Source organism: Lepisosteus platostomus, chromosome 10 (genome assembly GCF_059453375.1).
Source record: "Lepisosteus platostomus isolate fLepPlt1 chromosome 10, fLepPlt1.hap1, whole genome shotgun sequence".
NCBI lineage: Eukaryota > Metazoa > Chordata > Actinopteri > Semionotiformes > Lepisosteidae > Lepisosteus > Lepisosteus platostomus.
Window position 1 is genome coordinate 24,726,819 of NC_142620.1, and position 144,179 is coordinate 24,870,997.

The 144,179-nt window shown below is 39.5% G+C and overlaps 1 protein-coding gene across 3 annotated transcripts; it reads right to left on the reverse strand.

Moving 5' to 3' along the window:
- Positions 1 to 4,749: 4,749 nt before the first annotated feature.
- LOC148653628 (uncharacterized) lies at positions 4,750 to 8,625 on the reverse strand. Of its 3 annotated transcripts, XM_088648881.1 has the most exons (5): positions 8,223 to 8,625; positions 6,133 to 6,280; positions 5,932 to 6,045; positions 5,779 to 5,823; positions 4,750 to 5,226 (listed from the first exon to the last, which is right to left on the reverse strand). In XM_088648881.1, the coding sequence occupies exons 1-5, from the start codon at positions 8,267 to 8,269 to the stop codon at positions 4,759 to 4,761; spliced, it is 822 nt and encodes a 273-aa protein (XP_088505007.1). In that variant the 5' UTR covers positions 8,270 to 8,625; the 3' UTR covers positions 4,750 to 4,758. The 3 variants fall into 3 exon arrangements, with proteins under 3 accessions (XP_088505007.1, XP_088505005.1, XP_088505006.1); XM_088648879.1 differs by lacking the exon at positions 5,779 to 5,823 and having other exon boundaries at positions 8,223 to 8,621; XM_088648880.1 differs by lacking the exon at positions 5,779 to 5,823 and having other exon boundaries at positions 6,133 to 6,233; positions 8,223 to 8,618.
- Between the last annotated feature and the right edge of the window lie 135,554 nt (positions 8,626 to 144,179).

The window sequence follows — 144,179 nt, forward strand, 5'->3', positions numbered from 1 at the left end:
CAGGCTTTGAATAAATTATTAAGTTAAAATCAATGATTGTGTATCATTTTGTAATTTCAAACAGTGGCACACCATTGTGGTGGTCTGAATACATTTTCAAGGCATTGTGCTAGTGTAGAACATCTATTTATCCATTCATTATCTAATTACTTTATCCTATACAGCGTCATGGGAGAGCTTGATCCCATCACAGCAAGCAACATGTACAAGGCAGGATACACTTGGGGTAAGACATCTGTCCATCACATGACACATACAGACACACTCTCACACCAAGGCAAAGTTTCCCAGTAACCTGGGAATTAACAGTTAACAATTAACCTACAGGTACTGTATGTTTTTGGACTGTGGGAGTAAACTGGAGCACCCAGAGGAAACCCACACAAACATGGGGAGGACATACAAACTCCACAAATAAATCATCCAAGGAATTAAACCCCAGCACTGCTAAAAATTGTCACTCATTGAACATTATATCTTACAATAAAGTCTCTTTAAAACAAAAATAGCACCTAAGGTTTAGTTTGGGAGTGGATTACAGTAACTCAAAACTTCAATGCACCTGTCATAAATTCAAAATGTAGAGATGCATATACAGATACTTTATGTGCCAAGTGATACAGAGTCCTCTAGGAACTTTCCTGTATTTTGCACACAATTTCTATGCAAGATTATATTGCACTTCAAATATTTGATTAATTCACAAGCATTAACATTACACATTCATAAAGGAAAATAATAAGAACTGAAACATCTAGAGTTCATTTTAATTGATTTAAAATGCCAGCCAAATGGTGGCATGAGGCATGTGATAAACTGGATGAGATTAATCACCAGCAAAACATTCAACCATATAAAAGACTGTGGTAGGAGATGGTAAATAACAGATTAGGGGCTTAGATGTCAACTTGACAGTTATCTCTAGATGTTATTTATCATTTTGTATTGTATTACTAAACCATGCTGTGATACAGAAGGTAAGTGCAGACTCAATAAGAGATTGATAAAATTAATATTCTGGCACACATTAAAATGTGTCAACCATCTGAGAAATATCATACACTAGTATTCTTATTACATATAATTAACACTGACATTCCACTTATGACTTTCATAAAAGATTGTGCGAAGAAACTCTCATCTTTACAGTCTGAAACATTATGCCAGTGGTACACTTGTGATTCTCTGTTTATGATAATTTCTTGGCTTACTTATTTTGTCCTTATTCAGTATGTGTTTTGTTTTCCAGAGATTTCTTATCTTCACTTCACAGAAAAACAATATATAATGTATTTAAAAAACACTATGTGAGTGTTGAGTTTTTTTAATTATATATTTGACATTGGTTGCTCAAACTGTAAATTAATCAGTAAGTCTCCTGAGTGGTTTCTGTTGGAAAACTATAGCTCAGACATTGCTTATTAGTTAATTATGAGCAAGATTTACAATTAGTGCATGAAAGTACTCTCTGTGTCCTACCAAAACATATGAGACTGCAAAATTGTCAAAAAGAATTATTAATTCTGACATCAATCTATCTTCAATAACTATCTTGTTCAGACTCCTGGCATTAATTGCATAATTGTTTTTATATAGCACTTTTCATCTCAAAGGCTTTACATATAAGAGGGAACCAAGTTCATAAACCAGTGAAGTGAAGTATCCAACACAGTAATCTGTGGAAGAGATTATGTGCCAGCAGCCCCACTGCATATTAGTGGAGAGCCAGATAAAAGAGAGATTGCTTCATCAACTGAATTGAAAGGAAACTTAACCATGACTCCAGGATCATTAAGGTCCACTGGGAAGTGCAATTTAGTGGTCACCTGACACCACTTGCATAGCAGCAGCCTGTGATTTTGGAGATATTCCAACCTGTATTAAACAGATACAGCCATGCTTAGTGAACACTAGAAAGTGTTACTAACTCTTTTATATGACACTCTGAGCACTACAGACTGACTCACTATCAAATGACTCTAATAGGTTTGTATTTAGGAGAAAGGTACACACAATCCTCACCCTTCCACCATCCACAAGGTGTTAGTACCTGATATAAGGATACAGGGTAATTGGGATTCAGGAGTGGCAATTACAAACGTCATATTCAAAGGGAAGTAGATTAGAAAAAATGAATACAATATCTGAACATCAAAGTTTGTATTATGTTTTAGTTACACAATACTGTACACCTAGATGGCACCGGCAGGCATGGAGAGATTACAGTCTCAAGAGCAAGGGTGTCAAAGTCTAGGGGTAGTGGCAGACGTATTCTAGAATGGACTCTGCTTCAAAGGGACAGTTACAGGGAGGAGAATCAGGGAAAGGACAGGGCTGGTTGGTCTCCACCTGAAGTCAGGCAGGACAGGGCACATGTCACTGGTCTACCAGATGCAAGCACTCTTGGGGGGTCTACTCCAGAGACCATGCCAAGTGCACTGTGTCAGGGTGGACTGCAGAGGCGAGTCCTGGACTGGGTTGAACTATACTGGGTTAAACCATACTGAGGACCATACTGAGGACCTGAACCACTGCAGAGTCACAGGGCCAAGTCAGGACAGGGAGCAAGCAGAGAGAGTGGCAGGCAGAGGCATAGTCCAAAGGTGGAGAGCAAGCTGACAGGCACACAGGGTTGGGTTGCTGGCAGGTGAGGATGGGAAGGATTACCAGGCTGGTAGCTGTGCTGAACTCTTGAAGGCTAAGCTCTTGACTGGCAACAGGACTATGAGAGAACTGCAAATCTGACAGCAGCTCACCTCCAGCACACACACACCAAAGTGAAACAAAATGTAGTGCGACAAAGGCACTGGGGGAACAGAAGTGATTTGTGCCAACTGTACAACAAATCCAGTGCAACAGGATGCAATAGAAATGCATGCACTGATGGCAGGCAACCACTGTACCAAACCCACAGCCAGATGCGGTGCTGCAAGTAGCAGAAACCTGGACGCACACTGTGTTATGATCCCTGCCTCCCGGAAACGGAAGAGGCAGAAGAAGGCGTAGTCTTAGTTCATTAGTCTACCTATCAATGTATGCTTTCACCACCACACCTCCGTCTCATCTTGTATTTAAGCACTAGTCTTTCCCTACCTCCTCGCTCAGTATTGGTTTTCCGTTCTAGCTTCTTTGTTGCGCTAGCCTTCTACCTCTGCGTACTGTGTTGGTTTCGACTTTGGTTTCTTCCCTTTTACTACAGTTTTTTTGGAATACGGCTTGGCTTCGGTTGCTCTCTCCCTGTTAGGATCACTGGCTTCCCCTAGACTCTCGGTTCTCTCCTTTGTCTATGGTTTTGGATTACGGTCTGGCTTTGGTTGCTCTCTCCCTGTTTGGATCACTGGCTTCCCCTGGACTCTCGGCTCTCTCCATCATCTACGGTATTTGGATCACGACTTGGCTCTATCGGCTCCTGCAAGTGGGTTCATTACTTGGTTTCGGTTTCACTGGCTGAATCCTTAACACACTGCACGTAGCAGGCAGGATTGGTGGAGGCAAGAACAGTAATGCACTGGATCAGGATGCAGGCAAGTGACAGGGAAAATCCAGGCATGCAGGAAAACGGGAACAGATGGGGAACAACATGGTTTCAGGTAGACAGGGGACATAAAGCAGAGAGAACTCTGCTGGGAATGTTGACCAGGTGAATCGTGAGTACAGCGCAGGAACAATACAAGTGGAAGTGACACATTTGCTGGTGTGTTAATTATTTTATTAGAAATACATTTTAATATACTTCATACATTTTATAATACAATTACTAATACATTAAATTAAACTACCTGACTAAACTGTGACTAAAATCAATTCTGTTTTAGTTAACTATAAGTAAGACTATAAGTAGTATAAAGCGACACCTTTCGTCAAACTTTTGACAGGTACCACGCCCCCTTTTCCAGCCAATGGTTGTCCGCGGTGTTTGGTTGTCCCGCCCCCCTGCCATCCAATGGCGTGTTGTTATTTGTGCATGTCCCACCCCCTCAGGAGCCAATGGTGTGGGTCGGAACCCCCACCGGCCGTTCGCCCCGGCGCCTCGGGGTCCCAAAGCCCCCAGCCGGCGCATCCCAGGGTGTGTGTGAGTGTGTATTGGTTTGGAAGGGGAGCATGTCTGCCGCGGGGTTGAGTGCACTCTATTATAACCCTAGGAAATCAGGCAGTTACGGCGGCGCAGGGGGTCTGTTGCGAGCCGCGAGATCCCGGGGTGTGAGCGGCGTCAGCCGCGGCCGGGTGGTCGAGTGGCTGTCCGGCCAGGCTGCTTATACACTGCACAAGCCGGCGCGCGTACGTTTTAAGAGAAACAGGACGCTGGTGTCCGAAATGGACTGGCAGTGGCAGGCCGACTTGGTGGACATGAGAGAACACCACGCGTTCAACGACGGTTTCTGTTACATCTTAATGTGTATAGACATGCTGTCTAAATATGCTTGGGCCGTGGCGCTGAAAACCAAGACTGGTGGGGCCGTGGCTGCTTATACGCTGCACAAGTCGAGTCTCCAAAACAGCCGGGGTGCAAGCACACACACACTGACTGCGTAAAGTCTCACGGAAAGAATTCGCAGGACAAACACCAGGTGAAATGTGAACCGCTTTATTTCAACAGTGGGTTTTCAAACACAGAAACAGCGCAGCAGCACTTTTTACACAAGTTACAGACTCCAGTTTGCTAGTATGTGAAATGTGAACCGCTTTATTTCAACAGGGGGTTTTCAAACAGTGAAACAACGGAGCACACATGCGTTACCGGCTGTTTGCATTCAACAATTAAATGTTGGTGCGGAAAATTAGTTCGGTACACGTAACCACCACCCCCACATTGCTGAGAAACTTTGCGGCATCTGAAAAAGCATTCATAACCCCCTTCCGCTCCCCGTGTCTAAAGCCATGCGAACCACACTGGGCGATCCGATCTAGCAGGGCAAAAAAATGTGCCTGCGTAACCAGCGGGATGGTGTTACCACAGGTTCTGTGCAAAACACGCTGTATTTTGGAATACACACTGTAGAACCCCCCAGGCTTCCTTTTCTGATCTGAAAACATCAGATCTGTAATAATTTCACTCAAGTTCTCGACATACGCATCTATCTCTTTAACAAATTTAAGGACATTAGCATTCGACTCTTTGTTTTGCATATCAAGCTTTGTAGAGAGAAGTGTGTAAAGCATTCTTAGTAAGAATTCAGACGTATACATTCGAAATTCTTCATTCTTCGGTCGATGGCACACCTGGGTCTGTAAAACAGAGTGAAATCTGTATTCACATTTTACATAGATCTTTTTTTTTTTGCGTCTGTAAAAATAAGAATAGTGTTTCTTTTGCAACTCATCAAAAGTCACGTCTACTAATTTTTCATCCAGCTGTTCAAGGGTGGCGTGTACATGCTCGTATGGGGAGCGGTCCTCAATTATATTTTTTAGCAACTGTTTTATGCCCCACTCAGTGTCGTTTGTAATGGTGTACGAACCCAGACACCGGGCGGTGTACAGAACAGCCGATAAAATTCGGGCTAAACTGAGAGACTTATAAATTTCTAAAGCGGCAAACGTCACATCTTCAAACCCATCTGTGTAGCCGACAGACAGGCATGTGTGACCCCGCTGCCCGGGGTGGTCAATCAAACAGGCCGGGCAGTCATCAACCAGGACCCCCTTTAATCAGTGTTTGAAGATGCAATAAACTACTGGTTTCACAATCTGGGGCATAACATCGGGCTCATTAGGGACAGGGGCATCAGCTTTATTAACATTTGGGCGAACACACAAGCATAGACACGAGACATTCACATGTGCCGGTAGGCTGAAGATTGACCCGTCCACATCCTCTTTATTCTATTAAAGGAAAAAGAAAAGGAAGGCTTAACAAAATAGACATGCTTTGCACCTAAAATATCGAGCATTTAACGCACTTTTGAGCTAAGGTTTTTCGTTAATATTTACCATTTGTAGCGAGGTATCATCGCTAGCACCCGGCTGTTCTTCAACATCTGGTACCCCAGCTGAACTCACACCCCCGCCGATGTCACAGGACGCAGAAGGTGGGGTCGGGTTTTGCTAAAAAGAAGACCAAGTATTAAAATGACATACGCTAAGCACCGATACAACAATTCCACGAGCAGAAAAAATATTTTAGCCGCCTACCTCTTCACTTTGTAGAGTAGCGGACCCCGTTGTTTCTCCACACAAAGAAGCCATCTCAGCAGCTCTGCGGTGTCTGACAGCTCCAAGCACGCACTGCGGCCCTGTCAGGTCGGAGCGTTTAAGAATATGCGCCAATGGTGTAACACGCCTACATAACACAAGACATTTTTCAATTGGTTGTGATCACCCCCCTGATTTATCGAGAGCGAAAAGTATTCGCTTATCAGTTTATAAGTTTTAAAGTATAAACACACAACGCAAACACAAATGATGTGTTTCACCCGAAAATAAATTTTAAACACGCGTGGTTGGTCTTAAAGTTTTTAAAATAACGTAATAAGACACAGTTTATTTTTAATAACACATTCGCGACAGCTTTTTCGAAAGTTTGGGATACATTTCCACACAGCGCCAGCATAAAAGTCTTTATGGTGTTAACAGACAACAAATGGTGGGGTGTTGTTCTTCAGACTTTAACGGATTGTTCTTAAAGTTTTAAAATTGTTTCCCTGTAGAGATGATTTGTGATGATATTGGAGACGGGATGTGGGGAGGGGTTAGTTACAGGCTCTGGAATGCAGAGTGGTGGGGGGTGCTAAAATTGACACCAGGGAAAGTTTACAAACATTAAAATTCATGTAAAGTTTTCTAATTTACAAGCACCACATGTATTTCACGCAAAAATGTTCTTAACAGCGCAGCGCGGAAAAATAAAACCTCAAAACGTCAAGCTTGGTTTGTGAACACGTCCCTATAAAGAACAGATACATAATAAAAAACATTTTGCTTGATAATATTCTTAGCGGTCTGTTGGTGAATCAAACAAAGACAACGCGGCACGTTTTCGCCACGTTTTAACAGCTAAGAAATGTAGACACCGTTGTATGTCTTAAAATAATATAGATTTTAACATTATAACGATCTATATTCGCTTATCAGTTTATAAGTTTTAAACTTTAAAAGTATTAACACACAACGCAAACACAAATGATGTGTTTGCCCAGAAAAGAAATTTTAAACACGCGGGGTTGGTCTTAAAGTTTTTAAAATAACGTAATAAGACACAGTTTATTTTTAATAACACATTCGCGACAGCTTTTTCGAAAGTTTGGGATACATTTCCACACAGCGCCAGCATAAAAGTCTTTAAGGTGTTAACAGACAACAAATGGTGGGGTGTTGTTCTTCAGACTTTAACGGATTGTTCTTAAAGTTTTAAAATTGTTTCCCTGTAGAGATGATTTGTGATGATATTGGAGACGGGATGTGGGGAGGGGTTAGTTACAGGCTCTGGAATGCAGAGTGGTGGGGGGGTGCTAAAATTGACACCAGGGAAAGTTTACAAACATTTTAAATTCATGTAAAGTTTTCTAATTTACAAGCACCACATGTATTTCACGCAAAAATGTTCTTAACAGCGCAGCGCAGAAAAATAAAACCTCAAAACGTCAAGCTTGGTTTGTGAACACGTCCCTATAAAGAACAGATACATAATAAAAAACATTTTGCTTGATAATATTCTTAGCGGTCTGTTGGTGAATTAAACAAAGACATCGCGGTACATTTTCGCCACGTTTTAACAGCTATGAAATTTTAGACACCGTTGTATGTCTTAAAATAATATAGACTTTAACATTATAACGGTCTAAAACGTTTTCTAAAATGTTTCTTAAAATAATTTCTACAGACCAGTACGTGCACCCCCAACGATACCTAAGATTAATGGTTTTATGGGGGGCCATGTGTGTTTCTTAGAAGAGAATGTTTAGCGGATTGAGTATAAGTACCAGCGGCTTAACAGGCGAAGTTTTAGCTGCATTCCAATTCCTACAGTCTCACGTTATCGCCTAACTCGTCAGAATGGATCACGCCGATCAATTGCAACAGTCTGAAGATAGTCTATTTACAGACTTAGCACTGTTCGACTTGATAGACGAAGACGAGGGTTCCACGAATTTCAGCGGTATGTATATCTGGCTTATTGTGCGACAATTACAACGTCACGGTGCATGTCTCGTGTTAGCTATAGTTACAAAACGTTGTATAATATTTGTATACTAGGCAATATTGAATGATTATAATGGAATTACCGGGGATTGGTGCCGTAATGTGGTCGTGACTGTGTGTATCCATTCATTTCCAATAGCCCCGAAAACCACTGCTGTAAAAAGACCAGTTACGGCGCAGCACAACACTGGTGAGTAATTACGACAATGTTTTGAATAACGCTTTACGCCCATGTGAGTCTTAAAGACACAGGGGTATATACTCCACACCAAAACTCATATGTGTCTATTCCACAGACGCGGGCGAAGGGACAAGTCGCCACACATTTAAAAAACCTCGTTTGGGGTTTGCATTACCAACCCAAAACCTTTGGAGACACAGGCCGATGTTCACGTCATACCAGACGGTGCGGGGGATATTATCAGAGCGCCTGAGAGAAGAGGTCGGTATTATATAAAACATTTCTTTTAGCCTGGTCATTTAAACGTGTCTATAATAAAAATACCCATTTTTCTATTTTTTCACTAATGGTATTTTCCCACTCCGTGCAGACCCCGGACCTTCAAAAATTAAACTGCCGCGAGCCAACAAGTTAACTGGGGCAACGAGCTCAAAACAGCTGAAACCAACAAGCAAAGGTTAATATAATTTAAGCGTGGTCAAGATGTGTTATGTTCCACTTACGGTAAACGTTACTTCTTTTGTTAGGATGTTAATTCGCTGAAAGATCCTACTTCGCGGAGTTTTCTGTTTGGGGGTGTTAAAAAACCTTATTTTAAAACTGCCTAGCTTTTAAAGTTAAAAGCGACTGGTCTGTGCGAGGGTCTACAGGCCGTTAGCACGCCGCTTGACCCAGTAGCGCCACCACCGCCGTCAAGGAAACCGGTGTAACAACATATCCGGGTAACTTGTTCCATTCACCCGCAGCCCTTTGTGTAAGGATGCACCATATGTGTGGCGTTTTTATCATAGTTATCATAGTTTTCTGACTTTGACAGTTTAGATTTCATTGATTGTTGTGTTGAAAAGTCTTTTATTTTTATCACAGTGTTGTTTTCAGATTTTGAGATGTGAAGCATTGGCATGGTAATAAAAAGTCTTATTTTTTCACACAGCAGCTGTATCGACACGCGGCGGAAACGTCGGACCCCAAGGTGGTGACTGCATCGGAGACGGCTGTTAAGACGCTGACCAAAGCCAGACGTGTCAAGCCTGCGGAGCGAAATAATAACGCGCCTAAAGACTTGGTGTTGGGTGATGTGCTAGATTCCGTGCGCGGTATTACACAGACACTAACAACGGCGATCACTAGTGAGGTGGCCAAAAAACGAGCTTTAGAGCGTCTAAGAGCGGTTTTAGCCGGTGTACAGACCTTGTTTCCAAAACAGATCCAGGTTTTCACCGCTAACCTCTTAGATATAATTTCTACAGAAGATGCCGCTCTAAACTCGGGATTTCAGACCATGTTGATGCTATTTCATGCTTCATTGGTGCAAATCCCTGGTGATAAATGACTAAACATGCGGTCTAAAAAGTGCTTAAAAGACCGACCGCTTGCCAACCGCAAGCTTTTGTAGATAAATAAAATAATTAAACTGGCAAAAGCATGTTTGTTGCATCGTCAAAGATTCAGAGAGAGGCATCAGATTTCCCAAGGGTCGCCCGAGCCACGCAATGAAAATGCAGTGGTAGAAAATAACTTAAGGCCCGAGGTTGTTGTAGCAGAACAGGATGGTGGTAACCCAGAACCGGTTGTACTGAACGATCTGAATCAGGTTGGTGGCGGTGCCGGGGCGAATAGAGACCCCATAGTTTTCCTGGAGTGTATACGTAGTTATAACAGGTCTTATAATAATTTTAGAGCAACAGAGCACCATGAAGAATTTCGTTTTGTTAATCTCGACAGAATAACCTCGTATGTACAGGCTATAGACGCTGTGCATGGTGCAGTCCAGAGAATATTGGATGAACTTTCTCCAAACATCGGGGTGAATGATTTTGTACAGCTGCGTTTGACAGCGGGTGGTTTTAACAAACCCTTGTTCTCACGCAGGAGACACCCCGGAGAATTAAATGCGGCCGATTATTTAAGCCACATCTCGGACCTCTTACAGAGCCACACAGAGGTTCTCACCGATGACACCGTCCGCTTAGTGGTGATGATAGTTAGGAATATGCAGGGGGGTGCCCGCCAAAGATTTAAATCCGTTCTGTACAGCCGGGTAATTGCGCAGAAAAAAGCGTACCTTATCGACTTACATTACACGGGCGGTAATCTGTGTTTCGCCAGGAGTATGTACGGTTTGTTGAATGTGGGTTGTACCGATGGGGAAATGTTACAGGGCGCTAAATGAATGCACAAAGAGTTGGGTTTTCCAGAGAATCGGAAAATTAGTTTGTCAGACATTACCGCTTTTGAAAAACATTTAAAGGTGGTCATTAAAATTTTGTACCACGACCAGGGTGATTGGAAATATTTTACAACGGGGCCCACACCGCCAAATTCTAAAATAATTTTTGTTCTACTCCATGAAGAGCATTTTTATGGGGTTTTAAATATTAAAGCTTTTGTGGGGGCGGCGTATTTTTGCACTAACTGCCACGCGGCGTATAGCCACAAGAACGCAGACGCCTGTGTTAAAGCTTGTAAAACCTGTTTAGATCCCCAGTGTTGCGAAATTGATGCTGAAATTCAGAATTGCCCGGCCTGTAAGGTCTTTTGTCGTAGCTCACAGTGTTTGGCGAGACACTTGCGGAATGCGGCGACGGGTGTGAGTAAGTGTGAGCGCAGGGTCTTTTGTGAGAAATGTGGGGTTTATAACCTAACAAGTCACAAATGTAAAGAGAAACTGTGCGCGCGTTGTAACAACGTGATCGACACCCCTGACACACATTTGTGCTACATACCGCCTTTGGACAACCCCAAAATTTCAAACAAGTACATTTTTTTCGACTTTGAATGCATGCAGGAAAAGGGGACACACATACCAAATTACGTCCACGCCCTTCATATTGACAATAAACGCAGCTGGGAATTTTATGGTGAAACTTGTCAAGGATTTTGTGTGTAAATTTATCGATAGATGTTTCAAAAACCATACGTTCATATCGCACAATGGCAAGGGATATGACAATTACCTAGTGATCAGACAGTTGTTAGCTGAAAAGATGGACGTTGAACTAATTAATCAGGGTGGTAAGATAATGTGTATGACCGTGTAAGCTCTGAACATCAGATTTATTGATTCTTTAAACTTTCTGCCTATGAAATTAAGCAAACTGCCGGCCGCCATGGGGTTCCCCGGGTGTAAGGGTCATTTTCCACACTTGATGAACACTTCAGAAAACCAAAATTATGTTGGACCGATGCCTCCGCCTGAACTTTACGACGTTAACTACATGCTGCCGAGCGAGAAAGCCGAGTTTTTGGTTTGGTATGAAGAATGCAGGGGAAGTGTGTTTAACTTACAGAGAGAGTTGAAATGTTACTGACAGTTGGATGTGGCAATTCTAAGAGAAGGCTGTACCAGGTTTCGGGACGAGGTCATGAATATGACCAGACAGACATGCGTGACTGAGTCAGGGGCCGCCTGCGTTGTCTGCATCGACCCCCTTTCAGTTTGTGACCATCGCTAGTGTCTGCATGGCCATGTTCAGACTTATGTTTTTACAGGAAGAGACGATTGCGTTGCTACCCCATGACAATTACCACCGCCAGCAAAAACGATTTTCTACACCCAGCATTCAATGGCTTATGTACATCGAACACACAGAGCGCGTTAAAATCCAACACGCGTTAACCACGGCCGGTGAGTTCAAGGTTGGCCCATATTTTCTGGATGGTTATGCTGTAATTGACGGCGTGCGACAGCCTTTGAGTTCAACGGTTGCTTTTTTCACGGTTGTAGCGTTTGTTATTGTAAAAACGATTTTAATCAGCTGACAAACACTACTTTTGGTTGGTTGTACAGAAAGACGATGGTGAAAATTAATTTTCTCAAAATGAGAGGTTTTAACGTGCGTGTTTTGTGGGAGCACGAGTTCAGAGACACGCTTGTTAAAAATGGGGGTTTGTCTAAATTTCTAACAGCCGCACAATTACCAGAGCCTCTGCAACCTCGCGAGTCGCTTTTTGGGGGGAGAACAAATGCGATTTGTTTGCATTACACAGCGCAGCCCGGTGAAAAAATTCATTACTATGATTTCACCAGTCTGTATCCGTTTGTGAACAAAACTAAAAAATACCCACTGGGGCACCCCCGAATAATATATAACAACTTTGGAGATTTAAAACGGTATTTCGGTTTAGCGAAGGTGAAAGTTTACCCACCCAGACGTTTGTACTTTCCAGTTCTTCCAACCACAATTGACAAAAAACTGTTTTTCACACTGTGTCGTACGTGTGCTGAAACAAAACAGACCACCCCCTGTGCGCACGGTGATGAAGATCGCGCCTTGACTGGTGTCTGGTGCACCCCCGAATTACAGAAGGCCTTAGATCTGGGGTATAGAGTGTGTAAAATTTACGAAATTTGGCATTTCGAAAAGGCCTCACACGATCTTTTTACCGACTACATCAAACTGCATCTGAAAGGGAAGCAGGAAGCTTCGGGGTTTCCAGAGTGGTGTACAGATGTCGCGAAACAACAAAGATATATCAGCGAATATTATGAAAAAGAGGGTGTCCGGCTGGACCCCGGCAACATTAAAAAGAATCCGGCCAAAAGACAGCTTTCAAAATTGCCTTGAACAGTTTGTGGGGCAAGTATGGGCAAAGAGACAATTTACCACAGACCACCATTGTGAGAAACCCCGATGAATTGTTCAGGTACTTATTTACGCCATATCATGAGGTGTCAGCCTGCGAGTTTATCGATGAAAACACAGCCTGTGTTACGTGGAAACACACTAAACACCACTATACGGGCCATTCAAACACTAACATTTTCATCGCTAGCTTTACAACCGCCTATGCCCGCTTGGAGTTATACAATCTGCTAAATGCTTTGCAATGGCCGTTGTCTGTACCACGACACAGATTCCGTTATCTTTGTGAGCCGGGAGGGTGAGTGGAATCCGGAACTGGGCGACTACTTGGGTAAGTTGACCAGCGAAATCGATGCTGGTCAACACATCACCGAGTTTGTGTCAACAGGACCCAAGTCGTACGGGTACAAACTGTCTGGAGGGAAAGCCTGTTTAAAGGTAAAAGGCATTACGCTCAATGTGAACAATTGTGAAAAAGTTAACTTTGAGAGTCTGCGGGACTTGGTTTTTGACTATGGCGTTAACCCTTATGCAGAGTGCCCGGAATTTAAACACATTTCTATTCAACAGCCGATGATCGTGCGTGTTAAAAAGGATTGGCGCATTGAGACCCGGACCTTAAAGAAAACCCAGAAGGTGGTGTACAACAAGCGGGTGCTGCAAGAAAATTTGACATCGTTGCCCTATGGATATTAACACGATGGATGTCAGGTTAAAACACCCTTTTTCTTGCATTTTGTCCGGACCCTCGAATTGCGGTAAAAGTTATTTTATAAAACAGCTCTTGGAGAGCGGTGATACCGTTATGACTCGTAAACCCGAAAACATAGTCTGGTGTTACAGCTGCTGGCAACCTCTATATGACGAGTTGCTTGTGAAATTTCCATACATTCAGTTTATAGAAGGACTACCGACGTCGTTTTCCGACGACCAGCTACTGCCGCCGGGTAGAGTAAATTTGATTATAGTTGATGATTTGATGGAGTCTGCGTGTGAAAATAATGAGATAGAAAAAGCTTTTACCAAATACGTACACCACCGAAACCTCAGCATCATGTATATCGTCCAAAATGTGTTTTGTCAAGGCCGGAAAAGTAGAACCATCGCGTTAAATACAAAGTACATGGTGCTGTTTAAAAACCCTAGAGATAAACTACAGATTACAACCCTGTCCCGACAGATGTACCCCGGTAAAGCCAAATTTTTTTTGGAAGCGTTCGATGACGCTACTAAAAAACCTTTCGGTTACTTGTTGGTGGATTTAAATGCCGACACCCCAGATGACTATCGCTTGCGAACAGGTCTTTTCCCCCCAGATGTACCCACGGCTTATGTATTTAAAAAATCTAAAAGTCGGTGATCTCACAACCACAGACTCAGTCAAAAAATCACGTTCGAGGCGTCGTCATGTCTTCACGCGTTCGGAGAAACCTGACTCTCTTAAATTTTCTGGTAAAAGCCGCCCCCAAGCAGCGGAAAGCTATTCTCTGCGGGGCTACAAATGATCTTGTACAGGCCATAGCTGAAATCGCCTTGAATACCTTGAAAGGGAACATACCGTTATCTGCTAAGCAGTTTGGGACCCTGAAGAGAAAGCGTAAGCTTATAAAGACTTTGAGTCGAAAGGGTCTTTCTCTTAAAAGAAAGAGACTCTTGGTGAACCAGTCCGGTGGTTTTATCGGGGCCCTGTTGAGTATTGCAGTACCACTGATTACGGGGCTTCTACAACGTCGATAATGGAGCACGCTGAAAAAATGTACCTGGTACCTCAGAAACAGCTCGATCGACTCCGAGAGCGGCCTGGGTTCGAAAGCGATGTAAGAAAAATAACCGCCCGTCGGCTGGATGATGAAATGCGTGACATTCTGCAGAACTCACATCTGGCCGAATATGAAAAAGTGAAATTGTACAGCCAGGTGTTACAACGGTATTTGACATTAGTACGCCAGGAGACTTCCGAAAAGGGGACTTTAACCGTTGTACTACCGGAAAATGCACCCACCGAACTATCACGTACGTTAGCACACCCGCCGTCATCGAGCGAGGCTGACTTTGGGTATATTTTGGACAGCGTGTCTCAGAGGTTCTGGAGAAATGCTGAGATATTGTTAAAGACCATGGCCCGCAATGAACCATTAATAGCCTGGAATGAAAAGGGGGAATTTGTGTACAAGGGGGCACCCGTTGAGGGCTCTCACATGATTGATCTTGTCAGGGCTCTCACGCAGCAGCAAGCAGTTGCTGTCGGTAAGAAGCCAAAAGGTTGGGATGTGTTCATGGAGGCTATGGCAGAAATCAACGTGCCGGGCACCCTGCTAGCCAACGCTGGTAACCGAGAGCTACTTGAGGCTGCCCGTCGGGGTGTGCAGCGTCGGCCAAAACTTTAAAACAACCGGTAGAGTTGTCGACGGTCGACCCGGTCTCTAAGATAACCGCTGAAAGGAGACGATCATTAATACCTAGACCCACATGGTTGTCTTTGTAACATTTTTTCTCTGGGTCTGTGTGTTTGTGTTAAATGACTTGAAATGTATATTAAAAAGCGTGCGCAATGTGTTTAAAAATGGTTTGTCTGTAACATGTATTAAAAAAAGCTTGCGCGCTATAACAGCGAATGTATAATAAAAATAATGTGTTGATTTTCATTCATGTTTTGTGTTCTTTTTAAATAATAACCACACAGACGTCGAAATGGTTCGATTTCATTTTTATTTTAGACGATCGATTAACATTTATGACATGTTTTAAATTGTCGTAAACACCCGCATAATTGAACATTTGTATTTTCAAAGGGCTTGAAAGGGTACAGGGGTCTCCGTCTCACACAACGTCGGTTTTTCAGAAACATTTCCACCAGGCGGTCATTCTGGATTGCATCCGTAGAATAAAGTTCTAAAATGTTTCTAAAAGATAAACCTTTACATCTATGGTATAGAAAAAAGACGCAATGTAGACCGCAGGTCACTGCAAAAGAATCTTGCAATTGTCTGTTATTGTAAAATATGGAGTTAGCATTTCTGTTTAAGAAATCAATAATGTTCTTGGGAAAGAAAAAAGGCTGCGGGTGAAAATCCGTAGGAGTCGAAAAATTCTGCGCCCTCGTCGTCGGGTAAGTAAATAGCCAGCCAGTGTTCACCGGGGCGGTCGTGTGGGTGAGTATTAACTATTAAACTCCAGTCTCTCGCGCGGTAGGGTACACTGGGGAACACGCCTAGAAAACTGTCTCGGGTGTAGCGGTCTCGGTTTAGAATGTCTTCCAGCTGTTTGGTGTTCATCTTTATGTGCAGGTTGTGTGGCCTCCCAGTGCTTTTTAGCTGAAGTCGTAAATGACTTGACGTCTCATATCCAGCTCTATCACGTTGTCGAACAGCGCGTACACAACCATGTTAACTGTAGTGGGTAGCGGGAGCGCGAAGCGTATTTCAGCTCTCAGATTACCCGTTTTGATAAGTGAATAATGTCCTGTGCACTCGTCGTCGGGGCTGAGGTTGAAAGCGAACAATGTGTAACCGCGCGCATACTCCTCGTGGTCCACCAGAAGTGGTTTGTCTTTCAGACGCTTCCCGGCTGTTTCCACCAGATTAAAATATTCACAGACGCAATGTCCATTCTGGAAGTCTGGTTGAAGCGGTTTAGTGGGGATTTGTTCACCGTCCGCGTAGAGAGCCAGAAAGTTAACGTTGTAGTGTTTAAAATTGAAGGGGTTTTGGGTAAAACTGCCGCTGAATGCGGCGTTGTCCACAAACCCCAAAATGACCACTTTGGGTAACTGCCCGAGAAAGAGGTTTTCTTGGTTACACACACGGCTCCCTGCTGGCAGGCTGAAGACTTTCATCTGTACGCGGTCTATGGGGTATTTAGCGTTGGCCGTCAGGAGTGCTTCGGCGTGTCCCAGTCTGACCCCGGGTGACACTCTGACTCTTTTCACAAACAAAGATGCAGAGAGTACGCTCAGTTTGTGTTCTCCGGCGTTGTTCATTAAGCAGAAAGCATCTCTGTTTCGCGTGAGTTTTATTTTCAGGTCTACACCATTCAGTAGTAGTTTGTCCTGAAAAAACAGGTCGGCGTGAATGTGACCCAGGAGCTCCAGTTTTCGGCTTTGCGCCGTGTATGATGCTCTTTTTCGGAACCCCTGATTGGGACCATCCAAAATTGTGGACTCGTGTTCCCCGGCTGTGTCTTTGTAAAAGAGCCCTGTTGAATACTGCGTCTTCAGCGTCTCTTCACTGTAGTTCAGGACCGACTCTATAAAGGCTCTGTAAGGATAGCAGTTGTTGCTCTGGCTGATCAATCGGTCTCCTACGGTGATGTCAACCTGGCTGAAGATGGCAGCGATGGGGTAGTTCACCAGGCTCACACGGGCTGCCGCATCAATGTCCCGACCGTCTGCTTCCGTTATTTTACAGGTCAAATAGAGCAGCGTGTTGTTTAAATCTAAATAATCTTCTCCGTTGCCTGCGACGTAGAACTCCAGAGGTGCGTTTTCCGTGAGGGCCGTGAGGGGCGGAACTTCTATGTAAAAACTTTTCTCGATGCTTGTTTGGGTAGGTGCTAATTGAAATATGTCCAGCTCCGACTTGGCGCATTCTGCAGACCCGCCGTGAACAAAAGCCATGTTTAAAATATGTCTCATTTCGTGTCTCGTTGATTGCGGTGTGTCACGCTCTTCTTGGTTGACCTGAAGCTTCTATGAGTTGCCTGTCTGCGCTTAGCCGTTCTTTTAGCAGGTTTCGGCAGCCCCCGACGGTGCGATGATGACGTCTGTCTTTTTCTCATGGCACCCCTGCGGATGTATGCTAGACCCGAACCTTCCTGCTGATGTGCAGCCACCTTAGACATGACCGCGCTTGTAACGTTGCCGACCACGTCTTTGGCGATGTTTTTAGCTGTCGATGCCATGTGCGGCTTAGCTATTTCAAACCCGCGTTTCAGAAAAGGCACGGCTTTTCTAAATACCGCTCTGAAAATACCCCCGATACCAGCGCCGTACTGAACCGGTAGCCCTGAAAATCCTGGTAATCCATAACCAGCCTGTTGTTTGTAGTAGTGCGTATACAGAGAAGGATCCCAGTAGCTCTTGATGACCGTCATCCTTTTAGATGTTTGTCGCTTTCACAGGTCTGAAATGCAGCTTGACGATGACCTTTCCAAATGCAAATGACACGTGTTCGTTTTGATCCGTCTTTATTTCAATAGTGATGTTGTTAAAATGGTCGATGCTCACCGACACGTAATGGGGTTTGTCGTACAATACTGTGACGAATTCACCATCCACGCCTCTGAAGGGCACACAACACAAAAGCGGTGTGTAGACGTCGCCTATTAACTGGTGTTCTATGATATCGGTGTATATATACATGGTGTTAAATCCGCCAGTCATATCGACGGGGTGCGGTGATTTTACACCCGCGACACCTGAATTGAAACCCAACATCCGCGCTAGGTGATTACGCAGCTGCATAACAAACCGTTTATCACTAACAATCCTTACCGACCGACTAATGGGGTTGTATTTAACTTGGATTTTTCAGCAGCCCGTTTCATTTCATGCAAGAGCTTCTCGATGTTGCCGTAGTACCCTCTCAGTAAGGTACAGGTCCAGATAGTCTTGAACTCCTCGCTGATGAACAGAAAAACTTCGTCTTCATCAAAAGTGTTTAGTGTATTCGGATAGTGCAGCTCGACCAGGCCCACTTCCCAGCTCCCGTCCAGGTCAATCGCCTTTGCCAGATGCTCTGTGAAGCACGTGTTGGTGTTCTTTGGAAACATCTTTGAGGATGAATTACTGGCCAGCGTCACATAGAAACCATTGGGGTTCATTTTTCACCACCTCTATATGTCTCGGACCTCAGAAGCCTTCACCCAACTATTGAATTTATCGCTCCAGCCGCGCCACTTTACCAAAAGCTGTTTGTTTTTGCCACGACCCCTGGCTGCTAAAATCGTTTGGATTCTCAACATCAGGGTTTATCTTCTGTAGCTCTTCGGCATAGAAGGAACCCTTAATGTCGTCGCCTGCGTAGTCCTGCAGTTTGTAATAGGGTCTCAGAGCCGCTGACCGCTCTTTGACAATGAAAATTTCATCTGTGAAGGTCTGTTGATATCCCTTCTCAAACACTCCCTTTATTTTGGACACCCGCACGCGATCACCCACATTAAATGAAAACTTTGACGGTTTTCTCTTAAAGTGCTCGTCATAGACCGTTCTCCACACCTCAAGAGAGTTGTGGGGCGTAACAGAAGCCGGGGTTCGTTTAATAGTCTTGTGGTAACTATGGTTATAAGCGTAAATAAGATCTGAAAGGACGTCGATATAACGAAAGGTGTTTTTGTGTGTCAGGTACCTCCACATTTTTGTTTTAATAGTTCTGTTAAACCTCTCGACCACACTACCCTTCACATCGCTGGCCGTAACGAAATGTTCAATATTCTCACGTTTGAGAAAATTTTGGAAGGTCCTGTTAAGAAATTCTTTACCCTCGTCCGTTTGTAGCTTTTTAGGAGCACGCCCCTCTTGCAGTATATTTCGGAAGGCGCCTGTCACGGCCCCACCATGCTTGGTTTTCAGCGGCACGGCCCAAGCGTATTTAGACAGCATGTCTATACACATCAAGATGTAACAGAAACCGTCGTTGAACTCGTGGTGTTCTCTCATGTCCACCAAGTCGGCCTGCCACTGCCAGTCCATTTCGGACACCAGCGTCCTGTTTCTCTTAAAACGTACGCGCGCCGGCTTGTGCAGCGTATAAGCAGCCTGGCCGGACAGCCACTCGACCACCCGGCCGCGGCTGGCGCCGCGCACACCCCGGGATCTCGCGGCCTGCAACAGACCCCCTGCGCCGCCGTAACTGCCCGATTTCCTAGGGTTATAATAGAGCGCACTCAACCCCGCAGCAGACATGGTCCCCTTCCAAACCAATACACACTCGCACACACCCTGGGATGCGCCGGCTGGGGGCTTTGGGACCCTGAGGCGCCGGGCCGACCGGCCGGTGGGGGTTCCTACCCACACCATTGGCTCCTGAGGGGGTGGGACATGCACAAATAACAACACGCCATTGGATGGCAGGGGGGCGGGACAACCAAACACCGCGGATGACCATTGGCTGGAAAAGGGGGCGTGGTACCTGTCAAAAGTTTGACAAAAGGTGTCGCTTTATACTACTACTATAGTCAAAATGTAGTTGACTAGATTAAATTATAAGTGACTAGCAAGTGACTATGACTAACAGGTACTTTAATTGACTTGACTAAGACTATGACCAAAACAAAACTGGTGAATAAATTAACACTGACTATGACACATATGTACTGTATGAACAGCTGTGCATTCCAAAGTTTCAATTCATATAGAGCTAGTCACAATTCTGTCCCTGTTACCTAAATCCAGGTCCATCTTGTCCTTATAGCAATTTTGGCATCAGCTAGGGTGCCAAGTTAAATGGGGCAATACATTTGTGGATAAAAATACTTTAGAAATCTATTTGAAGAAAATGATTTAAAAAATACAAATAAAATAAGAAAGATGTAATTATTATTATTCCCTTGTGTGTGCAAGTAATGAATATGACTTAGAATTCATTTCTAGACATTTTTGAGAATTTACTGATACAGCAATACAATTGTGAAAGAAAAGAAAAACAGAGACAACAGGCAATGTGCAAAACAACGACTGTTGTGCAAAATCATACGTCAACAGAATGAAATAAAGGATACAAAATTATGGGGATTAAACGTCTTGACATGGGGTAGAGGTAAATTTCAATGGGCGATTGAGTTTTTATAAAGAGAGAAGCCACTGTAAGGGTTCAGATCATAGGTTAGAGAGGCTGGGTTAAATAGTTTAATAGTGCGGAGGTAAAAACTGTCTCTGAGTCAGGTAGTCCGAGCCAGAATGATCTGGTACCTTTTTCCAGATGGTAAATTTTGAATTTCCTAAAATGAGATAGGTATAAATATAATTATCAGATATAATACTTATTGGATTACCTTGACAGAATCCCTTGCACAATGCAATTTTTGAGCAAGAGGAGAATGGTGGATGAAGATAATGATTTTCCTTCTTCTCAACTTCCATCTTCTCCTCTCTCATGTCTTGTCGTGTCTCTTGTCTGTGTCCTGTCATTTCTATATTTATGCTGTGGTCCACCATAAAAGAAGCTTGCTCAATCATCTTCCTAAGAATGGCCTATCAGAGCTAAATGTTTATTCCCTAACATGGCAGTCTTAATGATTTGATCATTTGTGTCTTACTATATGTTTACTACAAACATCATAATTAACACACTTGTAGGATTCCTTGTGCACATTCTAAAGGGTTTACTTACCTTAGGTGTTGGTTTGGCACCATCTGTACCATACATTTTATTCTGGGATAATTATTTGAGATGAGGTATAAAATTATTAGAGAAAATATAATCAAGCTAAATGTCCTGGATAAAAAGAGGTTTCTAAAAACAACAAAGAAAATTATCGCCATAGTGGAACTCCTGCATCTGTACAGAGGTTATGGAACTTGAAAAGTGAAATCATCAAACTACATATCATAAGAAACATAACATCTGTACTTCAGTAATGTGTATTTCAAATCAAAATATATCTATAGTATGTGATCTTTTTATATAAGACCATTTTCCTAATAATTCTGTATATATTAGTGTACATGATATTGTCAACACACTGAACAGATACTGCACCTTTGCCTTTTTTACAGTGGAAATATTACAAAACAAAAACACACCATCCTTATTGTAACTCAATTATATTTTTAAGTCTGTAAGTCTGTAAACTCAATCCCGCTACCAATCACAAAAGCAACCATGGGAAAGAATGCATCTCTATACATAGCAATGAAAGACACTATTTTAATTCTGACCAACATTTCACTTCCATTGCATGAAAATACATCAAATACAGCAAGAAAGAGTGCCAAGGGGGGGGAGGCTGCTTAGTATTCCTGAGGTTTTGGCGCTTTACAAAAGTGACACGGACCAGGAACCTGATGATTCACTTTTCTTAGTGGATTTGTTTTCCAAAGCAGCTACTAAGTCTATGTTTTCAGTAGTGTTTACCACTATAACTGTTATTATTATACATATTATAATTAATAATAATTGCTTACACTTATGTAGCGCTTTTCTGGACTCCCCTCCACCACCACCAATGTGCAGCATCCATCTATTGTTCGACACGTGTATTAAAAATAAATTTTGTGTGAATTTATGCATAAATACAATTTTAGCATGTATTGGTGTCTGTGACTATTTTTTTTACATTTATTTGTTGGATTTCCATTATTTTTCCATTTGGCATGTGTTTTCTTAGCTTTTCAAAGATCAGTGTGTTCCTTTGTTTATCAGAGTAGATAAGAGATCAGGATGTTTTTAGTATTAGCTAGAAGAGACAGGTTATCTGCAGTGCCTGTAGTTCAATGGATTTTTTCTTTGTCACCAAGTGGGGGTGAAAGAAAGTTAGTTTGCGTTCTGCCAGATTGTGTGCAGTTTTGCTGTCTGTAGTACATTATTTTATCAAGAACATTTTAGTCTGATATTCATGCTATTTTTTTAATTTTACTCTCAGTGAGGACAGGACAGGTGGAAGAGTGCTACCGAAGAAAATGTAGAACCTCTGCAGTTCTGGTTCTGTCCAGCATGGACACCTAGAGCACAATTGGACACCTCAAAGAAACCCTGCTTGACCTCTACCAACTCTTTTTCAGCATAAGTCTTGTCAGCAGACTGTGTACCAACACACATAAAAATGTTGAAAACAGGAAGACTAAGAGGAAAAAAGTATGGCTTTCTTTGTCAATGAATAAAATATTCATATTCTATGGAATTTTTATTTTCATTGGGCACCCTACAACCCATAATGTAATAGATCATTGGAGTCCCTCTTGTGCCATATAACATTGCATTCTTCCCCAGTGTTATGTCCAGAAAACTATTTGAAGCCATTTGCTGGACATTGCATATCGACCCTGAGGAAGACAACAATAATGAGAAAAAAGGTACCCCACAGTATGATCACCTTTTCCAGCTCAGATTTCCTGCTACTGGCTTGTTAGACTATTGTCAACTCTGAAAGAACATTTCAATTGACTAATGCATGGTGCCATCAAAAGCCAGAACTGGCTTTTTGTTGGATTTCAACTATTTGTGCTGGTTAATGCTTCTAGTGGCTACACATATGACTTTAGCAACTACATGAGAAAATCTCAGGCTGCATTTGGGAAATGGCTGAGTTATAACTCAGTAATTTATAACTTGGGGGCGGAGTGGTGGCTCTGTGGCTAAGGATCTGCGCCTGTGACTGGAAGGTTGCCAGTTCAAATCCCAGAGCTGGCAGAGGAATCCTACTCCATTAGGCTCCTGAGCAAGGCCCTTAACCCCAACTGCTCCAGGGGTGCCATACCCCAGGGTCTCTCCCTGTCTGTGTGTCTCATGGAGAGCAAGCTGGGGTTTGTGAAAAGATAATTCCTATGCAAGAAAATTGTAAAGGGTTAATAAAGTGATGTTATTATTATTATTAATCAACCTCTTAAACGTGTCATACCTGTACCTGGTCACAGGGTGCCATGTGTATATTGACAACTTCACCAGTTCATAACTTTCCGTATCATTTACAAAGTGAGGTTTTTGAGCACTAGGCATAATCAGGGAGAATCAACAGTGCTTCCCATGCAGCAGAAACAACAGCCTCCCAAAGAGCCAAAAGGGGGACTCTGTACTGCATTAGGACTTGCAAACTGCTGTTCACTAAATGGATGGACACACATGAGATGACTATGTGGAGTTCCATCTAAAAGGCATACACAGGGGAGACAGTCCAGCACAGAATGAAGAACCCTGATGGGACGAGGAGGGAACTGCCTGTTCCTGGGCCTGTTGAGGCATATAATGACCCCATGGGAGATGTTGATTTTTCTGACACCTTTAAAAAATACTACAAATTAGCACAGAAAACCTATACATGGTATAAAAATAGTTCTACCACTTCATTGACATTGCCATTGTCAATAGTTTCCTTCTTCACAAAGGACTGTCTTAAATTCACAACTCTAAAAGGCTAGTCCAGCCCCTGAGAGACCTGTAGACTTTACAGAGGGGGTGGTTGTAAACACCCCTAAGAAGCCCACTGCCTGGCATAGATACTGTGTTTTGTGCACTGAAAAAAAAACATAAACTCAGGAACAAACCACCCTGGAAGTGTAAGGGTTGTGATGTGCCTAGGTACCTGATTGTGAAAAGGAACTGTTTTAAGGAGTGGCACACAAGTGCCTGCAGAATTAAGACTTGTAGCCAGTGTTTCAGGCATAGTGTCTGATGTTTTTACTTACTTTTGAAAACGTTCATTTTTTAAGTAAACACAAATTGGGAACAAAGCCTCATTATTGTTTTTCTTTTCAAAATATGCATACTTTCAAGGTAGTCAGAGACAAATCTACAGTCAGCTGCAGATTTGTTTTACTGTCTACTTGATTTGTTTTCAATGCAGTGAGAACAGGAGGTGTGGGCTTTTTTGACCACTTTAATTAATAAGTAGTGATCAAAAGAAGAGAGAATGGCTGTGTAGACAGCGAGTCTGGTAACCAGCCAAAAGTACTAATCTTGACAGGAGATTACCTTGAAATACAGATTTGAGAGGCTAAGAAAACCTTGTCAGGTATGTAAAATCAATACTTGTGCAAATAGAATTGCATAAAAGGGCTACTGAATTTATGTGAGAGAAGTGTCAGACACTGTCAGACAACTGTGGCAAATGAAAAGTGGGTATTTGTCATGCCTATTTATTATGGGTACATTGTGGGCACCACAGCCCTCTGCAAAAAGGCCAGCTTTTTAAATAAAAAATTAGACTGCAAAGAAAAAAACTGAGAATTGAAAAAGTTTATCTTTAAGCTACAGATGCAGCCATTCAAAGTGCGCGGTACAGACACGTATCGCAGAGAATTGGCTGCGGTGTCGCGTATCATGACGCAAAATGACGTTGGGTACCGCGGTACGTGATTGGTTGACCGACAGGGGCACTCGTGGAAAGACTTACTGTAAACATCTTTACTGTGCCCATTGTAGATATTGAATTTTACCACTGAAGGGAAATCTTAGTAGCTGAGCATAAAAAGAATAGGAGCATACTGTAACGCGTGTGAAGGCCATAAACGATATTAATTTTGGAACATAAACATACAGTATATAGCTGGTCTTGGTACTTTAAAGAAAAAAATACACACCAGTATTCCATTTCTCCCTAAACATTTTAAGCATCGAAGTCTTTAACTAACGTGATACCGGAGTCAACAAGCATACTTTTAGAATTTGATTAATAGGAAATATAATATGGAATCGCGTATCTAAAGAATTTAATAATGGTATGATTATATTCGTGTACTGCGACAGGGCTGTGTAGGGCTGTTTCGCCTCCCTGTTCATGCGAGCTGTCTTGTAGCCTACTGGTCTACGTGCGTGACTAACAAGTGGCAGGTTGTGTGTTCGAATCCAGCTTGTGCTGGACTTTTCTTTTAACAAACATTTCTTCGAAAAAATAGAATAGCGATATTATGGACAATCAATTGACTTTTATATTTCAAAATATCGCAACATGATCGATTCTAAGTCATTTTTGATAACAATGAATAGTCACCTTCTTCCCTTCTGACAACGGTCCCTGCTTCTGCTTCCTGCTTCTATTGTGTGTGTGTGTGTGCAACAGAGTAAATTTTTATAGAGAAATGGAGGCTGGACAGTATGCGTTACAATATAAACATTTATATTGATTTAAATCGTGTTCTGATTTAAATCGCAAACGCGTGTTTAATTATATGTGTTTTTTAATCATAATCAGGCTAATGCAACATAAATTGATACAGTATCTTTGTCTTCTAAGTATCTTAATTTCAGCATAGCTTTCTACCCGTCAAGATTTATATTTCTTGGGATTTTGGGATCAAACGTGGAAGGATTAGATTGTAATCGTTTTTATTTGTCAAATACGTGATTGTATTTCTGAATGTTATGTGACACCTACAGTAGTTCACTGCTTTAAATATATCGAATTAAGAAAGTTATGTGTAGCACTTTAGATCTTTTTTCTGAACCAGGGAAAATCTGATCATGTTTCTCTATAACAATAATAAAAAACTTTATTTTACACATCGCCTTTAAAAGTGGCATCTCAAAGCAATACAGTAGATCAAAAAACAGTTAAAAACAGTTAAAAACAGAAGGGAAGAAGGTGACTATTCATTGTTATCAAAAATGACTTAGAATCGATCATGTTGCGATATTTTGAAATATAAAAGTCAATTTATTGTCGATAATATCGCTATTCTATTTTTTCTAAGAAATGTTTGTTAAAAGAAAAGTCCAGCACCAGCTGGATTCAAACACACAACCTGCCAGTTGTTAGTCACGCACGTAGACCAGTAGGCTACAAGACAGCTCACATGAACAGGGAGGCGAAACAGCCCTACACAGCCCTGTCGCAGTACACGAATATAATCATACCGTTATTAAATTCTTTAGATACGCGATTCCATATTATATTAGCAGAAAAGCTTAAAACGACCACTTTTTCACACGCTATTTCACGTACTAGTTAAATACTTCGATGCTTAAAATCGTTAGGGAGAAATGGAATACCGGTGTGTATTTTTCCTTTAAAGTGCCGATTCCTGGAATCTGACTGGCTGACACCCCTCTGAAGTGGTTCCATAAAATCTGGTATACGGAAAAGAAAGCGTTGATAAATACAAGTGTCTTTTAATACACTCTTTGCTGTGCTCTTGAGGATCCTTGTGATATTTTAAGCTCTAGTTGAATGATAAGTGTCGCATTTTAAATCATTTTCGTAGTTAGAAATTATGAAACGCCCTGTTAAAAGCAAGGACGTTTTTATGCCCGTTGAAGTAAAACAAAATGCCTGACAAAGTATGGCTTGGACAGATTCCAAGTGCTTGTACAAATGTGCTAAAGAAATTATACTTTGAGTATACAGCTTGTCCAAAGTCATCCATTATTAATACTATTAGTTATATCTTCAGTAAAGGCTTTGATGCATAAATATTTCTGATAAAGGTAGGTTGTGTACTTTTGTCCAACTGAGCAATCTTGCTTTCATAAAATATACCAACATTTTAATGACTGATGATTAACATGCTGTAATACACAGTTCAAACTTAAAGGCTCAAATGCTGTACATGAGAGGTTAAGCTCCCCCTGGCGGTTTTACAAGGTGACGCCGGATAGTTTCCGGCAGAGCGTCAAATGACGCGCGATTAACCACGTGACACTGCGTGATACCGCGTGATACCGCGACGCCCACCGGGGTATGCTGCGAAATACCTCGCTCATTTTGAATGGCTGCATCTGTATGTATAATATTTGAGATGTCAGAAGTTAACATCCCAAATACAATTTGCTCATAAAAGTAGTGTATGACTGGCCATAAAGCTTGCACAATTTCACATCTTTCAGAGGTTTGAGAGGTTTAGAGAGCTTTGAAAGCTTTGGGGACTCTTGGACCTGGCTGCATAAAGTCTCATGCAAAATATGATGTCTTGGTTCTATCACTTTTAGATATTTTCCTAGTGGGTAAATATTTACATATATTGGTAGGAACTGGAAAAAAATGTTTTTCTAAATGCACTACAACTTAAAAACTTGACTTTTGAAAAAAGGAATTGAAAGCAAGTTTTTTTTTTTGGGGGGGGTCTGGTGCATGTACTGAGTAAGACATAAAAATAAAATATTTTAGACTCGATGGCAAAGGGGTAATCTTGGTTTCAATCCCTGAACCAGGCCTGTACTGTGTACAAGATAATTCAATGTGTTTAAGGGTACATCCATTCCAGGCGGAAATGGCCCTTGGGAGCCTTTGGGGATTTAAAGCCTTTTGGGGTTTTAATGTGAGGCTGACCCTCTTCATTGTGAATTTACACTCCTCACAACTGAAGGATGCCTCTCTGTCTACAGGTGTATTAGTAATAGACTCAGGAATACTTTCATCCCCTCTAATATAATAATACAGCAATGTAAGATATCTTTCTTATCTTCTGGATCACTATTGTTGGAGATGTATCCCGGGACAAAACTTTTATATTTCAATTAAGTCCAACTGCAATTGATTTTAGGAAACAGAACAGAAATATATAAAAATAGGCCAGTGCAAGAAAAAAACAATTAATTTATTGTCTGCATTCCAGCTTTACCCCATCCATAATGATAATACAGATGCAGCCATTCAAAAGGCACGATAGAACCCTGTACTGTGCAAAATGATCTACAGTTCACCGCATTGTACCACAGTATGTGATTGGCTGGCCAAAATGACTGATAGGGGCACTCGTGGTGCATTAGTTGTTAGTGAAACGATTTAATCATTTAATCTCTTTACTGTGCATATTTTAATCTGCTTAATATTGAATATCTATATGGAATTTACTAAATGGAGCATAATGCATCTGAAGGTCATAAACAATATTAATTAAGGAACAAACATATTATGTAAACTGTATATGGCTGGTTTTGGTAGTTTAAATGAAAATTACACACCAGTATTTCACTTTCTTCCTTAACATTTTAAGCATCAAAGTATTGCATTCAGTTACATACTGTGGTTATTTTGGAAAAGTTTTTACATGTTCCTTCTGACTATATTAAGTTTAGGTGGGTAGCTGCATCAGCATGCGTAGGCTGCAAAGGAACAAGTTATATGTTTATTCCATACTGAAAATAAGAAGAAAGAGAACACAACGTTTCAGCCGTGGAGCCTTCTTCAGGTGTGAGAGAGACAGGGCAGTAGGCAAAGGTAAAGTAGCGGGAGAACAAAGGTTGGGAGGGAGGAGGAGTGAGAGGCGGGAGCAGGGGACAGAAAGTGAGGCCAATCAAGAGGTGTGAAGTCAGAATGGGTGCAGAGAGGTGTGAAATGAAACTTCCAATGAATGGAGACAATTTAGAAGAAATTCTAAATCTTCTTCTAAATTCTAAAAATTCTAAAATTCTAAATTCTAAAAATTATTTCTTCTAAATTTTCTCCATTCATTGGAAGTTTCATTTCACACCTCTCTACACCTATTCTGACTTCACACCTCTTGATTGGCCTCTCTTTCTGTCCCCTGCTCCCGCCTCTCACTCCTCCTCCCTCCCAACCTTTGTTCTCCCGCTACTTTACCTTTGCCTACTGCCCTGTCTCTCTCACACCTGAAGAAGGCTCCACGGCCGAAACGTTGTGTTCTCTTTCTTCTTTTTTTCAGCATGGAATAAACCTATAACTTGTTCCTATATTAAGTTTATATACTATACTATAAAAAGTATATACTATACTATAAAAAGTTATAATGTTAACCTTCTCCAAGCATTTCATTTTGTCTATTGCTACAATATCGACAGCAATGTAGTTACAAGGAACATGTCAAAATGGTTGATCGAGTTAACAGTCTCGGTGTGGCGAGTTTTGACTGTTTCCTGCCAGTTTTGGGTGAAAGGAACCTGTCTTTCATTGTAAAGTTCACCTATTCAATTCAATTAAATTCAACTTTATTGTCATTAAACTTACACAGGTGCATAGTATAATGAAAAGTGTTTCTCATTTGTCACTCAGGTGCAGTATATAAATAGGACAGAAGATAAGACAATAGACAGTAACACAATAGCAATAACAGTAACATGTAATAACATAACATAAATAACATGTAATCAAGTAATCAAAACTGTGCAAAATTCCGCAAACAGAGAAAATATAACAGGACAAAAACAGAGCAAAGTAATTCTTGGAACAGTGCAAAAATAGTATGGTAAATTAATAAATATTAAATATTATTACGACCGGTACAGTTTTACTGGGCTATCGAGGGGCAGTACAATTTCGGCTTACATGTGTGTAGTGGTGTAGGAGTACAGTCATTGTGGGTACAGGAAGACGTTAGGAGAGATCATAATATGGTGGGAGGGAGTGGGGGCGTCACCAACTTGACAGCTCTGGGGAAGAAGCTATTTTGGAGTCTAGTTGTGTGCGACTGGAGTGACTGGAACCTTCTGCCAGATGGTAGGGGAACAAACAAGTTATGACTGGGGTGAGTGGGGTCAGACATAATTTTGGTGGCTTTTTTCAGACTCCTGGTGTTGTATATTTCCTGGATGGATGGTAAGGCACTGCCGATGATGTGTTGGGCAGTTTTGACCACCCGCTGTAGTGCCTTACGGTCGGATGCATATCTAAAGAAATTAATAACGGTATAATTATATTCATGTACAGCAACACAAGAATAGTACACGCTGTACATTGTCTGTTGATAATGTTTCTGTAGTTCTCTTTCAGCACTCTGCATGTGACCTTGCCGGTGGCACTGTGGGTTAGGTTCCCAACTCCCACGTCACATGCTGTGTGTTCGAATCCTGCTGGAGCCATGACTTTTTTTTAACAAACATTTCTTTGAAAAAATAAAACATTTCCCTGGCTCAGAGATTAAATAAAACTTCACTCGCACCAAACAAATTTATAGTTCTAAATATCACAACATGATCGAATTTAAGTCATTTTAATAACAATGAATAGTCACCCAGGTGTTACAATATAAACATTTATATTGATTTAAATCGCGTTTAAATTGCCTTTATTTAAAACCCATAAATAAAGCTGATACTGTTTAGACTTTTAATTATTTAAAACTGTATTACAGCAGCACAATGCACAATGCAACGTAAATCGCTATCTTTGTCTTCTGCGTAATAATGTTCACCTCTCTGTCCAGCAAATTAACAATAGTAATAATAATGAACTTTATTGTATATGGTGCCTTTAAAGCTGGCTCCTCAAAGTACTTTACAGGATAAAAACAATAACAACAATACTGTTAGGCTGGGTGAACAATTATTTTTTTAAGGAAATAAAAAATGAGATATAATGAGGTGTTCATGCTTAGACATTAACGAAGAGCATAACACGTGGGCGCCCAGCGGGATTGCTGGCTGTGACGAATTAAACCGGTTTCACAGGTATTTTCAAAGTAGAAGGGGTGAGATTTCCAGCGAAAGACACCTCCCCCCCCTCCAAAATAAAAACGATTAGAAATGCCAGCGGAGAGAGAGAACAGGGAAGGGATGTTGGTTTTGCATAAGGGGCGGGGTATGGAAATGAGGTCTATTTGGGAATGTGGAGTTACATGTTCTGGCTGTTTGTGAATTATCGTTGTTGAGTATGAAGTGTTGAGGCAAAATGCAATTTAGGGTTTTTTGGCAAGAGGAGACACCCAAATTAATAGTGTAACATGCTATTGTTTGTGCATGAACATAGTTACTGTATACTGTTATTTCTTTAGATACGCGATTCCATGTTATTTTTGAATCCCTGGCGGGACTGGGAGTCCATAAGAATCGAGTAATAGGTTTTTATTGCGCTTTGACAGATCGTCTTTAAATCAATTGTTGATTTAAAGGTTGACAGTAAATGTTTATATTGTAACGCATACTGTACAGCCTCTATTTCTCTATAAAAATCTAAAAGATCGTTTGCACAGCCTAAGAGGGGGGCAAATGCACTACAATAGATTAGCATACTGTAGAGGAACACAATATAGGCATCGTTGATATGAGGACTTTTGAAACCAAATTTCCCAAATTTAATATGTGCTTTTCTATGTTTATTGTAAATTGATTGTCCATAATATTGCTATTCTAAGCAAGGAGCGCTTCACCCTGCCTGCTGTGGGAAGAGTTGGCTTATTCCTTCCCTGCCTCACCGAGGGCAGACCCTGCCAGGCCCTCGTCGACACCGGTTCGGTTTTTAAATTGCTAACGCATGTTTAATTATATGTTTTTTTAATTGTAATCAGACAAATGCAACATAAATTGATACAGTATCTTTGTCTTCTAAGTATCTTAATAAACTTTCAGCATAGCTTTCTCCCCGTTTAGATTTTTTTTTCTTGGGAAGTTAGAAATTATGAAACGCTCTGTTAAAAGCAAGGGAGTTTTTATGTCCGTTACAGTAAAAGAAAACGCCTGAAAAAGTAGGGCTTGGACAGATTCCAAGTGCATTTTTGCAATTTAAGTTGCATTGTGCATTGTGCTGCTATAATACAGTTTAAAATAATTAAAAGTCTAAACAGTATCAGCTTTATTTATGGGTTGCAATTTTAAAAAAGTCAAAAACCGCACTCAAAATGCAATTTAGAGCTTTCTGGCAAGAGAATTAATAATGTAATAAATGTACATGTAATGTAATGTGATTAATAATGTAATAATGTAATTAATAATGTAACATGCCACTGTTTGTGCATGAACAAGGTTATACTGCTATTTCCTTAGATACGCGATTAAACATTTTTTTTTTAATCCCCGGCTGAACCGGGCATCCATAAGAATCAAGTAATAGGTTTATTCCATGCTGAAAAAAAGAAGAAAGAAAACACATTCCATAAGAATCAGCGCTTTTATATATTGCCTTTATAGGTGGCGTCCCAAACAAATGCAAACGTGTTTTTAATAAAATGCTTTTATTCACTCATAATCTGACAATTTCAGGAAGACTAAGGGAATTGTCATCTGTTGTTGAAGCTCTGTGAGCTCGGTGACTTTGAGACCACTTGTTATCCCAGGTTGTTTGAATCGCCACAATTCAAATAGAGAAAAAAGAGCTGACTGACAAGATTTAAGATGTGGCTGTCAATGTTGGATTAAAAAAAACACGTCGCCCGACGTTAGTTGCATTGCTTGAAAAATAATTTTATTTCGAGAGACTTGATAAGTAATTCAAGTGTTTTGTTAACTTCCTGAAAAACAAGTAATAATTTAACTATATGTGCAAACGCTTTATGATATGTCGCTGTTGTGAATGTCTGTGGAGTGTATCTTATTTGCCTGTCTGTCCTGGCTGTTCTCTCTCGCTCGCCCTCTCTCTCTCTCTCTCTCAAATCAATTCAATTCAAGGTGCTTTATTAGCATGACAGATGGGTACAATCAGTTTTGGGTATTTACTTTGCTTTGAGATGCCACTTTTAAAGGTGATATATAAAATCAAGGCTTTAACTTGCTTTAACTCCGCAAGTCTGAGTTCTTGTGTCTGTCCTATCCAAACCCAAAAGTATTACAATATGTATCTTTATAGCAGGTGGTGTACAGCTTTTTAGTATAGATTACACTTTTCTAAAATGTATTTAAAAAATAAAAACGATTACAATCTAATCTTTCCATGTTTGATCCCAAGATCCCAAGAAAAATAAATCTAAACGGGGAGAAAGCTATGCTGAAAGTTTATTAAGATCCTTTGAAGACAAAGATATCAATTTATGTTGCATTTGTCTGATTGTGAATCAAAAAACACATATATTTAAACCCGCATTTGCCATTTAAATCAATATAAATGTTTATATTGTAACGCATAGGTGACTATTCATTGTTATTAAAATGACTTAAATTCGATCATGTTGTGATATTTAGAAATATAAATTTGTTTGGTGCGAGTGAGGTTTTATTAAATCTCTGAGCCAGGGAAAAGTTTTATTTTTTCAAAGAAATGTTTGTTAAAAAAATGGCTCCAGCAGGATCCGAACACACAGCGTGTGACGTGGGAGTCGGGAACCTAACCCACAGCAAAATTTATATTTCACATGCAGAGTACTGAAAAAGCACTACAGAAACATTATCAACAGACAATGTACAGCGTGTACTATTCTTGTGTTGTGGTACATGAATATAATTATATCGTTATTCATTTCTTTAGATATGCGATTCCATATTATATTCCCTTTTAATCAAATTCTAAAAGTATGCTTGTTGACTCCGGTATCACATTAGTTAAAGACTCCGATGCTTAAAATGTTTAGGGAGAAATGGTGTGTATTTTTTATTTAAAGTACCGAGACCAGCCATATACTGTATGTTTATGTTCCAAAATTAATATCGTTTATGGCCTTCACACGCATTACAGTATGCTCCTATTCTTTTTATGCTCAGCTACTAAGATTTCCCTTCAGTGGTAAAATTCCATATAAATATTCAATACTAAAACGGGCACAGTAAAGACGTTTACTGTAAATCTTTCTACAACCGACCAACGGACCACGAGTGCCCCTGTCGGTCAACCAATCACGTACCGTGGTATTTTGCATCATCGCGCGTCACGATGCACGAGCCCGTAGCCAATTACCTCCGGTACGTGTCTGTACCGCGCACTTTGAATGGCTGCATCTGTAGGTTGTTGGTTCGGCACCAGTCTGCAAGTTGGTGACTATGGTGACTATGGCTATTCTACTCATACATGAGAATATAGGGAGGAAGGAAAAGTGCAGCTGTACAGACAAAGTTGTGTTGTGTTAACACAAACTCTGCTTAACAACAGATCTGCTTGTAAGAGCAAGGTGACTTTCTGCTCTCTTAACCATTTTTACAGCTTTTAGAAGTCACACAATATTTGAGTTAGGCAAGAACACGTCATTGTATCTTTTTTTTATTTCATTTTTTAAAATAAATATAAGGCAACCAGCAATCAAATGTCCTGTTTTTTCTTAGCCCTGTTTTTCCATACTGTGGTTTGAGTCTTTGTGTAAGCTGTAAGTTCTTTTTACTTCTTAAACATTTTAACAATTTAATTTTTTAAATGCAACACGTATTCCCTACAGAAATAAAATTATGTTTTCTACAGCACCTTGTTGCTGACAAAACAGGGCACCATCCACTTACCGTCCACTACTGCCCAATGATATAACTTTAATATAAACAAGATCTAGCACCTGTTGCAGTTTAAAAAAATATTTCCACCTAATCTTATCCCAGGTGTGAGTTCATAAAGCCAGAATTACTTACTACCCCTATGTCTGCGAAACACCTGATCGTCTGATATAAAGTTTTCAGTGCTTTGTTTGTGTATATTCCAATCACAACGGGGGCAGGGTGTGTGGAGAAAGGCTTAAGCTGCAATTGAATGGGGGATCTGTATTCTTCACACCTGAAACTAAGTCACCTCTTGACTGAGAAAGCTTTAGAGAACTTTGCTTTTATTTTCAAATTGTAAATGTGACATTTACATTGGCGTTTTTCTCCTGATGGTAACTGTAACAAATTGTCATGTTTCACATCCTTGGAAAACAGTCATGACGTTCTCATCAGATCTAAGGTTTGATGTTTTTTTTATTTTGAAACTGGAATCTTGACATACAGGTGTGAAGTAGAGTTAACAGCTTCAGATTTAAAAGGTTATTAATATCTTCTGTCGCATTAACATTGGAATGTTCTTAAACGTGTAAAAAGAGACCATACACAATGTGTCTCCTCTATAACTCTTCAGTTTACAGGAAATTCCACCAGAGCCACACAACATTGTCCAATAATACTCTTCTTGTGTCTAATTTCTAGTTTAGCAGGATTTGCATGATAAGCACATTGTTTAATGGGGATTACATTACCCACTTCTATATCACTATACAACACAGGTTTGAGTCAGATTGTCTGTTAATATAACAGAGCACCTTCCAATACATATAACTACTGCATGATTTCTTTATCCGTTTCAGCTAAATGAGGGGAATAAAATCAGTCAGAATCTTGGAGTGCCAATTGTAAAAATAACCCTTCTTCCCTCCTTTGTGTAACTTAAAAAAATTCACAGAGAAATCCATAATCACAATACCATCACTTAATGTATCCAGATACACAAATTCACACCAGAGCCAACAACAAGCTATAATAGTGGACTATTTTTATGTATTCACTATATAGGAAACAAACCGAAAGTAATACTCTGATCGCACTATGAACCACTGGGTGCAGTGCTTTTTCCATTACCACTAAAAGGACAATAAAAGTTTTTTAAAAAGAAACGGATGTCAAATGTTTCCGAAATGTCCACCTGTGATATTTTAGCTGCTTTGTTACACTATTCCGTATTCATACAACTATCAAGTGATGTTAAATTACTACAACATTGATCTTTTTACAAGAACAGCAAGTGGTGTTCTTACTACATATTTTTTGAAAAAGGTTAAAATGTTATAACTTTTTATGAAGTAAAGAGTGTAAGTTTAATCATTAATCAAGCACATTAAAACCAGAACCCATGTAAGTTACCAAGTTAAAGACTTTGATGCAAAAAATATTTATGCATAATTAAAATATATATGATGTAGGTGGAAGGTTGTGTACTTTTGTCCAACTGAGCAATCTTGCTTTTATAAAATTTACCAACTTTTTAATGTTTAAAGTTTAACATGCTGTAATACACAGTTTACAATTATTACAAGTCTAAACAGTATACAACTTAAATTCTTAATTGGAAAAAGATTGTCCCTCAGCAGTGACTGGGATTCTAAACCGAGTGTTTTCTGGCACAAGCTCAAATGCTGTACAGGAGACGATTAGCTTTATTAGTTCCACCTGGCGGTTTTACAAGGTGCTTCCAGATACTCTTATCATATTTCAATTTGCATGCGGTTTAATGTGGTATGATGTGCCATGCTTACCGTGTTTTGACGTACTTCAAGCATTTTGAATGGCTGGATCTGTATATTTTATTTAAGCTACTACCAACCATAAACAGTATGTATAATGTATTTATATTCCTAAATTTATATAGTTTATGATGTTCAGAGATGATATTCTCCTGTTATTTTAATGCTGAGCTACCAAAATTTACCATTAGTTGTAAAATTCCATATTAATGTTCCATGTTAAGCAGATTTAAACCACAGTAGAGAGATTAAATGAAGCAATCATTTCATGAACATCTAATGCACCGCAAGTATCATCTGTCGATCATCTTCGGCCAGCGACTCACACACCGGGGTAAAGTACTGCCCCAGTAATGCATTACTGGGTTTTAACATGCATTCTGAATAGCTACATCTATACAGTATATTCATAAATTGATATAGTTCATGACATTCAGAGACATTAATCTTCTGTTATTTTTATTGTCAACTACCAAAATGTCACTTTCGTTACATAAGTCCATATTAATATTCCACATTAAATGGATTTAAAGATGCCAAGTAGAGAAATTATTAAATGAAGCAGTTGCTTCACTAAAATCTAATGCACCATAGGTGCCACCTATTGATTGTCTTTGGCCAGAGAACCACATAGCGACGTACACTGCAGCATACTGTAGTACCTCTAACATAACAATGAGCTTTAATGTGTGTTCTGAGTGGCTGCATCTGTACATTAGCAGCCAGGTTTAATAAGACAACTTTTCTGTGTGCAGGCTCCTGAAGAGATGGAAGAGACTGTGCTCAGAAATAATTAAAAGCCACATAAAGTACAGACGGGCCTCTATAAGTAATGGACAAGTTTGTGTCTCATGTAATTGAGAGACATTGAATAGGTGAGTGGAATTCTCCCGTTCCCAGAAGGCCAGGAACTCCCGTCCTCCTGAGACTGACAGAAGAGTGGATAAGGAATGAAAGTGACTTGCTACTTAAGAGCTTTGTGAGATGGGCAACTGAACAGTGAACTACGCAGGCTTTTCTTAAAGGAGCCTGGAGAGAGAGGTTCTGTCTGTCAACAACATATAGTGACAGACCACATTAAACAAGAGTAAGTGTTGCTTACACCTGTATAGCACTTTTAGGGGGTGATTTTATTTACATCAAGGTGTGCATATTAAAATGTTAGCAATTTATCTTTACTAATGCTAAAAACTATGGTTCTTAATACAACCTGTAGTCTAAATATTTATTTATCAATTGCTAATTTACCATTTGTTTAGCATGTTTGTCATGCATTTATGAAACATTATTAGAAACTCTTATAACTATATTTTGAGGTTATTGTGATCTTTCATTGAGCTAGTACCAAAAGTGCCACTGCATGTTTAGATATCATCCAATCATCAGTTAAGCAAATCTTAATGCTTGCCGATGAAATGCATTGCCAGAAAATTAAAATAAAATGTGTTTTCAAAACTTTGGGGTTAAGACCAATTGTGGATCTGTTTATTTATATCCTTGCCTTTCCTAAAAGGGAGCAAACAAAAATCAAGTCTGAAGAACACCAAGGAGAACTCAACCAAGCGTGAAGTGTTGAAAGCTGGTTCACAGGGGGCAGTTGCTCCACAGTGCTGGAGCAGACAAGGCAGCCAGACAGCTGTTTGAAATGGATGGTGGTATGTCACCTTTGATAGCTTTCACTCACTTTGCCAGAAAAGGTCTGGAAAGTGGCACATCAAGTCAGCAGAGCAAAAATATGAGAAAAAGCAAATCAAAGTCTATGCACTGTGAGTTATTTGAAGAGCTTTATTTCAAGGTCTTTTCCTAATTAAAGTATATGAATCATAACCCTTAATTCCATTGTTTAAAAAATGTCTCATAGGTGTTCTACTGATTTTAATTATATATATATATGAATTCCAGTATTATATATTAATTTCAGTATTTCAGTAATATATATATATATTAATTTCAGTTACAGGCCATCACAAAAATACTTATTTATCCATTACATTAATTCAAGTTGCAAAAGTTCTAATATCCTTTATTATCTGTACTTCAAAGTTTGAACTACTTCTCTATATATAGATTCTGTTCTTTTCTAATCTTTTTCTCACCATGGTTTTCTTAAAGAATTTGTGCAACTACTTTCTAGCCTTTGATTGACTTTGTCTTATGATTCGTGTAGATCTAGATCAGATACTGTATCTATCTTATCCACTTCTAATTCTCTTAAAACATTTTATTTATCTATAGTCCACGTTCCTGAAATTATAAACCTCTATTTCAGATTCTACTGTTTTAAAGCCTATAGAATCATGCTAACAGTTATCTTTTGTTTCTCTCAAATTTCTCAAAAGTCCCTCTATCTTGACTGCTCAAAACCAAAACCGCAGATCAACACCAGCCTTCCCTGTAGTAGGGGGTAATGATGAACTGATAAAAAAGTAATTTGCCATGTGTATCATTTCATTTTCTGCTGCCACAATCCTGATGATTTTTCTCAGATGGAGGAAAATTAAAATCTCCAATGATTACTTTTCCTTTTGCATAAACTGTACATTCCTGCTTTCATTATATACAGTATACTAGCACACCTGAGGAAGGCTCCACAGTCAAAATGTTGTGGTTCTTCTATTTTCAGCATGGAATAAACCTTTATTTGTTCATATAAAGTACATTGTTTGTCTGCTATATAATTGATTTTTGCATTTGGTGTTATACAATATAAACACTATACCCCCAGAATATCTTAAATCATAACCAAATTTAGAGATCCTTGATTAATTCAGGTTAGGTCCTAAGCCTAAATCTTTTAGATGTATATTGCTTCCCATCCACCTCTTAAAACTTTCCTTTCTGTTCTTTTCTGTGTTGTCTCTGAAGTAAGAGACAAGATATAAAAAGGGTTAACAGTTCTGCCTGAAAATTAGACTTCTAAGCAACTGGGGTTTATGGCAGCAAAGGGGGTTAACTGATAAGGATTCCAGATGCGAGCTAGGAACCCCCTGGGGGCATAATCTTAAACTGACCATTTGGCCAGGGTCTCTTAACTGGCCAAATACCATGACCCCCCCCCCTTACCATAACACCGAATGATGTCCAAAGCAGCAAGGAAGGACTATATAACCTAAAAGTTTGTACCGGCACATGGAACAATACTTCGGTTTTGTTGTTTCTTGCGGGAAACAAGACTTCGGCTTTATTGTTCCTTGCATGCAATAAACTCATCTGTTTTACTTTATCTCGGGATCCAGAACCTTATTCTTTCTGTTACAACAAATTTGGGGTAGTCGGCAGAATGCTCCAGAAGGCGCAGAACTTCCCATCGGCAGGAGAGACGGTCAACTCACATTACTAAGAGGTAAGGACTCCTCTTTTTTAAAAAAAAAAGTCCCAACTCTCTCTGACCGATTGGGAAGTCTCTGCTCCCTGCGAGAATCGCCCGAGATGACGGAGTAAACGTGAGTTCCTGAATTCCTCTGACCTCATACCGGTGTATGTAATGGGTAGTTTGCTGTAAGCCCAGAATTTGGTCTGGCAGGCGGTGATTCACGGTATTGTGTACAGGCGTTGAAACTGGTGTATGCCTTAATTGCGCGTGGAGTTTTTGAACCTCTACCGCGAAGTTCAGGACTGGTGTGGGCCTTAATTGCGCCCGGAGTTCTGAAGTTCAGGACTGGTGTGGGCCTTAATTGCGCCAGGGGTTCTGAAGCTGAGTGGTGCATTAAATGCACGTATAATCCAGGATTGGTGTGGGCCTTAATTGCGCCCAGGGTCCTGAGATTAGCTACGCCTTGATTGTGCACGGATTGGCGTGGCGTGGTTTTTTGTTTCAAAGGGAACAGGAGAGAAGTAGAAGATATAAATGTATGTTTTTGGTGTTTTCCTTGTTTGTGAATACATAAACACACCTCATAATAAAAGAGCAAAGCACTAAGTAGCAGGATCTAAAGGACGCTGAGATCCGAGAATCGCCCTGATTGAGCTCAGTCCACCCTGGGGCAAAAGCAGCGATGCTGGCGTTCTGGGGATGGTGAATTACTGATCAAGAAAGGGGGTTTTCGAGGTATTGTTCCTTGCCTGTGAACAGTGTGGTGTAAGTCCTCTCTAAAGGCTCTGAGAGGCATTTAGATCTGGAGGTAACAGACGCCCTTAGCTGAATGAGTGCAGGAATGCACAGGTTTTTCAAGTGAAAGCATCCCCCTACTGTATGAGCTGTTACCTCACACACGACAAAAGTAAACTCTTAAAGAGACCGAACATGTGTACTAACTGATGGTATGAGAAAGTGGTGGAAGGGTCCATTTATATATTGGAAAAGTGTAAGTTGACGGAAAAGAAGGAGAAAAATATGGGAAAAGCTGAGTTTGTCAGAGGGAGTTTGGGGCGAAGACGCCTGTAAAGAAAGCATATGTGTATTGATTGGCAAAAGCACAAGCATGTAGCTCCCACCCTGGTGCACGGCCGGCACCAGTGGTGGAAGATACATGAGAGAAAAAAAAAAAGAAATTGGGATGTGATTTCTTAAAAGTGTGTTTACGGGGAAAACAAAAAACCCGGAAGAAAAGATACTTTACTCGCTACGAAAGAGTATAAACAAAAGTGAAAAGAGGCAGTGCAGGAGAATCAGAAACTAAAAGAAGAATTAGTTCCTGGTCGCACTGCACTAGTTAATGTGTTATATCCTGCTCTCCCATAGGGGAACAGACAGGCAGGAAATGAAAATAATTGGGATCAATTCCCACAGTGACCATATGGAGACGGGGGGTTTGAGTGGGATGACACCTGGTACGAGTGTGATAGAGAGGGAACAGGAACTCCCTTCTTAAACAGAGGGCACCCGCAGACCTGTACTCTCACCCTAAGTGGGAGAGGGCCTAAAGTAGCGGGGGCTGGTGTTGTTGAGGACAGCGTCACTCTAAGTGTCTCGCACCCCGTCGAGGGGGTCCGCACTCGCACCTACCTTCCCTGATTCCCCCATACGATCAAATCCAAAACCGGAAGATATTGACCGGTGGGCTAAAGTACCGCACCTGAAATTAGGAACGCAGCGAACCTGGAGTGCGCTTCAGGAATTAAAAGGATTCATGTAGAAGTAAAACAAGAATACAGCACATTGTAGTACGAAGAGAAAAATATATTCTCGATGTGTTTGTGTGTTTTATGAATTTGTGTGCCGGCATGTATGTGTGTAACTGTGAGTTTTGGTATACTAAATGATGGTGTGAGTGTGTTTAGCCAGTGGGACTGGCTAGAGACGTAACTAAAGAAACGATGAAAATCAACTTAAGGAGATTGGAAAATATAAGAGTATCTGAAACGTATAAGTACAGTACAGGTGGACGTAAAAGGAGTTAGATAAACAGTTTTTGTATGTATAGTTGTAATAGTGGAAACAATTTGGATTTATTCGAATATCTCGAAACCAGACATGCTGAAATGCTGTAGGTTTAGAATCGAGACTGGGGAGAATAAACAGTCTTCTGAGAAGATCTGTTTACCTAACGATTAGATCCTGTAAATCCCTTGTAGCCTTCCTAAGTGTTGGTTTCTCTGTTAGGGGATACTGGAGCACTACTGTCATGCTTGTTTCACTCCTCTGTTCAACAGTGTGCTATAGATTTATGTATATGGGGAGATGACAGGAAGCCACAGGAGTATTGGGTCAGCAAGTTTTACTTGCCGAGTACCAGATTTTAATGGGTGGTTTTATCCCAGATCTATTGGGTTGGAATATTATGCATTACAAAGAATGACTATCCAGAACAGGGTATCATGTGGCTTCAACTGACTGTGATCACTCAGTATGTTGATGGTATTCTGAGTGCTTCCCCTGACGAGGAAACCCACAAGTCTGAGTTGCTTCAGCTTTAGAGTGTCTAATAGAAGCAGTTATGATAAGGCCCTTTTGTGTCTAGCATTGTGAAATTTTAACAGGGCCTGGGTGCAATGTTTTTACGGGGTGAGCACAACTCTTAACAGATCTGCTTAAGGGGGGAGTGCAGTACAAGGACAAGATTGCCTTGGTTCCAGCAGCAAAAGCCGCCTGTAATAATTTGAAACAAGCTCTCTTACTGAGGTGCTGAGCCTGGGGTTTCCTCAGATGGATCAACCATTCCTTTGTATGCAAGTGTGGAAAAAGGGTTCTGGGCAGCTGTGCTGACGCAGGAGCATGGAGGTAGGTACAATTATACCATTAGATGCTGTAGCCAAAAGGTGGGAGACCGTGAAAATGTAAGAAAATGTAATACTGTTTACTGATGGGTCCTCTCTGATGCATGAGGGAGAACAGAGAACAGGCTGAGCTGTTACAACAGAATTCAAGGTGCTAACAATCGGAAAAATGCCCCTACACTGCCTCAGCGCAGCAAGCCAGTTAAGAGCACTGATGGAAGATTGTAAAAAGAAAGATGTTAAAGGGTTTCTGTATATGTATATAATGTATGTATTTGTTGCATGTAGGCCACAATTCTGGATGGCTATGGAGAAATAGGATTCTCTCACAACGGCAGGGACTCCAGTTAAGAATACTGGGCTTGTCCCTGAACTGATTTGTAGTTTTACAGCTGCCGACAGAAGCAGCTTGAGTAAGGTGTAAATAACACAATAAATAAAGAATTCCAGTAACTCAAGGTAACAACCATGCAGATGCAGATGCCAGACGAGCGGCACTGGGAGAGCGGGAGTCTGAGACCCCTCTGAAACCTCTATTGGGGAAAAGGGAGAATTCAGGTTGAGGCCTTTAATAGATGTTTAATAGTGGTTAGAACAAATGTGTAAAGAATGTGGGGTTGTATGATGTTGTGATGTGGGCTGGCACATACCCAAGTGTATGACAAAGATGATCCCGTGGTACGGACTGCCCTGCCCCTTGGATACTGATCTAGGGGCATACTACACTGGGAAGGTGTGCCAGGCTGTAATTGCCTCACTAGGGGTAAGTTGGAAGTCACATTGCCCCCATCACCCACAGTCTGAAAGACCAACTAAGGAAATATCAACTGAAGGAACACCGTGGGTAGATGCTCTACCTGCGGTCCTGTGCAGTTTGCGGGCTGGAGCAAACGGAACTGTGAGACTGAACCCATTTGAGATCATCACGGGCAGCCACAGAATCACCCTGGAGGCCAAGTTTGGCTAACGGACTGTTGAATTTACTAACTCTCTATTACAGTATTGTAGGTTTGTTAACTGAAGCGGTGCACAGGACTCGTGAACAGGTACTGGACGATTGGGGACCTCCAGTAGAGGGGAGACACGACCGGATACCTGGCGAGTGGGTGTAGGTGAAGAAGAGATACCCTGCCAGACGTTGCAATCCTGCTGGGAGGGACCATATCAAGTGCCACTAACTACTGATTGTGCCATCTGAATGACAGGATGAGATCGCTGGATCCGCGCATCGCACTTTCACCGAACCACGGCACCAGAGACTGAGTGAACAGAAAGAAGGATGTTGTTACCGTTTCTGTGTCTGATGCTTCCTAAGACCAACAGTGTGCTTGTTAGGCCAGAGGAGCATTACTGGGGATATGGTATCAATACATTCCGGGTGTTGGCATATCTATCAGCCAAAAAATTATAATCGGAGTTGGGTCAATATTGCTATTCCAAGATCCTGACGATAGATCTCCACATGGCTGAGGTCTGCGTTTGGGTCCTGGGGTAGGACTTTATGTATTTGTAGGATTAGGATTGTTTTATATGTATAATTGTAACTATCACTTGTACAAAAACATCAATAACATCTTGTTGTAACCGTGGAATGCACAATGTCATGGTAATGCATGCCTGTACATCTACAAAGGAAAAATCTGGCCCTGACATTGTATGTGTAAAAATAGGCAGTCCTGACGTATGCCATATTTTATAAGGGGGGAATGAAGTAAGAGACAAGATGTAAAAAGGGTTAACTTAAGTCAGTTCTGCCTGAAAATTAGACTTCTAAGCAACAGGGGTTTATGGCAGGAAAGGGGGTTAACTGATAAGGATTCCAGATGCGAGCTAGGAACCCCCTGGGGGCATAATCTTAAACTGACCATTTGGCCAGGGTCTCTTAACTGGCCAAATACCATGACCCCCCCCCCCCTTACCATAACACCGAATGACGTCCGGAGCAGCAAGGAAGGACTATATAACCTAAAAGTTTGTACCGGCACATGGAACGATACTTCGGTTTTGTTGTTTCTTGCGGGAAACAAGACTTCGGCTTTATTGTTCCTTGCATGCAATAAACTCATCTGTTTTACTTCATCTCGGGATCCAGAACCTTATTCTTTCTGTTACAACATCTCTAATGTTGTATTCTTTACCATGTTTACCTTTACCTTAGCAATGTTTCATTGATTCCAATTACACCATGATCGCCCAGTTATGCAGTAGCTTCGATTTCTTGAATTTTGTTCCTAATACTCCAGACATTTAGGTATGAATTCACATGCCTTATTCATTTAGATGGTTTTAAATGAGAAAGTTGTCTGCTGTCTGCTTGGCCCAACATTGTAGTGCATACCGAGATACTTCAGAAATACATCTTTGGTTGTTTTGCAAAGGAAGTCTTGATTTATATAATTTATAGCTGTCAGTCTGGATCATGTTACCACTCCCACCTTATAGTCAGAGCTAACCACAGTAATTTGCAGGAGGACTAGTGTATTCCCAAAGCGGTAATATAATTAATAGCACTAATATATTTAAGTACACAATTAGACAGTAGAGCAACTAAATTATATAATCAAATTAAATCCTAATTTATGGGTGGAAGCTTTTCTATTCTAGGGTTTCTGCCCCCAATATACACAAAATATATAGCCCTACCCAATTTTAAAGAAGAAAAAACAAAAAAAGAATTTGACTTTCGTTTTGCTAATGTGTTTTCTGTTATGCTGCTTAAAGAAGTAAAGCAATCGGATTTATAATTTCAAGCACATCTTGCATTAGTAACAGAAGAGATTAGTAAATCACAAGGCTACATTAATTTTCCTCTGTTTAATTCTTCAGTCCTGTTCTGCAACTCCCCAAACACCCATTCCAAACACTCCAGGTTATTGTTCCATTTGTCTTATTCTGTATATGTATGTGTTATATGTCCCCTTTTAATTAATTCATTAACATTTAGATGCTTTAAAAGCATGGTCCAGAGGTGTGGATTGTAAAATAAATATTTATCTACCAATTTCAAAAATTATGAGGAATGGGGGAGAGGAGAGGTTGGATTGAGAGTGAATAGCCAGAGGTGAGGTGAAGACTTAAGAATCCCCTGACCTCACTTAATAGAAAACAAAGCTGACTATCCCTGAAACAGATGCATTTGCATTAAAAAAGAACTTAATTGTAACATGGGCCATATTGTTATATCGCCAATGCAATAAAATATGTAAAATATTAGGAAACTGAGATGCTTTAACTTTTTTCCATGTGTGTGAAATTTGATGTTCAGATGGTGTCTTGTGTGAAGGTTTTCTATACCATCATACAAGTTCTTGGGTTCATACTGATGCATCTTCAGCGCCATAAATTCACAGTCTCTTCACCCCACATCAGAGCTACCATGCCTCTTGTGTTTCACTTCACAATAATTAAATTCAGTCTGTTTTCCTGGTATGATAATGCCCTACGGCAGACAACTTACTGTACAGTATGTGATGCTTTTTTAGACTGACCTTTAGTTTTTAAAATGAGATTTCCATGTTGTACTTCTCAAAATATACAAAATATTCAGTTTTATTTAACATTACCGTGACACAAAACCTGACATAAAAGTAAATCTTTCAAGAAGAGCACAACTTAGTGGTGTAGACTCATTTAAAAGTTTATAGTATATGAAGTTAAGTGCATTACTCTTATTCAGAAAATTAACAATTCCTAGTGTTTCCTAAGAAAAATCGAACTTACTTTATGTAAGATCTTTTCGGCAGAAAGTATCCACATAATTACTTTTTTCATTCCCTAATTTAGAGTAACTCATTTCAAGGAAGTTTTGTCAGTAATTACATTACAACTTTCAAAAGTATTGTAACATGCTGGCTAAATGCATAGTTTTTCCCAGTAATGTAGATAATTAATTATAGCTTTATTGTATTAATTTGTCCTCTTTGGTGTAAAAAGAAAACCAGGGTAATCTTTGAGAGATTTTTTTTTAATTCAGTTGTATTCAGATGTCTGATGTTAAAAATAAATTAGAAATTACAGTAATTCCCAGGTCAAATTTTTTGTTGCTGTGCAATGCCTTTTTTCCATTATAGCTGGCACAAATTCAGGGGATACTGCATAATAAACTGTAAGATCCCATTCCTCCTTATTTCCAAGAATGAACACTGCTTGTCATTTACTCTTGAAAGCACACATATGGTGTAATCCAGTCCTTAACAAATATTCTCAGTGAATAAGGCAAATCTTATCAAATGATTTGTAAAGAGATCTGAAAACCTGCCCTAGATGAATACAGATGCAGCCATTCACAATTCATGGTACAAACCCGTACCACACGCAACTACCCACAGGCCACCACAGTGTACGGCGGTACGTGATTGACTGGCCAAAATGACCGACAGGGGCACTCGTGGTGCATTGTTCGGTAGTGAAAATATTTAATCATTAAATCTCTTTACTGTGCACATTTTAATCTGCTTAGTATTGAATATTTATATGAAATTTTACCACTAAAGGGAAATTTTAGTAGCTGAGCATAAAAAGAAGAGGAGCATAACCCATCTGAAGGTCATAAACTATATTAATTTAGGAACATAAACATATTACTGTATCTAAACTGTACTGTATATGGCTACATACAGCCACTGTATATGGCTGGTCTTGGTAGTTTAAAGAAAAAATACACACCAGTCTTCCAATTCTCCCTAAACATTTTAAGCATCAAAGGGAAATGGTCCCCAAATATGCAATTGCTGTACAGATGCAGCCATTCAAAATGGATGAGGTATTTCGCGGCATACCCCGGTGGGCGTGTCGTGGTATCACGCGGTATTACGTGGTGTCACATATCATTTGACGCTCTGCCGGAAACTATCCGGCGTCGCCTTGCAAAACCGCCAGGGGGAGCTTAACCTCTCATGTACAGCATTTGAGCCTTTAATTTTGAACTGTGTATTACAGCATGTTAATCATCAGTCATTAAAATGTTGGTATATTTTATGAAAGCAAGATTGCTCAGTTGGACAAAAGTACACAACCTACCTTTATCAGAAATATTTATGCATCAAAGCCTTTACTGAAGATATTACTAATAGTATTAATAATGGATGACTTTGGACAAGCTGTATACTCAAAGTATAATTTCTTTAGCACATTTGTACAAGCACTTGGAATCTGTCCAAGCCATACTTTGTCAGGCATTTTGTTTTACTTCAACGGGCATAAAAACTTCCTTGCTTTTAACAGGGCGTTTCATAATTTCTAACAACGAAAATGATTTAAAATGCGACACTTATCATTCAACTAGAGCTCAAAATATCACAAGGATCCTCAAGAGCACAGCAAAGAGTGTATTAAAAGACACTTGTATTTATCAACGCTTTCTTTTCCGTATACCAGATTTTATGGAACCACTTCAGAAGGGTGTCAGCCAGTCAGATTCCAGGAATCGGTACTTTAAAGGAAAAATACACACATTTTTTACATTTTTTTTTACATGTTTTGTTTGTGGACAGACTGTCCACAAATGTGAGACTGTCTTTCTCAGACTTACATTCCTGAATGTCCCCCGCCCCGGTCAACAATCCTAGGAAGAACGCGAAACAGCCTGTTAATAAAATTGTTACAATTTTGTTCGGTCAGTTCTTCCTCCCAGAATTTATAGATCGCATCGATCAGTTCCTGCTTTGTGACGGGCTTAGCGGTTTTCCGAACGTAGTCTTTCAACGAATGCCAAACCATCTCTATCGGATTTAGATCTGGGGATTCGGCTGGAGTTTTCACCCAGTTCACTCCTTCTGCTATAAGCCTCGCCCTTGCTGCTGTGTGTTTCGGATCGTTGTCTTGAAAGAGACGGTGCCTTGATCCAAACTGCTCCCTGATATATGGGGCAGCATGCTGTGTGACCACGACTTCCTCGAAGAATACACGGTCCATAATTCCTTCGAAAATAAGAAGTGGTCCCGGGCCTCTTCTAGATATACCCCCCCAGACGTGAACCTTCAGTGGATGTTTGGGCTTTGGCTTGTCCACATGTCTCCCCTTTTTGCAAAATGCCATTGTTGAAAACTGTTTCAGAGCCACTGTTGTTTTGTCGGTAAAAAGTACATTCTGAAATGCCTCCCCCTGTTCAATCCATTGGAGCGCTTGCTTGAGTCTTTCCTCTTTTTTAGCCTTATCATGGAGCATGTGTTGGTTTTTCTGTATCTCCATCCAAGCCTCCTGCGTACTATTCTTATCGATGTCGGGCTAATATTCGCACCGAGGTCAGCCCATAGCTGTCTTTGGACTTGCATCGCCAGTAGCTCATCATTTTCATTGGTCAGTTTGTCGATAGCTCGCACAATAGGACTTGAAAAAAAAGAGATTAGCAGTTAGTTTTAAAAATAATGTGCGTAGTCGTATTTACATGCAAGAAAGGTATTTTTAGAAATTTATTTACCTTTGAATCGTCCTCGGTTTAGATTCTCTTTGCCTCCTCTCCCCTTTATAATGCCGTCTCACTGTGCTTTCAGAAACGAAGATGTCCATCGAAGCCAACTGCTGTACAATGTCCCGTGTTGACTTCCCGTTTCTTTTCATCTTCATTATTTGGTGTGAGAGAGTCTTCGTGATTTTGGTCATTGTCCGTCCCCTTACCAAAGCGATACAGTGGTGCAGCTTGAATTCTGTACCTATATACTGTATGGTATGGTACAGATAAAATTTACACCATACCGATGAGCTAATGCCAGGGAAAGACACTCCTATTTTATTTAAAACACAATACGCCAGGAAATGTGTCTGATGCATTAGCAAGTTAAAACAATTGGGTCGAAAACCTGGGCGTAACACCATTTCCTTTTTCTGATCACTCGCTTTCTGGATACACATCTCACCTGTCCTGTTCTTTGTTTCCCTGGTTTGCTGATTATGCCTGCTGCGGTCCACTCCTACCCTCACACCTAAAGAATACTATTTTAAATTTCTTGGCGCACTTCATTAACCCTTGTATGTGCTGTCCGCGCCCAAAATGTAATTTAAAAAAAGTCAAAAACCGCGCTCAAAATGCAATTTAGAGCTTAATAAGATACACTCCACAGGCATTCACAACAGCAACATATGAAACGTTTATTTTTTAATCGCGTATCTAAGGAAATCTCAGTATTTTGCACGTACTGTATAGTTAAGTTATTACTTGGTTTTCAAAGTGCAATGAAATACAATATTGTTGTTGCTGCTGTTCTGGTTGTTTTTATCCTGTAAAGCAGCATTTGAGAAGCCACCTTTAAAGGCGATATATACTGTAAAACCGCTGATTCTTATGGAATGTGTTCCGAAGGGGATTCAAATTTTTATTTACTTATTTTTTAATCACGTATCTAAGGAAATCTCAGTATAACTTTGTTCATGAACAAACAGTGGCATGTTACATTATTATTAGTTTTTCTGTTAACAAGGCTCGCCAGCTAATGTGAATCGAAACCTGTCTTGCTAGCTTTTAAAGTCGTGCGAGGTGTAAACGACAATTCAAATAGAGAAAAAAAGACCTGACTGACAAGATTTAATTAATGCAGATCAGTAAATCAAGGGACAAAACAACTATTGCGCCCGGGTCCTCAATGGGCTTTGACGTGCTAATGCGTTGGTTTAACAGTCCGGGTGTGGCAAGCCTAATGTCTCCCGACTTCGGCAAAAGGCACCCGCCTTTCATTGGAAGACAAGAACACACTCTAGCCGTACATGTGAATATAGCATAAATACACCAAGGGATTGGGTGAGCTCCCATCACACAAAAAAACTGCGAACCTGCACTACAGCGACCATAGTACGGTATGGAGACCAAGACCTTTTACGGGAAGAGACGGGGTGCTTCTGCCGCCCCAGCTTCCAAAGAGCGAAGGGTAAGCAAATACAGCAGACTTCATCTGAAATATGCGATTACAGCGCATATTACAAGGTATTATTGCCGTTTTGAATTTTAAATTCAATTATAATTATTTCTTCGTAGCCTGTTCTTCAAGAAAACACCGCACGGGCGAAACGATCTTCGAAATCTACCACCAGGACAGTAAAAAAGAAAGCGGTAAGACGGAAAAAAAGAAAAGTTTATTTTGACTTCTGTTCCGCGACTGATGAATACTACTGTGTGACTTTATTTCTTACATGAATTATGTTTTTTTGCCACAGGCCGTGGGTCTCTGCTCTCGGCCACTGGCCAGGGTGCCAACCTGTAGAAGCAGCACCTGTATGGAGACATTTTGGTAGCAGCGGGAGCAATACGATGCATTACTGGGGAGGATTGGGAGGCTAGAGACACTCCTGAAAATGCAGAGGAAGGAGACAGTATGTTCCAGCAGTCAAACAGTTGAGCAGCTGTCTCCCGAAAAGTGCCTCTCCCCGCCGCGCAGGTTGCAATGCCTGGCGGAAGCTCTGCCCCCCGCAGAGCACACACCGCCTCAGGACACTCCATCCCGGCCTCTACGTTCACCACCGCGCAGGAATCTGTTGATGCCGTCCCCACCGTCTATCTCCCCCCAGGAAACACAGCGGAATTCACAGACGCCAGTGGGACAAATAATTCTCCCAGATGTCCAACTGCTACCCATCACCCAGGAGATGGAGGGGGGGTTGTACTTGCAGTGCATCGGCATAGACGGGAAAGCAAGAGCCGACCGCTACGCCGCCCTCCTGTTTCGAAATCTTGTGACTTTTGAAATTTCGATGGGTCCAGAGGCAAAAGTGCCTTGCCTTGCAATCTCCGGGAAACCATTAGTACGATGGTGAATCGGAGATTCTCAACCCTTGCTGCGTGCAACTGGAAAAGAATTCGTGATCGGATCAACGAAATGCTTCGTAGGAGGAGGCGCTCTTTTCCTCTAGTCTAACAGTCTGTCCACAAACAAAACATTCCTGTTAGACAAGAGGAATTGAAAAAAAACAATTTTGTCAATGAAAACCGGTGTGTGTGCCTCTCTCTGCTGGATGTCCCTCTCACTCTCTGCTGAATGAATAAAATAATTTTATTGAAAACGCGTTTGCGATTGTCTGGTATTTAATTTGGTCCCTTTTAACTGTTTTTCGATCTACTCTATTGCTTTGAGATGCCACTTTTAAAGGCGATATGTAAAATAAAGTTTTTTATTATTGTTATAGAGAAACATGATCAGATTTTCCCTGGTTCAGAAAAAATATCTAAAGTGCTACACATAACTTTCTTAATTCGATATATTTAAAGCAGTGAACTACTGTAGGTGTCACATAACATTCAGAAATACAATCACGTATTTGACAAATAAAAACGATTACAATCTAATCCTTCCACGTTTGATCCCAAAATCCCAAGAAATATAAATCTTGACGGGTAGAAAGCTATGCTGAAAGTTTATTAAGATACTTAGAAGACAAAGATACTGTATCAATTTATGTTGCATTAGCCTGATTATGATTAAAAAACACATATAATTAAACACGCGTTTGCGATTTAAATCAGAACACGATTTAAATCAATATAAATGTTTATATTGTAACGCATACTGTCCAGCCTCCATTTCTCTATAAAAACTAACTCTGTTGCACACACACACACAATAGAAGCAGGAAGCAGAAGCAGGGACCGTTGTCAGAAGGGAAGAAGGTGACTATTCATTGTTATCAAAAATGACTTAGAATCGAAAATGTTGCGATATTTTGAAATATAAAAGTCAATTGATTGTCCATAATATCGCTATTCTATTTTTTCTAAGAAATGTTTCTTAAAAGAAAAGTCCAGCACCAGCTGGATTCAAACACACAACCTGCCAGTTGTTAGTCAGGCACGTAGACCAGTAGGCCACAAGACAACTCACATGAACAGGGAGACGAAACAGCCCTGTCGCAGTACACGAATATAATCATACCGTTATTAAATTCTTTAGATACGCGATTCCATATTATATTCCCTTTTAATCAAATTCTAAAAGTATGCTTGTTGACTCCAGTATCACGTTAGTTAAAGACTTCGAAGCTTAAAATGTTTACGGAGAAATGGAATACTGGTGTGTATTTTTTTCTTTAAAGTACCAAGACCAGCTATATACTGTATGTTTATGTTCCAAAATTAATATCGTTTATGGCCTTCACACGCGTTACAGTATGCTCCTATTCTTTTTATGCTCAGCTACAAAGGGGGATGCACTTAGCTAAGCCTGGCTATCATGATCAATGGTCATCCATTGGTGCCTATCTGTCTAGGGAGTGCCAGATGGACATCTGGACTGCATTCCTAAGTGTCAGAAGTAAGTGACTCATATCTCACCTTGATCAACCAATCAGGGACTGGTAGGGCCAAGTAACCCACGTGGGTTTCTGATGCCCATGAAACTTTCAGCCAATGAACGAGCTGAAGGTCCTCCAGGTAAAAACAGGCAACACAGAGCTCCAGGAGAATTCTAAGGACTTTTCTGAAAGGGAGAATCTCAAAGGAGAATTCCAGGGCAGGACGGCCCAGGAGCAGAAAGGCTCCCAAGGGCAGGACATTCTCACAGCGCACCTCCTGACCATCCTGAGACTCAGCACGGACAACCACGGAACGGGCAGTGTGTCTGAGTGCCAGAACTTTCCTTTGTTCTAAGAGTCTAGAGCGGAGGTTGCCATGAGTAACCAGAGGATCCACCCGAGGTTAGCACCAGCAGCAAGCCTCGTGAACAGGTCGGAACTGTGGACAGCTGAATCACTATTCAGAACTAGCGCTTCATCAGGAACGAACCAGTCCTCTTCCTGACTTGCTGGGACCTACAGTCATCTTTTCTCCTGTGCACAAACTCTTGCTAGTTTCAGCCAACACTAACTAGCCGGTCAGTAAGCATCAGCAGCACACCGTCGCAAGCCGCACAGCACAGGCTGGCACGGAGCCAGAGAGCCCGCAGGAGATCTGAATCCCCAGAGATTGGATGAGTATTCAACTTCAATGCATTACGGCTCGAGAATTCAATTGTTATCCCAACCAGTTGACACCAATTTAATTCCTAAGAGTTATGTACTTGTTTTGAGTATCCAATGTAGAAGTTATAACCAAGTTCATTTACGAAACGGTCTAAATGAATGATATACTAAACGTATGGCTTCTTGATATATGTAACTGACCTTTTGTATTCTGATAACCCTCTCTATAAGATCTGTTAGGTTTACATGCATATTCTATGTATTAATAAATGTATCCTCGTGTATTAGTACCTGTGTGTATGCGTTGTTTGAGTTATATCGCATGGTTGGATTCTAAAGCCATCAAAAGAATCATTTTGTGATCTCCCAATTAATAATTGTCCCAGTAAATGCCCAAACCTTACAGAACTGGTGCCTCGTGAGAGCACACTACACACATTTATTTGAACATTTCCATCGATTGTACAAGCACTTGGAAACTGTCCAATCCCTAGTTCGTCAGGCATTTTCTTTTACGCTCCAGGCATGCTCCAATAACGCCGCACCAACTTTTGTTTTTATGTCCACTATAACAGACAATCTCCCTTTCTTTTAACCGAGCGTTTCATAATTTCCTAAAAAATGATTTAAGCCATGCGACAGAATTCTTGGTTGTCAAAACGTGTATTTTAAAAGTTTAATTAAGAAGTAAAAACCTTACAGCGTACACAGATTTCTAAGCTGCAATAAAAAGTGGTTATTAACTATCAAAACCTTTTTTATTTATTTTATTTTTATTTAGATTAAGAGTTCCTGTCACCCCCCATTTCCATTTAAATTGCAAGCCCGTGTTTAATTAAATGTCTTTATTGATTCACAATCTGGCAATGCAATGTAAATCGTTATCTTTGTCTTCTGCATAATAATGTTCACCTCTCTGTCCAGCAAATTAATAATAAACTTTATTTTATATCATGCCTTTAAAGGTGGCTTCTCAAAGCGCTTTACAGGAGAAAAACAACAATAACAACAATACTGTTAGGCTGGGCAAACGATTTTTAAATTTTTAAAAAAAGAAATAAAAAATTAGACATAGTGATGTGTTCTGGCTTAGACATTGCACGACTTTAAAACCTATAAAAACAGATTTCGAGAGTAAATAACCACTTTTTATGCACGAAAAATGGGTGATCTTTTGCAGCTGACATTTCACTGTTTAAAACGAATAAGAAATTAGAGTGCTCATAAATCTAATCACTTATTCTACATAAACACAGCGTAATTGCTCTCTGAAAATGTTCTTTTTCTTGTTCGTTTTGGAGACCTTGATCGAAACTGATTTGAGATGTCAGAACAGATTTATTTTCTGTGTATTTCTGTGTTCATTTCCTACATTGCTTTGTCTGTCGAGATTTTAACTTTATATTTAGGCTCAGATTTCAACTATAAATCGTACACTAATAACTAGCAGTAAATACTGATGTTTTGCTCCCTCTTACCACAAAAATATTTATGTATTGTAGCTGGGATGAACTTTTTTTCATACGTGTCTCTACCTACTGCAACTCGGACACGGAACGGTTAAAGATGGTGACAAGTCAGGCACCCAGAGGTGGGGGGGGCGTCTTTCCGCCTCCATAATTAAAATGCCAAATAGGAGTGGCTTAAGGGACATACACAGTAGTGTAACTGACAGTTTGAGGTAGCCTATCGTGTAAATTTCGCTTTGTTGCTGATAGGTTAAGCTTTCTAAACTCAGCCCCAAAGTCATTTTTTCGGTGCCGTCGTCTGCCCTTTAAAGGTACCCCTGTCGCGGAAGAATTTGACCTTGGAACATTTACCCAGCGTAATATTAGATTTCATTGCACTTTGACAGATTGTCTTTAAATCAATTGTTGTCAGAATATTCTCACCTCCAAACAAGAATAAAATTGCAACGATTTTATTAACTGGCTGTTTCAGTAACTTAAAGTATATATTTAAAGTAATAATTTAACAATATATGCAAATGTTTTAATATATGTCTATGTTGTGAATGTCTGTAGATTGTATCTTATTTTTAGTTTTTGTTTTGTTTCACTGTAATTTTATAAGGGAGAGTGTCATAGAGACGACTCCCTTACCCCCCATCTTGATTAAAATACTTGGCATTGGCATGGCATCTCCATGTTCAAGTAAACAGTGCTCTGTGTGCAAATGCAAATGCATTTAAAAAAAGTTTTTTTTTTAAAAAGCCACCTTTAAAGGCGCTATATAAAATAAAGTTTATTATTATTATTATTAATAATATGGATGATATTCTTCATCCCAGGAATTGTAAAATTGTTGTTGTTATTGTTGTTATCCTGTAAAGCACTTTGAGAAGCATACTGTCCAGCATATTGTATTTCATTGCACTTTGACAGATCGTCTTATAATCACTTGTTGTTAGAATATCCCCCAAGAGGATATTCCCCCCAAGAGGATATAGAGGATATCCCCCAAGAGGTATCCAGGTAACAGTGAAATGGGCATACACTCTGGGGAGATTGCCTGTTTTCCATGTAAATAGTTCCCTGGTTCCGCAGCCCTTGGTCTCTCTCTCTCTCTCTCTCTCTCTCTCTCTCTCTCTCTCTCTCTCTCTCTCTCTCTCTCTCTCTCTCTCTCTCTCTCTCTCTCGGGCCCGCGCTCTTGGCGAGCTTGTCTTGTGTCTCTCTCTCGTCTGGGCACAGGAGTGCTGCTGGCGGGTGGTAATGGAGAACAAATAAAGCGCAGTTTTTAACTCCACAAGTCTGAGTCTCTGTGTTCGTCCTCAACGGACCCAAATTCATGACATTGGTATCAGGAGCAGGAGGATGGACAGTGAACGGCCGATGATGTCAGACTCAGAGAAGAGCCAGTTCCCCCAGCAGCCGAGTGACCCCCTAAAGCGCCTTTTGGGGGTGAGCAGCAGCCGCCAGGGGCCAGGGCGACCCCTCAGCACCGCCAGCGGCCACAGCCCTTATCAGGGCTACCCAACGGTGACCTACTCAGCGGAAGGGGGGCCCTTTCCCGGGTCGCCTCAGGCCATGTGGCAGGAAAGAGACGCCAGACCAGCCCACCACCCCTGCTCCAGCCTGCGCTGATGAGACCAAGCCGTTATAATGGGGAGGTCCCATGGAAAATGTTTGAGGCCCAGTTCCAGATGGCGGCCTGGGCAAACGGCTGGTCTCAGGTTGAGATGGCGGGCCACCTTGCCGCGGTCCTGGAGGGGAAGACCTGCCAGGTGTTGCTGGATGTACCCGGGGACCAGCAGTACAAATACGCGGCGTTGGCGTCGGGCCTCCGGAGGCGTTTTGGCAGGAGAGGGGAGGCGCCGGCAGACCCTGCCAGGCCCTCGTCGACACCGGATTAACCATCACCCTGCTGCGGCCTGGTGTCCTGCCGGGCACCGAGGCAGCCGGATCCCCAGGGCTCTCACCATGCACTTTGGGGCTGCGAGGGTGAAACACCTCTTCTACCTTGCCCCAGTCCACGAGGACTGTATCCTGGGCTTGGACTGGTTGCAGCAGGTTGGTGGTTGCCTTGACTTGGGCCAGTGAGAGTTGGTGGGGCAGGGGGAACGGATCAGTCTCGCAGTGGGCGGGGCGGGAGGTGTCCGGGGTGTGTGGGTTGACCAGAGTGGGAAGTGGAGGTGGCGGTGGCGAGCGTCACCTGGGCCTGTCGGAGCCACAGGTGTTGGGGCGAGCGTGCCAGAGCTGAGATAAGCTTGTCCCTCACCCGAAGTCTGTAAGGCACTCTGTGCACTGTGGGAGGCCTTGGAGGTGCAAGGTGCTTGGCGGCCTCCGGCTGGCCGTGCACCACTTGGAGAACTGCCCCACGGAGAACTTCCCCCACGGAGAACTTTAGTAATTACTTTAGTAAGTAATTTGACCGTATGAAATGCATAATATAAACCTAGAAACATATAGGTGAGCAGTACTTAAGCACTGTAGTATCGGTGTTAAGACATACCTCTCAAATACTGTAAATCAAGTTAAAAATATCTCAAGACCGATTCTGGTCATAATGAAACCATGTTTCATGTATGTTTTCTTTTTCATCTTGAAATAACTCATTTCTAAATACCTTTTTCACTGTTTACATCTTGCAGCAACCAACATTAAATAAAACAAATCTTAAGATTTCTATATTTATGTCTTTATTTAGTGGTTTCATTAGTGACAAAGGCTAAACTTTCTTGGAAAAATGTATTTTATGTGTTGCGGAAAAAACTGACTTGCTTTAACAAAATATGTTTACAAATCCTTTCACCTGGCATTTTCGTAGTTAGAAATTATGGAATGCTCTGTTAAAAGCAAGGGAGTTTTTATGTCCGTTGCAGTTCTTTTGCAACATAAATATAATTATATCGTTATTAATTTCTTGAGATACGCGATTCCATATTATATTCCCTTTTAATCAAATTCTAAAAGTATGCTTGTTGACTCCGGTATCACGTTAGTTAAAGACTTCGAAGCTTACAATGTTTAGGGAGAAATGGAATACTGGTGTGTATTTTTTTCTTTAAAGTACCGAGACCAGCCATATACTGTATGTTTATGTTCCAAAATTAATATCGTTTATGGCCTTCACACGCGTTACAGTATGCTCCTCTTCTTTTTATGCTCAGCTACTAAGATTTCCCTTCAGTGGTAAAATTAGATATGAATATTCAATACTTAAACGGGCACAGTTAAGACATTAAATATACATATACATACTGTATACAGTACAGTTTGCATACAGTAATATGTTTATGTTACGCGATTAAAAAATAAATAAATAAAAATGAAAAGTCCAGCACCAGCTGGATTCGAACACACAACCTGCCAGTTGGGAGTCACGCACCTAGACCAGTAGGCTACAAGACAGCTCGCATGAACAGGCAGGCGAAACAGCCCTACACAGCCCTGTTGCAGTACACGGATATAATCATACCGTTATTAAATTCTTGAGATACGCGATTCCATATTATATTCCCTTTTAATCAAATTCTAAAAGTATGCTTGTTGACTCCGGTATCACGTTAGTTAAAGACTTCGAAGCTTACAATGTTTAGGGAGAAATGGAATACTGGTGTGTATTTTTTCTTTAAAGTGCCGATTCCTGGAATCTGACTGGCTGACACCACTCTGAAGTGGTTCCATAAAATCTGGTATACGGAAAAGAAAGCGTTGATAAATACAAGTGTCTTTTAATACACTCTTTGCTGTGCTCTTGAGGATCCTTGTGATATTTTAAGCTCTAGTTGAATGATAGGTGTCGCATTTTAAATAATTTTTGTAGTTAGAAATTATGAAACGCCCTGTTAAAAGCAAGGAAGTTTTTATTCCCGTTGAAGTTAAACAAAATGCCTGACAAAGTATGGCTTGGACAGATTCCAAGTGCTTGTACAAATGTGCTAAAGAAATTATACTTTGAGTATACAGCTTGTCCAAAGTCATCCATTATTAATACTATTAGTAATATCTTCAGTAAAGGCTTTGATGCATAAATATTTCTGATAAAGGTAGGTTGTGTACTTTTGTCCAACTGAGCAATCTTGCTTTCATAAAATATACCAACATTTTAATGACTGATGATTAACATGCTGTAATACACAGTTCAAAATTAAAGGCTCAAATGCTGTTAATGAGAGGTTAAGCTCCCCCTGGCGGTTTTGCAAGGCGACGCCGGATAGTTTCCGGCAGAGCGTCAAATGATACGTGACACCACGTGATACCTCGTGACACCGCGACACGCCCACCGGGGTATGCCGCGAAATACCTCACCCATTTTGAATGGCTGTATCTGTATAATACGATCTGTCAAAGTGCAATGAAATACAATATGCTGGACAGTATGCTTCTCAAAGTGCTTTACAGGATAACAACAATAACAACAACAATTTTACAATACCTGGGATGAAGAATATCATCCATATTATTAATAATAATAATAATAAACTTTATTTTATATAGCGCCTTTAAAGGTGGCTTTTTAAAAAAAAACTTTTTTAAATGCATTTGCATTTGCACACAGAGCAGTGTTTACTTGAACATGGAGATGCCATGCCAATGCCAAGTATTTTAATCAAGATGGGGGGTAAGGGAGTCGTCTCTATGACACTCTCCCTTATAAAATTACAGTGAAACAAAACTAAAACTAAAAATAAGATACAATCTACAGACATTCACAACATAGACATATATTAAAACATTTGCATATATTGTTAAATTATTACTTTAAATATATACTTTAAGTTACTGAAACAGCCAGTTAATAAAACCGTTGCAATTTTGTTCTTATTTGGAGGTGATTATAAGACGATCTGTCAAAGTGCAATACAATATGCTGGACAGTATGCTTCTCAAAGCACTTTACAGGATAACAACAATAACAACAACAATTTAACAAGTCCTGGGAGGAAGAATATCATCAATATTAATAATAATAAAAGAATAATTTTATATAACGCCTTTAAAGGTGGCTTTTAAAAAAAAACAACCTTTTTTTAAATGCACACAGAGCAGTGTTTATTTGAACATGGAGATGCCATACTGAATATTTCCTGCACACAACCATTGCAGCAGAATTTGCATCATTTGTCAGGGCTATGATTCATACAAGTGGTGGTGGATTTTGAGACAAAATGTATTTAAATTGGGTTGCTGTAAGTGGAGCACTAATAACCCCAAAGCTCTACTTATTATTTTACAAGAGAATGCACCTGACAAGCTGGACAGTATGCTTCTCAAAGCGCTTTACAGGATAACAACAACAATAACAACAACAATTTCCAAGTTCTGGGAGGAAAAATATGATTAATATTGATAATAATAATTATAAACTTTATTTTATATAGCGCCTTTAAAGGTGGCTTCTCAAAGCGCTTTACAGGATAACAGCTGATGAAACAACAGTGGCTGGGGGTTGAAAATACCTGTAAAACCGGTTTGTTCACAAACAATGTACTGTAGACACAGAGACTCAGTAGTAATAGCAATTAGCAATAGCAAAATAGCAATATTATGGACACACAATTGCCTTTTTAAAAAAAAAACTTTTTTTTGACAGCTGGTTTTTGTTGACAGCTTGACACAAGTTTATCAGTGAAAAGACCACAGGCATTCTTCCTCCCCCCTACATTCTCAGAGTAGAATATTATTTATTATTAGCACAATTTTTTACAGTGCTAAATTTAATATTATTGATTACTAATAGTTTATGCAAACACATAGCTTTCAAAATGCAAGAAGTACTTACTGTACTGTACTTAAGTACTACTGTAAGTAGTACTACTGTAAGCAAAAAAAAAGGGGTTTTGGAGGGGGGGAGGTGTCTTTCGCTGGAAGACTCGCCCCCTTCTACTTTGAAAATACCTGTGAAACCGGTTTAATTCGTCAGAGCCAGCACTCCCGCAGAGAATGATGAAAACCGCGCTGTGCCAGGCGAATGCACATAATGTTGGGCTTTTGGGCTCAGGCTGATTTGTGCCCTACAGTTCAACCTGCGGTACTGCTGTGTACTGTACATACAGTATGAACATGTGTTATTTTGAAATAAAGAAAATGTCAATATACTGTATTGTCCATAATATTTGCTATTTTAGTTTTTCAAAGTGTTTTTGTTAAAAGATTGCTTTTATTTGAATCCAACAATTGCTGGATTTGAACACCCAACCTCACGCTTATACTGGACATCGGTCGCTTAAGCCGTGACACCACCGGGGCAAGTCATGTGACACATCCCGAAACAGCAATACAGATATTACAGTAATATGGTTGGAAGGTCAACCACATATAAGACTTAGGTGCTTAAAATGTTTAGGGAGAAATGGATTATTGGTGTGTATTTTTTCTTTAAAATACCAATAACAGCAACATACAGTTTACGTAATATGTTTATGTTCCTAAATTAATATCATTTATGACCTTTATGACCTTAGTTATGCTCCTCTGCATTTTATGCTTAGGTACTAAAATTTCCCTTTAATAGTAAAATTCCATATAAATATTCAATACTAAGCGGATTAAAATGTGCACAGTAATGAGATTAAATGTTTAAATCTTTTCACTAACGACCAATACACCACGTTATCTTCCGTGTCGCATTAACATTGGAATGTTTTTTTACAAGTGTCAAAAGAAGTGATACAAATCGTGTCTCCTCTATAACTCTTCAGTTTACAGAGAAATTCCGCCAGAGCCTCACAACATTGTCCAATAATACTCTTCTTGTGTCTAATTTGTAGCTAAGCAGGATTTGAGCTTCAGACCATAACAGACCAAAAAACAAAATCCACTTGCGATTCGGGCGTTAACAAAACGTGTTTACAAAGAAAGTGAAATACAGTAATACTACCAGCTATATAGATACATAGTGTAATGATTCATAGCCGTTCAGGGACGCCAAATATGTAGGAAAACCGGCTCAGGGACGCCAAATATGTAATCATTGCCATAGCAAAATTAAATGTAGTGGCTCTCTGAAGGCACCAGTTCTGTAGGGTTTGGGCATTTACTGAGACAATTATTAATTGTAGCAGTAAATCACAAAGTTGATTCTTTTGATGGCTTTAGAGTCCAACCATGCGACATAACTCAAACAACGCACACACACAGGTACTAATACACGAGGATACATTTATTAATACATAAAATATGCATATAAACCTAACAGATCTTATCGAGAGGGTTATCAGAATACAAAAGATATATATTCAGTCAGTTACGAAGTGTTACATATATCAAGAGGACATACGTTCAGTATATCATTCATTAAGACCGTTTCATAAATGAACTTGGTTATAACTTCTACATTAGATACTCAAACAAGTACATAACTCTTAGGAATTAAATTGATGTCAACTGGTTGGGATAACAATTGAATTCTCGAGCTGTAATGCATTGAAGTTGAATACTCATCCAATCTTTGTGGATTCAGATCTCCTGCGGGCACAAAGAAACAGTTGCAGGCTGTTGCTGTCCAATCCGCGCTCTCTGGCTCGGTGCCAGGCTGTGCTGTGCGGCTTGCAACGGTGCGCTGCAGATGCTGCTGACCGGCTAGTTAGTGTTGGCTTTAACTAGCAAAGTTTGTGCACAGGAGAAAAGATGACTGTGGGTCCCAGCAAGTCAGGAAGAGGACTGGTTCGTTCCTGATGAAGAGCTAGTTCTGAATAGTGATCCAGCTGTCCACAGTTCCGACCTGTTCACGAGGCCTGCTGCTGGTTACTCTCTGGCAACCTCCACTCTAGACTCTTAGAACAAAGGAAAGTTCTGGCACTCGGACACAATGGCCGTTCCGTGGTTGTCCGGGCTGAGTCTCAGGATGGTCAGGAGGCGCGCTGCGAGAATGTCCTGCCCTTGGGAGCCTTCTGCTCCTGGGCCGTCCTGCCCTGAAATTCTCCTTTGAATTCCCTTTAGAACAGTCCACTGAATCTCACTGAATCTTCCCTTCTGAATCTCACTGAATCTCTGAATCTCTGTGTTGCCTGTTTTTACCTGGAAGAACTTCAGCTCGTTGATTGGCTGAAAGTTCCATGGGCATCAGAGTCCCACGTGGGTTACTCGGCCCTACCAGTCCCTGATTGGTTGATCAAGGTGAGATATGAGTCACTTACTCCTGACACTTAGGAAAGCAGTCCAGATGTCCAACTGGCACTCCCTAGACAGATAGGAGCCAATGGATGACCATTGATCATGATAGCCAGGCTTAGCTAAGTGCATCCCCCTTTGGGAGCTGTCCTAGGACTTTAAATCACCCTGCATGAATAGTTTCTCTGTGGCTGCACCACAGAGATGAACAGAGAAATGGGGCCTCATTTGGGAAGGCTCAGAACACTTAATTCTTTCTTATTAATAAGCCTTGCCGCTACAATAGATATAGATATTTAGATCCTTAAATTAATATAATTATTCATTTCTTTAGATACGCGATTACATATTATATTTTCTATTATAAAACAGATAATTCCGGTCCTGGAATCTATGGACACCCCAGAAATTTTTTACAATGTGATACATTTTAAAGACTACTTCTTAGCATAGATAAGAAAGCATAGATAAAAAAGCGTGGATTCTCATGTATCTGATACAAGTATCTTTTAATACAGTCTTTGTTGTGCTCTTGAGGATCCTTGTAATATTTTGAGCTCTGGTTGAATGATAAGTGTCGCAGTTTAAATAATTTTCGTTGTTAGAAATTATGAAATGCTCTGTTAAAAGCAAGGGAGTTTTTATGTCTGTTATAGTAATAGAAAATGCCTGACAAAGTAGGGATTGGACAGTTTCCAAGTGCTTGTACAAATGTGCTAAAGAAATGAACAAAAAAAGTCATTTATTCCTTTATCATATTGGCTAGCTAATGTCCTGTCCTCATTAGTTAGATCAGCAAAATGTTGTGGTGTTTGTTAATGAAAAAAATAGGGTATTTTTGTTTAAAATGATGGTTAGAAAGAATGTGGACCAGCATAATACTTTGAGTTTACAGCTTGTCCAAAGTCATTCATTATTAATACTATTAGTAATATCTTCGGTAAAGGCTTTGATGCATAAAATATTTCTGCATAATTAAAATATTTATGATAAAGGTAGGTTGTGTACTTTTGCCCAACTGAGCAATCTTGCTTTCATAAAATATACCAACTTTTTAAAGACTGATGATTAACATGCTGTAGTTTAAATTTAAAAGCTCAAATGCTGTACACGAGAGGTTAAGCTTTATTGGCTCCTCCTGGTGGTTTTACAAGGTGATTCCGGATACTTTCCAGTATGACGTCAAATGACGAATTACACCGCGTGATACTGCGTGATACGATTTTGATGCGACACGCCCACCACGTTGTACCGTGAAATACCACACGTGTTTTGAATGGCTGCATCTTAATACATACCTGATCAAGGGTATTTAATGAAACAGTATGATTGGGGTGGCAATAAGCAATAATGAAAAAAATGTGGCGAAGTGCTGCTCATGAATCAAAAGAAAATAATGTATTTCATGCTTATGCTGTTTTCCTTCATACTGAGCATTGTAGCAGCAATTAAGTGTTGCTGTGCTTTTCCCAGTGAGGCCCATCTCTCTCATCTCTGTTGTCCAAGCCACAGAGGAACTATTCATGTCTGTGCACTGATTTAGGGATGTTTGTCTTCCTGATCAGGAACAGTTCCCAGGATCAGGATGCAACCAGCTATCATGATAGATGCCTACTATTTGTGTCTGGTTGTCTAGTGAGACCCTAAGCACATCTGGATTGTGGTCTTCGAGTTAGAGGTCATGGTCAATCATTTCTAAAGATTACCAACCAATCAGGAACCTGCAGGTATGGGGAGTCCAACTGTCAAGCAACCTCTTGATCAATCACCAACTGTATGTCCTCCAGTTAAAAGGCATTGCAAAGAGCTCCAAAATTGCTCCTCCATCATTCTCATGCTCCTTCAGACTTGCTTGAGCAACTTGGCTGTCTGACAATCAAGTGACTGCCAGTGCTGTTGTTTGAGTTTTGGGACTTGCAACTTTTTCCCAAGTGCTGAGCAAGAGAGAGCCCCTACGTAAAGATAGAATTCTGCCCGAGGTCAAGCCTGCAGCAAGACTTCATGAACTGCTACCAACCACTGTTGTATCCACCTGATCACCATAGCAATATGGTTTGACTTTTGTCGACATCGAATACTTATAGCAAACCAAGTTTCTCCCACCAAAGAGTTACATGCTCTGACCACGCAGATATCTCTGTGCACAGACTTCCACTAGGCCAGCTCAACACTAACTAGCAGGTTTCTGGAGAGTAAGAATGGTCCAGCACAAAGCTGACAGAACAACACTCTCTATCCATCTCCGTACGACTTCGAGCCGCACCAGGACTGTTGGGGCATTGAGCAAGAAGACCACAGATTTGATACTACTTCAACTGAGCCGTCAGCTGTTCCTTCACTGTGCCCTGAGATACAAATCCTTATACTTGATGAGTAATAATTCAATATTCTACATTACTGACCTCGAGAATTCAATTGTTATCTCAACACAAGTTGATATCAATTTAATTAGTATAAGTAATGTATTTACCTATGGGTATCAAATGTCAAATATGTATTAATGAGACTGATTAATGAGATAGAATAACCGAATGGTATACTAAATGCATATTCCTTGTCCTGTATTTCTTTGTGATTGTGATATATTCTGTATCTTGGAAACCCTCACAATAAGATCTGCCTTCTGTATCCAGGCAGAGTGTCATATATTTTTATATGCACAATCTTATATATTAATAAATATATTAAATGTTTTGGATTAACTGTATTAAATCCCATGTGAGTATTGCTGTTTATTCTGACAATTGAATCCTAATAGCCAAAGAACCACCACATGAATTATTGTTACAATTAGTAAATTGTCCCAGTAAATTCACAAAACTCCTACAGCATCCTTCTTCTTTGTTTGAAAGAATGCCCACAAGTATTCTTCAGGTCAGGCAAGAGTGAAATATATTCTGTTTGCAAGATTCTGCATATAAATAAAAAAAGGCTATCTTATGATGTGAACACTGTGATCTTGATGGGAATTATTTTGTTTAAGTGCTAATTAAAGACATTGAGTAGTAACTTCTGAAGAATACCTGGGCAATCAGACTCATATTTAATAATGTGCATGTTGATGAGATCATTCTTCATAGTTTTACCTCTTTCAAGTTCCATTCTGAGTTTATACTTTAAAAAACAGTACAGTATTTTCTCCAAAAATTATTGTTTCTTTTTCACCTCAATTCAATTCTAACCTTTTTCTCTCAAATTGTGATTCAAATTTTGAAGTGTAGATTATTTTTTATTCCTTTTCTCCCAGTGGCAGATTCCCCTAAAATCTTCCCCTAAAACCTGTACATTAACACTCTATTATATGGTCCATGGCATTCTTATTTGCTGTAACCTGAATAAGCCTATTTAATAAATACTGTGGTACTGTTAAACCAGGGTAAACTTATCTTGCTTCACCAGATTCCCTTGTAAACCATGTCTTGTTAATGACAGAAAAACTAAGCTGCTTCTCCCTTTAATCCCTTGAAAATTCTATGTTCCCTTGTCTTACCGTAACACTAAAACTAGTCTGACTCCATGATTAGCCAATTTGATAACTTCTTCTGCATTCTGAACTTTTGTCTAAAGAAGTCTGATCAAACACAGCCAATGCAGATCTTAATATTTCCATCTAGTGTGAATTACTGCACATACAGATGCAGGCCATTTAGAACGCGTGTCATTTGTTCCAAATGTATAACAAATATTATGTTATTCTCTGGCCAAAGACAATCAATAGGTGGCACTTGTGGTGTGTTAGACGTTAGTGAAATGGTTGCTTCATTTAATGTTTCCCTACTGTTAATCATATTTAAATCCACTTAATATGGAATAATCATGTGGAATTTTTTAACTTAAGGGAAATTTTGGTAGCTGACAATAAAAATAATAGAAACATAACATCTTTGAACATCATTCATTATATTAATTAAGGATATAAATATATGATACACACTATTATAAAATAGGTCATTGCTGATAGTGGTAGGTAAAACTAAAAAACAGTACACAACAATATCCCACTTTCTTCATTTTCATAAATCAGTCACTTAATATGGTTATTTTGCAAATGTTTTACCATGCTCGTTATAAATATATAAAGTTTATACATGTATTACTTTATACAAAGCTATAATATTTTAAACCTTTGAATACTTGGTGTCATTATTGAAAAATAAGTTGTAGTACTTTTTGTACTTTTTAAAATACACTTAATACGAAATATTAATATGGAATCATGTACGTAAAGGGACATTTTGGTAGCTAAATATAAAAATAACTGAAGTATAATAATGTCTCTGAATGTCATTAACAATATTAAAATAAGAATAATAAATAATGAAAATAATATACATATCTATCAGGGACATTACAGCTAAAAATAAAAATAAGGTACACAATAGTATTCCATCTTCTTCATAAACATTTTCTCCATCAATGTCTTTAACTCGATTACTTGCTGTGGTATTGTATTTTGGGATAATGGTGACATGTTCCTTTAAATACATCAGTGGCTCAGTGGTATGTTTCTGCACTATCATGCAAAAGAGTCAGGGTTTGATTCCAGCTATGACCTGAGATATATATACAACACAATGTTGTATCTCTTTTCTTTTCTGCATTTCAGGAACTGTTAATGGTTAAAACAAAGTAGGAAGGTCACAAGATGAACTCCTCTATAACTGTTCAGCTTACAGAAAATTATCCAGAGAGTTACCCTGTAACATAAGGGAACAGCGAATCAGTCGTTGATTATGATTATACATACAATGTCTGCTGAAGTTTCAGCATTCACTTTTCTGAAATCTGTTTAGAGCTGTGACTTCCCATCACGTTTTTGTACCAATAAACCATGGAATCTCCACAGACTATTGCTGTTTGTTCCTTTGTTTGAACTAAACCATGCTTCAGCTCATAGTCTATCTTTCTGCAGCACCTCTAGTTTAGCAGGATTTACACAATAAGCACATTGTTTAATTGGCACATTGTGGCATTACCCATGTCTACTTGCTGTATAAGACTTGGAGTTGGAGTTGGAGTGTCTGATAATAGTGCCTTCCAATAAGTTTAACTACGTTTTCTTTTTCAGTATCAGCTAAATGAGCTAAATAGAAAGATAGAGAACAGAAAGTCAAATCAGTCAGATGTAAGCGAGCACATAGGTCTAAAACATCTCCCATAACAATCCCGTCTGCATCTGGACAGTATACACTAGTAGACTACACAGCAAGTAACTGGCTCACTTAAAGGTGTCTGTCTTCTTGGTCATAGTATGGTTTCAAAAATTTGTTCTCTAGTTACTGGCAATTGTAAAAATAACCCTTCTTCCCTCCTTTGTTTAACGTAAAGAATTTCATGAAGAATTTCCTTATCACAAAACCATCACTTATAATTTATCAAGATACACACACTCATTTTGCTTTAGTAAGATAGCACTACTTTTTAAATTAATTTAATATTGTAATAAACAGTATAAAATGAATATAAATCTAAACACAATACAACTTAAATTCTAGAATTGGAAAGTTTGTCCCAAGGGGCTCAACATTGAGCAGGATTCAAAACAGGCATTTTCTGGCTGCTGACCAAATGCTTCTACACGCCACTTTAAACATTCATTCTGCCACCTGACAGTTTCACAAAACAGTGCAGTCCTGCAACAGATTATTAAAAAAAGTGTGGCTTGGTGAGATGTGTGCACTGCAATATGCTGCACTATCTGGTCTGCATTCTGAATGGCTGGAACTGTATTATCTCTCTGACTGCAGTCTGAGCTACACACTCACAGCTCGAACTGACACTGACAGCTAAGAGTAATAGCTGCTCTTTTATGCTCACCATACAGATGCAGCCATTCAAAATGGGTGAGGTATTTCACGGCATACCCCGGTGGGCGTGTCGCGGTATCACGCGGTATCACGCAGTTCACGTGTGTCACATGACTAACTATCCGGCGTCGCCTTGTAAAACCGCCAGGGGGAGCTTAACCTCTCATGTACAGCATTTGAGCCTTTAATTTTGAACTGTGTATTACAGCATGTTAATCATCAGTCATTAAAATGTTGGTATATTTTATGAAAGCAAGATTGCTCAGTTGGACAAAAGTACACAACCTACCTTTATCAGAAATATTTATGTATTTTTTTAAATTCAATTAAACAGGCACAGTTAAGACATTAAATATACATATATATACTGTATACAGTACAGTTTGCATACACTAATATGTTTATGTTACGCGATTAAAAAATAAATAAATAAAAATGAAAAGTCCAGCACCAGCTTGATTTGAACACACAACCTGCCAGTTGGTAGTCACGCACCTAGACCAGTAGGCTACAAGACAGCTCACATGAACAGGCAGGCGAAACAGCCCTACACAGCCCTGCCGCAGTACACGGATATAATCATACCGTTATTAAATTCTTGAGATACGCGATTCCATATTATATTCCCTTTTAATCAAATTCTAAAAGTATGCTTGTTGACTCCGGTATCACGTTAGTTAAAGACTTCGAAGCTTACAATGTTTAGGGAGAAATGGAATACTGGTGTGTATTTTTTTCTTTAAAGTACCGAGACCAGCTATATACTGTATGTTTACGTTCCAAAATTAATATCGTTTATGGCCTTCACACGCGTTACAGTATGCTCCTATTCTTTTTATGCTCAGCTACTAAGATTTCCCTTCAGTGGTAAAATTCAATATCTACAACGGGCACAGTAAAGACGTTTACAGTAAGTCTTTCTACGACAGACCAACGGATCACGAGTGCCCCTGTTGGTCAACCAATCACGCACCGCGGTACCCCGTGTCATCTTACCTGCGGTACGTGTCTGTACCGCACACTTTGAATGGCTGCATCTGTACATAATCTTTCAGCATAAAAATATAGGACTGGAAATTGAATTTTTTACCAGACACACATCCCTCCTATGCAGCTTATAAAAAGTTTTCTTTTAATATTTTTTCTCTCACTATTGACACTAAAAGGCAACTCAGATTACAGAGCAAAGTCCAGCAGTGGGGCTGAGTTTATGGGACAGGTGTCATTTGCAAATATTGTTCCAATCTGTTAAGTAGGAAATCCAATTTTCAGGGACCTCATTTGGCTCTGCATTTTTGCAGTTTTGATCAGCTGTGCAGTGCGGGCTGTAACAATGTGGGACTGGGAGGAATACACAAAAAAGAGAAAAAACAAAACAAGACAGAAAAATGAAAAATGCGCCACTGTGCACCACGACATCCAGGCTGGGCCTATTTACATCCATCTATTTACATCCAGGCTGGGTCTTGTCTTATTTGACGGGGTCCAGTCTGGAAGAGTAGGGAGCACAAAACCAAAACAAAATAAAAACTCAAAGTGTGAAAAGGGTCGACCTGCCCCAGTAGAGGTGCATGACAATACAGGCAAAAAGAAAAAGAAAAGAAAAATACAGAAAAAAGGACCACCTTACGCTCAGGCATAACCCCTCTGCACTGTAGGTGGAAGTTCCTCCCCTTCCAGTGGTTGCCCTGCTCGTCCATTCAGGGGGTGTTCAGTGTGTTTTTAAAGAGCCCTTATAGCTGTGGTTTGTACTTAATCAGCCAATACAGCTGTGGCTGCTTAGGCGAAACGTCCCCCTTGACCCAGGGCTTCACCTCCACACTGAACAGGCCCCCACGTAATGCCATAGGACATAAATCCAGATCTTGAAAAGATTAGCTGGAAATTCATGCCATTAAGTAAACAGAAAGAGTTAATACATATTGAAGGTTCTGAATTAAACAGGAGTTTATTTTGAACCCATTTATAACCCATGGTCAATTGAAAACCACAGTCCAGTTTGATCTTATATTTCTTGTAAAGCAATGGTGACTTTTGTTTTTAAACTAATTAATTAATCAAGCCATCAATTTATTTTGTGTTGGAACATTCCTTTTATGCTCTTACATCAATCTTTTTGTAGATTCTAAAGTTTTGTATACATCATAGATCCATCCATTTATGTTTATTTACTGTAAGTTTCTCATTCTGGTAAGGTTGCTGATAAGGCAAGAAGGCAGAACAACACCCTAGACAGGATCCCAGTCAATCGCAGAGCACGCACACACAGGTATAACTCTGAGACGACAGTAAATCTATCCAGTCTTCAAAGGAAGATAGGTGGACACTGGAGAACACAAAGACTTACATGAGTGAGCACAGGGGATCATTCAAGCTCCAGATAGAATGTGCCCCAGTCTAGAGTTCAAACAAGGAATAATGTGCTGTGAGACAGCACCACTACTGTACCAGTATCACTCCAGATTCTTCAAAAAATATTGAGAAATGTAAAAATAATTAAAAGTTGAATATCTAAAAATAAATACAGTAAAGGAAATATTTATTCAGAGTACTCGTATAAAAATATTTTTAGATCTGTAATAACAAATCATTAACCAATCACAATTTCCAAAGTCAAATGCTTGATGTTGGCTTTCCACAAATTAGACTCAAGAATCCAACTGCAAATGGAGAGCATTAAGCAACACATTTAGAATTTTCATCTGAGTGAATGTTTGCATTTGTTGAGGCCCTTCACTTCACCTACAGTGGATTGAAACAATGTGTCTACATGAGGGGAGTTTGGAAAATCAGATCTTGGTAACTTTATCTATCTATTATTAACTGGTATGTGGAGTGTCGGAAGTGTTTATTAAATACAAAAACAGTTAGGTTTAACTAATGCCTCCTCTGAGATCAAGAGACTTTTACATATTCATGCTGCAAAGTGATCGTAAATTTAAGCTTTCATTTGTTCTACATAGTCTTTCTTAATTTCGTTTGTTCATTTGTTTCACATAGTCTACATTAGTCTTTGTTTACAGAAAACATCTGAGTCTATTGCTTAAGGTTTAATTAATTGTTTCATACAACCTTAATTATAAACCTTAAAAATAGGTTATTGAATACCATTTTGTGCAGTCTCCCCTTTCAAGTCTATGCTGTAATTAATTTATCTCTTTATATAAAAATAGAAATATAACAATATACATCTTGGTTCCTACTGGTGGACATTAGTGGACTTAATTAAGATATCTGCAAATCCCTCATGCAAAGTGCATTACATTAAAATGGGAGGAGGAGAAAACAAAGAAAATATTCAAAGGTGATACATAGGGAGTGAGTTCAAAAGAAAAAACATGATAAAAACAAATTGTTAAAGCAACTTAAGTGATTAGGTGTGTATACTTAAATGTCAGGGGTATTAGGGGGAAAAATGGAAGCTATTGCATTATGGTGTAAATGGAATCACTGAAATATAGCTAAGGGAGTGATGGTGAAAAATACCATGTTAGAGGGAACACAGCCTTTTGGAGAGACTGGAAAAACACAAGAGGTAAAGGTGCAGAAATATGTAGTAAAATTATAAAGCACTGAGGTACAAGAAAGGCATGAAAAAAGGAGGCAAGGAATATAGGTCATAATTATTTAAAAAAACATTCAGAAGACAAAGTGATACTGTAAGTATTCTAAATATATCGGTAAAGGAAGAAGTAGTTATTATAAGAAATGTTAATTCTCTTCCCATGGTTTGGGAAAAAAAAAACATCAGGAATATCAGCAGCTAAAAAAATAAATGTTAAAAATTGACTAATGACTGTCTTCTTACTCAATTTGTGAGAACCCCTATAATGCATAAAATGCCTGTAATAGTGTAAAGCAAAAGGGAACTATGACCATAAAATGGTATACATTGAAGTATATTTTGAATATGTTTTGCAGAGCCCAAAATGAATATTTATAATTTCCAGAAATCAGACAATGAATGAGAGAATTTAAGATAACTAGAAAGGGATAAAATAGATATTGAATTACTAGAGACTAGATGGCAAGATATTGTATTTGAAGCACACAACTGATTAGTCCCCAAAAGTAAGAAAATTAAGGTCATGAAAGCAGTGACCCAGGTGGTATAATAAATTAAATAACATAGATATAAGATAAAAAGACTGAAAAGAACAACATTCAGTTAAACAAAAAGAGTATGGTAACTTGTAAGAACAGGGAGATACTAGAAAAATCAAGAGAGAAAAGGGCAGGACAGTGGTACAGTGATTAGCATTGGTGCCTCACAGTGCTGCGGCCTTGGGTTCAATTTCTGGGATGTTATCTGCAGGGAGTTTCTATTTTATTTCTGTGTTCATGTAAGTTTCAGATGGGTGCTTTAGTTTCCTCTCGCAGTTCAAAAAAATATAGTGCCAGGTTTAATTGGCTTCTGTAATATTGGCTCTGGTGTGAGTGTGTGTTTTTGTCTGTGATTGGCCTGCAATGGACTTGCATCCTATCCAGGGTGTATCTCACCTTTGCTTGGTCCCATTACGTACTGGATTAGGCACCAGCTCCCCTAACAGGCCTGTACTAGATAAAGTTGTTTAGAAAATGGATGGATAGAACACAGAAAAGAATATTGCAATATAGGCTTCAATAGTTTTACAGTATTACAAAAGAACTGGTAAAAGTATTGGTAAATACAGTAACAAAGAAAGATTAAATAAAGTGTTTCTGATGTTTATATTTGATGAAAGAAAAGTAGGTGATTAAATAGATCTTTTATCCAGGTGTTTACTAGCTAAGATATTGAAAATATATCTGAAGCTAAAAGAAAAAGATCTGTTTAAAATTGGCTTAAAGTAGAAAAGACAGAATGATTCAGTATCAGAAGCACTTAACATACAGTAAATCTCCATGGCCTGCTGATATACTACAAATTGTACTAAAGAAAGCAAGGAATGTTACTCTTACTGTAGATCACAAAACAAAAATCTTTCAACAGTCACTCAAAACAGAAATAATACCCATTGACTTAAACATTCCTAATGTACAGCAGCACAGCACACCGCCCACTGAGCTCTGTCAGAGAAGCCTGGAGCATTTATGGCATCGAGTACATATGCCTTTAAAAATCAGTTCTTTTAAGTTCAAGTCTTTTATTTATCATTGAACATAGCTTTCTCACCAGTTTAATGTACTTTCTAATGATAATACACGTGCAAAGATTATACATTTGAATCATTTTTAAAATTGTATACATTTTAGAAAAGTTTAATCTATACAAATGCCACAAACTATTCTCGATTGTATTTCTGAATGTTATGTCACACTTAGTCCAATATTTTATATACAGCTAAATAAGAAAGTCAGGTGTTAGCATAAACTATAAGTAATCAATAATTAATATTGGAATTATTAATCTTGGATTAATATTTTCCACATCTTGGAAAATATTAAATATTGAAATAAAAATAGACTTTATTCAAATACACATTAAATCTATCAGAAAATAAGTACAATACAAAAAAGGGTGAAATATAATTTAAAATATTTTACTAACTAAACAATCAACAATTAATAATAATGTTTAACAATATAACTGTTTATATAAATTAAATGTATTACCTAAAGAATAGGGTGGCACAGTGGTAAGCATGCTTTTTGTATCTTTTTCTGAAATGCAACAGTAGCACCAGATGTCTCAGTGGCTTTCTAAATTAAATTAAGCATGCAAATCTTTGAACTACATAGATCTCCTCTTACAGTCCAAACATACTGGCAGGTTAATTGGCCCTGGTGTGTGTGTGTGTGTGTGTGTGTGTGTGTGTGTGTGTGTGTGTGTGTGTGTGTGTGTGTGTGTGTGTGTGTGTGTGTGTGTCCTGTGATGGACTGGTGTTATGTCCAGGGAGTATCCTGTCTTGCGCCCATTGCTTGCTGGGATAGACTCCAGCTCCCCTTTACTGGATAAAGAGATTAGAAAATGGATGAAACTAAAGATATTGTGTAACTATACACAGTGATAGAAATCCACTATGAGATGGTAGCAGTTACTCACTGAGTATAAAGTATAAAGAGCTGTCTTAGGGAAACAGCCTTTCCACCTCTCTGGCACACCAGTATACATAGCTAGTTTGTTATTTAAACACATTGCCTCTAAATATAAACATCTTAAGATGCTGGCTCCATGGATCAGGATCAGCTACTATATATTTGCCTATTCTATTTATGTGCATCCAACAAACAGTGCAATGGTAGCAACTACACAAAATCTAAAATACATTTACGTTTAATATGTTTCAATTAAAATACAAAAAAAATATATTTAATCTCATTTCAGTATCTATGGAAACATTCAACACCTTTCACAAATTCTTTTGTAATACACACCTTTCTGTGATTTAGTTTTGTATATCTTGTTACTTGTCCTACAGAGCTCTTCAATTGTGAACTTTACATTAATCTATGAATCTTTATCCAGAATCCAGAATCTTTACATTAATCTATGCACATTTTAAACTGTTATTACTTCATTATTACACTTGACATGGCTTTATTCACCCTTTCCTGAACGTCTATGGCAAGCAGAGCTAGTGCTGTCTCTGGTGCGATCTTCTGCAGGTGAAATTTCACTGTGTAAATTAATAAGAAATTAGAGTGCTCAACTTTCTAATTTCTTATTCTATGTAAAACATGTAGTCGCTCTCTGAAAATATTTGTTCTTGTTCTTTTTGGAGAAATTGATCAAAATTGATTTGAGATGTCAGAAAGCATTTATTTTCTATTTGCATTTCTGCTCCAGAACAATTACATATTTCCAACATTCCTCTGTTTGTCGAGATTTTAACTCTATATTAAGGCTCAGATTTCAACTAAAAATTGTACAATAATTACTGGCAGTAAATACTGATGTTTGCTTCTCCATACCACAAAATTATATAAATGTATTGGAATTAGGATTCACATTTGTTTCTCTCCCTACTCTCTCTGACCCGCTGCGATTCGGACACAGATTGGTTAATGATAGGGACAAGTCAGGCAGCCAGAGGGGAAGGGGGGGGGGGGGGGGTCGTCTTCCCACCTCTATAACTAAAATGCCAAAGAGGAATGGATTAAGAGACGCAACAATTTTGGTGCCGTCTTCTCCGCTTTAAAGGTACCCTCCTGTTGGAAGAATTTTCACTTCAAACATTTGTCCACCGACTAACAAGCAGATGCAAACTAAATAACAATACAAAGTGTATCGCAAGAATAGTGATTACTAACATTAAAAAAAAAACATGAGTTAACTCTCCATCTTTTTAGTGAGAGTCCAAAGATCTGCACCATACAGTACTACTGGCTGGATTATTGTCTAGTAAATCCTTGTTTTTGTTGTTCATGACAGAAGTTTTGACTTAATAATTTTCCCCTTAGCAAATCTCAATTTCTTTCCAGCCTAAATCCTTGCCAGAATTTCTTCCTCTATACTATTTTACTCTGGAACCACTCCTCCCAAATACATAGAATCTTCCACTTTCCCAAAGGACATCCCCTTTACGTCCAGAAAGCCATCTATATTTCCTCGTCTACTTACAGGGAGGTATTTGGTTTTATCAATATTGATCTCTAGACCCAATCCTTTGGTCTCCTTCACTAAAACCCTTGTCATGTCTCTCAATTCTTGTTTGCTTTGACCTACTGTATGAGCACTACATCATCTGCGTAGGCTAAAATATTGATCTTTCTGCCTAACTTAATTCCTGTTTCCATTTCTGTGACTTTCCTAATTGCTCTTTCTAACACTAAATTGAATAGCAATGGCTATCAAATAACAAAGGCAGTCTTCTTGTTTGACACCAGTCTTTACCTAAAAACACTTCTGATACAGATGCAGCCATTCAAAATGGGTGAGGTATTTCGCGGCATACCGCGGTGGGCGTGTCACAGTATCACGCAGTATCACGCGGTATCACGTGTGTCACGTGACTAACTATCCGGCGTCGCCTTGTAAAACCGCCAGGGGGAGCTTAACCTCTCATGTACAGCATTTGAGCCTTTAATTTTGAACTGTGTATTACAGCATGTTAATCATCAGTCATTAAAATGTTGGTATATATTATGAAAGCAAGATTGCTCAGTTGGACAGAAGTACACAACCTACCTTCATCAGAAATATTTATGCATCAAAGCCTTTACTGAAGATATTACTAATAGTATTGATAATGGATGACTTTGGACAAGCTGTATACTCAAAGTATAATTTCTTTAGCACATTTGTACAAGCACTTGGAATCTGTCCAAGCCATACTTTGTCAGGCATTTTGTTTTACTTCAACGGGGCATAAAAACTTCCTTGCTTTTAACAGGGCGTTTCATAATTTCTAGCTACGAAAATGATTTAAAATGCGACACCTATCATTCAACTAGAGCTTAAAATATCACAAGGAAAAATACACACCGGTATTCCATTTCTCCCTAAACATTGTAAGCTTCGAAGTCTTTAACTAACGTGATACCGGAGTCAACAAGCATACTTTTAGAATTTGATTAAAAGGGAATATAATATGGAATCGCGTATCTAAAGAATTTAATAACGGTATGATTATATCCGTGTACTGCGGCAGAGCTATGTAGGGCTGTTTCGCCTGCCTGATCATGCGAGCTGTCTTGTAGCCTACTGGTCTAGGTGCGTGACTACCAGCTGGCAGGTTGTTTGAATCCAGCTGGTGCTGGACTTTTCATTTTTATTTATTTATTTTTTAATCGCGTAACATAAACATATTACCGTATGCAAACTGTACTGTATACAGTATGTATATGTATATTTAATGTCTTAACTGTGCCCGTTTAATTGAATTTAAAAAAAATATTTAACACGAACATTAAGCCGCTTACATCTTCCGCCTGAGAACAGTCACCCGTTGCTACCCAACGCAGAATGGTGATTGGCTGACACCATCTGACACCCCTCTGATTGGAGAAAAAAGACGTGCTGGTGTGCTATACCAGGAAGAGGATTTCTTTCAATTCTAAACGTGTATTTTAAAAGTTTAAGAAGTAAAAACCTTACAGCGTACACAGATTTCTAAACTGATCAGGATCGTTATCTTTGTCTCATGCATAATAATGTTCACCGCTCTGTCCAGCAAATTAATAATAAACTTTATTTTATATAGCTTTTTAAACTAATAAGTAATTAGATTGCTCATAAACCTAATCACTTGCTTTTTCTTTTTATTTAGGCTCAGATTTCAACTATAGATCGTATTATTAATAACCATAATAACAACCAACCAACAAAAACAACCATATAAACATAATGGTGGTGCTGGACCTTCCAGTTTTATTTATTTATTTTTTAATCGCGTAACATAAACATATTACCGTATGCAAACTGTACTGTATACAATATGTATATGTATATTTAATGTCTTAACTGTGCCCGTTTAAGTATTGAATATTCATATCTAATTTTACCACTGAAGGGAAATCTTAACATAAACATACAGTATATGGCTGGTCTCGGTACTTTAAAGAAAAAAATACGCACCAGTATTCCATTTCTCCCTAAACATTGTAAGCTTCGAATGAAACCACTAAATAAAGACATAAATATAGAAATCTTAAGATTTGTTTTATTTAATGTTGGTAGCAGGATGAACTGTCAGAGTGTATATTTTGTCGCAAAGTTGCTACAAGATGTTAACAGTGAAAAAGGTATTTAGAAATGAGTTATTTCAAGATGAAAAAGAAAACATACACGAAACATGGTTTCATTACGACCAGAATCGGTCTTGAGATATTTTTAACTTGATTTACAGTATTTGAGAGGTATGTCTTAACACCGATACTACAGTGCTTAAGTACTGCTCACGTATATGTTTCTAGGTTTATATTATGCATTTCATACGGTCAAATTACTTTTGAGCAACTAATAAGAAGCGCGAAACGGTATGCGTTTTAGTTTCGTTTTGTGCTGGAACCCGTGGATTGATTAGAGATATCAAGTACATACAAGTCATTTTTTAAATGTTGTAGTTCGTCTTGAAAAAATGTTACGAGTACATCATCTATCAACAATTAGGTTCTGTTTCCATATTGCGGATTTTGGTTAGGTACAGTATTATCAAATCCAGTGGCGCTGTGTGTTACTTTACTGAGTCCCAATCTGTGATTGAAACCTGTAAAACCGGTTTAATTCGTCACAGCCAGCACTCTTCAGGTGTGAGGGTCTTCTGCTCAGAATGAAACGCTAAAATGTTTGTGTATATTCTAATGGTAGTGGGGGCAGGGTGTGTGGGAACAGGTTTGTTCTTCACACCTGAAACATTTTCTCTGAAAGGATTTTCTTCGCAGTTAACCGATCTTGTAACAGCATGTTACAGTTTACTATTATTAACCATATTAATTTTAAGTGCTTAATGTAAAATCTTGTAAAAATATATTTTCATTGTTCAAATATACATTAATATACATTAAGTCTGACTATCATATAATAAGTTAAATACAAAACTAAAGAAAAAATAGGGTTAAATATAATTCAAAATATTTTGCTAACAATGTTAACTGTTTATGAATAAAATGTATTAACTAAGGAGTAGGATGGCACAGTTGTTAGTATGTTTTTTGTTTTGTTTCTTTTTCATAAATACAACAGTAGTACCTGATGTCTCAGTGGCTTTCAAAATTAAATTCTGCATGCAAACCTGTGAACTAGAAAGATAACTAAGATTTTAATACTAATTAAATGACCGCGGGCACTTCCCACCGCCTCTACATTCTCAGAGTAGAACAGACTAACCTTCTAATGAAAGACGGTCCACCCCCCACGGACAGGAAAAGTGCCCACAGGCACTTAAACTTAATATGGTCAGTAACGGTAAACAGTAACGTGGTAAGAAGGAGCACGTACAAACGTTTTCGAAATAACCACATGTAAGACTCTGATCCTAAAAATGGGATTTCTATATGTCTTTATTTAGTGTTTACATTAGTGACAAAGGCTAAACTTTTAGCTTCAGTAACGTGTACATATCTCCCCTTTTTATAAAACGACTTGGTTGAAAACTGTTCCAGAGCCACTGTTGTTTCATCAGTGAAAAGTACATCATGAAATGCCTCTCCCTGTTCAATCCACTGGAAAAAAGAAAAGGACCATAAAGCTTCTGATGGTCATAAACGATATTCATTTAGGAGCAGCATCAGAGGTATGTTTTTAACTGCACTGCATTGGAGAGAATACCATAGTGTGTTTTTTTTTTTACTCCCTGGCGGAAACTGGCTTCCAGAAGAATCAGTATGGCTCAGAGATTAAATAAAACTTCACAGACATTAACGAAGAGCATAACGCGTGTACTGTATGCACTGCAAGTACAACCCAACTCTCTGCAGGAGTGCTGGCTGTGACGAATTGAACCGGTTTCACGGGTATTTTCAAAGTAGGAGGCGAGATTTCCAGCGAAAGACACCCCCCCTCAAAAACCCAGTAAATACAGTACTTACTAGTTAAAGGCTAGGCTCCCGACTACGGCGAAAGGAACCCTTCTTTCATTAGAAGACAATGAACATATTTTAGCCCTGAATGAATTAATAGCAAACATGGTTTACATAAAAGACATTTTTCCAAGAAAGTTTAGCCTTTGTCACTAATGAAACCACTAAATAAAGACATAAATAGAAAAATCTTAAGATTTTTAAAATACATGACTTTGCTAAAATTTATTTGAAAATAAAAACAATTACAACCGCCAGGGGAGAGAGAGAACAGGGGAGGGATGTTGGTTTTGCATAAGGGGCGGGGCTATGGAAAGTAGGTATGTTTGGGAATGTGTAGTTACATGTTCTGGCTGTTTGTGAATTATCGTTGTTGAGTATGGAGTGTTGAGGTATTGATTTTGTGTAATGCTTTATGTTGAAAATTGAGGTGGATTTTGTTTATGATAAACAGGATAAACTGGGATGGGAGGAAGGTTTGGTTTTGCATAAGGGGCGGGATTATGATAATTGGAGGACTTTGCGAGAGTAAAATGGTTTGATTATTTGATTTTGTATTGTGGTTGTTATCTATGTTTTTGGTTGGTATTATGTTTATATGGTTGTTTTTGTTGGTTGGTTGTTATTATGGTTATTAATAATACGATCTATAGTTGAAATCTGAGCCTAAATAAAAAGAAAAAGCAAGTGATTAGGTTTATGAGCAATCTAATTACTTATTCGTTTAAAAAGCTATATAAAATAAAGTTTATTATTAATTTGCTGGACAGAGCGGTGAACATTATTATGCATAAGACAAAGATAACGATCCTGATCAGTTTAGAAATCTGTGTACGCTGTAAGGTTTTTACTTCTTAAACTTTTAAAATACACGTTTAGAATTGAAAGAAATCCTCTTCCTGGTATAGCAAACCAGCACGTCTTTTTTCTCCAATCAGAGGGGTGTCAGATGGTGTCAGCCAATCACCATTCTGCGTTGGGTAGCAACGGGTGACTGTTCTCAGGCGGAACATGTAAACAGCTTAATGTTCGTGTTAAATATTTTTTTTTAATTAAAATTCATTCTATACAGCAATCGCATATTTGGGTACCGTTTCATAAAACTTTCATGCTTAAAATGTTTAGGGAGAAATGGAAGACTGGTGTGTATTTTTTCTTTAAACTACCAAGACCAGCCATACACAGTACAGTTTACATACATACAGTAATGTTTTAAATTAATATCGTTTATGACCTTCAGATGCGTTATGCTCCTCTTCTTTTTATGCTCAGCTACTAAAATTTCCCTTTAGTGGTAAAATCCATATAAATATTCAAAACTAAGCGGATTAAAATGTGCACAGTAAAGACATTAAATGATTAAATCTTTGCACTACCAACCAATGCACCACGAGTGCCCCTGTCGGTCATTTTGGCCAGCCAATCACTTGCCCTGCGGTATGCTCCGGTGCCCCGCGGTGGCTTGTGGGTAGGTTACCGTACCGCGGTTTTTTACCGCGCATTTTGAATGGCTGCATCTGTAGCTCTGCCGCAGTACACGGATATAATCATACCGTTATTAAATTCTTTAGATACGCGATTCCATATTATATTCCCTTTTAATCAAATTCTAAAAGTATGCTTGTTGACTCCGGTATCACGTTAGTTAAAGACTTCGAAGCTTACAATGTTTAGGGAGAAATGGAATACTGGTGCGTATTTTTTTCTTTAAAGTACCAGGACCAGCTATATACTGTATGTTTACGTTCCAAAATTAATATCGTTTATGGCCTTCACACGCGTTACAGTATGCTCCTATTCTTTTTATGCTCAGCTACTAAGATTTCCCTTCAGTGGTAAAATTCAATATCTACAACGGGCACAGTAAAGACGTTTACAGTACAGTAAGTCTTTCTACGACAGACCAACGGACCACGAGTGCCCCTGTCGGTCAACCAATCACGCACCGCGGTATCGCGTGTCATCTTACCTTCGGTATCTGTACTGCGGTGTCTGTACCGCGCACTTTGAATGGCTGCATCTGTAGTTGCCCTTTCACTCTTACTCTGCATCTTGAGCCATCAACACACATTTTTGTAAGTCTTATCAGTTCTCCTGGGATTCCTGATTTTTCCATTTCTTTCCAAATTCTATCACTTTGCCAGTGTCTGTTTTAGAGTATGCATCTGGTCCACTGTTGATTTACTCTTCCAGAAACCTGCTTATTGAAGGCTTCTTCCATTCATCTCGAATTACTTCTTTTACCCAGATAAATTGTATGAGATGGTGCATCTTCCTATGAAGTGTGTCTCCTCCCTCCTGCTGTATTTCAGTATGTATGCTATCAGTTTCTGGGGCCTTCTCTTTCTTAATCTTCTTGATCACTAACTTTACCTCTTCCAAGTTTGGATCATCCACTAAAGACTGTACATCCTGAGTCCTCTGTTCTTCTCGTGTCTTGTCAGGGATTTTGTCCCTATTCAAAAATTCTTCAAAATACTTCTTCCACTCTCCTAAAGCCTTTTATTGATCTGTTACCAAGTTTACATCTTCGTCTTTGATTATGTTGATCCTTGCTGTGTATCCTTTCTTGAAATATCTCATGGTTTGGTAGAATTCTCTTGAGTTGTTTTTGGACCTGTCATTTTCCGCTTATTCTATTTTGCTTTCAATATACAGTATTTCCTTTTCTCTCTCCTTATGAGCCTTTTGGTTTCTCAAATCTCTTCATATTCTTTGCAAGTTTCTGGGTTGTTTTTGCTTGTTAGCCATTTCCTTCTTATAATTTTTCTCTTTTTGATAATTTCTTCACACTCTTCATTTAACCAGTGCATTCTTCCCTTCTGGTAATTGTACATATCTAATATTAATATTAACATTAATAATAGCATAATAACATGAATGAACCTCCAGACCATCTCCAGGATGTTCTTAAAGAGCACGGAAGGTATTGTTTCATACCTGCCAGCGCATTATGACTTCACACTAGGGGGAAGGGAAAGTGCTGGTGGGCTTTTATTTCACTCTCCATCACTCTCCCCAACCACCACTCCCTGGACAGACAAAGGTGATAAAGGTGATATAAAATTAATTCAAAAAGGGTGCGGTGTGTTTACAAAAACTCTTCTAACAGAGCTACTTGTAAGAGCAAGGTGACGTTATGCTCAATTAAATAAAGCTACAGTACAGACATATTTTAATTTCCTCAAGCAAAAGGTGCCTGTTGGCAAACCAGTACTATGCAAGCAGTACACAACTTCTCAAAAGGTACCTTTTGTCTCTCAACAAAGGTTTATTTTTTCTAAACTTAGATGGGTATGCCTTAGGGACTCATTTGTAGTCTAATCAACAGAAACTCCCTTGGGTCTCATCTCCCAACATTCCACAAACATGAACTGCATGAAGTCAGATCCACAGATATAACAAAACAGTAGTGTAAATGGCAATGAATGGCAGTGCGTCCATATACTGTATAAACATACTGCACAAACAGAATGATACCGTATGGTTTCAAAGCCACTACAGTACAGTATGTGAGAAATATTTTTACAGATGGTGGTTTAAAACTCTACTGGTATGGATGGGAACTGAATGGAGTCGGATATATATATATATTGCATTTTATTACTAAACAACCACCTTTACTACTCTGCATTCTCTCCTGCTCTCTTTCTGATCTCCCCTTGTTCTAGTCATGTTCTCCCCCTAAACCTATCCAGCAACTGAACCAGAGAACTCCACACAATTTAAAAACATTTCAAACTGCTCAGCTGAATAAAACTACAACACAAATAAGCTTACATCAATATTCCCTGTTGTGTGGTATTAAATCAGCACCTTTTTTACAACAATATCTGCAACTATTCTTATTACATATTCTTCGAAAAGGGTAAAACATTATAGCTTTTTATGAAGTATATAAACTTTATATAGTTAGAACAAGCACATCAACTTTTCCAGAATAACCACTGCAAGTTACCAAGTTAAAAACTGATGCATAAAATGGTTATGGAATATTGTGTATACTTTGTATTTTTTATACTTAGCTACCACAACCACCTACCACATCATACAATTAACTATAGTATAACCCACAAACAGTTTAAATATACTGTAAATAAAGTAGGCACATTATACCATATAGTTTTAAAGCCACTACAGTAAAGTATGTGAAATATATTTTTCATAATCAAAATCTAAAGTAAAATTGTTTCTTAATTCCTTTTTTCTGAAATCGGCATTAAGACAAAATACAGATTATTTTAATGCAAATGTAAACTTGAAAGAAGCATATTGCATTCACAAAAAGCTATATTAATAAACTATTTTAATATATCTGGCTGTGTAATTTTGTTTTGTAAAACAGACCTACTTTCTTTTTAATATTAATTTAATATTCAGCATACTGTAATATACAATATAACATTCTTACAAGCTGAAACACCATACAAATTGCATTCTATAATTAGAAAAAGATTGTCCATATGGAGCTGAGCATTGACTGGGATTTTTCTGTGTTTTCAGGTGACAGCCCAAATACTTCCACATGCCACGATTTACAAAGAAGTGCAACAAAATATTTTAAAAAACACATTGCCGTATGTAACCGTATTATCCAGCATTATTCATTGTGCATTCTAAATGGCTGGATCTGTAAAGGAAAATATCTATATATCTTTTAATTTAATACGAATTTTATTTTAATCTTTTTGACTTATGTGAACCGAAAAATTGACAATTCTTTACAAAAATACGTTTTTTTTCATTTCTCCTTGAAAACTTTTGTGTTCTTCAATTTGTGAAATAGGGTGTTCATTTTTTATGGTTACTGTCCATTGAGTTGCATCATCCCCTCATCATTGTAGACAGTGCTGTGCAGTGTTCTACAACTACCTCAGTGTTTTCGCTTGTTCCTTCTTAATTTTCCAAAGCCTAGTTGTAGTGGTCTCACTCTTCATTTGCACTTTTGTTAAGCTCCTCTCAGTTTAGTGGAGTAGAGTCAGGGGACTTTTGAAGCCTATTTAAAAGAGGAGCTACAGATGTGTGGAAGTATAAGAGGAGCTACAGATTTTTAATAATTTAGGTTGGGTGTGGAATAGTATTTATTGTCATTACCACACTGAGAAAAAACACTTCACCCACCATTCACTGGCACTACTTGAGGTGTTGCATATTCCTTTATGCAAAAGGTGTAAATTAAGAAAAAGTTAAGTCTGTGTGGTTTGTGCAAAACATGAGTGAGTGTGAGTGTGGCTTCCATCACAGGACAACTGCTTTTCAGTTTAGGAGGTGGTATTAATACTAATTTATTTATTTTGAAATATTTTTGTTTCTCACTGCAACAAAATGTGACAGGGACAAGCCCTGGTGTTGTCACCAGTTTGAGTAAATTACCCAAAACACAAAAGAATTCTCCACTATCTCTTTTCCTATAAAGGTGGGTTCCAAGATAGGCTCAATTGATTTAACAAAAAGGACACCAAAGCTTTTATCCTTGTCACACTCTAGTAAAAAAGAAATGACTATGTTATAGAATGCTTCAGCATTTAAAACTCAAAAGAGATTGGGTGGAACAGGTGTAGTTTTCATTTTTTATCTCATGCAAAAGAGATATGGTTTTTCTTAAAAATAAACATATTCCATTTATTTTATAGCAACAAATAAATGATTCAGGAGGCAGATGTGTTTTAGATAGATAGATAATATGTTATTAATCCCGTAGGGAAATTGATGTGTTACAGCAGTCCAGCCCAAGACAAGCAAAAACAGACATCAGAATAGTTATAAAACAAAAGACAACAAAATAAATAAATACATAGGTGTGTGCAAAATGTGATGATCATAGTCACTGTAAAAACAATAAAATATGTGCAAAATGTGCATAGGTTTATACAGACTGATTGTCCAAAAAGTACAATGGAGCAAACATGCTGTCCATAGAGGAGCAAATGAAGGGCTAACAGTCGTAGCCTAGGGCAGCATTATACAGATGCAGCCATTCAAAATGCGCGGGCGATACCGCATTATTTTGCGGTGCGCTACGCAGTCTACCGCGAGTTACCGGTAAATACCGCTAGTTACCGAAAATTCTCCCATAGGAATTATATTCTTCTTACAGGAGATTATATATAATCCATAGATTATTATATATCTGGGCGGAGCGGTGGCTCTGTGGCTAAGGATCTGCGCCTGTGACTGGAAGGTTGTAGGTTCAAATCCTGCGGCCAGCAAAGGAATTGTACTCCGTTGGGCCCCTAAGCAAAGCCCTTAACCCTAACTGCTCCAGGGGTGCCGTACAATGCCAGACCCTGCGCTCTGACCAAAAACTTTTCTCTCGGTCTGTGTCTCCGTGGAGAAAAGCTGGGGTATGTGAAAAGACGAATTCCTAATGCAAGAAATTGTATAGGGCTAATAAAGAAACATTACATTATAATACCGCAAGCAAAATAATAGTATCCGGAATTTCCGCAAGGTGAAGCTCAACCTCTCATGTTTGAGCTGTCGCCATCAAAGTCTTTAACTAAGATATTACTAATAGTATTAATAATGAATGACCTTGGACAAGCTGTAAACTCAAAGTATTGCCCTGGTCCACATTATTTTTTTTTATTGACCGTCTTTGTAAAAGTAACACCGCAGCATTTCGCAATCACGCATTTGTTTCCAATCATGCAAAGTACAGTAATTTTTGAGAATCGATTCACCATGCCTTTCACATGCTCATGAAAGAGATTGATTTAAGAACATAAACATATTACCGTATGCAAACTGTACTGTATACAGTATGTATATTTAATGTCTTAACTGTGCCCATTTAAGTTTTGAATCTTAGTACCTGACCATAAAAAGAATAGGGGCTTTGGCTTGTCCACATATCTCCCCTTTTTGCAAAATGACATTGTTGAAAACTGTTCCAGAGCCACTGTTGTTTCGTCGGTGAAAAGTACATCCTGAAATGCCTCCCCCTGTTCAATCCATTGGAGCGCTTGTTTGAGTCTTTCCTCTTTGTTTTTTAGCATGGGGCATGTGTTGGTTTTTCTGTATCTCCATCCAAGCCTCCTGCGCACTCTTCTTATCGATGTCGGACTAACGGTCGCACCGAGGTCAGCCCATAGCCATCTTTGGACTTGCATCGCCGGTAGCTCATTATTTTCATCTGTCAGTTTGTCGATAGCTCGCACAATAGGACTTGAAAAAAAAGAGATCAACAGTTAGTTTTAAAAATAATGTGCGTAGTTGTATTTACAAGCAAGAAAGGTATTTTTAGAAAGTTATTTACCTTTGAATCGTCCTCGGTTTAGATTCTCTTTGCCTCCTCTCCCCTTTATAATGTCGTCTCACTGTGCTTTCAGAAACGAAGATGTCCATCGAAGCCAAATGCTGTACAATGTCCCATGTTGACTTCCCGTTTCTTTTCATCTCCATTATTTGGTGTGAGAGAGTCTTCGTGATTTTGGCCATTGTCCATCTCCTTACCAAAGCGATACAGTGGTGCAGCTTGAATTCTGTACCTATATACTGTATGGTATGGTACAGATAAAACTTACACCATACCGATGAGCTAATACCAGGACACCAGGAAATGTGTCTGATTCATTACCAAGTTAAAACAATTGCGTCGAAAACCTGGGTGTAACAGCTGTCCCTTTTTCTGCTAACTCACTCTCTGGATACACGTCTCACCTGTCCTGTTCTTTGTTATCCTAATTTGCTGATTATGCCTGCTGCAATCCACTCCTACCCTCACACCTAAAGAAGACTATTTTAAATTCCTTGGCACGGTTCATTGTGCAATTAACCCTTGTATGTGCTGTCCTTAAGGTGATATCACATAAAGGTTATACTGCTATTTCCTTAGATACGCCAATAGAAAAAAAAAATTTGAATCCCCGGCGGAACACATTCCATAAGAATCAGCGTTTTTATAAGGGTGGCTTCTCAAAACGCGTTACAGGATAAAAACAACAATAACAGCAACAACAACAATATTGTATTTCATTGCACTTTGACAGATCGTCCTAAAATCAATTGTTGACTTTTCTCTCTTTACTACTGTACTTGTTTGGATTGACTGAGCTCCGCTCTGTACCACACAATGATCCACCCAGAGTCTCTGCCCCGGGTGATTTGATTTTTTTGACAGGAGTAAAAAACTCTCTCTCTCGCTTGCCCCCCCGTGTATTGTCTGTTTTTTTTGTGCTGTCCTTTGACAAAACAAGGCTCGCCAGAAAATGTGAATCGAAATCTGTTTTTCTAGCTTTTAAAGTCGTGCGATGTTTAAGCGGGAACACATCATTATACAGATGCAGCCATTCAAAGTGTGCGATACAGACACGTACCGGAGGTAATTGGCTACGGTGTCACGCATCGTGACGCAAGATGACGCGGGCTACCGCGGTACGTGAATGGTTGACCGACAGGGGCACTGGTGGTCCGTTGGTCTGTCGTAGAAAGATTTACAGTAAACGTCTTTACTGTGCCCGTTGTAGTATTGAATATTCATATGGAATTTTACCACTGAAGGGAAATCTTAGTAGCTGAGCATAAAAAGAGTAGGAGCATACTGCAACGCGTGTGAAGGCCATAAACGATATTAATTTTGGAACATAAACATACAATATATGGCTGGTCTCGGTACTTTAAAGAAAACATACACGAAACATGGTTTCATTATGACCAGTATCGGTCTTGAGATATTTTTAACTTGATTTACAGTATTTGAGAGGTATGTCTTGACACTGATACTACGTAAATACTGCTCACGTATATGTTTCTAGGTTTATATTATGCATTTCATACGGTCAAATTACTTTTGAGCAACTGATAAGAAGCGCGAAACGGTATGCCCAGGGCGTTTTAGTTTTCGTTTTGTTTTAATGCAGTGCGGGGACTCTGCTTTAACTATATCGCCGTGGATTGATTAGAGATATCAAGTACATACAAGTCATTTTTTAAATGTTGTAGTTCGTCTTGTAAAAATGTTACGAGTACATCATCTGTGTGTGGTTTTTGACTTTTTCTAAATTGCGACCCATACATAAACTGCGACACTTTAAACTGCGACACTTATCATTCAACCAGAGCTCGAAATATCACAAGGACCCTCAAGAGCACAGCAAAGACTGTATTAAAAGAATCGCGTATCTAAAGAAATTAATAAGATATAATTATATTCGTGTAATGCGACAGGGCTGTGTAGAGCTGTTTCACCTCTCTCTTCATGTGACTCTATTCAAAAGTCATTTAGCAGAGAGGGGATGAGAAGAGTGACAAACTAGTAAAGCAATATGCATAGTATAGCAGTCAAGCAATATGAAGCATCTCCTTTTACTTTTAAGTCCCTTAAATACATTGAGCACAGCTTTCTCACTACTTAGATTACTTTTTGATACCATCCTTACACAAAGCAGAAACTTCTTGTATTTTCCGATAACATACAGTACAAGTGGAAAGATTACAGATTTTAATCGTCTTTAATTTTGTTACCTTATACGTTTTAGGAACGTTTCATCTATACAAACACCACAAAACTATTCTCGATTGTATTTCTGAATGTTTTGTTACACCTACAGTAGTTCACTGCTTTAAATACATCGAATTAAGAAAGTTAGGTGTAGCACTTTAGATCTTTTTTTCTGAACCGGGGAAAATCTTATCATGTTTCTCTAAAAAAATTTTACATATCACCTTTAAAAGTGGCATCTCAAAGCAATACAGTAGATGGAAAAACAGTTAAAAGAGACCAAAGTAAATACCAGACAAACGCAAACGCGTTTTTAATAAAATGCTTTTATTTATTCAGCAGAGAGTGAGAGGGACATCCAGCAGAGGGAGACACACACACGGGTTTTCATTGACAAAAAGTAATTGTTTTTTTACATTCCTCTTGTCTAACAGGAATGTTTTGTTTGTGGACAGACTGTTAGACTAGAGGAAAAGAGCACCTCCTTCTACGGAGCATTCCGTTGATCCGATCACGAATTATTTTCCAGTCGCACGAAGTAAGGGTTGAGAATCTCCGATTCACCATGCTACTCATGGTTTCCCGGAGATTGCAAGGCAAGGCACTTTTGCCTCTGGACCCATCGAAATTTACAGACGTGGTCCACCCCCAGTAAATTTCAAATGTCACAAGATTTCAAAACACGACGGTGGCGTAGCGGTCGGCTCTTGCTTTCCCGCCCAATGAAAGGCAGGTTCCTTTTGCCGAAGTCGGGAGACATTAGAGGCTTGCCACACCCGGACTGTTAAACTAACGCATTAGCACGTCAAAGCCCATTGAGGAGCCGGGCGCAACAATTGTTTTGTCCCTTGATTTACAGATCAGCATTAATTACAGAAATTGAGTTCCTGCTTTTTGAAGACGACCTGGTCCTGCTGTCGCCCACAGAACAGAGGCTGCGGCAGAACCTGGCACTGCTGGAGCAGCACTGTCAGACCTGGGCGCTGACAGTCAATCTGGACAAGACCAGAGTTATGGTTTTCCAGAAAAAAAGCCAGACATCAGGGAAACAGGTACAAATTCACACTTAACAACACATTAACACCTAACAACGGGAGCAGGGACGAATTAGGCCAGTACCCACTATTGTTAAACATACAGAAAAGAATATTAAAGTATTGGCTTTAGTATTAGCCATACAGAACATTAAATTGCCCCTTTCCATTCAGCGGGTGTCTGAACCACTGTGTCCTATCTTCTGACAGTCGCTGTTGTGAATGTCTGTAGAGTGTATCTTATTTTTAGTACTATATTTTATATATTATATTCCCTATAAATCAAACTCTAAGAGTATGTATCGGCTTGTCCCCCCCTCCCGCCCCTCTCTGTGTACAGTAGAGCCTCCTGTCCAGCCAGCACATGTCCACAGACATTCACAACAGCGACATATCATAAAACGTTTGCACATATAGTTAAATTATTAGTTGTTTTTCAGGAAGTTAAAAAAAACACTTGAATTACTTATCCAGTCTCTCGAAATAAAGTTATTTTTCAAGCAATGCAACAAACGTCGGGCAATTTGTTTTTTTTTAAATCCAACATTGACAGCCACATCTTAAATCTTGTCAGTCAGCTCTTTTTTCTCTATTTGAATTGTGGTGATTCAAACAACCTGGGTTAACAAGTGGTCTCAAAGTCACCGAGCTCACAGAGCTTCAAGAACAGATGACAATTCCCTTAGTCCTTCCTTAGTCTTCATGAAATTGTCGGATTATGAGTGAATAAAAGCATCTTATTAAAAACACGTTTGCGTTTGTTTGGGAGCTACAGATGCAGCCATTCAAAATGCGCGGGCGATACTGCATTATTTTCCGGTACGCTGTACGCAGTCTACCGCGAGTTACCGGTAAATACCGCTAGCAAAATAATAGTATCCGGAATTTCCGCAAGGTGGAGCTAATAAAGCTTAACCTCTCATGTTTGTGCTGTCGCCATCAAAGTCTTTAACGAAGATATTACTAATAGTATTAATAATGAATGACCTTGGACAAGCTGTAAGTGTAAACTCAAAGTATTGCCCTGGTCCACATTCTTTTTTTCATTGACCGTCTTTGTAAAAGTAACACCACAGCATTTTGCAATCACGCATTTTTTTCCCATCATGCAAAGTACAGTAATTTTTGAGAATCGATTCACCAAGCCTTTCACATGCTCATAAAAGAGATTGATTTAGGAACATAAACATATTACCGTATGCAAACTGTACTGTATACAGTATGTATATGTATATTTAATGTCTTAAATGTGCCCGTTTAAGTATTGAATATTTATATGGAATTTTACCACTGAAGGGAAATCTTAGTGCCTGAGCATAAAAAGAATAGGAGCATACTGCAATGCGTGTGAAGGCCATAAACGATATTAATTTTGGAACTTAAACATACAGTATATGGCTGGTCTCGGTACTTTAAAGAAAACATACACACCAGTATTCTCTGCAGAAAAGGGGATGGTTGTTAGGTCAGCTTCAGTTTTACACGTACAGAACACATTTGATTTCATTAAAATTATGAGGTACCCTGTATCTGCAGGACTCAAGAGGCTCTCAGTCATGTCACTTTGCAGTTGATTTCTCCTAGAGGTTCCTAGATTCTTATTGTAAATGAAAGGAACAGCATACAGTGGGACTTTTTCAAAAACGGGGAACAAATTTCAACATCCGACTGCACCGAGCAAACAAATATTGGTTTTAGGCTCCTGAATCACCTTTGGTCCCTGGATCATTGCTTTTAACCATTTACACAAGGTTTTTACTGTAAAGCACTTTCACAGCTCAGCATAAATGGACCTTCTGGGGCACAGGCTTTAAAGGAGCTTTTTAAAAAAAACAGACTTTGCCTTTCCTGTTATAAGCTATTCTTTTAGCATATGACAAGCATGCCCTTATTATGGCGATATCCTCCTAAACATTGGAGAAATAACTCTAGAAGTTCAATTAAAACAGAAATGCTTCAAATCACTTGGGATACAACAAAAAAGTGGTGTATTATAAAGTGTGTTAAAAATGTAGCTAGTTTGTTTTCATACCTCAGATTATAATCAAACCTCACCATTTAACACCAACAGGTGTTTTCTTGAAGTCTGCTAGCTTCAAAGTTTATGGTTTGGCTTTTGTGTATAATGATAGTGAACTGCATTGGAAATGTAGGAAAGTAAGCATTAATAAGCAGGAAAATTAAACCAAGAAACACCTAAAGTACTGGACTATATTGCAGATAAACTACCGATCTACCTTTTAAGCCTGTACAACCTGCAGAACTCCAGCTTTAATTGATTGGACTCAACAGCCTAAGTTTTAAGGTTATCCTTACAAGTGTGGAAAAGCATGGGCGTAATGTTGCAGCCTTCACTGTTGTTTTAGAAGTTGTTTTTTCCAGCTGTACATGAACATTTCTGTCTTGAGTCTTTCTTAACAATATGGTGTAAACAGTGTCTGGTTTCTACTGTGATTATTATTTCATTACTGAAGTAGCCTTTTGATATTTGTACAGTAATTTTTGTTGTTATGGCTGTTTTCATATTCGTAGTTTTCGTCTGTTAAAACTTAAAATCTCTCGCATTAAATTGTCTACAAATGCAAGAATTCAACCAGATATTCTTACTTGTAAAATGTATACTGTTGCATTGCAGTTAGTTAATGTAGTTAGTCCATAGTCAACAATCTAAACTTTATTGTTAAGCTTTAATGATTGATGTTGTACCAGTAACCTTTAGAAATACTATAGTACTTCACAAATGCTTTGTGTGTTTGGAAATCTTTTGAGTAAAAGCCTTATAAAAATAGGTTTAGTTTTTACAGGACATCACAAAGAAATAGGATGGTATAATTCTTATAATTGCTTAGTGATTGTATTTGGAAGATTATGGACTGAACAGACTTCAGGGATGCCAGTGGATCATTGTGCTATTTGGAATTATTCCAAAAATCAAGTGACCTCTTTGCTGTAGTATTTTTAGTATTATTTATTTAGTATTAATAAAGAATAGATTTATTAAAGTCGTGCGATGTGTAAGCGGGATATGTAAAATAATGTAAAATAAAGTTTTTTATTATTGTTATAGAGAAACATGAGCAGATTTTCCCTGGTTCAGAAAAAAGACGATTAAAATCTGTAATCTTTCCACTTGTATGTCATCGGACATTAACGAGTACAACCCCCCTCTCTGCCGGAGTGCTGGCTGTGACGAATTAAACCGGTTTCACAGGTATTTTCAAAGTAGGAAGCACAGTGTTAACTAGTAGCTAGGCTCCTCAATGAAATCGCTTTAACATGCTAATGCGCTGGTGTAACAGTCCGGGCGTGGCAAGCTTCCAATGTCAACTCAACTCGATTGGAAGACAATTAACATATTTTAGCCCTAAATGAATTAATAGGAAACATTGAAATCTGAGCCTAAATATAAAGAAAAACCATTTTCAGAGAGCAATCACGCTGTGTTTATGTAGAAAAAGCGATTAGGTTTATGAGCAATCTAATTACCTATTCGCTTAAAACGCTATAAAAAATAAAGTTTATTTAAAGATGAATGATAAGTGTCGCAGTTTAAATAATTTTCGTAGTAGGGCTCGGACAGATTCCAAGTGCATTTTTGCAATTTACGTTGCATTGTCCAATGTGCTGTTGTAATACAGTTTAGAATACAGTAAGTCTAAACTGTATCAGCTTTATTTATGGGTTGCAATTTAGAAAAAGTCAAAAACCGCACTCAAAATGCAATTTAGAGCTTTCTGGCAAGAGGAGACACCCAAATTATAATGTAACATGCCACTGTTTGTGCATGAACAAAGTTATACTGCAATTTTCCTTAGATACGCGATAAAAAAAAAAATTTTTGAATCCCCGGCAGAACACATTCCATAAGAATCAGCGCTTTTATACAGTATATCGCCTTTAAACACATATATTTAAACACGCGTTTACGATTTAAATCAAAACGCGATTCAAATCAATATAAATGTTTATTTTGTTACGCATAGGTGACTATTCATTGTTATTAAAAAGACTTAAATTCGATCATGTTGTGATATTTAGAAATATAAATTTGTTTGGTGCGAGTGAGGTTTTATTTAATCTCTGACCAAGGGAAACTTTTCATTTTTTCAAAGAAATGTTTGTTAAAAAATAAAGTCATAGTTCCATGGGATTCAATCACAGACCATGTGACATGGGAGTCATGAACCTAACCCACAGCGCCACCTGCGCGGTCACATGCTGAGGGCTGAAAAAGCACTGCAGAAACATTATCGACAGACAATGTACAGATTTGATAAAGCTATAAAATAAGTAATTAGGCACAGAACAAGTTTACAGCACAGTATAATAATAAATGCTGACCATGACTTTAGAAATATAAATTACCTTACACTCAACTTAAACACAAGCTGTCTTTAGCCCTCTAAGCTGGTTCATACAGAAATGTAGAGATCCAGGCTCAGAACACACAGCTTCATTAGCAAATACATATGCAGGACAACTAGAGAAGACGTTTTACAGAGGATGGATTTTTAGAAACATCCCATCAGTGACATCACTGAAGTCAACACCTAGGTAACTAGTTTCACAAGAATCAGACAAAGGTTTAAGCATCGCTTGTTCTAGATAAAACTGCAAAAAAAAAACAACAACCCATAATGTACTTCTTTGCGGCTCTGTTTGCCCAAATCATATATTCACAACGTGAAATTAGAAAATAATATTACGTAACCAAAATCTGCAATATGGAAACAGAACCTGTGTAATTGTTGACAGATGATGTACTCAAAACATTTTTACAAGACGAACTACAACATTTAAAAAATGACTTGTATGTACTTGATACCTCTAATCAATCCACAGCACTGCATTAAAACAAAACGAAAACTAAAACGCCCTGGGCATACTGTTTCGCGCTTCTTATTAGTTGCTCAAAAGTAATTTGACCGTATGAAATGCATAATATAAACCTAGAAACATATACGTGAGCAGTATTTACGTAGTATCGGTGTCAAGACATACCTCTCAAATACTGTAAATCAAGTTAAAAATATCTCAAGACCGATTCTGGTCATAATGAAACCATGTTTCGTGTATGTTTTCTTTAAAGTACCAAGACCAGCCATATACTGTATGTTTATGTTCCAAAATTAATATCGTTTATGGCTTTCACACGCGTTGCTGTATGCTCCTATTCTTTTTATGCTCAGGCACTAAGATTTCCCTTCAGTGGTAAAATTCCATATAAATATTCAATACTTAAACGGGCACATTTAAGACATTAAATATACATATACATACTGTATACAGTACAGTTTGCATACGGTAATATGTTTATGTTCCTAAATCAATCTCTTTTATGAGCATGTGAAAGGCATGGTGAATCGATTCTCAAAAATTACTGTACTTGGCATGATGGGAAAAAAATGCGTGATTGCGAAATGCTGTGGTGTTACTTTTACAAAGACGGTTAATGAAAAAAAGAATGTGGACCAGGCAATACTTTGAGTTTACACTTACAGCTTGTCCAAGGTCATTCATTATTAATATTATTAGTAATATCTTCGTTAAAGACTTTGATGGCAACAGCAAAAACATGAGAGGTTAAGCTTTATTAGCTCCACCTTGCAGAAATTCCGGATACTATTATTTTGCTAGCGGTATTTACCGGTAACTCGCAGTAGACTGCGTACAACGTACCGGAAAATAATGCGGTATCGCCCGTGCATTTTGAATGGCTGCATCTGTAGCTCCCAAACAAACGCAAACGTGTTTTTAATAAGATGCTTTTATTCACTCATAATCCGACAATTTCATGAAGACTAAGGAAGGACTAAGGGAATTGTCATCTGTTGTTGAAGCTCTGTGAGCTCGGTGACTTTGAGACCACTTGTTATCCCAGGTTGTTTGAATCACCACAATTCAAATAGAGAAAAAAGAGCTGACTGACAAGATTTAAGATGTGGCTGTCAATGTTGGATTTAAAAAAAACAAATTGCCCGACGTTTGTTGCATTGCTTGAAAAATAACTTTATTTCGAGAGACTGGATAAGTAATTCAAGTGTTTTTTTTTAACTTCCTGAAAAACAACTAATAATTTAACTATATGTGCAAACGTTTTATGATATGTCGCTGTTGTGAATGTCTGTGGACATGTGCTGGCTGGACAGGAGGCTCTACTGTACACAGAGAGGGGCGGGAGGGGGGGACAAGCCGATACATACTCTTAGAGTTTGATTAATAGGGAATATAATACAAAAATATAGTACTAAAAATAAGATACACTCTACAGACATTCACAACGGCGACTGTCAGAAGATAGGACACAGCGGCTCAGGCACCCGCTGAATGGAAAAGGGGCACTTTAATGTTCTGTATGGCTAATACTAAAGCCAATACTTTAATATTCTTTTCTGTATGTTTAACAATAGTGGGTACTGGCCTAATTCGTCCCTGCTCCCGTTGTTAGGTGTTAATGTGTTGTTAAGTTTGAATTTGTACCTGTTTTCCTGAGGTCTGGCTTTTTTTCTGGAAATCCATAACTCTGGTCTTGTCCAGATTGACTGTCAGCGCCCAGGTCTGACAGTGCTGCTCCAGCAGTGCCAGGTTCTGGCACAGCCTCTGTTCTGTGGGCGACAGCAGGACCAGGTCGTCTGCAAAGAGCAGGAACTCGATTTCCATAATTAATGCAGTAATTCATAATTCATGAAAAGTCGTTTTATTTTTTAATTCATTTTATTGCTGGTTTTTTAAAAAACCAGCAATAAAATGAATTAAAAAATAAAACGACTCCCAGTAAATCAAGGGACAAAACAATTATTGCGCCCGGCTCCTCAATGGGCTTTGACGTGCTAATGCCTTGGTTTAACAGTCCGGGTGTGGCAAGCCTCTAATGTCTCCTGACTTCGGCAAAAGGAACCCGCCTTTCATTGGAAGACAATGAACACATTCTAGCCATACATGTGAATATAGCATAAATACACCAAGGGATTGGGTGAGCTCCCATCACAAAAATAACTGCGAACCTGCACTACAGCGACCACAGTACAGTATGGAGACCAAGACCTTTTATGGGAAGAGATGGGGTGCTTCTGCCGCCCCAGCTTCCAAAGAGCGAAGGGTAAGCAAATACAGCAGACATCTGAAATACGCGATTACAGCGCATATTACAAGGTATTATAATTCAATTATAATTATTTCTTCGTAGCCTGTTCTTCAAGAAAACACTGCAAGGGCAAAACGATCTTCGAAATCTACCACCAGGACAGTAAAAAAGAAAGCGGTAAGACCTGGGAGCCGACAGTCAATCTGGACAAGACCAGAGTTATGGTTTTCCAGAAAAAAAGCCAGACCTCAGGGAAACAGGTAGAAATTCACACTTAACAACACATTAACACCTAACAACGGGAGCAGGGACAAAATAGGCCAGTACCCACTATTGTTAAACATACAGAAAAGAATATTAAAGTACTGAATATTAGTATTGGCTTTAGTATTAGCCATACAGAACATTAAAGTGCCCCTTTTCCATTCAGCGGGTGCCTGTGTCCTATCTTCTGACAGTCGCCGTTGTGAATGTCTGTAGAGTGTAACTTATTTTTAGTACTATATTATTATTTTTATTATATATTATTCTTTTTGTATTATATTCCCTATTAATCAAACTCTAAGAGTATGTATCGGCTTGTCCCCTCCTCCCGCCCCTCTCTGTGTACAGTAGAGCCTCCTGTCCAGCCAGCACATGTCCACAGACATTCACAACAGCGACATATCATAAAACGTTTGCACATACAGATGCAGCCATTCAAAGTGTGCGGTACAGACACGTACCGCAGGTAAGATGACACGGGGTACCGCGGTGCGTGATTGGTTGACCGACAGGGGCACTCGTGATCCGTTGGTCTGTCGTAGAAAGACTTACTGTAAACGTCTTTACTGTGCCCGTTGTAGATATTGAATTTTACCACTGAAGGGAAATCTTAGTAGCTGAGCATAAAAAGAATAGGAGCATACTGTAACGCGTGTGAAGGCCATAAACGATATTAATTTTGGAAAGTAAACATACAGTATATAGCTGGTCTCGGTACTTTAAAGAAAAAAATACACACCAGTATTCCATTTCTCCCTAAACATTGTAAGCTTCGAAGTCTTTAACTAACGTGATACCGGAGTCAACAAGCATACTTTTAGAATTTGATTAAAAGGGAATATAATATGGAATCGCGTATCTCAAGAATTTAATAACGGTATGATTACATCCGTGTGCTGCGACAGGGCTGTGTAGGGCTGTTTCGCCTGTCTGTTCATGCGAGCTGTCTTGTAGCCTACTGGTCTAGGTGTGTGACTACCAACTGGCAGGTTGTGTGTTCAAATCCAGCTGGTGCTGGACTTTTCATTTTTATTTATTTATTTTTTAATCGCGTAACATAAACATATTACCGTATGCAAACTGTACTGTATACAGTATGTATATGTATATTTAATGTCTTAACTGTGCCCGTTTAATTGAATTAAAAAAATTATTTAACACGAACATTAAGCTGTTTACATCTTCCGCCTGAGAACAGTCACCCGTTGCTACCCAACGCAGAATGGTGATTGGCTGACACCATCTGACACCCCTCTGATTGGAGAAAAAAGACGTGCTGGTTTGCTATACATACTGTACCAGGAAGAGGATTTCTTTCTATTCAAAACGTGTATTTTAAAAGTTTAAGAAGTAAAAACCTTACAGCGTACACAGATTTCTAAACTGATCAGGATCGTTATCTTTGTCTTATGCATAATAATGTTCACCGCTCTGTCCAGCAAATTAATAATAAACTTTATTTTATATAGCGTTTTAAATGAATAAGTAATTAGATTGCTCATAAACCTAATCACTTGCTTTTTTTTATTTAGGCTCAGATTTCAACTATAGATCGTATTATTAATAACCATAATAACAACAATAACAATAATAATAACAATAATAAACATTATTGACACACTGACAGAGGAGGTAAGAACAGAAGTGCCTTGGGAACTCATCTTTGCTGATGATGTGGCACTGATGGCAGACTCAGAAGTAGAACTACAGGAGAAAGTGTTCAAATGGCAGAGGAGTCTGGAAAAGGGTGGACTGAAAATGAATGCAGAAAAATCTGAAATAATGGTAATGGAGAGAAGAGGAGATACTATGACCAATGTTGAGGAGACAAATGGAGGAAAACTGAATCAAGTTGATTGCTTTAAATACCTTGGATCAAAACAGGTAAAGGGAGGAGAAACACTGGAGGCAGTAAAACAAAGAGTGAAAGCTGGATGGAACAAGTGGAGAGAAATAACTGGAATAATCTGTGACAGGAAAATTCCCAGAAAGTTAAAGTGCAAAATGTACAAGACTGTGATTAGACCTGTACTACTATATGGAGCTGAATGCTTGGCAGTTGGAAAGAGGGAAGAGAACTTGATGAGAAGAACTGAAATGAGGATGTTGAGATGGATTCTGGAGATTTCAATGAAGGATAAGATCAGAAATGAAGAAATCCGTAGACGATGTAGGGTGGTGGATGTGGTTGAGAAGATGCGAGAGGCGAGGTTACGGTGCTATGGACATATCATGAGGAGGGACGTTGAGGAAGTAACAAAGAGGGTAATGGAATTTGAGGTGGAAGGTAACAGAGGAAGAGGCCTAGAAAGAGATGGATAGATTGTGTGAGAAAAGATATGGAGGTATGTGAAGTGAGTGAGGAAGATGTGCTCGACAGAGACAAATGGAGAAGAGCAACCAAAGCAGCTGACCCCAGGACAGTCTGGGACTAAGGCTGTGAAAAAGAAGAAGAAGAAGAAGAAGAAGAGAATAACAACCAACCAACAAAAACAACCATATAAACATAATACCAACCAAAAACATAGATAACAACCACAATACAAAATCAAATATATCAAACCATTTTACTCTCGCAAAGTCCTCCAGTTATCATAATCCCGCCCCTTATGCAAAACCAAGCCTTCCTCCCATCCCAGTTTATCCTGTTTATCATAAACAAAATCCACCTCAATTTTCAACATAAAGCATTACACAAAATCAATACCTCAACACTCCATACTCAACAATGATAATTCACAAACAGCCAGAACATGTAACTACACATTCCCAAACAGACCTAATTTCCATAGCCCCGCCCCTTATGCAAAACCAACATCCCTCCCCTGTTCTCTCTCTCCCCTGGCGGGGGATAAATAAATAAACATAAACGTTATATTAAATGTATTATATTTATTATATTTATAATAAAATAAATTTATTATTTATTAATACGGGATAAATAAATAAACAACGGGTTTAGAAATGAGTTATTTCAAGATGAAAAAGAAAACATACACGAAACATGGTTTCATTACGACCAGAATCGGTCTTGAGATATTTTTAACTTGATTTACAGTATTTGAGAGGTATGTCTTAACACCGATACTACAGTGCTTAAGTACTGCTCACGTATATGTTTCTAGGTTTATATTATGCATTTCATACGGTCAAATTACTTTTGAGCAACTAATAAGAAGCGCGAAACGGTATGCGTTTTAGTTTCGATTTGTGCTGGAACCCGTGGATTGATTAGACATATCAAGTACATACAAGTCATTTTTTAAATGTTGTAGTTCGTCTTGAAAAAATGTTACGAGTACATAATCTATCAACAATTACACAGGTTCTGTTTCCATATTGCGGATTTTGGTTAGGTATTATCAAATCCAGTGGCGCTGTGTTTTAGTTTACTGAGTTCCATGTCACATGGTCTGTGATTGAAACCTGTAAAACCGGTTTAATTTGTCACAGCCAGCACTCTTCAGGTGTGAGGGTCTTCTGCTCAGAATGAAACGCTAAAATGTTTGTGTATATTCTAATGGTAGTGGGGGCAGGGTGTGTGGGAACAGGTTTGGTTGAAATTGCATTGGAGAGCTATGTTCTTCACACCTGAAACATTTTCTCTGAAAGCATTTTCTTCGCAGTTTAACCGATCTTGTTACAGCATGTTACAGTTTACTATTATTAACCATATTAATTTTAAGTGCTTAATGTAAAATCTTGTAAAAATATATTTTCATTGTTCAAATATACATTAAGTCTGATATAATATCATATAATAAGTTAAATACAAAACTAAAGAAAAAATAGGGTTAAATATAATTCAAAATATTTTGCTAACAATGTTAACTGTTTATGAATAATAAAATGTATTAACTAAGGAGTAGGATGGCACAGTTGTTAGTATGTTTTTTGTTTTGTTTCTTTTTCATAAATACAACAGTAGTACCTGATGTCTCAGTGGCTTTCAAAATTAAATTATGCATGCAAACCTGTGAACTAGAAAGATAACTAAGATATCCATCCATTATATTCCATAATATCCATGAAATATATGGCGCTGAAATACAGTATGTGTGACGCATAAAAGACACCAAGGGATTGGGTGAGCTCCCATCACAAAAAAAAAACTGCGAACCTGCACTACAGCGACCATAGTACAGTATGGAGACCAAGGCGTTTTACGGGAAGAGACGGGGTGCTTCTGCAGCCCCAGCTTCCAAAGAGCGAAGGGTAAGCAAATACAGCAGACTTCATCTGAAATACGCGATTACAGCGCGTATTACAAGGCATTATTGCCGTTTTGAATTTTAAATTCAATTATAATTATTTCTTCGTAGCCTGTTCTTCAAGAAAACACCGCACGGGCGAAACGATCTACCACCAGGACAGTAAAAAAGAAAGCGGTAAGACGGAAAAAAAGAAAAGTTTATTTTGACTTCTGTTCCGCGACTGATGAATACTACTGTGTGACTTTATTTCTTACATGAATTATGTTATTTCGCCACAGTCCGTGGGTCTCTGCTCTCGGCCACTGGCCAGGGTGCCAACCTGTAGAAGCAACACCTGTGTGGAGTCTTTTCGGCAGCAGCGGGAGCAGTACAATGCATTACTGGGGAGGATTGGGAGGCTAGAGACACTCCTGAAAATGTAGAGGAAGGAGACAGTATGTTCCAGCAGTCAAACAGTTGAGCAGCTGTCTCCCGAAAAGTGCCTCTCCCCGCCGCGCAGGCTGCAATGCCTGGCGCAGGCTGCAATGCCTTGCGGAAGCTCTGCCCCCCGCAGAGCACACACCGCCTCAGGACACTCCATCCCGGTTCACCACCGCGCAGGAATCTGTTGATGCTGTCCCCGCCGGCTATCTCCCCCCAGGAAGCACAGCGGAATTCACAGATGCCAGTGGGACGAATAATTCTCCCAGATGTCCAACTGCTACCCATCACCCAGGAGATGGAGGGGGGGTTGTACTTGCAGTGCATCGGCATAGACGGGAAAGCAAGAGCCGACCGCTACGCCGCCCTCGTGTTTCGAAATCTTGTGACTTTTGAAATTTACTGGGGGTGGACCACGTCTGTAAATTTCGATGGGTCCAGAGGCAAAAGTGCCTTGCCTTGCAATCTCCGGGAAACCATTAGTACGATGGTGAATCGGAGATTCTCAACCCTTGCTGCGTACGACTGGAAAAGAATTCATGATCGGATCAACGAAATGCTTCGTAGGAGGAGGCGGTCTTTTCCTCTTGTCTAACAGTCTGTCCACAAACAAAACATTCCTGTTAGACAAGAGGAATTGAAAAAAAACAATTTTGTCAATGAAAACCGGTGTGTGTGTCTTTCCCTGCTGGATGTCCCTCTCACAAACTGCTGAATGAATAAAATAATTTTATTGAAAACGAGTTTGCGATTGTCTGGTCTTTAAAGTCTTGAGATACGTGATTCCATATTATATTCCCTTTTAATCAAATTCTAAAAGTATGCTTGTTGACTCCGGTATCGCGTTAGTTAAAGACTTCGATGCTTAAAATGTTTAGGGAGAAATGGAATACTGGTGTGTATGTTTTCTTTAAAGTACCGAGACCAGCCATATACTGTATGTTTAAGTTCCAAAATTAATATCGTTCATGGGCTTCACACGCGTTGCAGTATGCTCAGGCACTAAGTAAAAGGAGATGCTTCGTATTGCTTGACTAATTTTAAAAACTAAGTTATAAATGCAGACGCTCCCTCGGTGCGCTGCTCTGGTGCGTCAGCTCCTACACAGTGCCTGTCTGCCATAAGCGTTACAATATACATACCCAACACTGCTTGTACCCATCTGTCATGCAAATAAAACACCTTGAATTGAATTGAATTGAGGGGAGAAGGGGGTAATACTAAAGCCAATACTGGCTCAATGGGCTTTGACGTGCTAATGCGTTGGTTTAACAGTCTGGGTGTGGCAGGCTTCCAATGTCAACTCGACTCGATTGGAAGACAATGAACGTATTTTAGCCCTAAATGAATTAATAGCAAACATGGTTTACATAAAATACATTTTTCCAAGAAAGTTTATAATAATACGATCTATAGTTGAAATCTGAGCCTACTTTAAAAATAAAGGAAAAGCATTTTCAGAGAGCAATCACGCTGTGTTTATGTAGAAAAAGCGATTAGGTTTATTAGCAATCTAATTACCTATTCGCTTAAAACGCTATATAAAATAAAGTTTATTTAGAGATGAATGATCAGTGTCGCAGTTTAAATAATGTGAGTCAGGAAACTAACACAGCGCCACCGGATTTAATAACGCAATAAAAACGCTATAAAATAATGTGACACAGTACAGCACAGTACAATAATACTGACCATGACTTTAGAAGCATAAATTACCTTCCACTCAATTTATACACAAGCTGTCTTTCTGTATGAACCTCTAAGCTGGTTCATACAGAAAATGTAGAAATGCATTAGCCTGATTATGATTAAAAAACACATAATTAAACACGCGTTTGCGATTTAAATCAGAACACGATTTAAATCAATATAAATGTTTATATTGTAACGCATACTGTCCAGCCTCCATTTCTCTATAAAAATTTACTCTGTTGCACACACACACACAATAGAAGCAGGAATCAGAAGCAGGGACCGTTGTCAGAAGGGAAGAAGGTGACTATTCATTGTTATCAAAAATGACTTAAAATCGATCATGTTGTGATATTTTGAAATATAAAAGTCAATTGATTGTCCATAATATCGCTATTCTATTTTTTTAAAGAAATGTTTGTTAAAAGAAAAGTCCAGCACCAGCTGGATTCGAACACACAACCTGCCAGTTAGTAATCAGGCACGTAGACCAGTAGGCTACAAGACAGCTCGCATGAACAGGGAGGCGAACAGCCCTACACAGCCCTGTCGCAGTACACGAATATAATCATACCGTTATTAAATTCTTTAGATACGCGATTCCATATTATATTCCCTATTAATCAAATTCTAAAAGTATGCTTGTTGACTCCGGTATCACGTTAGTTAAAGACTTCGAAGCTTACAATGTTTAGGAAGAAATGGAATACTGGTGTGTATTTTTCCTTGTGATATTTTAAGCTCTAGTTGAATGATAGGTGTCGCATTTTAAATCATTTTCGTAGCTAGAAATTATGAAACGCCCTGTTAAAAGCAAGGAAGTTTTTATGCCCGTTGAAGTAAAACAAAATGCCTGACAAAGTATGGCTTGGACAGATTCCAAGTGCTTGTACAAATGTGCTATAGAAATTATACTTTGAGTATACAGCTTGTCCAAAGTCATCCATTATTAATACTATTAGTAATATCTTCAGTAAAGGCTTTGATGCATAAATATTTCTGATAAAGGTAGGTTGTGTACTTTTGTCCAACTGAGCAATCTTGCTTTCATAAAATATACCAACATTTTAATGACTGATGATTAACATGCTGTAATACACTGTTCAAAATTAAAGGCTCAAATGCTGTACATGAGAGGTTAAGCTCCCCCTGGCGGTTTTACAAGGCGACGCCGGATAGTTAGTCACGTGACACACATGAACTGCGTGATACCGCATGATACCGCGACACGCCCACCGGGGTATGCCGCGAAATACCTCACCCATTTTTGAATGGCTGCATCTGTATAGTTAAATTATTAGTTGTTTTTCAGGAAGTAAAAAAAAACACTTGAATTACTTATCCAGTCTCTCAAAATAAAGTTATTTTTCAAGCAATGCAACAAACGTCGGGCAATGTGTTTTTTTTAATCCAACATTGACAGCCACATCTTAAATCTTGTCAGTCAGCTCTTTTTTCTCTATTTGAATTGTGGCTTACACATCGCATGACTTTAAAAGCTAGAAAGACAGGTTTCGATTCACATTAGCTGGCGAGCCTTGTTAACAAAAAAACTAATAATAATGTAACATGCCACTGTTTGTTCATGAACAAAGTTATACTGAGATTTCCTTAGATACGCGATAAAAAAAATTAAAAAAATTTTGAATCCCCGGCGGAACACATTCCATAAGAATCAGCGCTTTTACAGTATATATCGCCTTTAAAGGTGGCTTCTCAAAACGCTTTACAGGATAAAAACAACAAGAACAGCAACAACAACAATATTGTATTTCATTGCACTTTGAAAACCAATAACTTAACTATCTGTGCAAACGTTTCATATGTTGCTGTTGTGAATGCCTGTGGAGTGTATCTTATTTGCCTTGGTTCCTGGTTATCTCGCTCGCCCTCCCCCCCTCTCTCCCTCAATTCAATTCAATTCAAGGTGTTTTATTAGCATGACAGATGGGTACAATCAGTGTTGGGTATTTACTTTGCTTTGAGATTCCACTTTGGAATGGAATGGAATGAATAATAAGTGTCGCAGTTTTAATAATTTTCGTAGTTAGAAATTATGAAACGCTCTGTTAAAAGCAAGAGAGTTTTTATGTCCGTTGCAGTAAAAGAATTCGAATTCAGTGAGTCGATCACAGACCATGTGACATAGGAGTCAGGAACCTAACCCACAGCACCACCGGCAAGGTCACATGCAGAGTGCTGAAAAAGCACTACAGAAACATTATCAACAGACAATGTACAGCGTGTACTATTCTTGTGTTGCGGTACATGAATATAATTATATCGTTATTAATTTCTTTAGATACGCGATTCCATATTATATTCCCTTTTAATCAAATTCTAAAAGTATGCTTGTTGACTCCGGTATCTCTTTAGTTAAAGACTTCGATGCTTAAAATGTTTAGGGAGAAATGGAATACTGGTGTGTATTTTTTCTTTAAAGTACCAAGACCAGCCATATACTGTATGTTTATGTTCCAAAATTAATATCGTTTATGGCCTTCACACGCGTTACAGTATGCTCCTATTCTTTTTATGCTCAGCTACTAAGATTTCCCTTCAGTGGTAAAATTCCATATGAATATTCAATACTACAACGGGCACAGTAAAGACGTTTACTGTAAATCTTTCTACGATAGACCAACGGACCACGAGTGCCCCTGTCGGTCAACCAATCATGTACCACAGTACCGCGCGTCATCGTGCGTCACAATGCGTGACGCCGTAGCCAATTACCTCCGGTACGTGTCTGTACCATGCACTTTGAATGGCTGCATCTGTAGTTTGTCACTCTTCTCACCCCCTCTCTGCTAAATGGCTTTTGAATAGAGTCACATGAAGAGAGAGGTGAAACAGCCCTACACAGCCCTGTCGCAGTACACGAATATAATTATATCTTATTAGATACGCGATTCTTTTAATACAGTCTTTGCTGTGCTCTTGAGGGTCCTTGTGATATTTCGAGCTCTGGTTGAATGATAAGTGTCCCAGTTTAAATAATTTTCATAGTGTATCAGCTTTATTTATGGGTTGCAATTTAGAAAAGTCAAAAACCGCACTCAAAATGCAATTTAGAGCTTTCTGGCAAGAGGAGACACCCAAATTAATAATGTAACATGCCACTGCTTGTGCATGAACAAAGTTATACTGCTATTTCCTTATATACGCGATTAAAAAAAAATAAAAAAAAATTGAATCCCCAGCGGAACACATTCCATAAGAATCAGCGCTTTTATATATCGCCTTTAAATGTGGCTTCTCAAAACGCTTTACAGAATAAAAGCAACAATAACAGCAACAACAACAATATTGTATTTCATTGCACTTTGAAAACCAAGTAATAACTTAACTATATGTGCAAACGTTTTATGATATGTCGCTGTTGTGAATGTCTGTGGAGTGTATGTTATTTGCCTGTCTGTCCTGGGTGTGCTCTCTCTCTCAATTCAATTCAAGGTGCTTTAACTTTAACTAGCTTTAACTCCGCAAGTCTGAGTTCTAAGTTCTGAAGTCTGAGTTCTCATGTCTGTCCTATCCGAACCCGAAACTATTCCAATATGTATCTTTATAGCAGGTGGTGTACAATTTTTTAGCATAGATTACACTTTTCTAAAATGTATTTAAAAAATAAAAACGATTACAATCTAATCTTTCCACGTTTGATCCCAAGATCCCAAGAAAAACAAATCTAAACGGGGAGAAAGTTATGCTGAAAGTTTATTAAGATACTTAGAAGACAAAGATATCAATTTATGTTGCATTTGTCTGATTGTGAATCAAAAAACACATATCGCCTTTAAACACATATATTTAAACACGCGTTTACGATTTAAATCAAAACGCGATTTAAATCAATATAAATGTTTATATTGTAACGCATAGGTGACTATTCATTGTTATTAAAATGACTTAAATTCGATCATGTTGTGATATTTAGAAATATAAATTTGTTTGGTGCAAGTGAGGTTTTATTTAATCTCTGACCAAGGGAAACGTTTCATTTTTTCAAAGAAATGTTTGTTAAAAAAAAAAGAGGTCATGGCTCCAGTGGGATTCAATCACAGACCATGTGACATGGGAGTCAGGAACCTAACCCACAGCACCACCGGCAAGGTCGCATGCAGAATGCTGAAAAAGCACTACAGAAACATTATCAACAGACAATGTACAGCGTGTACTATTCTTGTGTTGCGGTACATGAATATAATTATATCGTTATTAATTTCTTTAGATATGCGATTCCATATTATATTCCCTGTTAATCAAATTCTAAAAGTACGCTTTTGTTTACGCCAATAATGAGTGAATTCACAGAAAAGGTTAAACATTATCACTTTTCACAAAGTACATAAACTTAATATGGTCAGAAGGAGCACGTAAAAACATTTCCAAAATAACCACATGTAAGACTTTGATGCTTAAAATGTTTAGGGAGAAAGTGGAATAGTGGTGTTTATTTTTTATTTTAAATACCAATACCAGCCATATAAAGTTTACATAATATGTTTATGTTCCTAAATTAATATCATTTATTAGCATGTGAAAGGCATGGTGAATCGGAGATTCTCAAATATGTGATCGGATCAACGAAATGCTGTGGTGTTACTTTTTGTCAATGAAAAAATCAAGTCTTTTTGTTTACAAAGAAAGTGGACCAGGGTAATTCTTTGAGCTTACAGCTTGTCCAAAGTCATTCATTATTTAATACTACTAGTAAAATCTTCGATAAAGACTGATGCATACAATATTTCTGCATAATTAAAATATTTATGATAAAGGTGGTAGGTTGTATACTTTTGTCCAACTGAGCAATCTTGCTTTTATAAAATATACCAACTTTTTAATGTTTAATGACTAACATGCTGTAATACACAGTTTAAAATTAAAAGTCTAAAGAGTATATAACTTAAATTATTAATTGGATAAAAATTGTCCCTCAGCAGTGATTGGGATTCGAAACTGTGTGTTTTCTGGTGACAGCTCAAATGCTGTACATGAGAGGTTAAGCTTAATTTAGCTCCACCTGGTAGTGGCAGGTGATGTGATATGACGCTATGACACGTTGTGATGCAACATGCCCACATGCAGCATACCTCGCTCATTTTGAATGGCTGCATCTGTATGTGAAATGGCGTAATAGCAGTACACCCTCAGGAACTTGTCTAGCAACCGTTCAACAGAGAGTGTATGAATAGTGCATTTCCTGTGTTACCTGTACCTCATGACAGGCTCCTCTGTCACAATATCTCCCTCCTCTGTAGGATTGCCAAGGAGGGGCAGGGTCTTCATAAGGACCTGTCTTAAATGTTGGAGATGATCTTTCCAGGTGTTACTGAAGATGACCATGTCATCTAAGTATGCCACACTATACTCATCACATCCCTCCAGTACACAGTCCATCAGCTGTGAAATGTGGCAGGAGCTTCATGTAATCCAAAAGGCATTAGTGTGAATTGATACAGGCTTAGTGGTGTCTGGAATGTTGTGTATGGTCTGGAAGTTTCTTCCAGTGGTACTTGCCAATACCCTTCACAAAGATCCAAAGTTGTAATGTAACCGGCTGATTCAATCTTTTCCAGTAAATCATCTACTCATGGCATAGGATAAGCATCAAACTTTGATACAGCATTGAGCTTTTGAAAATCTATACAAATTCCTCACAAACAGTGAGTATCATTCATTTTGAGAGTGCTTTTCATTCACACCACAAAACTCACTCATACCCATGTGTAAGTATACATTTTATGTATGTGAATGTATGTGAAATGAAGTAATAGCAGTTACTAGTCAAACCCCTAGTGTGCACCCTGTAGAACTTATCTACAGTAGTAACCGATCAAACAGAGAGTGTATACCTGTACCTCATGACAGGCTCCTCTGTCACGCTCAGTGAGCACATATCTCAGTCTATTTTCATTCATAAGGCACAAAATATATTGCCATATTTGAAGAAATTTGTAAAACTCAGATGAGGGAATATTGTATTCAGCTTTGATATGTAGGTTTTAAGACGCCTTGAGAAAATAAACAGGAAAATTCAAAAATCCCCATTTTACGTCTAGTACAGAAATCCTACATTTGGAGGGAAATCAAGATTGAGAGCTATAGAACATGAGATGGACAAGTGGGTATTGTGATCTAGGAGAGTATTGTGCATTACACATTTATCTGACAGATTTCTCAATAGACTAAGGGTGTAAATGAAGTGTAGATTGCATGGTTAATGGATGACATACTGCTGATTCTATATTAACCCAAAGAGAACCACGTCTGTTAATATGCCAACTAACCATATGCTTTATCTGGGCAGCGCAAAAGTATAAGTGAAAGTTCGGGACCAACACCTCCCTTCTCCCTTGACTTTAATAATTGAGTTAATTTAACCCTAGGTTTTTTTATTATTCCAAGTAGTTTGGTATATATTCAATTCCTTAAAGAAGGAAGTAAGTAGGTGGTTTATTTCTATTATGTGATGTTGAGCAGTCATGATGATTTAAAGGTGTGAAATAGCAGCTCTTCAGGAAACAGAGAAATGCATCTCTTTGGGACCAAGACTGGTTCTAATAGAAGACTTGTGCTTTGGTCAGTTTTGATGGCCACAAAAACAGTGGCAAAAAGTTAATGATCCTGTAATGATCAGTAAATGAGTTCCTGGTTCCTCTAAACAGGCAAAGCTTGATTGTATTGAAAAAGACAGTGTGAAACCATATGGAATAATACCAATAGGTCCTGGTGGGTGTAACATATTTCAGTTCAGTTTGTGTGTCGAGTTCCCTGCCTTAACCAGCATTTTTCTTGAGTTTGTTCATGTTCTTCTCTGCTGCCTTTGTAGGCCTTTATCCACCTGATTTCTTCAACTCTCATATTGCTTTAGTGAATAAATTGCATTTAAGTTTAATTAATTTTAACAAATATTTTGTCAAACAAAAATAACAGAAAATCTAAACAACCATGTAAAGCAAAGTTTTCAGTGACACAATGTCATGAACTTGAACTTGAACTTTATTGCCATATGTAACCGATACATGTACTGGTACAATGCAATTCTTACTTACAGAAAGTCTCTCAATTGTTAAAACAAGTGTAAAAACACAAAGTGCAGACAGTGCATCAAGACAATATACACAAAAACAGTAGACAATGTACAAGCAAACAAGTAAACAGTGTGAATGTAAGCAATTCAGACAAACAAACACTGGAGATGTGCAATAAATAAGAAATCATAATGAGGAATTTGGTGTAGGTGTGGTCCGAGGGGGATCGCTAAATGTGTTCACCAATCGCACTGCTTGTGGAGAGAAGCTATTGAAGAATCTAGTAGTAAGTGTCTGTATGCTTTTGTATCTCTTGCCTGAGGGCAGTGGGGTGAAGAGCTCATGCCCGGGGTGGTGACTGTCCACTGTGATGGCCAGAATTCTACCATGGCAGCGGTCCTCATAGAGCTGTTTAATCTCGGTGAGACCACAGCTGATGATCTTCTGGGCCACATTCACCATTCTCTACAGTGCCTTTCTTTCTCGAGAAGAGGTGTTGCCGTAGCACATGGTGATCCCATTGGTGAGGCTGCTCTTGACGGTACAGCGATAGAAGTTCACCAACACAGGTACTGGCATCCCCCATCATTTGAGGCACCTCAAGAAATAAAGGTGCTGCTGAGTCTTCTTCAAGATACAGTCCATGTGCACAGTCCAGGTTTGATCATTAGAAATGTGAATTCCCAAAAATCTAAAGCTGGTGACTGTTTCCACTTCCGTTCCATCAATACTGAGTGGGCTGTGAGTGTGTGGCCTGTGTCTCCAAAAGTCCATTATTAGCTCTTTCATTTTATTTATTTTCAAGTCCAGTTTATTGCTATGACACCATCTAAGCAGCTGAACGACTTCATCCCTGTAAGTGGATTCATCATTATCGTTGATCAGGCCTATTATAATTAATTTAATTATCATTGCTTACACTTATATAGCGCTTTTTCTGGACACTCCACTCAAAGCGCTTTCCAGGTAAAGGAGACTCCCCTCCACCACCACCAATGTGCAGTATCCACCTGCATGATGCGGTGGCAGCCATAGTGCACCAGAACGCACACCACACATCAGCTATCAGTGGGGAGGAGAGCAGAGTAATGAAGCCGATTTATAAATGGGGATTATTAGGAGGCCAGGATTGGTAAGGGCCAATGGGAAATTTTGCCAGGACGCCCGGGTTACACCTCTACTCTTTTCAAGAAACGCCCTGGTATTTTTTATGATCACAGAGAGTCAGGACCTCGATTTTACATCTCATCCGAAGGATTATAGTCATATTACAGTGGTGTCATCCGCCAACTTAATGATGCAGTTGTTGCTGTCTTGCTGTACAGTTGTGAGTGAACAGAAAGTAGCACCTTGGACTCAGACAGCAGCCTTGTGGGGTTCCAGTGCTCAGGGTGAGTGGTGTTGATGTTTTATTACCTATGCACACCACCTGTGGTCTCTTAATTAGGAAGTCCAGCAGCCAGTTGCAGACCATAAAGGTAATAACAAAGGTATTAACAATTATGTCCTCTCTGAACATTAAATTGTTAGCACTGATCACCTTCTAGGTAGACTGAAAGAGAGAGCATTAATATATGAAAGAGAGCTTAAATATATGAATGCTGAATGTTGTCATCAAGATTGCTTTTGCTCTTTGCTGTTAACAGGCCAATGCTGGGGTATCCACACAGACCTTTTAGTTACTCCATTAACACTGAATAGGATGTGAAGTTAGTGATGCTGGTTCCTATGGGAGGGATTGTTACATTTCTCAGGAAAATATTTATTTAGATATTGGCATTAGGTAAATGTTTTGGAGCATATAGTTATTGTACAAATACCTAGTATACCTAGTATGTTCTTAGTTGCAGTTTGATTCATCATTGCTTATTGGGTTTGCAGTTTAATGAACTCCAATTAACCTAAGCTCAACTATTTAAAGTCTGAATGACATTATGTTTTCTGCAGCAAGTTATTTATTTGAAAGTGAAACTGCTGTGTTTTCATTGGTTCAAATCTGAATGCTTCTTCTCACTTATAGTTCCATCAGTCTTTAACTAGAACTATGTTTAAAAGATACCTAGAACCATCTCTCTTACAAAGACATTAAGTTTATGTTCTGTCCTTGAAATATGCAAATCTCATAGGACTCATAAAAGGATCTCGAGTGTAAAAAGTAAATTTGAAATGATATGAGCATGATTATGAATTTTGAACAAGCAAACATAAAAAATACAAGAATATTATAAAGATGCATACATGTTAAATTCAATAAAATATGTTTGGCATTTTTGAAAATATTATATATTTTAAAAGGATACTCACACATCAAGCTCCTTTTATTTTATTATAATACTTAAATCTGCTGCTGGTGTTCCCTGTATCTTGGCTTATGCATTAATGGCCTGAGGAGAAGCAAGGGTTATTACTTGGCTATTAATGTGAAAAAATTATTTTGTAATGAGTAATATGAAAAGCAGAAGCATAAAAGTACAGAAATTTTGATTATGTACCAAATGGGAAAATGAATGAGATGAAGCTGCTGCTTTTCTGTACATATCTCTTCATTCCCCTGAGGCGGCGCCCACAGAGGCAACAGCATTGTTTTTTTTTTGTTCTTTTCTTATTTGCATATTGCCTGTTGTCTCTGTCTTTCTTTTCTTATACAATTGTATTGTGGTTTTTTTTTGTACTGCTTACCATCTGAGAGCTAGCTAAATAGCATATTGTTTTGCCATATACCTGTATATGAGTATAATGACAATAAACTTCAACTTAAACTTCACTCTGAACCAGAGTCAAGTCTTTGGAACAGTACTTGAAGTAGGGTTTCAATCTGAAGATGCTGTACTAGAGGTAGAGGAAGAAGCACATCAAATAGCTTAGTCAGTCTCCAGTTAACATGTGACAGTGTTAGACATAAGATAGACATCTGAGTTTTCAATAGTGGTTTTCAACTAACAGATATACAGATGCAGCCATTCAAAACAAGCGGACGATACCGCATTATTTTGCAGTGCGCTTTACGCAGTCTACCGTGAGTTACCGTAAATTCTCCTATAGTACCGCAATAAAATAATAGTATCCGGAATTTCCGCAAGGTGGAGCTAATAAAGCTCAACCTCTCATGTTTGAGCTGTCGCCATCAAAGTCTTTAACGAAGATATTACTAATAGTATTAATAATGAATGACCTTGAACAAGCTGTAAACTCAAAGTATTGCCCTGGTCCACATTCTTTTTTTCATTGACCGTCTTTGTAAAAGTAACACCACAGCATTTCGCAATCACGCATTTGTTTCCAATCATGCAAAGTACAGTAATTTTTGAGAATCGATTCACCATGCCTTTCACATGCTCATAAAAGAGATTGATTTAGGAACATAAACACATTACCATATGCAAACTGTACTGTATACAGTATGTATATGTATATTTAATGTCTTAACTGTGCCCATTTAAGTATTGAATATTTATATGGAATTTTACCACTGAAGGGAAATCTTAGTAGCTGAGCATAAAAAGAATAGGAGCATACTGTAACGCGTGTGAAGGCCATAAACGATATTAATTTTGGAACTTAAACATACAGTATATGGCTGGTCTCGGTACTTTAAAGAAAACATACACACCAGTATTCCAATTCTCCCTAAACATTTTAAGCGTCAAAGTCTTTAACGTGAAATAGCGTGTAAAAAATTGGTCGTTTTAAGCTTTTCTGCTAATATAATTTGGAATCGCATATCTAAAGAAAGTAATAATGATATAATTATATTCGTGTACTGCGACAGGGCTGTGTAGGGCTGTTTCGTCTCCCTTCATGTGACTTCCCCAGTAGCCTACTGGTTTACGTGCCTGCTTAGTAACTGACAGGTTGTGTGTTCAAATCCAGCTGGTGCTGTTACTTTTCTTTTAACAAACATTTCTTTGAAAAAATAGAATAGCAATATTATGGACAATTAATTGACTTTATATTTCTAAATATCCCAACATGATCGAATTTAAGTCATTTTTAATAACAAGGAATAGTCACCTTCTTTCCTTCTGACAACTGTCCCTGCTTCTGCTTCCTGCTTCTATCGTGTGTGTATTTTTTTTTAAATACATTTTAGAAAAGTGTAATCTATACTAAAAAGCTGTACACCACCTGCTATAAACAGATGCAGCCATACAAAGTGTGCTGTACAGACACGTACCGGAGGTAATTGGCTACGGCGTCGCGCATTGTGACGCACGATGACGCGCGGTACCACGGTACGTGATTGGTTGACCGACAGGGGCACTCGTGGTCCATTGGTCTGTCATAGAAAGATTTACAGTAAACGTCTTTACTGTGCCCGTTGTAGTATTGAATATTTATATGGAATTTTACCACTGAAGGGAAATCTTAGTAACTGAGCATAAAAAGAATAGGAACATACTGTAACGTGTGTGAAGGCCATAAACGATATTAATTTTGGAACATAAACATACAGTATATGGCTGGTCTTGGTACTTTAAAGAAAAAATAAACACCAGTATTCCATTTCTCCCTAAACATTTTAAGCATCGAAGTCTTTAACTAACCAGCATACTAATTTGATTAAAAGGGAATATAATATGGAATCGCGTATATAATAGAATATGGAATCGCGTATCTAAAGAAATTAATAACTATAAAATTATATTCATGTACCGCAACACAAGAATAGTACACGCTGTACATTGTCTGTTGATAATGTTTCTGTAGTGCTTTTTTAGCATGTGACCTTGCCGGTGGCGCTGTGGGTTAGGTTCCTGACTCCCACGTCACACGGTCTGTGATTGAATCCTGCTTGAGCCATGACTTTTTTAACAAACATTTCTTTGAAAAAATGAAACCTTTCCCTTGGTCAGAGATTAAATAAAACCTCACTCACACCAAACAAATTTATATTTCTAAATATCACAACATGATCGAATTTAAGTCATTTTAATAACAATGAATAGTCACCTATGCGTTAAAATATAAACATTTATATTGATTTAAATCATGTTTTGATTAAAATCGTAAACGCATGTTTAAATATATGTGTTTTTTGCTTCACAATCAGACAAATGCAACATAAATTGATATCTTTCTCTTCTAAGTATCTTAATAAACTTTCAGCATAACTTTCTTCCCGTTTAGATTTGTTTTTCTTGGGATCTTGGGATCAAACGTGGAAAGATTAGATAGTAATCGTTTTTATTTTTTAAATACATTTTATAAAAGTGTAATCTATGCTAAAACGTTGTACACCACCTGCTATAAAGATAAATATTGTAATACTTTCGGGTTCGGATAGGACAGACACGAGAACTCAGACTTGCGGAGTTAAAGCAAGTTAAAGCCTTGATTTTATATATCACCTTTAAAAGTGGAATCTCAAAGCAAAGTAAATACCCAACACTGATTGTACCCATCTGTCATCCTTATAAAGCACCTTGAATTTAATTGAATTGAGGGAGAGAGGGGAGGAGGGCGAGCGAGAGAGCCAGGACAGACAGGCAAATAAGATACACTCCACAGACATTCACAACAGCGACATATCATAAAACGTTTGCACATATAGTTAAGTTATTACTTGGTTTTCAAAGTGCAATGAAATACAATATTGTTGTTGTTGTTATTTTTGTTTTTATCCTGTAAAGCGTTTTGAGAAGCCGCCTTTAAAGGCGATATATAAAAGCACTGATTCTTATGGAAACAAACGTCGGGCAATGTGTTTTTATTTAATCCAACATTGACAGCCACATCTTAAATCTTGTCAGTCAGCTCTTTTTTCTCTATTTGAATTGTGGCGATTCAAACAACCTTGGATAACAAGTGGTCTCAAAGTCACCGAGCTCACAAAGCTTCAACAACAGATGACAATTCCCTTAGTCCTTCCTTAGTCTTCATGAAATTGTCGGATTATGAGTGAATAAAAGCATCTTATTAAAAACACGTTTGCGTTTGTTTGGGAGCTACATTATGTATTTTTCATATGTAAGATATAATGATGTGTTCCTGCTTACACATCGCACGACTTTAAAAGCTAGAAAAACAGGTTTCGATTCACATTATCTGGCGAGCCTTGTTTTGTCAAAGGACAGCACAAAAAAACAGACAATACACTGGGGGGGAGGGCAAGCGAGAGAGAGTTTTTTGCCCTCTGTCAAAAAAAAACAAATCACCCGGGGCAGAGACTCTGGGGTGATTATTGTGTGGTACAGAGCGGAGCTCAGTCACTCCAAATAAGTAGTAAAGAGAGAAGAGTCAACAGTTGATTTAAGGATGCTCTGTCAAAGTGAAATGAAATGCAATATTATTGTTGTTGCTGTTATTGTTGTTTTTATCCTGTAAAGCATTTTGAGAAGCCACCTTTAAAGGCGATATATAAAAGTGCTGATTCTTGTGGAATGTGTTACGCCGGGGATTCAAATTTTTTTTTAATTTTTTTTTTATCGCATATCCAATTAAATAGCAGTATAACCTTTATGTGATATTACCTTACGGACAGCACATACAAGGGTTAATTGCACAATGAACCGTGCCAAGAAATTTAAAATAGTCTTCTTTAGGTGTGAGGGTAGGAGTGGATCGCAGCAGGCATAATCAGCAAATTAGGAAAACAAAAAACAGGACAGGTGAGACGTGTATCCAGAGAGCGAGTGATCAGAAAAAGGGACAGCTGTTACGCCCAGGTTTTGGACGCAATTGTTTTAACTTGCTAATGCATCAGACACATTTCCTAGTGTCCTGGTATTAGCTCATCGGTATGGTGTAAGTTTTATCTGTACCATACCATACAGTATATAGGTACAGAATTCAAGCTGCACCACTGTATCGCTTTGGTAAGGAGATGGACAATGGCTCAAATCACGAAGACTCTCTCACACCAAATAATGGAGATGAAAAGAAACGGGAAGTCAACACGGGACATTGTACAGCATTTGGCTTCAATGGACATCTTCGTTTCTGAAAGCACAGTGAGACGACATTATAAAGGGGAGAGGAGGCAAAGAGAATCTAAACCAAGGACGATTCAAAGGTAAATAACTTTCTAAAAATACTTTTCTTGCATGTAAATACAACTACGCACATTATTTTTAAAACTAACTGTTGATCTCTTTTTTTTCAAGTCCTATTGTGCGAGCTATTGACCAACTGACTGATGAAAATGATGAGCTACCGGCGATGCAAGTCCAAAGACGGCTATGGGCTGACCTCCGACATCAGTTAGTCCGACATCGATAAGAAGAGTGCTCAGGAGGCTTGGATGGAGATACAGAAAAACCAACACATGCGCCATGATAAAAAACAAAGAGGAAAGACTCAAACAAGCGCTCCAATGGATTGAACAGGGGGAGGCATTTCAGGATGTACTTTTCACCGACGAAACAACAGTGGCTCTGGAACAGTTTTCAACAATGTCATTTTGCAAAAAGGGGAGATATGTGGACAAGCCAAAGCCCAAACATCCACTGAAGGTTCACGTCTGGGGGGGTATATCTAGAAGAGGCCCGGGACCACCCGGGGAAGGAATTATAGACCGTGAATTCTTCGAGGAAGTCGTGGTCACACAGCATGCTGCCCCATATATCAGGGAGCACTTTGGATCAAGGCACCTTCTCTTTCAAGACAGCGATCCGAAACACACAGCAGCAAGGGCGAGGCTTGAAGCAGAAGGAGTGAACTGGGTGAAAACTCCAGCCGAATCCCCAGATCTAAATCCGATAGAGATGGTTTGGCATTCGCTGAAAGACTACTTTCGGAAAACTGCTAAGCCCGTCACAAAGCAGGAACTGATCGATGCGATCTATAAATTCTGGGAGAAAGAACTGACCGAACAAAATTGTAACAATTTTATTAACAGGCTGTTTCGTGTTCTTCCTAGGATTGTTGACCGGGGCGGGGGACATTCTCTGCTGGATGTCTCTCTCTCTCTCTGCTGAATGAATAAAAGCATTTAATTAAAAACGCGTTTGTGTTTGTCTGGGTATTTACTTTGTAATCTGTGGTTTACATCTACTGTATTGCTTTGAGATACCACTTTTAAAGGTGATATGTAAAATAAAGTTTTTTATTATTGTTATAGAGAAACATGATCAGATTTTCCCTGGTTCAGAAAAAAAGATCTAAAGTGCTACACCTAACTTTCTTAATTCGTTGTATTAAAAGCAGTGAACTACTGTAGGTGTAACATAACATTCAGAAATACAATCGAGAATAGTTTTGTGGTGTTTGTATAGATGAAACTTTCCTAAAACGTATAACGTAACAGAATTAAAGACGATTAAAATCTGTAATTTTTCCACTTGTACTGTATGTCATCGGAAAAAACAAGAAGTTTCTGCTTTGTGTAAGGATGGTATCAAAAAGTAATCTGTGGTGAGAAAGCTGTGCTCAATGTATTTAAGGGACTTAAAAGTCAAAGGAGATGCTTCATATTGCTTGACTAATTTTAAAAACTAAGTTATAAATGCAGACGCTCCCTCGGTGCCGCGTCGGGTGTAAATATCTAAATATACATACGTCCCGGGCAGAGGCCGAATAGCGCCCGGCTGGGGTGCGCGGGGAAGAGCAGGACAGGAGTGAAAGTGGTCAGGGCGGGATTTAGGAAGTCTGCCGACCAGTGTGGCTGTCCCACAGTGAAGCAGGCGTGCAGTCTGGGCAGGTATAGATTACACTTTTCTAAAACGTATTTGAAAAATAAATACGATTACAATCTAATCCTTCCATGTTTGATCCCAAAATCCCAAGAAAAATAAATCTAAACGGGGAGAAAGCTATGCTGAAAGTTTATTAAGAAGACAAAGATACTGTATCAATTTATGTTGCATTTGTCTGATTATGATTAAAAAAACACATATAATTAAACATGTGTTTGCGATTTAAATCAAAACGCGATTTAAATCAATATAAATGTTTATATTGTAACGCATACTGTCCAGCCTCCATTTCTCTATAAAAATTTTATCTATTACAAATTTACAATTTGTTGATAATAGAAATGTTAGGTTCTCTAAAGCTTTGTGATAGTTGACCCACCCGGGCAGCAAAAGATCAGCTGCACTGGTAAGATGTGAAACCGAAGATATGATTAATAACCTTTTAAATCTGAAGGGAGATATGAATGGATCCCCCCCCCAACACACACACAATATAGAAGCAGGAAGCAGAAGCAAGGACCGTTGTCAGAAGGAAAGAAGGTGACTATTCATTGTTATCAAAAATGACTGAGATTCGATCATGTTGTGATATTTTGAAATATAAAAGTCAATTGATTGTCCATAATATTGCTATTCTATTTTTTCGAAGAAATGTTTGTTAAAAGAAAAGTCACAGCGCCAGCTGGATTTGAACACACAACCCGTGAGTTGGTAATCAGGCACGGAGACCAGTGGGCTTGAGGGAAGTCACATGAAGAGAGAGGCGAAACAGCCCTACACAGCCCTGTCACAGTACACGAATATAATTATATCTTATTAATTTCTTTAGTTACGTGATTCTTTTAATACAGTCTTTGCTGTGCTCTTGGGGATCCTTGTGATATTTCGAGCTCTGGTTGAATGATAAGTGTCGCAGCTTAAATAATTTTCATAGTTAGAAATTATGGAACGCTCTGTTAAAAGCAAGGGAGTTTTTATGTCTGTTGCAGTTTTTTTTGCAACATGAATATAATTATATCGTTATTAATTTCTTTAGATACGCGATTCCATATTATATTCCCTTTTAATCAAATTTTAAAAGTATGCTTGTTAACTCCGGTATCACGTTAGTTAAAGACTTCGACGCTTAAAATGTTTAGGGAGAATTGGAATACTGGTGTGTATGTTTTCTTTAAAGTACCGAGACCAGCCATATACTGTATGTTTAAGTTCCAAAATTAATATCGTTTATGGCCTTCACACGCGTTACAGTATGCTCCTATTCTTTTTATGCTCAGGTACTAAGATTTCTCTTCAGTGGTAAAATTCCATATAAATATTCAATACTTAAATGGGCACAGTAAAGACATTAAATATACATATACATACTGTATACAGTACAGTTTGCATAGAGTAATATGTTTATGTTCCTAAATCAATCTCTTTTATGAGCATGTGAAAGGCATGGTGAATCGGTTCTCAAACATTACTGTACTTTGCATGATTGGAAACAAATGCGTGATTGCGAAATGCTGTGGTGTTACTTTTACAAAGACGGTCAATGAAAAAAAGAATGTGGACCAGGGCAATACTTTGAGTTTACAGCTTGTTCAAGGTCATTCATTATTAATACTATTAGTAATATCTTCGTTAAAGACTTTGATGGCGACAGCTCAAACATGAGAGGTTGAGCTTTATTAGCTCCACCTTGCGGAAATTCGGGATACTATTATTTTGCTTGCGGTATTATAGGAGAATTTACGGCAACTAACGGTATTTACCGGTAAATCATGGTAGGCTGCGTAAAGCACACCGCAAAACAATGCGGTATCGCCCGCGCGTTTTGAATGGCTGCATCTGTAGATACATATTGTAATACTTTCAGGTTCGGATAGGACGGACACAAGGACTCAGACTTGCGGAGTTAAAGCAAGTTAAGGCCTTTATTTTTCTTCTTTGTCACCACCTGCCAGCCCGGCTCTCCCGCACCCCCGACCAGAGACACACAGCCCCCAACCACCAACAGCACGCGCGAGAGAGAGAGAGAAACACCCAGGGGTGCAGAAGCAGGATCCTCAAGAGATCAACAAAGACAACAGAAAAAGATATGTGTACTGTATAAGATACTGTCCATGGAAATCCAAGCTTTTTTTATCTATGCTAAGTAGTCTTTAATATTTCTTCATTACACAGTGAAGTCAAAATTCCGGGATGTGCCTATGTATGCTGGGCAAACGTTCCGAGGTAAAATTCTTCCAGCACGGGGGTACCTTTAAAGTGGAGAGGACAGCACCGACATTTTTTGGCATGCATAAAAAACAGCAATTCTGTCAGTAAGCCCTAAATGAATTAATTGCAAACATGGTTTACATAAAATACATTTTTCCAAGAAAGTTTAGCCTTTGTCACTAATGAAACCACTAAATAAAGACATAAATATAGAAATCTTAAGATTTTTAAAATACATGACTTTGCTTAAATGTATTTAAAAATAAAAACGATTACAAACACCAGCGGAGAGAGAGAGTGCTTACTTTGTCAGCACCCAGACAAAAATACAATCAGATGGTGAGAGTAAAGGGGGAGCGAAAAGGTTGAAGGTGAGGAAAAAGATTCCCTTCCCCCCACAGAAAGACAGACACATGTTTTCACAGTTTAGAAGTCCCCTAGATAAAACATCAACTTTATTTAAACTCCAACGAAAGTATTAATGGTTTTTAATTATGTTACTCTTATGGAACATGCCACCAGCCATCTGCATGAAAAAGCACATTGTGCTGCTGTAATAGTTTAAATTAATTAAAAGTCTAAACAGTATCAGCTTATTTATGGGTTGTAATTTAAAAAAAGTCCAAAACCGCACTCAAAATGCAATTTAGCGCTTTCTGGCAAGAGGAGACACCCAAATTAATAATGTAACGTGCTACTGTTTGTGCACGAACATAGTTACTGTATACTGTTATTTCTTTAGATACGCGATTCCATGTTTTTTTTAATCCCTTTCGGGACCAGGAGTCCATAAGAATCGAGTAATAGGTTTCATTGCGCTTTGACAGATCGTCTTTAACTCAATTGTTGATTTAAAGTTTGACAGTAAATGTTTATATAGTAACGCATACTGTACAGCCTCTTTTTCTCTATAAAAATATAAATGATCGTTTGCGCAGCCTGAGAGGGGGGCGAATGTACTACAATAGATTAGCATACTGTAGAGGAAAACAGTATAGGCATCGTTGATATGAGGACTTTTGAAACCAAATTTCCCAAATTTAATATGTGCTTTTCTATATTTATTGTAAATTGATTGTCCATAATATTGCTATTCTAAGCAAGGAGCGCTTCACCCCGCCTGCTGTGGGAAGAGTTGGCTTATTCCTTCCCTGCCTCACCGAGGGCAGACCCTGCCAGGCCCTCGTCGACACCGGTTCGACCATCACCCTGCTGCGGCCTGGTGTCCTGCCGGGCACCAAGGCAGCCGGACCCCCAGGGTGCTCACTGTCTACTTTAGAGCTGCAAGGGTGAAACAGCCCTTCTACCTTGCCCCAGTCCGTGGGGACTGTATCCTGGGGTTGGACTGGTTGCAGCAGGTGGGTGGTTGCCTTGACTTGGGCGTGAGGGACAGGGTGCTGTGGCGGGGGTGGCGGGTGCCCTCCAGCGGCGAGGTCAGGTGGCAGTTTGTTTGTTGTGGTGTCGCGGTCGCTCCGTGGGGCAGTTCTCCAAGCGGTGCACGGCCAGCCGGAGGACGCCAAGCAATGACCTCGCCTCTGGAGGGCACCTGCCACCCCCGGCGCAGCACCCCGTCCCTCACCTCCAAGGCCTCCCACAGTGCACAGAGTGCCTTACAGACCGGGTAGGGGCAAGCTTATCTCACCGTACTGGGATTCAGCTCTGGCACGCTCGCCCCGACACCCACGGCTCCGACAAGCCAAAGCGACGCCTGCCGCAGCCATCTCTGCTTCCCACTCCGGTCAACCCACACACCCCGGACACCTCACGCCCCTCCCACCGCGAGACTGATTCATTCCCCCTGCCCCACCAACTCTCGCTGGCCCAAGTCAAGGCAACCACCCACCTGCTGCAACCAGTCCAACCCCAAGATACAGTTCTCACGGATTTGGACAAGGTACTGTAGAAGGGGTGTTTCACCCTCGCACCCCAGCAGGACACCAGGCCTGGCAGGGTGATGGTCGAACTGGTGTTGACGAGGGCTTGGCAGGGTCTACCCTCGATGAGGCAGGGAAGAAATAAGCCCCGGCTGTGGCCAACCCTTCCCACGGCAGCAGGCGGGGTGAAGCGCTTCTTCTGGCTTTCCGGAGTGGGGGTAGCGTCGCTCAAGGGAGGCCTCCCCCCCTTTAGGCCGCCCCGCTCCTGTTTCCCGACGGCCTCCGGAGTCCCCGGGGCTCCAGCGCCCGGCACTCCCGTGCGATGTGCCCCCTGTCCCCACAGCGGTGGCAGATGACCAGCCGTCGTCGCTCCCCAAGCATCGCTGCTCTGGCCGTCTCCTCCTCCCCATCTGATTCCCTGTGCACCCCTCTGTTGGTGCCCACCATTCTCCTCGAATACGGCATCAGCCTGCTCAGCCAGAGCCAGAGCCTGCTCCAAGGGGACCGGCGTGTCCAAGATCAAGTCGCGCTGCGCCTCAGCCGGCGCCAGGGCCCAGAGGAATGCCTGGAGCGCTATCTCCCGGTGGGCCTCCTCCGGGAGAGTAGGGTAACCCTGGCGGGCTAAGTAGGCCACGTCTGCGGCTGTTACCTTCACTGTTACCTGGATACCTCTTTATTTAGAACTCACTCTTCCCCCCGCCTCTCTGGCTTCTTTTAATCCTTCTATGCCTGGATTGCAGCAGGTAAGATGTTTTTCCAAGAAAAAAAGAGAAATTAAAAAAAGAGAAATTTCACCAGAGCCTCTTCTCGAGTCTAATATTTAGTTAAGAAGGATTCAAGCAGGATTTTAAATTTTAGATTTTAGATGATTTTAGATGAAAGATAATTCCCTATTAATCAAACTTTAAGAGTATGTATCGGCTTGTCCCCCCCTCCCGCCCCTCTTTGTGTACAGTAGAGCCTCCTGTCCTGGATGGTGGAGCCCATACAGCTGTGTCTGGAGAGAATCCAGGGTATCAGCTTCAACCACGCGGCTGTTTAGCTTGTCCCCCCCCCACCACCACCTCTCTCTGTGTATAGTAGAGCCTCCTGTCCAGCCAGTTCAGGAGGCTCTACTGTACACATTGAGGGGCGGGAGGGGGGAACAAGCTGTCCAGCCGAGTGGAATGCTACAGAACCCTAAACAGACAATACACACTAGCCGAATATTTGACCGAGATATCCAGACACAGCTGGATGAGCTCCACCAGCCAGGACAGGCAAATAAGATACACTCCACAGACATTCACAACAGCGACATATCATAAAACTTTTGCACATATTGTTAAATTAAGTTAAATTAAGTTAAAAAAGCACATGAATTACTTATCCAGTCTCAACAACAGCTACAACAATAGATGACAACTTCCTTAGTCCTTCCTTAGTCTTCCTGAAATTGTCAGATTATGAGTGAATAAAAGCATTTTATTAAAAACACATTTGCGTTTGTTTGGGAGCTATATTATGTATTTTTCATATGAAAGATATAATGATGTGTTCTTGCTTACACATCGCACGACTTTAAAAGCTAGAAAATCAAGGTTTCGATTCACATTATCTGGCGAGCCTTGTTTTGTCAAAGGACAGCACATACTTTGAAAAGACTGCAAATGTATTAGCAAGGGTTAATTGCACTATGGACCGCACAAAGAAATTTGAAATAGTCTTCTTTAGGTGTGAGGACAGGAGTGGATCGCAGCAGGCATAATCAGCAAATAAATAAGAAAACAAAGAACAGGGCAGGTGAGACGAGTATCCAGAGAGCGAGTGATCAAAAAAAGGAAACAATTGTTATGCCCAGGTTTTTGACGCAATTTTTTAAAACTTGCATCAGACACATTTCCTGGCGTATTGTGTTTTAAATAAAATAGGAGTGTTTTTCCCTGGTATTAGCTCATCGGTATGGTGTAAGTTTTATCTGTGCCATACTGTATAGAGGTACAGACTTCAAGCTGCACCACTGTATCGCTTTGGTAAGGAGACGGACTATGGCCAAAATCACGAAAGTCTGATAAAGACAGTCTCACGTTTGTGGACGGTCTGTCCACAAACAAAACATTCCTGTAAGAGGAATGTAAAAAAAAAATTTACTTTTTGTCAATGAAAACCGGTGTGTGTGTCTCTCTCTGCTGGATGTCTCTCTCTCTCTGCCGAATGAATAAAAACATTTTATTAAAAACACGTTTGCATTTGTCTGGGTATTTTCTGGGTATTGGTCCTTTTAACTGTTTTTACATCTACTGTATTGCTTTGAGATGCCACTTTTAAAGGTGATACGTAAAATAAAGTTTTTTATTATTGTTATAGTTGTAGTGGTTTGATGAGTTTACTGAGACAATTATTAATTGTAACAGTAATCACGAGGTGGTTCGTTGTGGCTTTTAGAAAATCAATCGTCAGAACAACTAACAACGCACACACACGGGTTCAATACACGAGATACATTTATTAACATAAATTGTGCACCAAACATATACTAGTCTGCCTGGATACAAGTGACAGGCCTTACTGTGAAGGTTATCAATTTACAAGGCATATAATCTCGAAGAGATGCAAACACAAAGAGATACACAACAGAGAATATATGTCAATATATATCGTTCAGCTACACCAAATCACTAATCAGTGTTATTACCCACTGTTACTCTAAACCCGGAAGTAAATACATTACTCATGAATTAAATTGATAACAACTTGTGTTGAGATACAATTGAATTCTCGAGACGCAATGTAGAACATGGGGTTTACTTATCCACTGTGTATGGATTTGGAATTTCTCGGCACGAACACCAAACCAGCTGACAGGTTCTGTTGCAACCTCTGTTCCAGCGGTTGTCCAATGGGCATTGTCCCGGGCGTCCTCTGGCTACGGGCCAACCAGTCCAGGTGCAGCTCGGAGTAGGACGGGTGGAGGAATCTAACTGCGGTGCGCAGGGCAGTCGTTGCTCCGAGGGGATCTACCAGCAGTCCGGCTGGCTAGTAGAAAGTCTCTATGCACAGAGTGTGACCGCGGGCCCTTGCAAGTCACTCTTTTGCCCGGGAAGAAGCTGGTTCGTTCCCGGTCCAGCGCTGCTTCTGAATAAGCTATTCAGGTTGTCGACAAGGGTCCAACAGTAGGCTGCCGTTGATCAAGCGGAGCATTCACGTTGGTAGAATTCTACGTATGGGATCCTAGGCCACACGCTTAGAACAAAGTCCAAGTCCCAGTGCAGTCAACAGCAGTTGTCAAGTGATTGTCTCTGAGGATGCGCGAAAATGGCCAAGGAGAGCCCCGATCTGAGCTTGCGCTCCCTTTTTGACCAAGACACAGATGTGTGCTGATTGGTTGAGAGTTTGGCGGGCATTGGAGACCCATGTGGTGTTACCACGCCCTGCCAGTCCCTGATTGGTTGATCAAGGTGAGATATGAGTCACTTACTCCTGACACTTAGGAATGCAGTCCAGATGTCCATCTGGCATTCCCTAGACAGATAGGCGCCAATGGATGACCATTGATCACGATAGCCAGGCTTAGCTAAGAGTATCCCCGTTTGGGAGATATCAAAAGAAAACATCTTAAATCAGCCTGCATGAATACCTTCTCTGTGGCTGCACCACAGAGATGAAGAGTGAGATGGGGCCTCATTTAGGAAAGCACAGCAACACTTTATTCTGTCTTATTAACAAGCATTGCCGCTACATAGAGAAACATGATCAGATTTTCCCTGGTTCAGAAAAAAAGATCTAAAGTATACTAGTTTGTCACTCTTTTCATTCCCTGTAATCTTTCCACATGTATGTCATTAGAAAGTACAACAAGTTTCTGCTTTGTCTAAGGATGGTATCAAAAAGTAATCTAAGTGGTGAGAAAGCTGTGCTTAATGATAATTAAGGGACTTAAAAGTAAAAAGAGATGCTTCATATTGCTTGACTAATTTTAAAAACTAAGCTATAAATGCAGATGCTCTCTCGGTGCCGCGCCGGGCTTCTGAAGTGGTTCCATAATATCTGGTATGCGGAAAAGAAAGCGTAGATAAAAAAGCTTGTTCTCATGTATCTGATACAAGTATCTTTTAAAACAGTCTTTGCTGTGCTCTTGAGGATCCTTGTGATATTTTGAACTCTGGTTGAATGATAAGTGTCGCAGTTTAAAGAATTTTCGTAGTTAGAAATTATGAAACGCTCTGTTAAAAGCAAGGGAGTTTTTTTGTCCGTTAAAGTAAAAGAAAATGCCTGACAAAGTAGGGCTTGGACAGATTCCAAGTGCTTGTACAAATGTACCAAAGCCATTCCTTTATCCTATTGGCTAGCTAATGTCCTGTCCTCGTTAATTAGATCAACGAAATGCTGTGGTGTTTGTCAAAGAAAAAAATAAAAAGTATTTTCGTTTAAAATGACGCTTAGAAAGAATGTGGACCAGCATAATAATTTGAGTTTACAGCTTGTCCAAATTCATTCATTATTAATACTATTAGTAATATCTTCGGTAACGGCTTTGATGCATAAAATATTTCTGCATAATTAAAATATTTGTGATAAAGGTAGGTTGTGTACTTTTGTCCAACTGAGCAATCTTGCTTTCATAAAATATACCAACTTTTTAATGACTGATGATTGACATGCTGTAATACACAGTTTAAATTTAAAGCTCAAATGCTGTACAGGAGGAGAGAATGCTATTTCCTTAGATACCCGATTCCATGGGTTTTTTTTTTTTGAATCCCCGGAGTAACCGGGCATCCATAAGAATCAAGTAATTGGTTTATTCCATGCTGGAAAAAAGAAGAAAGAAACACATTCCATAAGAATCAGCACTTTTAAATAGCGCCTTTAAAGGTGGCTTCTCAAAATGCTTTACAGGATAAAAACAACAATAACAACAATATTGTATTTCATTGCACTTTGACAGATCATCCTTAAATCAATTGTTGATTTAAAGTTTGACAGTAACCCTAACACCAACCCTATTTTATTTTTTTAAGAAATGTTTGTTAAAAAAAAAGGCTCCAGCTGGATTCAAACACCCAACGTGTGATGTACAGTATAAGGTGGAACCTAACCCACAGCACCACTGGCAAAGCCACATGAGGAGTGTTGAAAAATCCCTACAGAAACAGTATCAACAGACATTGTATAATGTGTACTATTCTTGTGTTGCGGTACATGAATATAATTATATCGTTATTAATTTCTTTAGATATGCGATTCCATATATTCCCTTTTAATCAAATTCTAAAAGTATGCTTGTTGACTCCGGTATCACGTTAGTTAAAGACTTCGATGCTTAAAATGTTTAGGGAGAAATGGAATACTGGTGTGTATTTTTTCTTTAAAGTACCAAGACCAGCCATATACTGTGTGTTTATGTTCCAAAATTAATATATTTTATGGCCTTCACACGTGTTACAGTATGCTCCTATTCTTTTTATGCTCAGCTACTAAGATTTCCCTTCAGTGGTAAAATTCCATATAAATATTCAATACTTAAACGGGCACAGTAAAGACATTAAATATACATATACATACTGTACACAGTACAGTTTGCATACAGTAATATGTTTATGTTCCTAAATCAATCTCTTTTATGAGCATGTGAAAGGCATGGTGAATCGGATATTCTCAAAAATTACTGTACTTTGCATGATTGGAAACAAATGCGTGATTGCGAAATGCTGTGGTGTTACTTTTACAAAGACGGTCAATGAAATAAGAATGTGGACCAGGGCAATACTTTGAGTTTACAGCTTGTCCAAGGTCATTCGTTATTAATACTATTAGTAATATCTTCGTTAAAGACTTTGATGGCGACAGCTCAAACATGAGAGGTAGAGTTTTATTAGCTCCACCTTGCAGAAATTCCGGATACTATTATTTTACTTGAGGTACTATACGAGAATTTAAGGTAACTCGCGGTAGACTGCGTCAAGTGCACCGCAAAATAATGCGGTATCGCCCACTCATTTTGAATGGCTGCATCTGTATGTAGCCAAAAGGGGAGGTGGAAGCTGCAGTCATAGAGAAGAGTTAAAGGCTGATACCAACCATTTGGACAACTGAAAAGGAACTGTCAATTAATGAGGGAAATCATCACTGTACTTACATAGGTCTGAGTGCTTGGAACAACATGGGGGTGAAAAGAAGTTCAGACCCAGTGCAGACTGAGACTGTTGTCCTGCATCTGCAGGGATCAATGAGAGTCAGTGACCAACATATTTACACTGGGGACATAGATGCGGATTGGATGTTCGAGCACAAACAAAGAGAGAGGTGAGGGAGGTGAAGGGAGTGGTCAGAAGTAGGAAGAGGGGGGAGGGGGGCTGCCACTGGGACAGCTGCCACAGATCCTCTTAATTTCTGGGATACTTGCTGACATCAAGAGCCCTGAAAGAGAAATGCAGACATTATTGCTGGCACAGTGCCACTCATTTTGAGTGGAGTGTAGAGGGTGAAGACACACATATGACTCCAGTCCTGAATAAATGTTAGATAAGATAAGATTAATTGTTTCCTGAGGGAATGTTTTTGTGGACACACAGCACTTCTGTACATTTAAATATAATGCAGAAAAACAAACAAACAAACATTGCACATCAATCTATTGCACATGTATAACAGATAACATATAACACATTACAAAACATATTGCATACAAGTGGGTTGTAATAGTCAAAAATGGTGTTTATCCTTGCCATTTGCATTTCAAAACTTTAATGGCTAGTGGAACAAAGGAATGTTTGTATCTGTTTGACTTACATTTGGGAACCCTAAAACATTTGCCAGAAGGAATAAGTTGGTATTCAGAATTGAGAAGGACCTGATCTAATTTTTTCTGCTTGTTTGATTATGGCTTTTTCAAAGATTGTCTGCAGGGAGAGGTTCTATTTCACTCCTATGACCTTCAAAGCTGTTTGGTTGAGATGGGAAATTTGTGATCTTTATTGAACTGATAAATTACCAAACCAGACTGTTATACCATATCTGATAATGTTCTTGATTACAGTATGGTAAAAGAGTAGCATTATTTCCTGTTGAACTTCAAATACTCTTAGTTTATGCAAGAAATATAAGTGCTGCTGAACTTTAGAGCAAAAACGCTCATTATGAGTAGTCCAGCACAGGTTATTGTCTATGTGTACTCCTACTTATATGAAACAACCTGAGTGATAGGTTCATTGTGGATTTCTACATGTGAGTGATCACCAACAACTATTTATTTTGTTTTATTAACATTCAAAACCAGGCTATTGCTGTCGCACCATTGCACAAACCTTTGGATTTCTGACATGTACACAGATGAACTGCTTCCTCTATGAATGTGATGAATGTAAAATCCCAGCAAAGCTAAATGTGAAACACATCTGACAACAATAAAGTGAGACAGAGCGCAAGAGCTTCTTCCCCAGAGCCGTCAAGTTGGTGACGCCCCCACTCCCTTCCATCATATTATGATCTCTCCTAACATCTTCCTATACCCACAAGGACTGTACTCCAACACCACTACACACACATGTAAGCCAATATTGTACTGTCCCTTCGATAGCTCAGTAAAACTGTATCAGTCGTAATATTTATTAATCACCATACTATTGTAGATTATGCCGGTTCAGGGACGCCAAATATGTAATCATAGTGGCTCTCTGAAGGCACCAGTTCTGTAGGGTTTGGGCATTTACTGAGACAATTATTAATTGTAGCAGTAAATCACAAAGTTGATTCTTTTGATGGTTTTAGAATCCAACCATGCGACATAACTCAAACAACGCGCACACACAGGTACTAATACACGAGGATACATTTATTAATACATAGAATATGCATATAAACCTAACAGATCTTATCGAGAGGGTTATCAGAATACAAAAGATATATATTCAATCAGTTACGAAGTGTTACATATATCAAGAGGACATACGTTCAGTATATCATTCATTAAGACCGTTTCATAAATGAACTTGGTTATAACTTCTACATTAGATACTCGAAACAAGTACATAACTCTTAGGAATTAAATTGATATCAACTGGTTGGGATAACAATTGAATTCTTGAGCTGTAATGCATTGAAGTTGAATACTCATCCAATCTTTGGGGATTCAGATCTCCTGCGGGCACAAAGAGACAGTTGCAGGCTTGTTGCTGTCCAATCCGCGCTCTCTGGCTCCGTGCCAGGCTGTGATGTGCGGCTTGCGACGGTGCGCTGCTGATGCTCACTGTTGGCTTTAACTAGCAAAGTTTGTGCACAGGAGAAAAGATGACTGTGGGTCCCAGCAAGTCAGGAAGAGGACCGGTTCGTTCCTGATGAAGAGCTAGTTCTGAATAGTGATTCCGCTTTCCACAGTTCCGACCTGTTCACGAGGCCTGCTGCTGGTTACTCTCTGGCAACCTCCACTCTAGACTCTTAGAACAAAGGAAAGTTCTGGCACTCGGACACACTGGCCGTTCCGTGGTTGTCCGGGCTGAGTCTCAGGATGGTCAGGAGGCGCGCTGCGAGAATGTCCTGCCCTTGGGATTCTTCTTTGAATTCCTTCTGAATCTTGTCTGAATCTTGTTGAATCTCAAACTCCCAGGCTCTCTGTGTTGCCTGTTTTTACCTGGAGGAACTTCAGCTCATTGATTGGCTGAAAGTTCCATGGGCATCAGAGTCCCACGTGGGTTACTCGGCCCTACCAGTCCCTGATTGGTTGATCAAGGTGAGATATGAGTCACTTAGTCCTGACACTTAGGAATGCAATCCAGATGTCCAACTCGCACTCCCTAGACAGATAGGCACCAATGGCTGACCATTGATCATGATAGCCAGGCTTAGCTAAGTGCATCCCCCTTTGGGAGCTGTCCTTGGACCTTAAATCACCTTGCATGAATGGTTTCTCTGTGGCTGCACCACAGAGATGAACAGAGAAATGAGGCCTAATTTGGGAAAGCTCAGAAACACTTAATTCTGTCTTATTATTAAGCCTCGCCGCTACATATCCCCCCTTTTTGAAGGCCACGAGGTCCCGAGGCATTGTTGCCTTCAAAACAAAACAGAGTTAAGTGATGTCCCTTGCCATTAGAACATTAACCTTAAATGTCTACATTACTCCTCGAGAATTCATACCGGAACCAGCATTGGATACAAACAGGATGAATAACATCTGGAGTATGTATAAACACGGTAGGAGACATTATCTCAGTCTAGGAATTACACATGAGGAAGTTCACTGTCAATATCTGATACCTCTGTGGTAGATATTTGGGGAGAAGTCACTTCCTTTCTTTTGACATGCTACCTTTGACTCATTCATGCTACCCAGAGTACATCTTGATGTGAGAGTACATCATTCAGAGTACACTGTCAGTCATGATCCAGCTACCTGGCAGTAGTGTTACAATAACAACAGTTCCTGTTCCCAGCCCCCGATAAACCACAACACCTGTGTTGGGTATCTGCTAGGGTGGTTTGGAGGTTTGTTCCATTAAAGCAAACTAACTACCTGTACCTCTTCAGGGCTTACTGTTTCTTGGATTTCTATCCAATTCAATAGTGTGGCACCTGAAGGCATCCATGACCTCAAGTTTGGTCTTATATTGTCTGGTTCCAGACCGTACAGTGTTAAGTTACCATGCTGTACTATGGCCTCCTCGGGAACTTACAGGAAAACTGTTGGTTAGATAGCTGCATTGTGGTAGCTGTATCATACCTGTCACAAGTCATAGTGTCAGTTAAATGTGGTGTGCTGACCAGCCATTTACTTCCCACCTGCTCTTCATGGGGTTCATTAACCTCCCTCTGCTCGTTAGTAGCTTTACACCCTTCATTGGTGAATCGTTTAGACACAGCCAATGGATAGCTTTGGTAGCCATACCCATCTCAAGATTTGGAACCAAATTCAATCTTGGTTTGCCTTCTGGGTGAGCTATGAGCGATGGGGTTAATGTCACATACTCCTCTACTGAGAAGAGTGGAATCAAGTGGGTTGGGATTTGTGCCGTGGTTAGACTGGCTACAGTGGCACTAAACTCCCTTAACAGGTCTTGTGTCAACATTCTGGCCTGTTGCACACAAGCATAAACCCACTGTATAACACTAGCAATCATGTCCACTGGTTGGGGAATAAGGTTTAACCCTGTTGCATAGGAAGTTGCCTGTAGGGTTTTCCCTAAGCTTTCCAACTTTTGCTGCTGTTGATACAGTCTGTCACTACCCTCTGGCATCTCTGACACCTGCCTTCTTGGGGCAGTCAGGGTGAGAGTGCCAGTAGCACACAAACCTACCAGAAAAAGCAAACGTGCAACAGTGGCGGCAGCAATCAGTCCTCCCAAAAGTCTTTTCGGGTGGCTGATCCCAGTCATCTCCTTCTGAGTGACTGTTGCCTTTCTAAGCTGGCGCAGCGTGTACATGGTGTCTTTCTCAGTATGCCATGTGGCATCTTGGGCACCAACATCCTGGAAATCTGGGGAGATCTGACGCAGCGGCTGATGCTGCTCCTCCGTTTCCAGGGCATCTGCTTTTTCGATTTGTTCATGCCTGTGCTCTAGGAACCCTGCAGGGGGCGGTGCAGCGGTGGAGCATGCCTGACCCTCGGCTGAGTGGTCATCTGGAGTGTCTGAGTGATCTGGGATTGTTACCCTATTCTCACTGTTCAGGTCCACCCTGCACACTTCCCGATTGAGGAATCCCTCTATCGGCATGTTTACAATCGTTTGCTGGGCGTGGGTGTAGGACACCTGCTCGCTCCCCCCTTCCCTCGCTAAGGGTTCAGGGAGCTGCCCCAGCAGTGGGATAGCTAGTTCACTGTCTTTGAACTTACTATCACTCACCAGGCCCATGTCAGTGCAGGCGGGGATTCTGACACCTCTCTTTGCGATGTCCTGCACTGGCAGGCGGGTGACTTTACCATCCAGCTCCAGTCTGGCTGAACCACTGTTGGTCAGACTCAGACTGACAGACTGAGCTGGTGGCTGTAAGAAAACCGGCTCGGCTTTCATTCCCTGTCCCTTCTGGGGGACTGGGTGTGTAGGCAACCCTGCCGTTGAGGCAGGAACAATCAGGTCAGTCTCACTCACTACCTGGTAGTTGTGAGAAATAATGTTACCTGACTGCAGGTTCCCTGGGTCAAGGCAGAGGGAATCGGCATCTGGGATCAGGTGTGTCCACAGCGCAGTAGTCTCAGCGTCCAGCTGGACCTCCTGTCTAACCTGTGAATGTTGCACTAGGGGCACCTGGCGGTGGCCCTGTGACAGCTGCTCAAGCAGATCCTCACTAATAGAGGACCTCTCAGGGCTAAGGGTGAGGGCTTCATCACCAACCTGCTCTCCTGCCATCTGGATCCCTTCCACCACTGCAGGGTGGTGGTCCTGACCCCTCTTGGGTGCCAGGGTGCACAGGGAAAGCTCCTTTTCATCGCCAGGTGGGGAGATCTGCTCCTCTTTAGGGACGTACAAGGTGTGTGCTTTACCTGGTGGATCAGGCGGCTGCTTGGAGCACCGCTCCTGTGGCATGGAGGCTGTTGGGACCTCAGCCGGGACACGACTTCCCTGTATATCCGGGGAACAAGGAAATATTTTTATTTCTTGTCCAGAGGGAACAGAAGGAATCTTCACATAGGCTTCTGTGTTCGGTGGGCACTGTGTGAGCACAGTCTGCCTCTTGGCCCCCCTTTCCTTCTGTACAGAAGACTTAGGAGCCTTGACCTGTTTCCACACTTTGCCTTTCTGGTGATCCACCAAAGGTTCCTCTCTGAGTCGCATGCCCTTTTCTTTTTCTACCCGTTTGAGCTTGCCGTGTGACATCAAACACCTTTCAACCTCAGTGTCAATCAGTGTCTCACTGGGTAAGACATCTCCCATGGCAGCCTTGAGGTAAAAGCTTCTTGCTTTTCCTCTGCGTTTTACTGCCTGCTCTGTGACTTCAGGGGTGGAGTCAGCACTCACTTGGGAGTGGCTGACCTTATCCAGGCAGGAACCCTTCCGCTCAATCAGATAGACTGAGGGAGGGAGAGGGGGCGGGTCTCCGCCTCCTCCATTGGAGAGTATCAGCTCATTCACGCTTCCGGCAGCCTTGGGGAGCGGTTGTCCCTGTCCTAATAAAGCTTGTTCAAGCCTGGCCAGGCGGGCGGCTACTGAATCCTTTTGTTCAGTTTTTTCTAGCCCTTTCCCTCCCCTGGTGTTCTCATGGCACTTAGGACGCTGGGTGCGGTCCAGTGTGCCTGCTTTGGAACGGGGCTTAGCCAGCTCAGGAGCCTGTGCTCCTTCGAGCAGGGGGGAATTAACCCTCCTGGCTCTGACGGCGAACACAGTCGCTTTAACAGCTTTTTGCTCAGAGCGACTTTGGACATCATACTCCCAGGCTTTCTGCACGAATCTCTTGATATCAGTCATTTTCATGGTCTGTGCATCTGTATGCATTAAGATCATCTTTCTGACTGACGGGTGGAGATTCGCAATGAATAAACCCTTGAAATGTGTGTTCTCTTCGCAACCCTCATCATTTCGCCCTGCAAAATAAGTTCGTCTAAGTCTCTCGTAATATTCGCGAGGGGACTCTGCTCTCTCGTGCTTAATGTTAAGGGCGGCGGCTATCGCAGCAATCGGGTCAATAAACGCACTGTATTCTTCGATAAGTGCTTGACATAGCTGCTCAAAGTCATTACAGACTTCTTTCATCTGCCTAGCCATCCACTCATGTACAGCTCTGCTGGTAGTTTTTCTAACCAGAAACACTTTCTCCTGTTCTGTGGCGTTTGGCAGGTACTGCAGGTAATACCTGAGGTCTTGAATATAACTCTCGATATTATTCTCTGACACTGCGGGGTCAAATCTCTCTATGTCCTTCGCTAGCTCTCTCAGAGAATGGAGATTTATCCTTCTAGCTTCTCCGCTGACGGAGATATGGAAGAGATCGTGGTCAGACCTGTCGCTGCTAGAGAGAGTGCGTAATAGCGACTCGAATTCAGACCTTTTAGCAACCATCGTTAAACTTAAAGAGTATTACTTTTAAGTACGAAATCACAGTTTTACCACAGAAAACCACAAGATCAAGTATGCAATCAACCCGGTAGATCGCAAAAGATCACAAAACAATCAAGCACTGCTTAAAGAGCAAGGGGAACTTTTTTTTTTTTCGGCTTTCAGCACACTGTATTGTCGTGTATGAAACCCGCGGCGTTTTATATTGAATTATTCCGCTTGGTTGACTCATTTCAGTCTTGCCACGCCCACCCAGGGACGCCAAATAAATGTAGATTATGCCGGTTCAGGGACGCCAAATATGTAATCATAGTGGCTCTCTGAAGGCACCAGTTCTGTAGGGTTTGGGCATTTACTGAGACAATTATTAATTGTAGCAGTAAATCACAAAGTTGATTCTTTTGATGGTTTTAGAATCCAACCATGCGACATAACTCAAACAACGCGCACACACAGGTACTAATACACGAGGATACATTTATTAATACATAGAATATGCATATAAACCTAACAGATCTTATCGAGAGGGTTATCAGAATACAAAAGATATATATTCAATCAGTTACGAAGTGTTACATATATCAAGAGGACATACGTTCAGTATATCATTCATTAAGACCGTTTCATAAATGAACTTGGTTATAACTTCTACATTAGATACTCGAAACAAGTACATAACTCTTAGGAATTAAATTGATATCAACTGGTTGGGATAACAATTGAATTCTTGAGCTGTAATGCATTGAAGTTGAATACTCATCCAATCTTTGGGGATTCAGATCTCCTGCGGGCACAAAGAGACAGTTGCAGGCTTGTTGCTGTCCAATCCGCGCTCTCTGGCTCCGTGCCAGGCTGTGATGTGCGGCTTGCGACGGTGCGCTGCTGATGCTCACTGTTGGCTTTAACTAGCAAAGTTTGTGCACAGGAGAAAAGATGACTGTGGGTCCCAGCAAGTCAGGAAGAGGACCGGTTCGTTCCTGATGAAGAGCTAGTTCTGAATAGTGATTCCGCTTTCCACAGTTCCGACCTGTTCACGAGGCCTGCTGCTGGTTACTCTCTGGCAACCTCCACTCTAGACTCTTAGAACAAAGGAAAGTTCTGGCACTCGGACACACTGGCCGTTCCGTGGTTGTCCGGGCTGAGTCTCAGGATGGTCAGGAGGCGCGCTGCGAGAATGTCCTGCCCTTGGGATTCTTCTTTGAATTCCTTCTGAATCTTGTCTGAATCTTGTTGAATCTCAAACTCCCAGGCTCTCTGTGTTGCCTGTTTTTACCTGGAGGAACTTCAGCTCATTGATTGGCTGAAAGTTCCATGGGCATCAGAGTCCCACGTGGGTTACTCGGCCCTACCAGTCCCTGATTGGTTGATCAAGGTGAGATATGAGTCACTTAGTCCTGACACTTAGGAATGCAATCCAGATGTCCAACTCGCACTCCCTAGACAGATAGGCACCAATGGCTGACCATTGATCATGATAGCCAGGCTTAGCTAAGTGCATCCCCCTTTGGGAGCTGTCCTTGGACCTTAAATCACCTTGCATGAATGGTTTCTCTGTGGCTGCACCACAGAGATGAACAGAGAAATGAGGCCTAATTTGGGAAAGCTCAGAAACACTTAATTCTGTCTTATTATTAAGCCTCGCCGCTACACTATTTTTGCACTGTTCCAAGAATTACTTTGCACTGTTTTTGTCCTGTTATATTTTCTCTGTTTGCGGAATTTTGCACAGTTTTGATTACTTGATTACATGTTATTTATGTTATGTTATTACACGTTACTGTTATTGTTATTGTGTTACTGTATATTGTCTTATCTTCTGTCCTATTTATATACTGCACCTGAGTGACTAACGAGAAACACTTTTCATTATACTATGCACCTGTGTAAGTATAATGACAATAAAGTTGAATTGAATTGAATTGAAGAGGTGTTGGGCATGGCATCATGTTCAGAAAGTGAGCTTTTATGCACAGTAAAGTGGAAATGCGACATTAGAATTTGATCTTGAAACTAACTTCTGTCCAATAATTAAATATTAAAATGATAAAACAATTTGATGGTAGAAAGTTAGGTTTAAAGAAAGGAAACTTAAAAAATTAAATATGTTGGAAGAACTCACAATCTTTGCTATGCAAACCAAAATTATTTCAGATCCACAATATTACTTTGACAAGTCACACACTTATTGAAGGCCATATTTTTTCATATTGAAACTTGTTTCAGAATACGTATACCTGCCTCTGTAAGGTCTCTCAGTCAGGTAATGAGCTTCAAGGCTAAAGATTTCAAAATTGAGTGATGATGACCCAGGAGCTTTCAAAAACAAATTAGGGATAAAGTTGTAGAAGACATAAATTGGACACAAAAAAAACGTTTTAAAGATTAAATATCCCCATACGCACAGTGAAGTAAACCTTTATGAATTTGAAGATGTATTGTACCATTCAGACATTGCAAATAGAGCCTGGATATTCACAAGACCATTTGGCATTTTAAGTGACCTGTCTATGCTCTATTATACTTTTTGAAATCCCAAGATCCTGGGTGGTTAACATTGTTTCACTTACAGGAAAGACTGAGATGACTCTTTCCATTCTCAGGTCTTCATTTGTATCTTTCCTCAAACAGTGCTCTTCCTAATTATCCCTCACACTGTTTTGCCACCAGGCAATCTTTAATTTGTAACTATTTATTAATATATTCTCTTTTATTCTCTGTCTTTCTCTGACTCTCCCACCTGATCCTGACTGTCCAGGGACACTTGGCTATAACCACTCTCTGTGTCTCTCAGAGACTTGAAAAAGATAAACAGACTCCCCTCTTTTGTCTGTACGAAAATAAATTAAATAAATAAAATAAACTGCTACCTTGCCAGGTGATGCCGTACACCTCCAGGTACTGACCTCAAGTCAGCCCTGGTCCAGCAAGCTAGTTTTATTCTTTGGCAGTGCACCCATTGGGTCTTGCAATCAACCTAACCAGAACGTGTGATGCCACATGGCATAGACTGACTTTTCTGGTTATTTTGCAAGCTCTCCTAGCTCACTAGGTCCCACAGATATTTGAGCCAGTCCAATCTATCTCTAACAAGAGCTCCTATTTGTGTCTATTTATATGCAATATATATTTTTGTGTTTTGTCACTCTCATCCATTCCAAACAATTAAGCCTGGATTGATGGAACTTTTTGACCCACATTCTCATATAGATCTTTCCACACACACATTTCATGCACACAGATTCATTGTTATGTGCTGTTATCTGTTGGTTCACCAGACTTAGGTAATCATTGCACCCCTCTTGGACATAAATGGTCATGTATGAGTGAGTTCATTTGTAACTTGATTGGGTTTTCTCCTCACAAAGGATGTGGTTTGGGATATCAAATCTTAGTGACCTGGGTGCCATCTTTCCAAACTGTCCACTGTATCTCCATCCATCATTACTCTCTTCTTGGTAGTTCAACAGTCTATTCCTGCTTCTCACATATTTAACCACGAAACAAAATAACAATATACATCTCTCGACACCCTTGGGCACATCATCGGTGATGTCACAAGGGTCAATTGGTGTATTTTAAGAAAAAAGGTAGACCATCACAATTCTGAGTTTGTGATTTTGAGCTTGTTTTCCACCTGTCATCTGTCATTTCCCACTATTGTCATGCAGAGCTGAAGATTAAGTAAAATAACTGTTTCATCACATGGCAGTCTGAACTTCTGTGAATCAAGTCATAAAATAAAGCCATGGTTCAGGGACTCCTTGTTCAATTTCAGACAGATTTGTGAAGATGTTCTGCACAAAATCTTCAATTATACAGATGCAGCCATTCAAAATGGGTTGCGTATTTCGCGGTATACCCCGGTGGGCGTGCCGCGGTATCACGCAGTATAACAGGGTTAATCGCGTCATTTGACGTCATGTCGGAAAGTATCCGGCATCACCTTGTAAAACCGCCAGGAGGAGCCAATAAAGCTTAACATCTCATGTACAGCATTTGAGCTTTTAAATTTAAACTGTGTATTACAGCATGTTAATCATCAGTCATTAAAATGTTGGTATATTTTACGAAAGCAAGATTGCTCAGTTGGACAAAAGTACACAACCTACCTTTATCAGAAATATTTATGCTTCAAAGCCTTTACTGAAGATATTACTAATAGTATTAATAATGAATGACTTTGGACAAGCTGTATACTCAAAGTATAATTTCTTTAGCACATTTGTACAAGCACTTGGAATCTGTCCAAGCCCTACTTTGTCAGGCATTTTCTTTTACTTCAACGGACATAAAAACTTCCTTGCTTTTAAGAGGGCGTTTCATAATTTCTAACTACGAAAATTATTTAAACTGCGACACTTATCATTCAACTAGAGCTCAAAATATCACAAGGATCCTCAAGAGCACAGCAAAGACTGTATTAAAAGATACTTGTATGAGATACATGAGAATCCAGGCTTTTTTATCAATGCTTTCTTTTCCGTATACCAGATTTTATGGAACCACTTCAGAAGGGTGTCAGCCAGTCAGATTCCAGGAATCGGTACTTTAAAGGAAAAATACACACCGGTATTCCATTTCTCCCTAACGATTTTAAGCATCGAAGTATTTAACTAGCATGTGAAATAGCGTGTGAAAAAGTGGTAGTTTTAAGCTTTTCTGCTAATATAATATGGAATCGCATATCTAAAGAAATTAATAACGATATGATTATATTCGTGTACTGCGACAGGGCTTTGTAGGGCTGTTTCGCCTCTCTCTTCATGCGACTTCCCTAGTAGCCCACTGGTCTACGTGCCTGATTACCAACTCACAGGTTGTGTGTTCAAATCCAGCTGGCGCTGTGACTTTTCTTTTAACAAACATTTCTTAGAAAAAATAGAATAGCAATATTATGGACAATCAATTGACTTTTATATTTCAAAATATCACAACATGATCGAATCGAAATCATTTTTGATAACAATGAATAGTCACCTTCTTCCCTACTGACAACGGTCCCTGCTTCTGCTTCCTGCTTCTATCGTGTGTGTGTGGGGGGATCCCTTCAGATCTCCCTTCAGATTTAAAAGGTTATTAATCATATCTTCGGTGTCGCATCTTACCAGTGCAGCTGATCTTTTGCTGCCTGGGTGGGTCAACTATCACAAAGCTTTAGAGAACCTAACATTTCTATTATCAACAAATTGTAAATTTGTAATAGAGTAATTTTTTATAGAGAAATGGAGGCTGTACAGTATGCGTTACAATATAAACATTTATATTGATTTAAATCGCGTTTTGATTTAAATCGCAAATGCGTGTTTAATTATATGTGTTTTTTTTAATCATAATCAGACAAATGCAACATAAATTGATACAGTATCTTTGTCTTCTAAGTATCTTAATAAACTTTCAGCATAGCTTTCTCCCCGTTTAGATTTATTTTTCTTGGGATTTTGGGATCAAATGTGGAAAGATTAGATTGTAATCGTTTTTATTTTTCAAATACGTTTTAGAAAAGTGTAATCTATACTAAAAAGCTGTTCACCACCTGCTATACAGATACATATTGTAATACTTTTGGGTTTGGATAGGACGGACACAAGAACTCAGACTTGTGGAGTTAAAGCAAGTTAAAGCCTTTATTTTTCTTCTACGTCACCACCTGCTAGCCCGGCTCTCCCGTGCCCCCGCCCGCCAACAGCGAGAGCCAACACACCGCCCGTGCACCCGAAAGAGAGAGAAATGAGAGAGAGAGTAAGACCGAGGGGTGCAGAAGCAGGGAACTATTTACAAGGAAAATGGATACCTGCCCAGACTGTACGCCCGCTTCACTGTGGGACAGTCGCATTGGTCGGCGGCCTTACTAAACCGCGCCCTGACAACTTTCACTCCTGTCCTGCTCTTCCCCCGCGCACCACAGCTGGGCGCTCCTCGGCCTCTGCCCGGGGCGAATGTATATTTAGATATTTACACCCGGCGCGGCACAGAGGGAGCGTCTGCATTTATAACTTAGTTTTTAAAATTAGTCAAGCAATATGAAGCATCTCCTTTTACTTTTAAGTCCCTTAAATACATTGAGCACAGCTTTCTCACCACTTAGATTACTTTTTGATACCATCCTTCCACAAAGCAGAAACTTCTTGTATTTTCTGATGACATACAGTACAAGTGGAAAGATTACAGAATTTAACCGTCTTTAATTTTGTTACGTTATACGTTTTAGGAACGTTTCATCTATACAAACACCACAAAACTATTCTCGATTGTATTTCTGAATGTTATGTTACACCTACAGTAGTTCACTGCTTTAAATACATCGAATTAAGAAAGTTAGGTGTAGCACTTTAGATCATTTTTTCTGAACCGGGAAAAATCTGATCATGTTTCTCTATAACGATAATAAAAAACTTTATTTTACATATCACCTTTAAAAGTGGTATCTCAAAGCAATACAGTAGATGTAAAGCACAGATTACAAAGTAAATACCCAGACAAACACAAACGCGTTTTTAATAAAATGCTTTTATTCATTCAGCAGAGAGAGAGAGACATCCAGCAGAGAGAGACACACTATCCAGTCTCTCGAAATAAAGTTATTTTTCAAGCAATGCAACAAACGTCGGGCAATGTGTTTTTTTTTAATCCAACATTGACAGCCACATTGATGCTGTCCCCGCCGTCTATCTCCCCTCAGGAAGCACCGGTTACAGAGCGGAATTCACATACGCCAGTGGGACGAATAATTCTCCCAGATATCCAACTGTTACCCATCACTCAAGAGAAGGAGGGGGGGTTGTACTTGCAGTGCATCGGCATAGACGGGAAAGCAAGAGCCGACCGCTACCCCGCCCTCGTGTTTCGAAATCTTGTGACTTTTGAAATTTACTGGGGGTGGACCACGTCTGTAAATTTCGATGGGTCCAGAGGCAAAAGTGCCTTGCCTTGCAATCTCCGGGAAACCATTAGTAGCATGGTGAATCGGAGATTCTCAACCCTTACTTCGTGCGACTGGAAAGAATTCGTGATTGGATCAACGAAATGCTTCGTAGAAGGAGGCGCTCTTTTCCTCTAGTCTAACAGTCTGTCCACAAACAAAACATTCCTGTTAGACAAGAGGAATGTAAAAAAACAATTACTTTTTGTCAAT

Coding starts and splice junctions, on each gene's coding strand:
- LOC148653628 (XM_088648881.1), bottom strand. CDS start 8,269: ATGAATGGATACACACAGTCACGACCACATTACGGCACCAATCCCCG. Junction 6,281..8,222: donor CATTACGGCACCAATCCCCG/GTAATTCCATTA, acceptor TGTGTTATGTAG/GCGTGTTACACCATTGGCGC. Junction 6,046..6,132: donor CTACTCTACAAAGTGAAGAG/GTAGGCGGCTAA, acceptor TCTTCTTTTTAG/CAAAACCCGACCCCACCTTC.